This window comes from Heterodontus francisci, chromosome 16, assembly GCF_036365525.1.
Source record: "Heterodontus francisci isolate sHetFra1 chromosome 16, sHetFra1.hap1, whole genome shotgun sequence".
NCBI classification, from domain to species: Eukaryota; Metazoa; Chordata; class Chondrichthyes; order Heterodontiformes; family Heterodontidae; genus Heterodontus; species Heterodontus francisci.
Window position 1 is genome coordinate 17,906,332 of NC_090386.1, and position 144,179 is coordinate 18,050,510.

The window sequence follows — 144,179 nt, forward strand, 5'->3', positions numbered from 1 at the left end:
GCAAGTGATTAGGAGGCAAATAGAATGTTAGTTTTTATTACCAGGAGAATCGAGTATAAAAGTAGGGATGTGTTGCTACAGCTGTACAGGGCCTTAGTTAGACTGCATCTGGAGTACTGTGTACAATTTTGGTCACTTTAATAAGAAAAGTGTTCTAAAGCCATGTTCCATCAAAAATGACTTTATTTATTGAATGGACCGAAACCATAGGGTAAGTTTTAAAAAGACTGACAAATAATATTTTTCAAGTGTCCTAAACAGCAGTTCATAAAATGGCCAAACATTTACATGAATTCACCTTGGAAATTCCAAAGCTATCCGAAAGCGGACGTGCTGTCTGCAAGTGAATCACCAGAACAATCAGCATAAGCGAGTGTGAATGGCCCATTACCTGAACTACTCACAGACATTCAGACATAATCTGTTTTTTCGGTTGGGTGAGTTTAACTAGTCAGTTAAACTCATCACTTTAGACAATGGACCTGGAATGAGGGTTTTCCAGCCATATTTCGTAACTGGCTAGATTGTGAATAGAGGTCATATGATAGCAAGCTAAGCCTTTGTGTTCGAGATTGTTTCTCCAGATGCAGTCATAGTCGCAGACAGACCATGCACGGCTAACAGCAAGAAGAGAACTTGTAGTTCCTCTCTCTCTCCAGCCATTCTGCAAGTGTGTGCCCTGCCTGTATCTGACCAGCCAAACACTGTAGGCAGTGTCTTCAACGTAAACCAATCTGGGCAACAGGAGACAGAGAGTAGCAGTGGAAGGGAGTTTCTCAAAATGGAGACGTGTGACCAGTGGTGTTCCACAGGGATCCGTGCTGGGACCACTGTTGTTTGTGATATACATTAATGATTTGGAGGAAAGTATAGGTGGACTGATTAGCAAGTTTGCAGACGACACGAAGATTGGCGGAGTAGCAGATAGTGAAGGGGACTGTCAGAGAATACAGCAGAATATAGATAGATTGGAGAGTTGGGCAGAGAAATGGCAGATGGAGTTCAATCAGGGCAAATGCGAGGTGATGCATTTTGGAAGATCCAATTCAAGAGTGAACTATACAGTAAATGGAAAAGTCCTGGGGAAAATTGATGTCCAGAGAGATTTGGGTGTTCAGGTCCACTGTTCCCTGAAGGTGGCAACGCAGGTAAATAGAGTGGTCAAGAAGGCATACGGCATGCTTTCCTTCATCGGACGGGGTATTGAGTACAAGAGTTGGCAGGTCATGTTACAGTTGTATAGGACTTTGGTTCGGCCACATTTGGAATACTGCGTACAGTTCTGGTCGCCACATTATCAAAAGGATGTGGATGCTTTGGAGAGGGTGCAGAGGAGGTTCACCAGGATGTTGCCTGGTATGGAGGGTGCTAGCTATGAAGAGAGGTTGAGTAGATTAGGATTATTTTCATTAGAAAGACGGAGGTTGAGGGGGGACCTGATTGAGGTGTACAAAATCATGAGAGGTATAGACAGGGTGGATAGCAAGAGGCTTTTTCCCAGAGTGGGGGATTCAATTACTAGAGGACACGAGTTCAAAGTGAAAGGGGAAAAGTTTAGGGGGGATATGCGTGGAAAGTTCTTTACGCAGAGGGTGGTGGGTGCCTGGAACGCGTTGCCAGCGGAGGTGGTAGATGCGGGCACGATGGCGTCTTTTAAGATGTATCTAGACAGATACATGAATGGGCAGGAAGAAAAGAGATACAGAACCTTAGAAAATTGGCGACATGTTTAGAGAGAGGATCTGGATCGGCGCAGGCTTGGAGGGCCGAAGGGCCTGTTCCTGTGCTGTAATTATCTTTGTTCTTTGTTCTTTGTAAACTAAACTAAACTAAAAAATAGCTGCTGACTTCAGAGGAAAAGACAGAGATCGTCTGTCAAGGCTGTAAATCATCCCTGTGCAGAATCCAGGAAAAATCACCGAGCACAGCCTGAAACTATTCAACACATCAACCTACAGGATTCAGAGAGGATTGACTTTCTTTAGGACACTCTTAAACAAATTAACCTACTCTCCCCACAACCACCCCCACCCCCCTCCCGTGTGTGTGTGTGAATCTCTTGGGTGCATGTGTGATTGCGAGTTGGAACGTTTTTATTATTTTTATTTATTGGGCATTAAGACTATTTCCCTTTCCTTTAAAAGCTTACAAGAAAACCTGTCTGTGTTAGGCTTTACAGTCACAACACTTAAACATTTAGACACTCACTAAATTGACAAGCAAATTCTTTAAAAAAAAACACCTGCTGCGGTAAATGGAGAGGTGGAAAGAGAGGGGAGCCATTCTCATCTGGCCATAACAAAGGATATAATTGCATTGGAAGCAGTTCAGTGAAGGTTCACTTGACTGATTCCTGGGATGAAGTAAGGTTGAGTAGGCTGGGCCTGTATCCATTGGAGTTTATAAGAATGAAAGGTGATCTTATTGAAACACCAGCGATCCGGGTTCAGTTCTGGGTACTGCCTGTGTGGAGTTTGCAAGTTCTCTCTGTGTCTGCGTGGGTTTCCTCCGGGTACTCCAGTTTCCTCCCACAGCCAAAGATTTGCAGATTGATAGGTAAATTGGCCATTGTAAATTGCCCCTAGTGTAGGTAGGTGGTAGGAGAATGGTGGGGATGTGGTAGGGAATATGGGATTAATGTAGGATTAGTATAAATGGGTGGTTGATGGTCGGCACAGACTCAGTGGGCCAATGGGCCTGTTTCAGTGCTGTATCTCTAAATAAAATAAGATCCTGAGGGGGCTTGACTGGGTGGATGCTGAAAGGATGTTTCCCCTTGTGGCAGAGACTAGAACCAGGCGACACAGTTTAAAAATTAGGGGTCTCGAATTTAAGACTGAGATGAGAATGTTTTTCTCTCAGAGGGTTATTAGTCTGTGGAGGTTGGGTCAAGGCTGAGTTAGATTTTTGATCAACAAGGGTTATAGGGGGCTGGTGGGAAAGTGGAGTTGAGGCTTCAATCAGATCTGCCATGCTCTTATTGAATGGCGGAGCAGGCTCAAAGGGCCAAATGGCCTACCCCTGCTCCTATTTATGTGTTCTTATGCATATTGTCTGAGATGTAGCACCCAGGTGTGTGTTACAGTGTAGGTACAGGCTCATAGTCCTGGGCGCAATGCTACCCTGTTCCTGCAAACAGTGAGTGCTCCACATTCCTGAGAAGCTTGCTTTGTTTTCCAGCTAAACGCTGCCACAGAAAAACTTTAATTTCATCCTCCTCAGGCAATTTAATTTTTTTCCAAACAGTTCAGGCTTAACCGATCATCCATTTTTAAACCCAGGTCAGCCCATGCTGAGTGTTTCCAATCTGCCAACACTTCAGCAGTGAGCAGCAGCTAGAACCTGGGATAAATGCAGTGAAATTGCAGAACATCTGTACAGCATTTCATGCTGTACACCAAGTCTTTCAGAGGTTAGATATACTCCTGCAATGTGTTATTACAGGGTAGGATACAGACTGATAAACAGGGACACACAAAAAATTGTAGACAGGCAGCCCTGCCCTGTATTACAGCTGAGGTACAGGTTACAGACACAATGGGCTGAATGGTCTCCTTTTGTGTCATAATTGTTTCTATGGTTCTACTACCCTATGTGTATGTTCTTCATCAGTTCCCACAGCACTGCTCATTGCTGCTACTTCTTCTGTGTGATCAGTGGTTTGAAGAGATGCCACAACTGCTTCTTCCTGTCATTGATGCAGCCTGCAAATAAAACAACCAAATGAGAAATAGGCTGGAGCCATCAACAAAGGACAGCTATTGAGGAGAAACAGGAGCCGTCAGTGAGGGAACAGCTGCCAGACTAGATGGAGATATAGGAGAAAGAGAGTTCCCTGATAGTTCAGTTGTTGAAGGTATCGTGTGTTTGAGGCAGCAGAGCAAAAACTTCTAGCTTGAATTCCCAGTCTGTCAGAGCCAGCATGCCTGTAGAAGCAGTCTTAAAGAGCTGCATGGGCCTATTCCTGCTCTTATTTCTTATGGAGGATTGCTGCAATTGGCATCGGAAACCAAAGGCAATCATAGTCAGGGCTGTTCTCAAGCCTGATCACTTGCTAGTGATTCTTGTGCAGGCCTTAGACCTGCAGCCCACTACTTTTCATATTTTACTTCTGCCTTGCTTTTGCATTTTAAAAAAAAACCTGTATTAAACCTGTAGTAAATTTTTAAAGGTTATTTTGTAGACACTGATTTAACACTAAGTGTGATTGTACTCTGATTAAGTCGAGTAATTAATCAATTATGTAATCAATGGCAATTAGCAGTAATATTAATCAAAGTGTTTTCCCCAAGAACTTTTTCTTTTTGTTTTCATGTTGATCAGGCCAGGCCATTCACAGCTGTTGTTTTGTCTAAATGACTGTTTTTCTCTTCTTGAAAATAACAGTTGCTTTCCCATTGTTTAAACAGAAGTCAGTTCTGACAGTATTCGATGACCCTTGAACTACAAGCCAGGACAATGGGTAGCTTTGCACATGGGGTGGTCCACGATGCTGTGGAGTCAGGAGATGGCGTTTAATTGATGAACAGCATAACCTAATTGTTGGCAGGCGAGAGACATCATCAAAGGATGTATCAACAGGCTGAACGGCCTCCGAGTGCCTGTGAGAAGAATTTGATAAGGACTCATGGTTGTCAGACTCTTGTTTTAAGAAAGTCTGAATGGAAACCTCGGAAAGCTGGAACGAAGCCAGAAACTGGACTTAAAGGGGCACGGCCTCCAACGCACGAGGCTGCAGCCGGAGTGGACTAGTCATCCACTGAAGACTACGGAGGAGTGACTGACCGGAGAGTCCACCCCCGTGCAAGGCTCTCCGGAGACTTGGTGATGTTTGTACTGGAGGGAACACTGTACCATTTCAGGGAGCTGTCATGAACAGAATAATTTGTGGTAAAAGCAGTGTGCTATTAGTTTTTTTGTCTTTCTATACTCTTTTCCTTCCTTTCTTTTTAATAAAGTTATCTTTCTTTCTTGTTTTTTCCATTAATAATTGTTTAATAATTGCTCAATAATTATTCAAGAAATTACTATTTTCACACATTATTTGATGTTGAGTCACTCATTCCTGTTACATCTAGAGTACGGCTCTGAATCGACGTGAGACTCCGCAGGGAACTCTCACACCCTACACTTGTCTCTTGAGACACGCCAGAATTGTCGTAGACTGTGATGCCATCCACAGTCAAATAGCCTGCCAATAGTCACTGTGTAGATAAAACATGAGGAATGGGTATGAGCCAGGTGCCCAATGAGAAAACCAAAAACCTTTACGAGAAAAGGCAGTAAATGAAAAAGGAGAGCAACGCAGAAAGAGTGAGAGGGTGACCAATTTGTGGGATTCTGGGTTAGAAACACATGACAGGGTTCTAAAATGGACTGGATGATTTCCCAGTTGGAAAAGGAACCCGAGGTTATTAGTTGTAACTATGTTTAGAAGGGTAGGCTAGATAATCCAATTACACCTGTCGAATGCATTATTGTTTACAGGGTGGTATAAAAGATTGTTGTATTAACTTGGAATTCTTCACACAATGGGGGGAATTTTATGGATGTGATGGGGTGTCTCAGCTGCCAGCGGGAGAGACGACGAGAGACCTGCATTACCTCCTTCAGGAAGGACGGCCGGTATTATGTGCCAATCAGGTAGTTGAGAGGTCACTGATGGGCCTTCCCGGGATCAGGACTCCCAGGGGCGGGAAGCTGAGAGCTGCTGCCCAATCAGAGGCTGCCAGCTCTTTTACTTAGCAGCGCCACTGGGGAGGTGGTGGCTGCTGCTGGAACAACACCCACAGGAGGCCCAGGATTGTCGAGTGATGGCGGGAGGCATTTCGTGGGGTGGGGGCTGTGGTGGAGGGGGGTTGGCAGCTCTCAGTGGCCACCCTCCTTCCTGATGCTGGGTACCTCGATCAGGCACTGAGTGCCTTTGAATGAGGGACGCCCCTGACCCACACTACCCGGGAGACCACAAGCAAGCCCGCACATGTTTGCATATCGTGTTCCCCGTGTGGCGACAGGCCCGCCCGCCGCAGGGTCAATATCAGTGATGGTGGTAAGAGGCTCTTAATTGGGCATTAATTGCCCCTTAAGGGCCTCCAGTGGTGGCATGGTGGGAAGGCCGTACACAGGCCTTCCTGTTGCAGACTTAATTGGGGTGAAGGCAGAAAGGAGGTGGGGTCTCCACCTGTCACCAACCCACCTGATTAAATGCCCTCCCTGCCTCCAAGCTCGATATGAGAGAGAGCATAAAATACCACCCATTGTGTTTTAGATTTCAACTGGAGTGGCATGGATTAATGAGTTAGGACATAAAAGTAGTTGATTCTGTGGGAAATAAAAAATTACAAATAAATGACTCTCGTTAGCCATCTCTAGTACAAAATAATCCAAACTAACACTTGGGGTTGCTAGACACTAGAAGGTTGGTATAAGAAGGACGGCTTACTGAAAAAAGAGATGAAAGGGTGTGAGAGACAAAGAAAGTTATTTTAATGGCAGACTTCGTTCAACCGAATAACCCCAAGCGGTTAAGAATCCAAGTTGGTAAATGTAATGTTTCATGATTCAGTGCATTCGGGAAGCATGAGAGACAGCACTCAAATTTAACCCAAGCATTCTTAACACTTTAAAGTTGCATGAGGAATACTTTGTGCATTGTAGAAGTTGTGAGCTGGTCACATTTCAGGCCCAGGTTCTGGAAGGTTTCATCTGCAATAACCACAAGCTGCTCAGGGCTGGAGTGGCCGGCCTTACTGAGTGACTGTCTTCTTACATAAATATCATGCAGGGAAAGATTTTATGGGAGTGGTATTAGAAAAGACTATGCTGGGGTGTGGCGGAAGGAGAGGAGACCCCAGAGAGGGAGAATCTGTTTAAAAGGACCAGGGTTCATGGTCATATAGTGCAGCAGAAATTGTCATCCCTGGGGCTCTTTAACAGAGCCTCTCCTCGAGAGAGGGTGTGAAAACTCAAGGTCGCTGCAACAGCAAGGATGTGCCATGCACTGCGGCAATGGAGGAGCCTCAGGTGAGGACCTGCCATGCACTGGGGTAATGCATGGGCCTCAGTTTTTTTTTAATTCATTCATGGGATGTGGGTGTCATTGGCTAGGCCAGCATTTATTGCCCATCCCTAGTTGCCCTTGAGAAGGTGGTGGTGAGCCGACTTCTTGAACCGCTGCAGTTCATGTGGGGTAGATACACCCACAGTGCTGTTAGGAAGGGAGTTCCAGGATTTTGGCCCAGCGACAGTGAAGGAACGGTGATATAGTTCCAAGTCAGGATGGTGTGTGGCTTGGAGGGGAACTTGCAGGTGGTGGTGTTCCCATGCATCTGCTGCTCGTGTCCTTCCAGGTGGTAAAGGTCGCGGGAATGGAAGGTGCTGTCTAAGGAGCCTTGGTGCATTGCTGCAGTGTATCTTATAGATGGTACACACTGCTGCCACTTTGCATCGGTGGTGGATGGAATGAATGTTGAGGTTGGTGGATGGGGTGCCAATCAAGCAGGCTGCTTTGTCCTGGATGGTGTCGAGCTTCTTGAGTGTTGTTCGGGCTGCACCCATCCAGGCAAGTGGAGAGTACTCCTGATTTGCGCCTTGTAGATGGTGGACAGGCTTTGGGAAGTCAGGAGGTGAGTTACTCACCACAGGATTCCTAGCCTCTGATCTGCTCTTGTAGCCACGATATTTATATGGCTACTCCAGTTCAGTTTCTGGTCAATGGTAACCCCCCGAATGTTGATAGTAGGGGATTCAGCGATCGTAATGCAATTGGACGTCAAAGAACAAAAGAACAAAGAACAAAGAAAATTACAGCACAGGAACAGGCCCTTTGGCCCTCCAAGCCTACGCCGATCCAAATCCTCTATCTAAACCTGTCGCCTATTTTCTAAGGGTCTGTATCTCTTTACTTCCTGCCCATTCATGTATCTGTCTAGATACATCTTAAAAGACGCCATCGTGCCCGCGTCTACCACCTCCGCTGGTAATGCGTTCCATGCACCCAACACCCTCTGCGTAAAGAACTTTCCACGCATATCCCCCCTAAACTTTTCCCCTTTCACTTTGAACTCGTGTCCTCTAGTAATTGAATCCCCCACTCTGGGAAAAAGCCTCTTGCTATCCACTCTGTCTATACCTCTCATGATTTTGTACACCTCAATCAGGTCCCCATTTTCTCTGACTCCACGCATAACTTTCCTCCTTTGTCCTTGAGTGGGCCAATCCTTTCTCTAGTTACCCTCTTGCTCCTTATATATGAATAAAGGGCTTTGGGATTTTCCTTAACCCTATTTGCTAAAGATATTTCATGACCCCTTTTAGCCCTCTTAATTCCTCGTTTCAGATTGCGCCTACAATCCCGATATTCTTTCAAAGCTTCGTCTTTCTTCAGCCGCCTAGACCTTATGTGTGCTTCATTTTTCCTCTTAGCTAGTCTCACAATTTCACCTGTCATCCATGGTTCCCTAATCTTGCCATTTCTACCCCTCATTTTCACAGGAACATGTCTCTCCTGCACGCTAATCAACCTCTCTTTAAAAGCCTCCCACATATCAAAAGTGGATTTACCTTCAAACAGCTGCTCCCAATCTACATTCCCCAGCTCGTGCTGAATTTTGGTATAGTTGGCCTTCCCCCAATTTAGCACTCTTCCTTTCGGACCACTCTCGTCTTTGTCCATGAGTATTCTAAAACTTACGGAATTGTGATCACTATTCCCAAAGTAGTCCCCTACTGAAACGTCAACCACCTGGCCCGGCTCATTTCCCAACACCAGGTCCAGTATGGCCCCTTCCCGAGTTGGACTATTTACATACTGCTCTAGAAAACCCTCCTGGATGCTCCTTACAAATTCTGCTCCATCTAGACCTCTAACACTAAGTGAATCCCAGTCAATGTTGGGAAAATTAAAATCTCCTATCACCACCACCCTGTTGCTCCTACAGCTTTCCATAATCTGTTTACATATTTGTACCTCTATCTCACGCTCGCTATTGGGAGGCCTGTAGTACAGCCCCAACATTGTTACCGCACCCTTCCTATTTCTGAGTTCTGCCCATATTACCTCACAGCTCGAGTCCTCCACAGTGCCTTCCTTCAGCACAGCTGTGATATCCTCTTTGACCAGTAATGCAACTCCTCCACCCTTTTTACCTCCCTCTCTATCCCGCCTGAAGCATCGGTATCCTGGGATATTTAGTTGCCAATCATGCCCTTCCCTTAACCAAGTCTCAGTAATAGCAATATCATACTCCCAGGTACTAATCCAAGCCCTAAGTTCATCTGTCTTACCTACTACACTTCTTGCATTAAAACAAATACACCTCAGACCACCAGTCCCTTTGCTTTCATCATCTGCTCCCTGCCTACTCTTTCCCTTAGTCACGCTGACTTCATTATCTAGTTCCTTACAGGCTTTAGTCACTACATCCTTACTCTCCACTGACCTCATTTGGTTCCCATCCCCCTGCCACATTAGTTTAAACCCTCCCCAACAGCGTTAGCAAAAGCACCCCCAAGGACATTGGTTCCAGTCCGGCCCAGGTGTAGACCGTCCAATTTGTAATAGTCCCACCTCCCCCAGAACCGGTCCCAATGTCCCAAAAATCTGAACCCCTCCCTCCTGCACCATCTCTCAAGCCACGCATTCATCCCGACTATTCTTTCATTTCTACTCTGACTATCACGTGGCCGTCAGATTCTCTCTTGTTGTAGATGGTCATTGCCTGGCACTTGTGTGGTGCATATGTTACTTGCCACTTACCAGCCCAAGCCTGGATATTGTCCAGGTCTTTTCTACACGGACTGCTTCAGTATCTGAGGAGTCACGAATGGTGCTGAACATTGTGCAATCATCAGCGAACATCCCCACTTGACCTTATGATGGAGGAAAGGCCATTGATGAAGCAGCTGAAGATGGATGGGCCTAGGACACTACCCTGAGGAACTCCTGCAGTAATGTCCTGGAGCTGAGATGATTGACCTCCAACAACCACAACCATCTCCCTTTATGCTAGGTATGACTCCAACCAGCGGAGAGTTTTCCCCGATTCCCATTGACTCCAATTTTGTGAGGGGTCCTTGATGCCACACTTGATCAAATGCTGCCTTAATGTCAAGGGCAGTCACTCTCACCTCACCTCTTGAGTTTAGCTCTTTTGGCCATGTTTGAACCAAGGCTGCAATGAGGACAGGAGCTGAGTGGCCCTGGTGGAACACAAACTGAGCAGGTTATTGCTTAGTAAGTGCCGCTTGATAGCACTATTGACAACACCTTCCATCACTTTACTCAAGATAGAGAGTTGACTGATGGAGTGGTAATTGGCCGGGTTGGATTTGTCATGCTTTTTGTGTAGAGGACAAACCTGGGCAATTTTCCACATTATCAGGTAGATGCTGTACTGGAACAGCTTGGCTAGGGGCGTGGCTAGTTCTGGAGCACAGGTCTTCAATACTATTGCTGAAATGTTGTCAGGGCCCATAGCCTTTGCAGTATCCAGTGCCTTCAGTCGTTTCTTGATATCAGGGGCCATACTGGACCTGGTACTGGGGAATGAGCCCGGCCAGGTGGTCAAAGTCTCAGTGGGGGAGCATTTCGGGAACAGTGACCATAAATCCGTAAGTTTTATGGCACTTTTGGATAAGGATAAGAGTAGTCCTCGGGTGAAGGTGCTAAATTGGGGGAAGGCTAATTATAACAATATTAGGCAGGAACTGAAGAATTTAGATTGGGGGTGGCTGTTTGAGGGTAAATCAACATCTGACATGTGTGAGTCCTTCAAACATCAGTTGATTAGAATCCAGGACCGGCATGTTCCTGTGAGGAAGAAGGATAAGTTTGGCAAGTTTCGGGAACCTTGGATAACGAGGGATATTGTGAGCCTAGTCAAAAAGAAAAAGGAAGCATTCGTAAGGGCTAGAAGGCTGGGAACAGACGAAGCCCTTGAGGAATATAAAGAAAGAAGGAAGGAACTTAAGCAAGGAGTCAGGAGAGCTAAAAGGGGTCATGAAAAGTCATTGGCAAACAGGATTAAGGAGAATCCCAAGGCTTTTTATACGTATATAAAGTGCAAGAGGGTAGCCAGGGAAAGGGTTAGCCCACTCAAGGACAGAGGAGGGAATCTATGCGTGGAGCCAGAGGAAATGGGTGAGGTACTAAATGAGTACTTTGCATCAGTATTCACCAAAGAGAAGGACTTGGTGGATGATGAGTCTAGGGAAGGGAGTATAGATAGTCTGGGTCATGTTGTTATCAAAAAGGAGGTGGTGTTGGGCGTCTTGCAAAGCATCGAGGTAGATAAGTCCCCAGGGCCTGATGGGATCTACCCCAGAATACTGAGGGAGGCAAGGGAAGAAATTGCTGGGGCCTTAACAGAAATCCTTGTATCCTCATTGGCTACAGGTGAGGTCCCAGAGGACTGGAGAATAGCCAATGTTGCTCCTTTGTTTAAGAAGGGTAGTTGGGGCATTTTACTGTAATAAAGAGCTCTATTACAATAGAAACTGACAATAAGACTACTTTGGCCAACTACTTGCTAATTGTTGAAGAAAAAGAAAGAAGATATGGCAAGATGTCAGATGTTCTTTGTTTTGGGTTGGTGTCCCAAATATGACATTCTGTCACTGGGAGTTTCCTAGAATAGTCGTGTCAGGCGACTTGAAGATCAGTTTGGGCAGGCTTTCCAGGAAAAATGGAGCAATGGGTGTTTCAGGCAGTTTCTTATATTACTTCTCAGCGCTTCTTCAAAAGATGGAAAAGTTGGCAGGCTTTTTTAAAGAGATGGAACAAGCTGAGTTGGGGTTTGCTCCCTTGGCAAGTTTTCTCCAACTATCTTTTTTTAACACTGTCCACACCCTGAATCACTGTACAAAGCAAAACCAAAAACAATGTCACAAGATTCAAGCCCCCTGACCTTTATAAATCTTGACCTGTCACTTCTTGGTAAACATCTTTTCCCCAAGTCAAAAAAAAAACCCTGCTGGGTAATTATCTGAAGACAGGTGCCTTCCAGTAAGGGCTTGTTTTTAGCACGGCTTGATTCTTCCAGTAATTGTTTGTTTTCAAACCAAGCTCAGTCCAAAAGATCTTCTGATAACCTTTTTTGAAAAAAACACAAAGCTCCAGCTTCTATGGAATCCTTTTCTGTTTTAAAACCGAAGTCCTCAAAAATATTTAACAAAAAATGGAAGCACTCATAACATGTGCTATTTATTACAGTATTAAACCCTATACCCTCTCAATGATGTTAATACTGGGCTATTTATTACATTAATAAACCCCCTGCACTCTCAATGCTGTTAATATTGTGCCATTTTTTTATTCTTTCATGTGATGTGGGCATTGCTGGCAAAGCCAGCATTTGTTGCCCATCCCTGATTGCCCTTGATAACTGAGTAGCTTGTTCGGCCATTTCAGAGGGCAATTAAGAGTCAACCACATTGCTATGGGTTTGGAGTCATATGTAGGCCAGACCAGGTAAGGACAGCAGATTTCCTTCCCTGAAGAACATTAGTGAACAAGATGGGCTTTTACGACAATCAATGATAGGTTCATGGCACTATTATTGTGACTAGCTTACAATTCCAGATTTTTAAAAATCAATTTATTGAACTTATTAAATAACTGAATTTAAATTTCACCAGTTGCTTTGGTGGTATTAGAACCCATGTCACCACTCTGGATTACTACTTCAGTGACATTACCACTACACCACTGTCTCCCCCCTATTTATTACATTAGTAAACCCATGCCCTCTCAATGCTATTCATACTGTGCTATTTATTACAGGAATAAATCCCCTGCCCGCTTGATTCTGTTAATGCTGTGATATTTTTTGCAGTGATAAGCCCTGTGCCTTAGTTCTGATAATACTCTGTTTATTACAGTAATAAAAATCCTGTCCTCTCAATATTATTAATACTGATATTTATTGCAGTAATAAACACCTCATAATGCTGTTAGTACTGTGCTATTTACTACAGTAAAAAAAACTGCACTCCCAATGCTGTTGGTACTGTGCTAATTATTGCAATAATAAATTCCATGCCCTCTCAATGTTCTTAATACTTTCCTATTTATTGCAATAATAAACTCCCTGCCCTCTCAATGCTGATACCCCACCCTATCGATGCTAAGACAGTGCTACTTATTACAGTGTTGAAACCCCTGTACACTCAATGCTGTTAATACTGTGCTACTTATTATAGTAAAAAACCCCTGCCCTCTCTGCTGTTAATATGATGATATTTAACAGTAATAAGCCCCCTGTCTCTCAATGCTGTTCATACTTTCCTATTTATTTTATTGTAATGAACTCCCTGCCCTCTCAATGTTGTTAATACTGTGCTATTATTGCAGTAATAAACACCTGCACTCTCAGGGTTGAATTTTATCAGCGTGCAGGGCTGATTTAACTGGAGGGGGCAGAGCGTCCGCCACTGATGACGTAGAGGAGGCGGCCGCCGCAACCCGGCAACAGCGTCCGGCACCACTGCGCGGGTACCACGCCATTTTTAAAGGGCTTCAAACCCTTCAATGACATTTAAATTTTTAAAGGTCCCCATCTGCTGGAAATAAAAATAAAATTTTAATACGACTCCAAATCTTGTCTCCCACCCCACAATGGGTAATCTATATATAAATTGCCCTCTCCTCCCAGAAAAAAACTTTTATTTATATCCCGAACTGTCACCCCGAAATTTATTTCCTTTGATCCTCAACCCCTTCCCACCATCCCTGCAACCAATAGTGATAGTTTTCCCTGTTCCCCTACCCTTCCTGCCCTGATAATTTTATTCCTCCCCCCTCCCCACCAGTGTCATGTGTCAGAACTCCAATGAAGTTCCAAAGGCATGTGAGTTGCAGCTGGTTGGATGTAAATTGACATGGGACAGTCAATGGCGGCAGGTAAGTTCATTAACATGTCAATGTGGCTAATTTTAATATTTTAATGAAAGCCCCGCCGCCAGGCAGCGGGTTGGCTGCACCAAGGCCTCGCCGCTGCTGGAAAAATGCGGCAGGCCTCCTCACGTTGGGGGTCGTGGCGGGCCTCTCCCGGCAGAATTTAATGGGCTCCCCCGCCACAACACCCGGCGTCGAGGGGCTGGTAAAATTCAGCCCTCAATGTTGATAATAGTATGCTATTTATTACAGTTGTGATGAAAACTCCACATGCCAAATGGAAAATTAATTTCATTGTATGGAACTTTTCCTGAAACATTTGATGGACATTGTTGCAAATAACTTTTAAAAACAGAACAGAGCAGCCAAGATAGCCATGCACAATTTGCACATGAAAAGCCAAAGAATCAGACTGGAGACAGATGTGATTACTCAGCCTAGCCAGGGGGTGCTCTCTGATTCATTTATCTGAGATAGCTTTGTCAATGTTGATCATCAAAAGCCATCACCATAAATCCCCTGCCCACTCAATGTAGTTAATACTGTGCTGTTTATTAGGGTAAGAAACCCCCCGCCCTCCTAATGCTGTTAGTACTTTGCTATTTTTTATAGCAATGAAACCCCACCCTCTGAATACTGTTAATACTGTAATTTTTTTGCAGTAATAATCTCCCTGCCTCGCAATGTTGTTAATACCATGCTATTTATTTCAGTGATAACCCCACTGCCTCTAATGCTCTGAATAATGTGCTATTACATGAATAAATTCCCTACCCTCTCAATACTGTTAATTACTGTGCTATTTACTGCAGTAATGAACCCCTCACATTGAAGAGTGTCTGCAGAGACTCATCGACAGGTGTGCGGCTGCATGCAACGAATTTGGCCTAACCATCAGCCTCAAGAAAACGAACATCATGGGACAGGACGTCAGAAATGCTCCATTCATCAATATCGGCGACCACACTCTGGAAGTGGTTCAAGAGCTCACCTACGTAGGTTCAACTATCACCAGTAACCTGTCTCTCGATGCAGAAATCAACAAGCGCATGTGAAAGGCTTCCACTGCTATGTCCAGACTGGCCAAGAGAGTGTGGGAAAATGGCACACTGACACGGAACACAAAAGTCCGAGAGTATCAAGCCTGTGTCCTCAGTACCTTCCTCTACGGCAGCGAGGCCTGGACAACGTATGTCAGCCAAGAGCGACGTCTCAATTCATTCCATCTTCGCTGCCTCCGGAGAATCCTTGGCATCAGGTGGCAGGACCGTATCTCCAACACTGAAGTCCTCGAGGCGGCCAACATCCCCAGCATATACACCCTACTGAGCCAGCGGCGCTTGAGATGGCTTGGCCATGTGAGCCGCATGGAAGATGACAGGATCCCCCAAGGACTCATTGTACAGCGAGCTCGTCACTGGTATCAGACCCACCGGCCGTCCATGTCTCCGCTTTAAAGACGCCTGCAAACGCGACATGAAGTCCTGTGACATAGATCACAAGTCATGGGAGTCAGTTGCCAGCGATCGGCAGAGCTGGTGGGCAGCCATAAAGGCGGGGCTAAAGTGTGGCGAGTCAAAGAGACTTAGCAGTTGGCAGGAAAAAAGACAGAAATGTAAGGGGAGAGCCAACTGTGCAACAGCCCCGACAACCAATTTTATCTGCAGCACCTGTGGAAGAGTCTGTCACTCTAGAATTGGCCTTTATAGCCACTCCAGGTGCCGATTCACAAACCAGTGACCACCTCCAGGCGCTTACCAATTGTCTCTCGAGACAAGGAGGCCAAAGAAGAAGAATGAACCCCTCCCCTCTCACATCTGTTAATACTTTCCTAATTTTTCATCATCACGGCCCCTGCCCTCTCAGTGCTGTTAACACTGTGCTATTTATTACAGTAATAAATCCCCTACCTTCTCAATGCTGTTAATACTATGATATTTATTTCAGTAATAAATGCCCCACGCTTAGAATGCTGTTAATACTGTGCTATTTATTACAGTATTAAACCTCCAGCCCTCTAAAGGCTGTTAAAGCTTTCTTTTTTGTATTGTAATGAATCCTCTGCCCTCTTAATGCTGTTAATACTGTGCCATTATTGCAGGAAGAAACCCTCTGCCCTCTCACTGCTGTTAATAATGTGCTATTTATTACAGTAATAAAGCTCTGTTCTCTCAATGTTGCTAACGCTGTTCTATTTATTACAGTATTAATTCCCATGCCCTCTCAATGCTGTTAATGCTGTGCTATTTATTGTAGTAATAAACCACTCCCACTCTATCAATGCTGTTAATAATGTGCTATTTATTACAGTAATAAAGCTCTGTTCTCTCAATGCCGTCAACCCTGTTTTATTAGTTTTTCTGCATCAAGTCAAGGCAAATGAAATGTTACAGAAAGTTCCTCAGGATTTAGAATTCCCTGGACTTTGCAGCAACCTGTAGCTCATAAATTGCGGGGAATTCTCCAGGAATATCAGCCCACGTAAGCCAATGAAACCCCTTGGAGACATCCTCATATTGCTGGAAGACGAGCTTGTGATTTAAAATCTCCTGGTGCACTATGTTCAGTATCCATGCTGTGTCAGATACAGCTGGATGTTGGAGGATGATCTGTGCATATCTATTACTGTATTAACCTGCCCATCAGCCACACTCTTCAAAGTAAAAGCTGCACTTATGTTCGGGTTCTAGTCTAGTTTGAGTTGATTCTAAATTCTTCCACCTCCCCCACCCCAGACCCAACCAGGGGCCCTCAAGGTTAGGTTGGCTATATGTGAATCAGCAGGGTTTTACATCCAGGTTCAATGACAGAAAGGAAAGCTATTTATATATCCTGCAAATACAGAATAAAATCAAACAGTAACAGTAAGGGGAAGAAAGAATCTCAATGTGTTATTACCCAAGTGAGTGTTAGCAATGAGGTTGATGCCTCCATCGAAGTTCCCATCATCACTATAAACAGGACCATCATTCCACATTAGGTCAAATCCTCCGATCTGCTTCTCCTTCCCGGACAGTCTGAAATGGAAAGAACATGGCACGCCAATAAAGGACAAAGATTCTCCTTCATAAATGAACATCTTGGACAATATGTTCCGTCACCAGTTTATTAATACCTCCATCCTACCCCACGGCATCTTTATTGCATCTTATTTTTCACTTGCCTCCTCTCCCTGCACCATTCCTGACTGAGAATTAGCCAACAAAGCCTCTAACAATTGGCTTTACTTGAAAGTCAATGGTTGCTTATTGGGGACTTTGTGGCCTAAGAATTGTGATATGGAGTGCATGTTTCTCAGGTTCTGCGCAGCCTACTAAGGCCCCAAAATGGTGGTCAGGAAACAGGCACACACTTCCACCATATTGGTAGAGGAGGTAGCCCTTGAGTCAGGAGCACTCACCAGCAGTATTTAAAGTCAATCTTGGGGGCATTAGTCCTGTTCCACTGCGAAAGCACCAACAGAGGAGAACTGAGCCCCATGTCTCACCAAGACTCTGGTAACCGCTGACTTAGGTCTCGCTCCAGGTCCTCATTGCAGGACATTTGGCGTACACTGGAGTCGATGCAGCACTGCTGGGTCTTGGAGATAGGGCCCAATCTGGAGGCAACAGTATTGATAATGGGCAAGATGGAATCTGTAGAACAGGTAAAGGGCATAATGTGGCCCCTGTGCAGTGGTTGATGTTTTTCTCATGCCAAATTCAATCTTCTTTGGAGATTGATAAAGGCTGTGCATGGTGCTTGGTAGGGAGTCTCAGGATCCAAATTCCATTTTGATAGAGAGCCAGGGTCCAGGCCTGATCCCTCAAGCCAGGGTATTTTAGTGATAATGATCCATGTTTGGGAGATTCAATCCCCTATTACTGTTTAGGAAGCTGAATGTGCTTGAGGTATTTTCATGTCATTATATATTGTTCTATTCATTTCTGTCTCCTCTATAATCTCAAGTTTTGTGTACCAATCTGTATCTTTAGAATGTTATTAGCTTACACATTTGCTTATTTGGTAATGAGGGAAAGTATGAAGGCCTCAGAATACTGTTTCTCACTGATAATACCATTTCTCAACAACTAGTACTAATTCCTCTTCCTATATTACACACCACAGGATTGCTGTCATAGCTTCTGACATTCCTGTGCAGTACTTAGGGCATTCTCATTCATCCTTCCAATGCCATAGCGCCCAAGGCAGGAGGGCCATGAGTCATGATCGGCCCCAACACTGGCATTAAAGTCCCCCAGCAGGAACAAATGTTCGGTATTAGGAATGCTACTAATGATATTATGGAGTTCCTTGTAGAACTGGTCTTTAGCTTCAGGTGGGGAGCAGAGTGTTGGAGCATAGATGCTGAGTAGGTGTACTGGACCAGAGGTGGTGAGCAGTCGGATGGACAGTATGCGTTCCGAGCCATTTGAGGGAGGCTCTATCATGCTGAGCAAGGAGTTTCTGATGGCGAAGCCCACTCCATGCTGTCTTGGATCTTCAGGATCCCTACCCTTCCAGAAGAAGGTGTAGTCTTGATCTCTTAGAGATCCGCTCGCAGGGAGGCGTGTCTCCTGAAGTGCTGCAATGTCCACATTGAGTCTACTGAGCTCGTTGTTAATGATGGCGGTCTTCTGAGAATCGTTGATTTGTGTAAGGTCTTCCGACAGGCCAGGACACATAGTTCTGATGTTCCAGCTTGCAAAACGAAGGGCTGGTACCTTCTTTCCTTTTTTGGTCGTGCTGTTTGGTGCGGTGTGACAGTCCACTTGTCGGGCAATGACCCTGAGCTCCGAGCACCCATTGAAGCAGGTGGACTGTGGTGGGACAGAACCTTACTGACCGGGGGCTGCCCGGTTTGAGGCGGGCGGTAGCTGTCCAGTGAGATGCTCTCCCACCGACAAAGGCAACCTGTGGCGCCCAATCTCTCCGCCAGTTGAGCTGGACTAATAACCCGTAACTGCTGCCTTGTTGTTTTAGTCGCTGTGAGGCGACTATGGAGTGACCTCTCCATGGCGCATGCCTGGGCGGATGTATGGAGGTTGTGAGTTGCCCAAGCGTCAAAACCCCCCTCTCGGCCTTCCTGGTGGGGTCCAAAGGAGTGCAGAGCACGATGTTTGGCACCGGTATGGCTGCAGGAACTGCCGGAAACATGCCAAAGGTGACACATGATCGCCTTCGGGGTTCCCCTCCGGATTTTCTGTTAGGGTTTACTCCCTTAGCCTTGGTCTCTCCCGAGATGCCCACAAGGCAGTGGGGTTGTCAGGGCCCCTGCTCAGGGACAGGTGGATGCCGGGGGGAGGAGGTGGGGGGGAAGGGGCTGCGGGGGGGGAGGCGGTCCAAGGGGGAGGCGTGCGGGGGGGAGGAGATGAGAGGGGGAGGTGGGAAGGGGGGGTGAGGGGAAGATGGTGCGAGGGGGAGGGGGTGCAGGAGAAGGGGGTGCGAGGGGGGGGCTGGGAAGGGGCTGTGGGGGGGGGGGTTGTGGGAGGTGAGCTGGGAAGGGGGTGCGAGGTGAGCTGGGAAGGGGGTGCGAGGGGAGAAGGGGGTGTGGGAAGGGGGTGCTGGGGGGAAGGTGGTGTAGGGGAGAAGGGGGGAGGTGTCCGGTGGGGGCCACAACCCTGGCGAGCGGGCCAGCCCACAGCCAGCATGGCCTCCTCGATATCAGCGTCCTCCAGGCTGACGCTTTGCTCGTGGTCACCATCCAGCTGATAGTGGAGCTTCTTCACAACGTATGTCAGTCAAGAGCGACATTTCAATTCATTCCATCTTTGCTGCCTCTGGAGAATCCTTGGCATCAGGTGGCAGCACCGTATCTCCAATGCAGAAGTCCTCGAGGCGGCCAACATCCCCAGCATATACACCCTACTGAGCCAGCGGCGCTTGAGATGGCTTGGCCATGTGAGCCGCATGGAAGATGGCAGGAACCCCAAGGACACATTGCACAGTGAGCTCGTCACTGGTATCAGACCCACTGGCCGTCCATGTCTCCACTTTAAAGAAGTCTGCAAACGCGACATGAAGTCCTGTGACATTGATCACAAGTCGTGGGAGTCAATTGCCAATGATCGCCAGAGCTGGCAGACAGCCATAAAGGCGGGGCTAAAGAGTGGCGAGTCAAAGAGACTTAGCAGTTGGCAGGAAAAAAGACAGAGGTGCAAGGAGAGAGCCAACGGTATAACAGCCCCGACAACCAATTTTATCTGCAGCACCTGTGGAAGAGTCTGTCACTCTAGAATTGGCCTTTATAGCCACTCCAGGCGCTGCTTCACAAACCACTTCTCGGCACTTACCCATTGTCTCTCGAGACAAGGAGGCCAAAGAAGAAGAAGAGGATGATTTAGGGCATACTGATTGTTGGAAGTGCCATTTTTCTGACTTTAAACTGAGTCCCCATCTGCCAGCTCAGCTGAACATTAAAAATTTATCTAACTTGTTTTGAAGAATAGCAGGGAGTTCTCCTGGTGCCTGGGCCAATATTCCTCCCTCATCTAACCACCAAAAACTGGATATACGTTCATCAATCTGATGGCTGTTAATGAGACCTCGTTGTTCTCAAACTGGTTGCTTAGTTTGCCTACAAAACAACTGCAAAAGAGTGATTCATTGGCTGTCATAGAGGCATAGAGTTGTACAGCACAGAAACAGGCCTTTCGGCCCATCGTGTCTGTGCCGGCCATCAAGCACCTAACTATTCTAGACCCATTTTCCAGCACTTGGCCCATAGCCTTGTATGCTATGGCATTTCAAGTGCTCATCTAAATACTTCTTAAATGTTGTGAGGGTTCCTACCTCTACCACCCCTTCAGGTAGTGCGTTCCAGATTCCAACCACTCTCTGGGTGAAATTTTTTTTCCTCAAATCCCCTCTAAACCTCCTGCCACTTACCTTAAATCTATGCCCCCCTGGTTATTGACACCTCCACTAAGGGAAAAAGTCTCTTCCTATCTAACCTATCAATGCCCCTCATAATTTTGTATACCTCAATCATGTACCCCCTTAAAATTCTCTGTCCTAAGGAAAACAGCCCTAGCCTTTTCAGTCTCTCTTCATAACTGAAATGCTCCAGCCCAGGCAACATCCTGGTGAATCTCCTCTGCGCCCTCTCCAGTGCAATCACATCCTTCCTATTGTGTGGTGCCCAGAACTGGACAGAATTCTCCAGCTGTGGCCTAACTAGCGTTTTATACAGCTCCATCATAACCTCCTTGCTCTTATATTCTATGCCTCGGCTAATAAAGACAAGTATCCCATATGCCTTCCTAACCACCTTATCTGCCTGTGCTGCTGCCCTCAGTGATCTATGGACAAGTACATGAAAGTCCCTCTGACCTTCTGTGCTTCCTAGGGTCCTACCATCCATTGTATATTCCCTTGCCTTGTTAGTTCTCCCAAAATGCATCACCTCACACTTCTCAGGATTAAATTCCATTTGCCACTGCTCCACCCATCTTACCAGCCCAGTTATATCATCCTGTAATCCAAGGCTTTCCTCCTCACTATTTATGACACCACCAATTTTCGTGTCATCTGCAAACTTACTTATCATACCTCCTATCTTCATGTCTAAATCATTAATGTATGCTACAAACAGCAAGGGTCCCAGCACCGATCCCTGTGGTACACCACTTGTCACAGGCTTTCAATCACAAAAACAACCCTCGACCATCACCCTCTGCTTCCTGCCACTAAGCCAATTTTGGATCAAATTTGCCAAATTGCCCTGGATCCTATGGGCTCTTACCTTCTTAACCAGTCTCCTATGCGGGACCTTATCAAAAGCCTTACTGAAGTCCATGTAGACTACATCAACTGCTTTACCCTCATCTACACATCTAGTCACCTCCTCGAAAAATTCAATCAAGTTAGTTAGACACCATCTTCCCGGACAAAGCCGTGCTGACTATCCCTGATTATTCCCTGCCTCTCCAAGTGGAGATTAATCCTGTCCTTCAGATTTTTTTCCAATAGTTTCCCAACCACTGATGTTAGACTCACCTGCCTGTAATTACCTGGTCTATCCCTGCTACCCTTCTTAAATAATGGTACCACATTCGCTGTCCTCCAGTCCTCTGGCACCTCCGCCGTGGCCAGAGAGGATCTGAAAATTTGTGTTCGAGCCCCTTCTATCACCTCCCTTACCTCAGATAACAGCCTGGGATACATCCCATCTGGGCCTGGGGATTTATCCACTTTTAAGCCCGCTAAAACATCTAATACTTCCTCCCTTTCAATGCTAATATGTTCAAGTATATCGCAATTCCCCTCCCTGATCGCTACACCTACATTGTTGTTCTCCACAGTAAAAACAGATGAAAAGTAATCATTTAAAACCTCACCTATGTCCTCCGGCTCCACACACAGATTGCCACTTTGGTCCCTAATGGGCCCTACTCATTCCCTAGTTATCCTCTTGCCCTTAATATACTTATAAAACGCCTTGGAATTTTCCTTTATCTTTCCCGCCAGTGTTTTTTTATGTCCCCCCTTCGCTCTCCTAATTACTTTTTTAAGTACTCCCCTACACTTTCTATACTCTTCTAGTGCGTCTGCTGTTTCCAGCGCTCCGAATCTGCCATAAGCCTCCTTTTTTTTCCTGATCCAATACTCTATATCCCTTGACATCCAGGGTTCCCTGGACTTGTTGGTCCTACCCTTCACTTTAACGAGTACATGTTGGCTCTAAACTCTTACTATTTCCTCTTTGAATGACTCCCACTGGCCTGATGTAGTCTTTCCTACAAGTAGCTGCTCCCAGTCCACTTTGGCCAGATTGAAATCGGCCTTCCCCGAATTCAGTACCTTTATTTCTGGCCTGTCTTTGTCCTTTTCCATAATTACCGAAATGCTTCCCCACTGACATTTCTACCATTTGTCCAGCTTCATTCCCTAGGATTAGGTCCAGTGCTGCCCCTTCTCTTGTAGGATTTCTACATACTGGCTCAAAAAGCTCTCCTGTACGCATTTTAAGAATTCCTCCCTGTTTAAGCCTTTTGCACTAAGACTATCCCAGTTGATACTAGGTAAGTTGAAATCCCCTACTATTATTACCCTATTATTTTTACACCTCTCTGAAGCATTTCAGGACACCTTGAGGACTTGGGAGACATGATATCAATGCAAGGTTGTTCTTCACTCACCTTCCTTCCATGTCTACAACATGCACAGTGTCCTCCAGCAAGCGACACTTCAGCTCATAATCTTCCTGGCTGCTAGCTATCAGTGAAGGAGAAGCATTCACTTCTAAAAGCCACCTAAGGAAACACAAAGACACTAAAGATGTTTGTAGGGTGAGATGGGGAGGGTATATCACTGTCTTCAAGAGATGCCAAGTGCAACAAGAGAGCAAGACATTGGCAGAGCAGAGAAAGGAATCACCAGAGTAAGAGCTACTCAATACAGGGCAGGTCTGAAAGCATGAGCACCATAATACTCAGCTGATTGCTTTCCAGTGCTACAGGGCAGGAATTTAATTTCACTGGTCAGTGGAGACAGAGCCTCACAGACAGGCACTGACCACCGGCCACTACAGAGAGATTCTCACAGACAGGCACTGACCACTGGTCAGTACAGACAGATCTTCACAGACAGGCACTGACCACCGGCCAGTACAGACGGATCTTCACAGACAGGCACTGACCACTGGCCACTACAGCCAGATCTTCACAGACAGGCACTGACCACTGGCCACTACAGACAGATCCTTACAGCCAGGCACTGACCACTGGTCAGTACAGCCAGACCTTCACAGACAGGCACTGACTACTGGTCAGTACAGACAGATCTTTACAGACAGGCACTGACCACTGGTCAGTACCGACAAACCTTCACAGACAGGCACTGCCTATTCTCGCTAATGCTGGCGCATATATTAAAGTATGAATAGTCAATCTAACACTTAGCACAAAAGAACTTACATAGAACTGTAGAAAAATTAAAGTACATATACTAAACAAACACAGTCAGCAGCATTCAGCTGATCCTAACCAACGTAAATACCATCTTAACACACTCACGTTTTATCAATACTCAGTCAAACACTTCAGAAACATCATGTAATCATTTATTCTGAACGCTCGTGCCCCTTGCCAATTACATAGGGAGGCGGTGGCGTAGTGGTATTGTCCCAGGGTATGGCTCTAGGGACATGGGTTGGAATCCCACCACGGCAGAAGATGGAATTTGAATTCAATTAATAAATCTGAAATTGAAAGCTAGTCTAATGATGGCCATGAAACTATTGTCGATTGTTGTAAAAATACGTCTGGTTCACTAATGTCCTTTAGAGAAGGAAATCTGACATCCTTATCTTGTCTGGCCTACATGTGACTCCAGACCCACAGCAATGTGGCTGACTCTTAAATGGCCAGCAAGCCACTCAGTTGTATTAAACCGCTACAAAGTCGATAGCACTGTGGGTGTACCTACCCCACATGGATTGCAGCGGTTCAAGAAAGCAGCTCACCACCACCTTCCCAAGGGAAATTAAGGTTGGGCAATAAATGCTGGCCTAGCCAGTGATGCCCACATCCCATGAATGAATAAAAAAAATTACCAGTGAAAACTGACACACTCTCTTTGAAAAAAATCATAATCCAATAGTTGGCACACAATACTACTCAACATATACAAAACACACAGGTACAGATACATACAAACTCACTCAACACATACAAAACACACAGGTACAGACACATACAAACCCACTCAACATATACAAAGCACACATGCACAGACACATACAAACTCACTCAACATATACAAAACACACAGGTACAGACACATACAAACCCACTCAACATATACAAAGCACACATGCACAGACACATACAAACTCACTCAACATATACAAAACACACAGGTACAGACACATACAAACCCACTCAACATATACAAAGCACACATGCACAGACACATACAAACTCACTCAACATATACAAAACACACAGGTACAGATACATACAAACCCACTCAACATATACAAAGCACACATGCACAGACACATACAAACTCACTCAACATATACAAAACACACAGGTACAGATACATACAAACTCACTCAACACATACAAAACACACAGGTACAGACACATACAAACCCACTCAACATATACAAAACACACAGGTACAGACACATACAAACCCACTCAACATATACAAAGCACACATGCACAGACACATACAAACTCACTCAACATATACAAAACACACAGATACAGATACATACAAACCCACTCAACATATACAAAGCACACATGCACAGACACATACAAACTCACTCAACATATACAAAACACACAGGTACAGATACATACAAAACACACAGGTACAGACACATACAAACCCACTCAACATATACAAAACACACAGGTACAGATACATACAAACTCACTCAACACATACAAAACACACAGGTACAGACACATACAAACCCACTCAACATATACAAAACACACAGGTACAGACACATACAAACCCACTCAACATATACAAAGCACACATGCACAGACACATACAAACCCACTCAACACATACAAATACACACACAACAGACGCAACACAGACAGGTATACACAAAACACATATGCACCACATGGGGTACACACACACACAGAAGCACATACAGATAACCAAACAGTTACACTTGATCAGTTTCACACTGAATCACACACACAATCTGCACCAGTTCACACCATCACTCAGTGTCCTCACGGTTTCAGGTTCTTGTCGATCAGAATGTCATATCCATACAGTTCAAAGCAATGCTTGTCATTAATAATCACGGTTTGGACACTCTGCAAACTTTTGATGAAGATATTGTCCATGTCTCTAAAGAGCATTTCCACTGCCTCAATGCCGTGTTTCGCCGTCAGGTACTGTCGCAGTTGTTGCATCAACCATTTGCAGCCCTAGAAGAGAGTACAGTGTCCCAGAGTGTCTCATTGTGCCGCAGTATATCACAGTCTTTAAGAATATTTCACAGTGTGTCGCACTGTATCAGTGTTTCACAGTGACACACAATATATCACACTGGCCGGGATTTTGTCGAGCTCCCGACGTCAAGCTCAGTGACGGGGGTGGGGACGACGACATAGGATCGCAGTAGCAGCAGCCCGGCACGGAGCCCGATGCTGGGATTGCTGAGCCCGATCTTCCCGAAGGTGGCGAGGCTCCATGGCAAACCCACAGTGTTCGCGATCGGACCCAACTTTACATATTTAAATAAAGGCAATGAATCAATTTAAATACCAATCGCTACAATCTTACCGGCTGTCGGGGATCTTTTTGTGCGATTCATGCGCCTTCACTTCTTGTCCAGGGAAAGCTGGCGCCACCAAGGTGGGGAAGGAGGAAATTAGGATTCTTAGTGTAGTGGGGTGGGGGGAACAGGGTCAACTTGCATTTCTAGTTGTGGGGGGAACAGCAGGGGTGACCTCTGCACTTTGTGCTTTTGCGGGGGCGGGGGGGGGGGGGGGAGGGAGAGGTGAGAGGTCAACTCGGCTGTTTAAGTGTTGTGGGGGGGAATGGGGCGACAGTTTATTTGTGGTGTAGTTGAGGGGAGAAGTACGGGGTTCAACTCTGTACGTTTTGTGGCAGGTCTGACAGCCCTATAAAAATAGTGCCAACGTCGGCACAGAGCTGACGTTTATGGTGACACTGAGGCCACCACCACCACATCATGGAGAGGGGTGGGGGACCCACCCTGCGTTGCGGCTCACAGCCCGTGTGTGCAGGCCGCCATTTTGTTTGCCCAAAGCCGCTCCTGTTGGCGTCAGAATAAAATTCAGCCCAGTGTGTTGCAGTACATCACAGTGTCTCACAGTGTATCACGGTGTATTAGTCTCTCACAATGTGTCGCCATATATCACAGTGTCTCTCAGTTTGTCACTGGATATTAGTGTCTCACAGTTTGTCACAGTATATCTCAGTGTCTCACAGTGTGTCACCATTTATCACAGTGTCTCACATTGTGTCACTGTATATCACAGTGTCTCAGTATGGCAGAGTATAGCAGTGTGTCGCAGTATATCACAGTGACTCAGCATATCAGTGTCTCACAGTATATCACAGCTACAATACTGCAGCGCATCAGTATATACTGAAGTGAATCAGTGTGTCGATGAGGTATGGATTATCGTTCACCCTAATGTCTATATACCACCAAAGAGCCAGTCAGAAGGAACCTCAGCAATGTCCCTCCCACCAGTGCTCTTGCAATCTGTGCTGCTTGCAGCAGTGCCCGCTGCCTGTACCCCTCCCACCAGTGCCCTTATCCCCCATCCTATGGGTGCATGTCCCATGTCATTGATTAATGCTCCTTACCTTTTCTGGATCATAGTCAGGGGCAGTTTTCTGCACGGCAACGTTTGTGAGATGTATGACTGTGCAAGGTATAAATTATGGAAGAATACAGAACCATGGTACAAATAACAGTGCCTTCATGTACATCAAATATTGCAGCTAACTATAAAACTGCACCTCAATGTGGTGGAGGCTGGAGGCCTGGCATTTGGCTCCTGCAATGGGGAGATGCTTGGGTCTCTCTAGATGGGCCAAATGATCTTCCTCATCCAAGATTATCTTGTCATCTTATGTAAAATATTGTATTATTTTATTACATCAAAAATACAATGATATATCCAAGAGGGAGCAGCAGACGAGACACAGATTAATTTAAATTAGTACTTTAAACAGGTACTATAAAAACAACTAGACTTTTAAAAAGGGAATAGCTTATTTAGATTATGGATGTGCACCTGAAACCTGTTAATTGCAATTCCTGATCATGTGGGACCTTCAGGACACTTCCTGTGTCTTGGGGAACGACGTGTGTAGGAAGTGCCTCTAGCGGCTAGAGTTCAAGAGTTTCTGATCTTCAGGGGCAGCTGGAGTTACTGCGGAGCATCAGGGAGAATGAGAGTATCCTACACTGGACATTCCAGGAGGTGTCACCGCACAGGCAGGAGGTCAGGATAGTAGACTGGTGGCCATCTGTAAGAGTACGAAGAGGTAGGAGGAGCAGGCGTCTTCGGGGTGTGTGCTACTCACAAGCTGGTACTCAACATTGGAGACTGCTGGCAGTGACAATACTTTGAAGGAGGGCAGTGCAAACCTTGGCACCAATGGGCATTGGATTGTACAGGAGGGAACGGCAAAGAGTAGAAATGCAGTCGTTATCGGAGATTCCATAGTCAGGAGGACCGAGACAAAGAGAGAAAGAGAGAGAGAGAGAGAGTGCTAGCACACTGTTACGACCGGGTGAGAAAGGGGTCTAGGGTTCCCTCTCAGTCTTCACCTGGTCTTACTGTAACAGGGTTTAATTTTAAACACACCGTTTTTTTAGCCCGCCCTTGGTGAATCCTTGTCCACCGCTTTCCAATTATAGGGCAAAGAAACCACCACAAACAGGTTTTCTTAGTAGCAAATGGAATTCAACTTGGAGAAGTGTGAGGTGATGCATTTGGGGAGGTCAAACAAGGCAAAGGAATGCACGATTAATGGGAAGATATTGAGAAGTGTAGAGGAAGTATAGGACCTTGGAGTGAACGTCCACAGAACCCTGAAGGTAGCAGGACAGGTCGATAAAGTGGTCAAGAAGGCATATGGAATCCTTTCCTTTATTAGCTGAGGGATCTAGTGGCCCCAACAGTGAAAAGTCTCCTACATCGCACAAGATTTAAGAAGAATACTGGGCCCCAACGAAAAGCCAGACCTACCTACAATCAAGGACTTTACAGTGAGTTCGAAGAACAGTAACCAAAACCATCTTCAGACATTGACTCAAACTTTTCCACTTTATTTCTTCTGCTCTATTCTGTCTTTCTCTGCATGTGTGTATCGCGTATGCATGATAGCATGGGTGCGTCGCATTTCCGTAGGCGTGAACTGAATTAGAGTCAACAGCCTTGCTAAAATCCATGTAGACCACATCAACCGCACTACCTTCATCTATCTTCCTTGTTACCTCTTCAAAAAATTCGATCAAGTTGGTCAAACAAGATCTTCCCTTAACAAATCCGTGCTGACTATCTTTGAATAACCTGTGCCTAAGTGACAGTTTATCCTGTCCCTCAGAATAGATTCCAATAATTTGCCCAATACTGAGGTTAGACTGACTGGCCTGTAATTATTCGGTTTATCCTTCGCTCCCTTTTCAAACAGAGGTACAATGTTAGAAATTCTCCAATCCTCCGGCACCACACCTGTATCCAGTGAGGACTGGAAAATGATGGTCAGACCCTCTGCTAATTCGTCTCTTGCTTCTTTTAACAGCCTAGGATACATTTCATCTGGCCCTGATGATTTATCAACTTTCAAGGATTCTAATCCCATTAATACTGCCTCTCTCCCTATCTTTATCACATCCAATACTTCACACTCTTCCTCCTTAACTACAATATCTGCATCATCGCCCACTTTTGTGAAGATAGACGCAAAGTATTCATTAAGAACCATACCAATATCTTCCACCCCTACACTTAGGTTACCTTTTTGGTCTTTTATGAACCCTACTCTCGTCTTAGTTATCCTCTTACTATTAATGTATTGATAAAACATCTTTGGGTGCACCTTGATTTTGCTTGCCAAAATTCTTTCATGCCCTCTCTTTGCTTTCTTAATTTCCTTTTTGATTTCACCCCTCCACTTTCTATACTCCTCTCAGCTTTCTGCAGTATTGAGTTCTCGGTGTCGGATATAAGCTTTCCTTTTCTGAAATATCTTACTCTGTAGGCTCCTTGACATCCATGCGGCTCTTCTAGATTTGGCCATCTCACCCTTTTTCTTTGTGGGAACATGTTTACTCTGAATCCCTTGAATCTCCCCTTTGAATGCCTCCCACTGTTCTGACACTGATTTACCTTCAAGTACCTGTTTCCAGTCCACTTTCATGAAATCACTCCTCAGTTTAATAAAATTGGCCTTGCCCCAATTGAGAACTCTAACTCCTGTTCTATCTCTGTCCTTTTCCATAATTATGTTAAAACTGACTGAATTATGATCACCACCACCAAAATAGAGTCATAGAGTTATACAGCACAGAAACAGGCCCTTCGGCCCATCGTGTCTGTGCCGGCCATCAAGCACCTAACTATGCTAATCCCATTTTTCAGTACTTGGCCCGTAGTCTGACTTTGTCCCAACTGCGTGTACCCTCAGGTCCCCACCCCCTGCCAATCTAGTTTAAACCCTCTCCAACAGCATTAGGGATTAGTTGAGATAGTTTTAACAATGCTGTACCCAGCCCTGAATTACACTCCTCCATATTAGCCAAGCTTTTACTGGGGTTACTCTGTCGCCCACAAATTAACTCAAGTCTCAGCCGTCTTTCTTCGCATTCTTTCTTTCTCTGGATATTGTCCAGGTCTTGCTGCATTTCTACATGGATTGCTTCAGTATCTGAGGAGTCGCGAATGGTGCTGAACATTGTGCAATCATCAGCGAACATCCCCACTTCTGACCTTATGATCGAAGCAGCTGAAGATGGTTGGGCCAAGGACACTACCCTGAGGAACTCCTGCAGTGATGTCCCGGAGCTCAGATGATTGACCTCCAACAACCACAACCATCTTCCTTTGCACTAGGTATGACTCCAACCAGCAGAGGGTTTTCCCCCCGATTCCCATTGACCTCAGTTTTGCTAGGGCTCCTTGATGTCATACTCGGTCAAATGCTGCCTTGATATCAAGGGCAGTCACTCTCACCTCACCTCTTGAGTTCAGCTCTTTTGTCCATGTTTGAACCAAGGCTGTAATGAGGTCAGGAGCTGAGTGGCCCTGGCGGAACCCAAACTGAGCATCACTGAGCAGGTTATTGCTAAGCAAGTACCATTTGATAGCACTGTTGATGACACCTTCGATCACTTTACTGATGATCAAGAGTAAACTGATGGGGCAGTAATTGGCTGGGTCAGATTTGTCCTGCTTTTTGTGTAGAGGACATACCAGGGCAATTTTCCACATTGCCGGGTAGATGCCAGTGGTATAGTTGTACTGGAACAGCTCGGCTAGGCGCACGACTAGTTCTGGAGCACAGGTCTTAGTACTATTACCGGAATGTTGTCAAGGCCCATAGCCTTTTCAGTATCCAGTCATTTCTTGATATCACGCAGAGTGAATTGAATTGACTGAAGACTGGCATCTGTGATGCTGGGGACTTCAGGAGCAGGCTGAGATGGATCATCCACTTGGCACTTCTGGCTGAAGATTGTTGTAAATGCTTCAGCCTTGTCTTTTGCACTGATATGCTGGGCTCCCTCATCATTGAGGATGGGGATTGTTTGTGGAGCAACCTCCTCCTGTTAGTTGTTTAATTGTCCATCACCATTCGCAACTAGACGTGGCAGGACTGCAGAGCTTAGATTTGAGCCATTGGTTATGGGATCACTTAGCTCTGTCAATCGCATCCAGCTTATGCTGTTTGGCATGCAAGTAGTCCTGTCTTGTAGCTTCACCAGGCTGACACCTCATTTTGAGGTATGCCTGGTGCTGCTCCTGGCATGCACTTCTGTATTCTTCATTGAACTAAGGTTGATCCCCTGGCTTGATGTTAATGGTAGAGTGGGGGATATGCTGGACCATGAGGTTACCAATTGTGATTGAGTACAATTCTACTGCTGCTGATGGCCAGTTTTGCATTGCTAGTTCTGTTCGAAATCTATCCCATTTAGCACGGTGGTAGTGCCACACAACACGATGGAGGGTATCCTCAATGTGAATATGGGACTTTGTCTCCACAGGGGACTGTGCGGTGGTCACTCCTACCAATACAGTCATGGATAGATGCATCTGTGACAGGCAGATTGATGACGATGAGGTCAAGTAGGGTTTTTCCCTCACCAGTCTAACAGCTATATCCTTTAGGACTCGGCCAACTTTGGTGCTACCAAGCCACTCTTGGTGATGGACTTTGAAGTCCCCCACCCAGAGTACATTCTGCGCCCTTACCACTCTCAGTGCATGGAGGAGTACTGATTCATCAGCTGAGGGAGGGCAGTTGGTGGTAATCAGCAGGAGGTTTCCTTGCTCATGTTTGACCTGATGTCATGAGACTTCATGGGGTCTGGAGAGATGGCGTAGTGGTAGTGTCACTAGGCTAGTGACGCATGGTTGAATTTGAATTCAATTAATACATCTGGAATTTAAAAAGCTAGTCTATTGGTGATCATGAAACCACTGTCAATTGTTGTAAAAACTCATCTGGTTCACTAAGACCCTTTGGGGAAGGAAACCCGCTGCCCTTACCTGGTCTGGCCTACATGTGACTCCAGACCCACAGCAATGTGGTTGATGCTGAAATGGCTGAGCAAACCACTCAGTTGTATCGAATCACTGCACAGTCTAAGAAAAGGAATGAATCCAGATGGACCACCCGGCGTCAACCTAGGCACTGGAAACGGGAACGGCAAACCCGGCCCTGTCCACCCTGCAAAGTCCTCCTTACAAACATCAGGGGGCTTGTGCCAAAGTTGGGAGAGCTGTCCCACAGACTAGGTAAGCAACAGCCTGACATAGTCATACTCATGGAATCATAACTTACAATGTCCCAGACTCCACCATCACCATTCCCGGATATGTCCTGTCCCAACAGCAGGACAGAGCCATCAGAAGTGGCAACACAGTGGTATACAATCGGGAAGGAGTTGCCCTGGGAGTCCTCAACATTGAATCCAGACCCCATGAAGTCTCATGGCAGCAGGTCAAACATGGGCAAGTAAACCTTCTGATGAAGGGTCGCAGACCTGAAACGTTAACTCTGTTTCTCTCTCCACAAGAGCTGCTGAGTATTTCCCTCACTTTCTGTTCTCATTTCATGGGCAAGGAAACCTCCTGCTGATTACCACCTACCACCCCTCCTCTCGGCTGATGAATCAGTGCTTCTCCATGTTGAACACCAACTGGAAGCAGCACTGAGGGTAGCATGACACAAAATGTACTCTGGGTGGGGGAATTAAAAGTCCATCACAAAGCGTGGCTCAGTAGCACCACTAATGACTGACCTGGCTGAGTCCTAAAGGACATAGCTGCTAGACTGGGTCTGTGGCAGGTGGTGAGGGAACCAACAAGAGGGAAAAACATACTTGACCTCATCCTCACCAATCTGCCTGCTGAAGATGCATCTGTCCATGACAGTATTGGTAGGAGTGACTACCTTGTGGAGTCGAAGTCCCGTCTTCACATTGAGGGTACCCGCCATCGTGCTGTGTGGCACTACCACCATGCTAAATGGCCTTCCCTCCATCATCAGGTCAGAAGTAGAGATGTTTGCTGATTGCGCAATGTTCGGTACTATTCACGACTCCTCAGATACTGAAGCAGTCCGTGTCCATATGCAGTAAGACCTGGACAACATCCAGCCTTGGGCTGCTGAGTAGCAAGTAACATTGGCACCACACAAGTCCCAGGCAATGACCATCTCCAACAAGAGACAATCTAACCATCTCCCTTCGACGTTCAATGGCATTACCACCACTGATCCCCACACTATCAACATCCTGGGTGTCACCATTGACCAGAAACCAAACTGGTCCAGCCACATAAATGCTGAGGCTACAAGAGCAGGTCAGAGGTTGGGAATTCTGCGGCGAGTAACTCACCTCCTGACCCCCCAACACCTGTCTGCCATCTACAAGGCACAAGTCAGGAGTGTGATGGAATACTCTCCACTTGCCTGGATGACTGCAGCTCCAACACCACTCAAGAAGCTTGACACCATCCAGGACAAAGCAGCCCACTTGATTGGCACCCCACCCACCACCTTCAACATTCACTCCCTGCAACACTGATGCACAGTGATAGCAGTGTGTACCATATAAAAGATGCGCTGCAGCAACTCAGCAAAGCTCCTTCGACAGCACCTTCCAAACCCGCGACCTCTACCATCTAGAAGGACAAGGCCAGCAGATGCTTGGGAACAGCACCACCTGCAAGTTCCCCTCCAAGCCACACACCATCCTGACTTGGAACTATAATCGCTGTTCCTTCTCTGTCGCTGGGTCAAAATCCTGGAACTCCCTTCCTAACAGCACTGTGGGTGTACCTGCAACCAAGGACTGCAGCGGTTCACCACCTTCTCAAGGGCAATTAGGGAAGGGCAATTCTTTTGGGCCTCCTTATCTCGAGAGACAATGGATACGCGCCTGGAGGTGGTCAGTGGTTTGTGAAGCAGCGCCTGGAGTGGCTATAAAGGCCAATTCTGGAGTGACAGGCTCTTCCACAGGTGCTGCAGAGAAATTTGTTTGTTGGGGCTGTTGCACAGTTGGCTCTCCCCTTGCGCCTCTGTCTTTTTTCCTGCCAACTACTAAGTCTCTTCGACTCGCCACAATTTAGCCCTGTCTTTATGGCTGCCCGCCAGCTCTGGCGAATGCTGGCAACTGACTCCCACGACTTGTGATCAATGTCACACGATTTCATGTCGCGTTTGCAGACGCCTTTATAACGGAGACATGGACGGCCGGTGGGTCTGATACCAGTGGCGAGCTCGCTGTACAATGTGTCTTTGGGGATCCTGCCATCTTCCATGCGGCTCACATGGCCAAGCCATCTCAAGCGCCGCTGACTCAGTAGTGTGTATAAGCTGGGGGTGTTGGCCGCTTCAAGGACTTCTGTGTTGGAGATATAGTCCTGCCACCTGATGCCAAGTATTCTCCGGAGGCAGCGAAGATGGAATGAATTGAGACGTCGCTCTTGGCTGGCAATTCTCAAGGGCAATTAGGGAAGGGCAATAAATACTGGCATAGCCAGTGACGCCCACATCCCCCGAACGAACAAAAAACAGTGATTTACAGAGATTGCTGGGGTTACAAGGAGGTTACTGTGTGTTACAGTGAGTTACATAGAGGTTGTTTTGGGTTACGGTTAGTTCCACACAGGTTGGTATGGGTTACATTGAGTTACAGAGCTTGCTATCGGTTACAGTGAGTTACACAGAGGCTGCTATGGATTAAAAGCAAAATACTGCAGGTGCTGGAAATCTGAAAGAAAAACAAGAAATGCTGGAAATACTCAGCAGGTCTGGCAGCATCTGTGGAGAGAGAAGCAGAGTTAAAGTTTCAGGTCAGTGACCCTTCATCAGAACTGGCAGATATTAGAAATGCAAAATGTTTTAAGCAAGTAAAACAGGGGCTGGGGCAAGAGATAACAAAAGAGGTGTTACTAGGACAGAGGGTCACAGAGAATAACTGACCAGAAGGTCATGGAACAAAGGCAAACGGTATGTTAATGGTGTGCTGAAAGACAAAGCGTTAGTACAGAGGGGGTGTGAACAGACTGTAAAGCACAAAGCGCACCAAGCACAAACATTAAAAAACTAAAAAAGACTAAAATAAAATAACCAAATAAAAAAAAAGAAAAAAAACAAGAAAAAAGAACTAAACATAAAAAGGGGGGCCCATCATGCTCTGAAATTATTGAACTCAGTGTTCAGTCCGGCAGGCTGTAGCGTGCCTATGGATTACTCTGAGTTACACAGAGGTTGATGTGGGTTACACAGAGGTTACTACAGGTTACAGTGAATTTCAGAGCTTGCTATTGGGTACAGTGAGTTAGAAATTCCTGTGGTTACATTGCATTACACAGAGGCTTACAGTGTATTACACAGAGCTTGCTATTGGTTCGGAGTTAGAGGTTGCTACTTGTTAGTGAGTTTGAGGTTGCTGTGGGTTACAGTGAATTACAGAGATTGCTACAGGATAACTGAGTTAGAGTTTGCTATCAGTTACAGTGAGTTGCACAGGTTTCTATGCATTACAATAATTTAAGGTTGCTATGGGTTACAGTGAATTAGAGGTTGCAATGGATTATAGTGGGCTACACAGAGATTGCTGTGGGTTACAGTGAGTTCGAGGTTGCTGTGGGTTACAGTGAGTTCGAGGTTGCTATGGGTTACAGTGAGTTAAGTTGCTATGTGTTACAGCATGTTGCACAGAGGTTGCTGTAGGTTACAATGAGTTAGAGGTTGGTATGGTTTACAGTGCATTACAGAGGTTGCTATGAGTTAGTGAGTTACACAGAGGTTGCTATGGGTTATAGTCAGTCAGATAGAGGTTGCTATGGTTTACAGAGGTTGCTATGAGTTACAGTGAGTTACACAGAGGATGCTATGGGTTAGTGAGTTAGAGGTTGCCATGGTTTACAGAGGTTGCTATGAGTTACAGTGAGTTACACAGAGGTTGCTATGGGTTACAGTGAGTCAGAGGTTGCTATGGGAGATGCCAATTGCCATGAAACTTTAAATCTCTACAGTATTTCTGAATGGCCCAAGTGAGCCTCCTTAATGAGATATAATGAAGGATACAATGATCATCGATGCTGGTCAGGGAAAATCGGGTATTTGAAAATCGCGCAAAGCCATCTCTATATAACCAGGCTTTCAGAGGGACATACTGTGTAAAGAGAGATAGGCAAGAGGATACAAGTAAACACGTAGCTTGCATTACTGAATAATATCTGCAACCTGACTCAATTTAATGAGGACACTTCAAGTGAGTTGGTGCAGCAAGTTAACAATGTACAATAGTGGAGAGGATTGGGATAAACCAAAGTGAGGTCTGAGGGAACTGACAGTTTCTCAATCTACGTCTCAATGAATTGTTCCTGATTCAACTTTACTGTCACCCATTGAGCGTTTATATTTACATACCAGCATTCTTGCCATGATATTTAACACATATAACCACACTATCACTAGTCAGAATAACAAACTACATTTACCTGCAGTGAAGCACTCGGCTTTAATAATTCTGAAAAAGAATTCTCAGATGTTGCGGTCAGTCTCGTGGTTGGTAAGGACAGATTAACAAGCTTGTATGGCTTTCTTTGTTCTTTGACTGTCTTTTGATTAATAGGTCAAATGAGATAGCTTTTCTAGTGTAATTGTCAGGGTTGTTCTTTGATAATGAAGATGATTTGTTCCATTGTATAGATTTGTATATTTAATACACCTAAATGAAATATTGTGAGATGTGTGACTGGTGACATTTTCCACTAATTGTAAATGTGTTTACAGTATCACTGTAACAGGTGGCGAATCTCTACATCAGAAGGATTAATAGGCCTGTTGATTCTGACATTGAGAGGTTCAAACAACAATGCAGGTCTTTGGGAATGCAGCTGCCTGAATCATCGAGGACTGCTCAAGAATACCAAATATAAAGGAAGATGGTTAGAATCAAAGAATGATATAGCGTAGAAATAATGGCCCATTAAGTCTGCATCGGCTCTTTCAAGGAGCAATCTAGTTAATCCCACTCTGCAGCTCCTGCACCCTATCCCTGCATTTTTTAATCCTGCAAGTTTTTATCCAGTTCCCTTTTAAAAGTTAACATTGAATTTGTCTCCACCACCCTATCAGGTAATGCATTCCAAATCTTAACCACACGTTATGTGAAAACTTTTTCTCATATAACCTCTGGTTCTTTTGCTAATCACCTTCAGGGTTCTGATGAAGGGACATCAATCTGAAAGGTTAACTCTGCTTCTCTCTCCACAGATGCTGCCTGACCTGCTGAGTATTTCCGGTAATTTTTGTTTTTATTGCAGATTTCCAGAATCTGCAGTATTTTGCTTTTGTTTATCTTAAATCTGTGCCCTGATTATGAACTTTACAGTCATTGGAAACCATTTTTATTAGCTAAACACCTTTATTAAATTTTTTCTTAGACTTCTCCCTCTAAGGAGAACAACTCCAGCTTCTCCTGTCTGTCCACGCAATTGTAATCTCATTACTGGAACCATTTCAGTAAATCTCTTCTCTCCCTTTCTGAAAGCCTGCACATCCTCCCTAAATGAGATGCCCAGAATTTAGTGCAATATTCCAGCTGCCGCCGCACTAGTGTTTCAGATAGGTTTTGTTTTCATTTGTTCAAGAGACGTGAGCGTCACTGGCAAGGCCGGCATTTATTGCCTATCCCTAGCTTCCCTTGGGAAGATGGTGGTGAGCCGCCGCCTTGAACCGCTGCAGTCCATGTGGTGTACATACACCCACTCTGCTGTTAGGGAGGGAGGTCCAGGATTTTGACCCTGGAACAGTGAAGTGATGGTGATGTATTTCCAAGTCAGGATGATGTGTGACTTGCAGGTGGTGGTGTTCCCACGTGTTTGCTGCCCTTTTCCTTCTAGATGTAGAAGCTGTGGGTTTGCAAGGTGCTGTCGAAGGAAGCTTTGGTGATTGTTCCAGTGCATCTTGAAGATGGTAGATACCCCAGCCACTGTGCATCGATAGTGGAGAGAGCAAATGTTTAAAGGAGGTGAATAGGGTGCCCATCAAATGGGCTGCTTTGTCCTGGATGCTTGGTGTTGAGCTTCTTGAGTGTTGTTGGAGCTGCACTCATCCAGGCAAGTGGAGAGTATTCCATCACACTCCTGACTTGTGCCTTGTAAATGGTGGACAGGCATTGGGGAGTCAGGATAAGGGTTACTTGCCACAGAATTCACAGCCTCTGACTGCTCTTGTATTTATGTGGCTGGTCCAGTTCAGTTTCTGGTCAATGGTAGCTCCCATGGTGGGGGAATTCAGTGATGGTAATACCATTGAACATCATGGGGAGATGGTTAGATTATCTCTTGTTGGAGATGATCATTGCCAGGCACTTGAGTGGCATAAATGTTATTTGCCTCTTATGATAGAGGGAAGGTCATGGATGAAGTAGCTGAAGATGGTTGGGCCTAGAACACTACCCTGAGGAACTCCTGCAGTGATGTTCCAGGGCAGAAATGATCGACCTCCAACAACCACAATAATCTTCCTTTGTGCTAGGTATGACTCCAACCAGTGGAGAGTTTTCCTGATTCCCATTCACTTTAATTTTAGTAGGGCTCCTTCATACCAGTCAAATGCTACCCTGATGTCAAAGGCAGCCACAGTCACATCATTTCTGGAATTCAGCTCTTCTGTTCATATTTGGACTAAGGCTGTAATGAGGTCCAGAGACAAGTGATCCTGGCAGAACCCAAACTGAACATTGGTGAGCAAGTTATTGCTAAGTGCTGCTTGGTAGTACTGTCAATGACATTTTCCATTACTTCGCTGATGATTGAGAGTAGACTGATGGGGCGGTAATTGTGGCTAGATCAGATTTGTCCTACTTTTTGTGGACAGGACATACCTTGGCAATTTTCCACATTGTCAGGTAAGTGCTTTTGTTATAGCTGTACTGGAACAGCTGGCTCGGGGCATGGCTAGTTCTGGAGCAAAAGTCTTCAGCACAACAGCCAGGATGTTGTCAGGGCCCATAGCCGTTGCTGTATCCAGTGCATGTGGAGTGAATCAGATTGGCTGAAGACTGACATCTGTGATGCTGGAGACCTCAGGAGGAGGCCGACATGGATCATCCATTTGGCACTTCTGAATGAAGATGGTTGCAAATGCTTCAGCCTTTTCTTTTGCACTGACATGCTGGGCTCCACCATCATTGAAGATGCGGATGGTCGTTCAGCCTCCTGTTACAGAAAGAATTGAGAGAGAACTGAAACCCCAGTCCTTTCCCCTTTACTCTCCGTAATTAGTGTGTTTTTGACAAGGAAGATGTATGTGTTTCTTAACCCCTTAGTGTATTGCCAATTTGAATAACCAGTAGCACGCTTTTTATGGATTTAAAGAGGGTTATTTTAGTCAGCTGTTCACCCGGAAAGTTTAACACTACATCACTCACTCACCACTCACACACTCTCGAGAAAGAAAGCTGTTAAAGTGAATAGTGCACTTTTACCAATTACGACCAAAGGAATAATACAAAAGTCACGTGATTTTGGCTCATCCTGGGGAAAAGGCATGCTTTGCGGGCCCGGTGAAGAAGGCATTTTCACTCCTGAAATATAGTTAGGTGGATTCGATAGCTGGAGTCATATATCAAAGTTGTTGCAGGATTCTCTCGAAGAGGTGGATTTTCATCAGGTCGCAAAGTTAGTTGCTTGTAGCCTCATTACCACAAACAATAGGACGTATGAATTCCACAAATGGTTTGCCTTGGTATGTCCATTCAACGGAGGCACTCCACCCATGGTCATTCAATTAGGAACTTTCTGGATGCTTGAGATACCTCTGAGTCTGGGCCGAAATTGCAAAAGTCATCTGACCCTTGGCAGCCATCTTATTGCAGCATTTTAATGTCCATTGTGGTTCATGTAAAAAGATAAAATTCAGCTCCAGAAAATTCTAAGCTGAATACAGTCCATGTTTAAAGTTATGAATATCACATGCCTTTACTGGGCATGACATTTCTCGTCCACCATTGTCCAACATCATTCATGACTGGATGTGGCAGTACTGCACAGCTTTGATCTGATCCACTGGCTGTGGGATCGCTTAGCTCTGTCAATTGCATGCTGCTTCCATTGTTTAGCATGAATGTGGTCCTGTGTTGTAGCTTCACCAGGTTGTCACCTCAGTTTTGAGCTGCTTAATCTGTTCGTGGGACTTAGCCTCCACAAGGACTGTGCAGTGGTCATTCCTACCAATACTGTCATGGATTGATATGTCTGTAACAGGTAGATTGGTGAAGACAAGGGTGTAACATTTGCAATCCTCCAGTCCTTAGGAGGATTGGAAGATTCTGGCCAGAACTTCTGCAATTTCTAGCCTTACCTCCCTCAACAACCTTGAATGCATCCCATCCAGATGGGACTGCCAGCCTTTCGAGTACCTCGTCTTTATTTTTATCTCATCCAATAACCTGGCAACCTCCATATTTACCACGGCTTTGGCATCATCCCCTTCCTCAATAAATCTTAAGGAAAATTATTCATTTAGTACCTTTGCCATGCCTTCTGCCTCCATTAACAGATCTCTATTTTGGTCCTTAATTGGCCTCCCCACTCCTCTAACAACCCTTATGTTAATAAGCCAATGGACGAGAACTGAATTCCCTTTTTATGGTTGTGGTCGACGATTGATTGAGGAGGTTGCTGATGATGGCAGCCAGTTCTGTCCCATTCCTCAGATACTGAAGTAGTTTGTGCCCACCTGCAGCAAAATCTGGACAACATCCAGGCTTGGGCTGATAAATGGCAAGTAACATTCGCGCCACATAAGTGCCAGGCAATGACCATCTCCAACAAGGGAAATTGCAACCACGTCCACCTGACATTCATTGGCATTACCACCATCAACATTCAGGGGGTTACCATTGACTAGAAAAGTCAGAGCTGGAATGTGGTGGAAAAAATAGCTGCTGAAGGTCAAATGACCTGGCCCTGTCATTTCAAAGCATCTTACTAAATGGGAAGGATAAAAGGATACATTCCAAGCTAACAGGTGTCAATTACACCCATCCTGAACCCATCAAGAGACATTTTTAAATTGAATGGGTTCTTCTGAAATAAAGAAGGTGTGAAGGAGCAATATCCTGGTCCACTGTTGGTCACCACAGGGAGAGGGCACTGTGTCTCTTAGCTGAGGCAACATGTGAGAGATAATAACCTTCAAAAGTAGCTCTCTGCAGAAAGAGGGAGAGATCAGAACAAATATCACAAAAGCCTGTCCAGCTGAAAGCTGGGTCAAATCCAGCAAAAGCCAAAGGAGGTGCCCTGCTGTGAATTCTACACTTTAACTTGTGCAGCAGAGCATGGAAAGTGCTCCCCCATTTCCAGACTGAAATCTCAAACAACAGAGAAATCTACAAACAACCCAGGCCTGCAACTTTAAAAGAGAAACTGACCTCCGAGAATATTCAACAGGTTTACCATGAACCCCAAAAACCTACCTCACTTCAAACCCCTTACCCTCTGTATCTATCTCTTCTTGTGCGTGTGTGGGTGCAAGTAAATGCGTGGGTGGGTGCATTCGTGACCATTCGGGAATGAATATGCACAATAAATAGTTAATCTTCTGTTTTAAACCTACAAGAAAGCCTGTTACTGCCTGTTTATTTGACAAATAAAACAAAAGGGGTTAAAATCCTAGTAACAAAACCACATGCTGTGGTCAATTGGGAGTTGAACAATGGGAAGCACCCACACCCTTTAACAGCTAGCCATAATATTCCCAAGTCAATTGGGGATCAGGCTTGTACCTGGCATTCCTACTTAAAATTTCATTCTTCGTACCTAATCTTTGCATAAGCCTTGTACAAATCCACCAATTAAACAAATGTGAAATAGAAGTGTCAAGTCAGACATATGGTAAGGCACCTCTCAATGCCAATTCTGCGACACGACTTTGTAACTAATTCCATGCTTTAAGACTGGTGAGTGTTGTATCTGTTTAAAAGGTACAGAGCATGAGAGGGGCTTAAGAAACAAAATCTACTTACAGACGTCACCAGTACATAAACACGCAGATCAAACTTTCTCCCTGCAAATAATCAAATATCTCATTAGTAACCATTGTACAAATAATTTGCAAGTAAATGTAAAGGTTCCCAGTTACAAGAGGAGCTGAGGGTTTAAGAGGATGACAGATTATATACTGGAATATGCAACGCATACATGGGCAGGCATTGTGTACAGGGGCCAGGATGTGGGGTGCAGACGGTGCACCTGGGTTCTTTCCGAATAAGATCAGCGAGCCGATGGAAGTTGAGACCAGCATGTTCACGTGCAGGGGTTAGTAAACTACTGGAGAGCTACCTGTCTGTGCGTCTGGGTTAGTAAACTACTGGAGAGCTACCTGTCTGTGCGTCTGGGTTAGTAAACTACTGGAGAGCTACCTGTCTGTGTGAGTGAGTTAGTAAACTACTGGAGACACAACTTTTAAAAAAAAAAATTCCGTTCGGGGGAGGTGGGCATCACTGTCTAGGCCAGCATTTATTGTCCATCTTTAATACTGCTCATCTTTAATTGCCCTTGAGAAGGTGATGGTGAGCTGACTTCTTGAACCATTGCAGTCCTTGAGTTATAGGTACTCTTAGGAAGGGATTTCCAGGATTTTAACCCAGCAACAGTGAAGGAACAGTGATATAGTTCCAAGCCAGGATGTTGTGTGAATTGGAGGGGAACTTGCAGGTGGTGGTGTTCCCATGCATCTGCTGCCATTGTCCTTCTAGGCGGTAGAGGTCATGGGTTTGGAAGGTGCTGTCGAAGGAGCCTTGGTGAGTTGCTGCACGGCATCTTTTATATGGTACACACTGCGCGTCAGTGGTGGCGAGAATGAATGTTGAAGGTGGTGGATGGGGTGTCAAGTGGGCGACTTGGTCTGGATGGTACTGAGTTTTTTGTGTGTTGTTGGAGTTGTACTCATCCAGGTAAGTGGTGAGTATACCATCACACTCCTGACTTGTGCCTTGTAGATGCTGGACAGGGAGTGGGGAGGTAAGTTACCCGCCACAGAATTCCCGGCCTCTGACCGGCTCTTGTCGCCACAGTATTTAAGTGGCTTGTCCAGTTCAGTTTCTGGTCAAGGTGACCCCTAGGATGTTGATGGTGGGGGATTCAGCGATGACAATGCCATTGAACGTCATGGGGTGATGGTTAGATTCTCTCTTGTTTGAGATGATCATTGACTGGGACTTGTGCGGCATGAATGTTACTTGCCACTTATCAGCCCAAGCCTGGATGTTGTCTCGGTCTTGCAGCATATGGACACAGGCAGATTCAGTATCTGAGGAGTCGCAAATGGTGCTGAACATTGTGCAATCGTCAGCAAATATCCTCACTTCTGACCTTATATGGAGGGTAGGTCATTGATGAAGCAGCTGAAGATGGTTGGGCCTACGTCACTAACCTGAGAAACTCCTGCAGTGATGTCCTGGGACTGAGATGATTAACTTCCAACATCCACAGCCATCTACCTTTGTGCTAGGTATGACTCCAACCAGTGGACAGTTTTCCCCCTGATTCACATTGACTCCAGTTTTGCTAGGGCTCCTTTAGGTCACACTCGATAAAATGCTGCCTTGATGTGAAGGGCAGTCACTCTCACCTCACTCCTTGGATTCAGCTCTTTTGTCCATGTTTGGACCAAGGCTGTAATGAGGTCAGGAGTTGGGTGACCCTGGCAAAACCCAAACTGAGAGTCTGTGAGCAGGTTATTGCTGAGCAAGTGCCACTTGACAGCACTGTCAATGACCCCTTCCATGGCTCTGCTGATGATCGGGAGTAGACTGATAGGTCAGTAATTGGCTGGGTTGGATTTGTCCCGCTTTTTGTGCACAGGACATACCTGGGCAATTTCCCCCATTGCCAGGTAGATACCAGTGGTGTAGCTGTACTGGAACAGCTTGGTTAGGGGCGCGGCATGCTCTGGAGCACAAGTTTTCACTACTATTGCCAGAATGTTGTCAGGGCCCATAGCATTTGCAGTATCCAGTACCTTCAGCTGTTTCTTGATATCATGTGGAGTGAATCGGATTGGCTGAAGACTGGCATCTGTGATACTGGGGACGTCAGGAGGAGACCGAGATGGATCATCCACTCGGCACTCAGGCTCAATATGCATGCAAATGTATTTGTCTGTGAGTTTATTAGAAAACTACTGGAGTCCTAAATGTCAGTGTGCGCGCGTTAAAAAACTACTTTACACTTGCGTGTGAAAGTTGGTGCTGTACTAGAGTCCTGTCTATCCGTCTGTATGGAATACTGTGTAACTGGAGACTTTTCTCTCTGCGTGGGTTCATCCTGTAACTGGAGATCTGTCTGTGTGGGTTAGTGCGGTACTGGAGACTAGTCTGTCTGTATGTGTGAGTTAGTATTGTACTGAAGACCTGTCGGTGTACCTGTGTGGGATGGTGTTCTACTGGAGACCTGTCTGTCTGTATGGGTGGGTGCATCCTGTATTGGAGACCTGTCTGTGTGGGTTTGTGCTGTACTGGAGGCCTTTCTGTGTGGGTTAGTCCTCTATTGGAGACCTGCCTGAATGTCTGCGTGGGTTAGTGCTGCACTGGAGACCTGTCTCTCTGCGTGGGTTCGTGCTGCACTGGAGACCTGTCTCTCTGCGTGGGTTAGTGCTGCACTGGAGACCTGTCTCTCTGCCTGGGTTAGCGCTGCACTGGAGACCTGTCTCTCTGCCTGGGTTAGCGCTGCACTGGAGACCTGTCTGTGTGAGTTAGTGCTGTACTGGAGATCTGTCTATCTGTCTGTGTGGGTTAGTGCTGCACTGGACACCTGTCTCTCTGCCTGGGTTAGCGCTGCACTGGAGACCTGTCTGTGTGAGTTAGTGCTGTACTGGAGATCTGTCTGTCTGTCTGTAAGGGTTAGTGCTGTACTGGAGACCTGTCTGTGTGAGTTAGTGCTGTACTGGAGATCTGTCTATCTGTCTGTGTGGGTTAGTGCTGCACTGGAGACCTGTCTCTCTGCCTGGGTTAGTGCTGCACTGGAGAACAGTCTGGCTGTGTGGGTGAGTTATTGCCATACTAAAGACATGTCTGTCTGCCTTTGTGTGTTGGCCCTGTACTGGAGGCCCGTCTGTCTGTGTGTGGGTTAATGCTGTACTGGTGACCTGTCCTTCAGTCTGTGTGGGTTAGAGCTGTACTGGAGACTTGTCTGTCTGTCTCTGTGGGTTGGTGCTCTACTAGAGAACTGTCTGCCAGTCTGTGTGAGATAATGCTGTACTGGTGACGAGTTGGTCTGTCTGTGTGGGTTCGTGCTGTAGTGGAGACCTGTCTATCTGAGTGGTCTAGTGCTGTACTGGAGACCTGTGTGTCTGTTTGTGTGGATATGTGCTGTACTTGAGATTGTCTGTCTGTCTGTGTGAGTTAATGCTATACTAAAGACCTGTTTAACTGCCTGTGTAGGTTCCTGCTGTACTGGTGACGGGTCTGTCTGTCTGTGTGGGTTTAAACTGTACTTGACATTTGTCTGTATGCCTGTGTGGGTCAGTGCTGTACTGGAGAGCTGACTGTCTGTGTGAGTTATTGACGTACTAAAGACCCGTCTGGCTGCCTGTGTGTGTTGGTCCTGTACTGGAGGCCCATCTATCTGTGTGGGTTAAAGCTGTTCTGGAGACGGTTCTGTCTGTCTGTCCGTGTGGGTTAGTTCTGTACCAGAGAACTGTGTCTGTCTTTGTTGGTTAATGCTGTACTGGAGAACAGTCTGACTGTTCTTGTGGGTTATTGCTCTACTGGAGACGTGTCTGTCTGTGTGGGTTAGTGCTGTACTTGAAACCTGTCCGTCTGCAGGTCAGTCATGTCCGGAAAATCTGTCTGACTATCTTTGTGGGTTGGTGCTGTACTGGAGACCTGTCTGTCTGTGGGATACTGCTGTACTGGAGACCTGTCTGTCTGTCTGTGTGGGTTAGTGCTGTACTGGAGACCTGTCTGTCTGTGGGTTAGTGCTGTACTGGAGACCTGTCTGTCTGTCTGTGTGGGTGGGTTAGTGCTGTACTGGAGACCTGTCTGTCTGTGTGGGTTAGTGCTCTACTGGAGACCTGTCTGTCTGTGGGTTAGTGCTGTACTGGAGACCTGTCTGTCTGTCTGTGTGCGTGGGTTAGTGCAGTACTGGAGACCTGTCTGTCTATGTGGGTTAGTGCTGTACTGGAGACCAGTCTGTCTGTGTGGGTTAGTGCTGTACTGGAAACCTGTCTGTCTGTGTGGGTTAGTGCTGTACTGGAGACCAGTCTGTCTGTGTGGGTTAGTGGTACTGGAAACCTGTCTGTGTGGGTTAGTGGTACTGGAGACCTGTCTGTCTGTGTGGGTTAGTGCTGTACAGGATACCTGTCTGTCTGTGTAAGTTAGTGCTGCACTGGAGACCTGTCTGTGTGGATTAGTGCTGCACTGGAGACCTGTCTGTCTGTGGATTAGTGCTGCACTGGAGACCTGTCTGTCTGTGTGGGTAAGTGCTGTACAGGAGACCTGTCTGTGTGGGTAAGTGCTGTACAGGAGACCTGTCTGTGTGGGTAAGTGCTGTACAGGAGACCTGTCTGTGTGGGTAAGTGCTGTACAGGAGACCTGTCTGTCTGTGTGGGTTAGTGCTGTACTGGAGACCTGTCTGTCTGTGTGGGTTAGTGCTGTACTGGAGACCTGTCTGTCTGTGTGCGTTAGTGCTGTACTGGAAACCTGTGTCTGTGTGGGTTAGTGCTGCACTGGAGACCTGTCTGTCTGTGTGGGTTAGTGCTGCACTGGAGACCTGTCTGTCTGTGTGGGCTAGTGCTGGACAGGAGACCTGTCTGTCTGTGTGGGTTAGTGCTGTACTGGAGACCTGTCTGTGTGGGTTAGTGCTGTACTGGAGACCTGTCTGTCTGTGTGGGTTAGTGCTGTACTGGAGACCTGTCTGTCTGTGTGGGTTAGTGCTGTACTGGAGACCTGTCTGTCTGTGTGGGTTAGTGCTGTACAGGAGACCTGTCTGTGTGGGGTAGTGCTGCACAGGAGACCTGTCTGTGTGGGGTAGTGCTGTAATGGAAACCTGTCTGTGTGGGTTAGTGCTGTACTGGAGACCTGTCTGTCTGTGGATTAGTGCTGTACAGGAGACTTGTCTGTCTGTGTGGGTTAGTGCTGTACAGGAGACCTGTCTGTCTGACTGTGTGGGTTAGTGCTGTACTGGAGACCTGTCTGTGTGGGTTAGTGCTGTACAGGAGACCTGTCTGTCTGTGTGGGTTAGTGCTGTACTGGAGACCTGTCTGTCTGTGTGGGTTAGTGCTGTACTGGACACCTGTCTGTCTGTGTGGGTTAGTGCTGACTGGACACCTGTCTGTCTGTGTGGGTTAGTGCTGCACTGAAGACCTGTCTGTGTGGGTTAGTGCTGTACTGGAGACCTGTCTGTCTGTGTGGGTTAGTGCTGTACAGGATACCTGTCTGTCTGTGTGGATTAGTGCTGCACTGGAGACCTGTCTGTCTGTGTGGGTTAGTGCTGTACTGGAGACCTGTCTGTCTGTGTGGGTTAGTGCTGTACAGGAGACCTGTCTGTGTGGGGTAGTGCTGCACAGGAGACCTGTCTGTGTGGGGTAGTGCTGTAATGGAAACCTGTCTGTGTGGGTTAGTGCTGTACTGGAGACCTGTCTGTCTGTGGATTAGTGCTGTACAGGAGACTTGTCTGTCTGTGTGGGTTAGTGCTGTACAGGAGACCTGTCTGTCTGACTGTGTGGGTTAGTGCTGTACTGGAGACCTGTCTGTGTGGGTTAGTGCTGTACAGGAGACCTGTCTGTCTGTGTAGGTTAGTGCTGTACTGGAGACCTGTCTGTCTGTGTGGGTTAGTGCTGTACTGGACACCTGTCTGTCTGTGTGGGTTAGTGCTGACTGGACACCTGTCTGTCTGTGTGGGTTAGTGCTGCACTGAAGACCTGTCTGTGTGGGTTAGTGCTGTACTGGAGACCTGTCTGTCTGTGTGGGTTAGTGCTGTACAGGATACCTGTCTGTCTGTGTGGGTTAGTGCTGCACTGGAGACCTGTCTGTCTGTGTGGGTTAGTGCTGTACAGGAGACCTGTCTGTCTGTGTGAGTTAGTGCTGCACTGGAGACCTGTCTGTGTGGATTAGTGCTGCACTGGAGACCTGTCTGTCTGTGGATTAGTGCTGCACTGGAGACCTGTCTGTCTGTGTGGGTAAGTGCTGTACAGGAGACCTGTCTGTGTGGGTAAGTGCTGTACAGGAGACCTGTCTGTGTGGGTAAGTGCTGTACAGGAGACCTGTCTGTGTGGGTAAGTGCTGTACAGGAGACCTGTCTGTCTGTGTGGGTTAGTGCTGTACTGGAGACCTGTCTGTCTGTGTGGGTTAGTGCTGTACTGGAGACCTGTCTGTCTGTGTGCGTTAGTGCTGTACTGGAAACCTGTGTCTGTGTGGGTTAGTGCTGCACTGGAGACCTGTCTGTCTGTGTGGGTTAGTGCTGCACTGGAGACCTGTCTGTCTGTGTGGGCTAGTGCTGGACAGGAGACCTGTCTGTCTGTGTGGGTTAGTGCTGTACTGGAGACCTGTCTGTGTGGGTTAGTGCTGTACTGGAGACCTGTCTGTCTGTTTGGGTTAGTGCTGTACTGGAGACCTGTCTGTCTGTGTGGGTTAGTGCTGTACTGGAGACCTGTCTGTCTGTGTGGGTTAGTGCTGTACAGGAGACCTGTCTGTGTGGGGTAGTGCTGCACAGGAGACCTGTCTGTGTGGGGTAGTGCTGTAATGGAAACCTGTCTGTGTGGGTTAGTGCTGTACTGGAGACCTGTCTGTCTGTGTGGGTTAGTGCTGTACTGGAGACCTGTCTGTCTGTGTGCGTTAGTGCTGTACTGGAAACCTGTGTCTGTGTGGGTTAGTGCTGCACTGGAGACCTGTCTGTCTGTGTGGGTTAGTGCTGCACTGGAGACCTGTCTGTCTGTGTGGGCTAGTGCTGGACAGGAGACCTGTCTGTCTGTGTGGGTTAGTGCTGTACTGGAGACCTGTCTGTGTGGGTTAGTGCTGTACTGGAGACCTGTCTGTCTGTGTGGGTTAGTGCTGTACTGGAGACCTGTCTGTCTGTGTGGGTTAGTGCTGTACTGGAGACTTGTCTGTCTGTGTGGGTTAGTGCTGTACTGGAGACCTGTCTGTCTGTGTGGGTTAGTGCTGTACAGGAGACCTGTCTGTGTGGGGTAGTGCTGCACAGGAGACCTGTCTGTGTGGGGTAGTGCTGTAATGGAAACCTGTCTGTGTGGGTTAGTGCTGTACTGGAGACCTGTCTGTCTGTGGATTAGTGCTGTACAGGAGACTTGTCTGTCTGTGTGGGTTAGTGCTGTACAGGAGACCTGTCTGTCTGACTGTGTGGGTTAGTGCTGTACTGGAGACCTGTCTGTGTGGGTTAGTGCTGTACAGGAGACCTGTCTGTCTGTGTGGGTTAGTGCTGCACTGGAGACCTGTCTGTCTGTGTGGGTTAGTGCTGCACTGAAGACCTGTCTGTCTGTGTGGGTTAGTGCTGTACTGGAGACCTGTCTGTCTGTGTGGGTCAGTGCTGCACAGGAGACCTGTCTGTCTGTGTGGGTTAGTGCTGTACAGGAGACCTGTCTGTCTGTGTGGGTTAGTGCTGTACTGGAGCCCTGTCTGTCTGTGGGTTAGTGCTGTACTGGAGACCTGTCTGTGTGGGTTAGTGCTGTACTGGAGACCTGTCTGTCTGTGTGGGTTAGTGCTGTACTGGAGACCTGTCTGTCTGTGTGGGTTAGTGCTGTACTGGAGACCTGTCTGTCCGTGTGGGTTGGTGCTGCACTGGAGACCTGTCTGTCTGTGTGGGTTAGTGCTGTACTGGAGAGCTGTCTGTGTGGGTTAGTGCTGTACTGGAGCCCTGTCTGTCTGTGGGTTAGTGCTGTACTGGAGACCTGTCTGTGTGGGTTAGTGCTGTACTGGAGACCTGTCTGTCTGTGTGGGTTAGTGCTGTACTGGAGACCTGTCTGTCTGTGTGGGTTAGTGCTGTACTGGAGACCTGTCTGTCCGTGTGGGTTGGTGCTGCACTGGAGACCTGTCTGTCTGTGTGGGTTAGTGCTGTACTGGAGAGCTGTCTGTGTGGGTTAGTGCTGTACTGGAGACCTGTCTGTCTGTGTGGGTTCGTGCTGGAAAGGAGACCTGTCTGTCCGTGTGGGTTAGTGCTGTACTGGAGACCTGTCTGTCTGTGTGGGTTCGTGCGGTACTGGAGACCTGTCTGACTGTGTGGGTTCGTGCTGTACTGGAGACCTGTCTGTCTGTGTGGGTTAGTGCTGTACTGGAGACCTGTCTGTCCGTGTGGGTTAGTGCTGTAAAGGAGACCTGTCTGTCTGTGTGGGTTAGTGCTGTGCTGGAGAGCTGTCTGTGTGGGTTAGTGCTGCACTGGAGACCTGTCTGTCCGTGTGGGTTAGTGCTGTACTGGAGACCTGTCTGTCTGTGTGGGTTAGTGCTGTACTGGAGACCTGTCTGTCCGTGTGGGTTGGTGCTGCACTGGAGACCTGTCTGTCTGTGTGGGTTAGTGCTGTACTGGAGAGCTGTCTGTGTGGGTTAGTGCTGTACTGGAGACCTGTCTGTCTGTGTGGGTTCGTGCTGGAAAGGAGACCTGTCTGTCCGTGTGGGTTAGTGCTGTACTGGAGACCTGTCTGTCTGTGTGGGTTCGTGCTGTACTGGAGACCTGTCTGACTGTGTGGGTTCGTGCTGTACTGGAGACCTGTCTGTCTGTGTGGGTTAGTGCTGTACTGGAGACCTGTCTGTCCGTGTGGGTTAGTGCTGTAAAGGAGACCTGTCTGTCTGTGTGGGTTAGTGCTGTGCTGGAGAGCTGTCTGTGTGGGTTAGTGCTGCACTGGAGACCTGTCTGTCCGTGTGGGTTAGTGCTGCACTGGAGACCTGTCTGTCTGTGTGGGTTAGTGCTGTACTGGAAACCTGTCTGTCTGTGTGGGTTAGTGCTGTACTGGAGACCTGTGTGTGTGGGTTAGTGCTGTACTGGAGACCTGTCTGTCTGTGTGGGTTAGTGCTGTACTCGAGACCTGTCTGTCTGTGTGGGTTAGTGCTGTCCTGGAGACCTGTCTGTCTGTGTGGGTTAGTGCTGTACTGGAGACCTGTCTGTCTGTGTGGGTTAGTGCTGTACTGGAGACCTGTCTGTCTATGTGGGTTAGTGCTGTACAGGATACCTGTCTGTCTGTGTGGGTTAGTGCTGTACAGGATACCTGTCTGTCTGTGTGGGTTAGTGCTGCACTGGAGACCTGTCTGTCTGTGTGGGTTAGTGCTGTACAGGAGACCTGTCCGTCTGTGTGAGTTAGTGCTGCACTGGAGACCTGTCTGTGTGGATTAGTGCTGCACTGGAGACCTGTCTGTCTGTGGATTAGTGCTGCACTGGAGACCTGTCTGTCTGTGTGGGTAAGTGCTGTACAGGAGACCTGTCTGTGTGGGTAAGTGCTGTACAGGAGACCTGTCTGTGTGGGTAAGTGCTGTACAGGAGACCTGTCTGTGTGGGTAAGTGCTGTACAGGAGACCTGTCTGTGTGGGTAAGTGCTGTACAGGAGACCTGTCTGTCTGTGTGGGTTAGTGCTGTACTGGAGACCTGTCTGTCTGTGTGGGTTAGTGCTGTACTGGAGACCTGTCTGTCTGTGTGCGTTAGTGCTGTACTGGAAACCTGTGTCTGTGTGGGTTAGTGCTGCACTGGAGACCTGTCTGTCTGTGTGGGTTAGTGCTGCACTGGAGACCTGTCTGTCTGTGTGGACTAGTGCTGGACAGGAGACCTGTCTGTCTGTGTGGGTTAGTGCTGTACTGGAGACCTGTCTGTGTGGGTTAGTGCTGTACTGGAGACCTGTCTGTCTGTTTGGGTTAGTGCTGTACTGGAGACCTGTCTGTCTGTGTGGGTTAGTGCTGTACTGGAGACCTGTCTGTCTGTGTGGGTTAGTGCTGTACTGGAGACCTGTCTGTCTGTGTGGGTTAGTGCTGTACAGGAGACCTGTCTGTGTGGGGTAGTGCTGCACAGGAGACCTGTCTGTGTGGGGTAGTACTGTAATGGAAACCTGTCTGTGTGGGTTAGTGCTGTACTGGAGACCTGTCTGTCTGTGTGGGTTAGTGCTGTACTGGAGACCTGTCTGTCTGTGTGCGTTAGTGCTGTACTGGAAACCTGTGTCTGTGTGGGTTAGTGCTGCACTGGAGACCTGTCTGTCTGTGTGGGCTAGTGCTGGACAGGAGACCTGTCTGTCTGTGTGGGTTAGTGCTGTACTGGAGACCTGTCTGTGTGGGTTAGTGCTGTACTGGAGACCTGTCTGTCTGTGTGGGTTAGTGCTGTACTGGAGACCTGTCTGTCTGTGTGGGTTAGTGCTGTACTGGAGACTTGTCTGTCTGTGTGGGTTAGTGCTGTACTGGAGACCTGTCTGTCTGTGTGGGTTAGTGCTGTACAGGAGACCTGTCTGTGTGGGGTAGTGCTGCACAGGAGACCTGTCTGTGTGGGGTAGTGCTGTAATGGAAACCTGTCTGTGTGGGTTAGTGCTGTACTGGAGACCTGTCTGTCTGTGGATTAGTGCTGTACAGGAGACTTGTCTGTCTGTGTGGGTTAGTGCTGTACAGGAGACCTGTCTGTCTGACTGTGTGGGTTAGTGCTGTACTGGAGACCTGTCTGTGTGGGTTAGTGCTGTACAGGAGACCTGTCTGTCTGTGTGGGTTAGTGCTGTACTGGAGACCTGTCTGTCTGTGTGGGTTAGTGCTGCACTGAAGACCTGTCTGTCTGTGTGGGTTAGTGCTGTACTGGAGACCTGTCTGTCTGTGTGGGTCAGTGCTGCACAGGAGACCTGTCTGTCTGTGAGGGTTAGTGCTGTACAGGAGACCTGTCTGTCTGTGTGGGTTAGTGCTGTACTGGAGCCCTGTCTGTCTGTGGGTTAGTGCTGTACTGGAGACCTGTCTGTGTGGGTTAGTGCTGTACTGGAGACCTGTCTGTCTGTGTGGGTTAGTGCTGTACTGGAGACCTGTCTGTCTGTGTGGGTTAGTGCTGTACTGGAGACCTGTCTGTCCGTGTGGGTTGGTGCTGCACTGGAGACCTGTCTGTCTGTGTGGGTTAGTGCTGCACTGGAGACCTGTCTGTCTGTGTGGGTAAGTGCTGTACAGGAGACCTGTCTGTGTGGGTAAGTGCTGTACAGGAGACCTGTCTGTGTGGGTAAGTGCTGTACAGGAGACCTGTCTGTGTGGGTAAGTGCTGTACAGGAGACCTGTCTGTGTGGGTAAGTGCTGTACAGGAGACCTGTCTGTGTGGGTAAGTGCTGTACAGGAGACCTGTCTGTCTGTGTGGGTTAGTGCTGTACTGGAGACCTGTCTGTCTGTGTGGGTTAGTGCTGTACTGGAGACCTGTCTGTCTGTGTGCGTTAGTGCTGTACTGGAAACCTGTGTCTGTGTGGGTTAGTGCTGCACTGGAGACCTGTCTGTCTGTGTGGGTTAGTGCTGCACTGGAGACCTGTCTGTCTGTGTGGGTTAGTGCTGCACTGGAGACCTGTCTGTCTGTGTGGGCTAGTGCTGGACAGGAGACCTGTCTGTCTGTGTGGGTTAGTGCTGTACTGGAGACCTGTCTGTGTGGGTTAGTGCTGTACTGGAGACCTGTCTGTCTGTGTGGGTTAGTGCTGTACTGGAGACCTGTCTGTCTGTGTGGGTTAGTGCTGTACTGGAGACCTGTCTGTCTGTGTGGGTTAGTGCTGTACAGGAGACCTGTCTGTGTGGGGTAGTGCTGCACAGGAGACCTGTCTGTGTGGGGTAGTGCTGTAATGGAAACCTGTCTGTGTGGGTTAGTGCTGTACTGGAGACCTGTCTGTCTGTGGATTAGTGCTGTACAGGAGACTTGTCTGTCTGTGTGGGTTAGTGCTGTACAGGAGACCTGTCTGTCTGACTGTGTGGGTTAGTGCTGTACTGGAGACCTGTCTGTGTGGGTTAGTGCTGTACAGGAGACCTGTCTGTCTGTGTGGGTTAGTGCTGTACTGGAGACCTGTCTGTCTGTGTGGGTTAGTGCTGTACTGGACACCTGTCTGTCTGTGTGGGTTAGTGCTGACTGGACACCTGTCTGTCTGTGTGGGTTAGTGCTGCACTGAAGACCTGTCTGTGTGGGTTAGTGCTGTACTGGAGACCTGTCTGTCTGTGTGGGTTAGTGCTGTACAGGATACCTGTCTGTCTGTGTGGGTTAGTGCTGCACTGGAGACCTGTCTGTCTGTGTGGGTTAGTGCTGTACAGGAGACCTGTCTGTCTGTGTGAGTTAGTGCTGCACTGGAGACCTGTCTGTGTGGATTAGTGCTGCACTGGAGACCTGTCTGTCTGTGGATTAGTGCTGCACTGGAGACCTGTCTGTCTGTGTGGGTAAGTGCTGTACAGGAGACCTGTCTGTGTGGGTAAGTGCTGTACAGGAGACCTGTCTGTGTGGGTAAGTGCTGTACAGGAGACCTGTCTGTGTGGGTTAGTGCTGTACTGGAGACCTGTCTGTCTGTGTGGGTTAGTGCTGTACTGGAGACCTGTCTGTCTGTGTGCGTTAGTGCTGTACTGGAAACCTGTGTCTGTGTGGGTTAGTGCTGCACTGGAGACCTGTCTGTCTGTGTGGGTTAGTGCTGCACTGGAGACCTGTCTGTCTGTGTGGGCTAGTGCTGGACAGGAGACCTGTCTGTCTGTGTGGGTTAGTGCTGGACTGGAGACCTGTCTGTGTGGGTTAGTGCTGTACTGGAGAGCTGTCTGTCTGTTTGGGTTAGTGCTGTACTGGAGACCTGTCTGTCTGTGTGGGTTAGTGCTGTACTGGAGACCTGTCTGTCTGTGTGGGTTAGTGCTGTACTGGAGACCTGTCTGTCTGTGTGGGTTAGTGCTGTACAGGAGACCTGTCTGTGTGGGGTAGTGCTGCACAGGAGACCTGTCTGTGTGGGGTAGTGCTGTAATGGAAACCTGTCTGTGTGGGTTAGTGCTGTACTGGAGACCTGTCTGTCTGTGTGGGTTAGTGCTGTACTGGAGACCTGTCTGTCTGTGTGCGTTAGTGCTGTACTGGAAACCTGCGTCTGTGTGGGTTAGTGCTGCACTGGAGACCTGTCTGTCTGTGTGGGTTAGTGCTGCACTGGAGACCTGTCTGTCTGTGTGGGCTAGTGCTGGACAGGAGACCTGTCTGTCTGTGTGGGTTAGTGCTGTACTGGAGACCTGTCTGTGTGGGTTAGTGCTGTACTGGAGACCTGTCTGTCTGTGTGGGTTAGTGCTGTACTGGAGACCTGTCTGTCTGTGTGGGTTAGTGCTGTACTGGAGACTTGTCTGTCTGTGTGGGTTAGTGCTGTACTGGAGACCTGTCTGTCTGTGTGGGTTAGTGCTGTACAGGAGACCTGTCTGTGTGGGGTAGTGCTGCACAGGAGACCTGTCTGTGTGGGGTAGTGCTGTAATGGAAACCTGTCTGTGTGGGTTAGTGCTGTACTGGAGACCTGTCTGTCTGTGGATTAGTGCTGTACAGGAGACCTGTCTCTCTGTGTGGGTTAGTGCTGTACTGGAGACCTGTCTGTCTATGTGGATTAGTGCTGTTCTGGAGACCTGTCTTTCTGTGGGTTAGTGCTGTACTGGAGACCTGTCTGTGTGGGTTAGTGCTGTACTGGAGACCTGTCTGTGTGGGTTAGTGCTGTACTGGAGACCTGTCTGTGTGGGTTAGTGCTGTACTGGAGACCTGTCTGTCTGTGTGGGTTAGTGCTGTACAGGAGACCTGTCTGTCCGTGTGGGTTGGTGCTATACTGGAGACCTGTCTTTCTGTGGGTTAGTGCTGTACTGGAGACCTGTCTGTGTGGGTTAGTGCTGGACTGGAGAGCTGTCAGTCTGTGTGGGTTAGTGCTGTACTGGAGAGCTGTCAGTCTGTGTGGGTTAGTGCTGTACTGGAGACCTGTCTGTGTGGGTTAGTGCTGTACTGGAGACCTGTCTGTCCGTGTGGGTTAGTGCTGTACTGGAGACCTGTCTGTCCGTGTGGGTTAGTGCTGTACTGGAGACCTGTCTGTCCGTGTGGGTTAGTGCTGTACTGGAGACCTGTCTGGCTGTGTGGGTTAGTGCTGTACTGGAGACCTGTCTGTCCGTGTGGGTTAGTGCTGTAAAGGAGACCTGTCTGTCTGTGTGGGTTAGTGCTGCACTGGAGAGCTGTCTGTGTGGGTTAGTGCTGTACTGCAGACCTGTCTGTCCGTGTGGGTTAGTACTGTACTGGAGACCTGTCTGTCTGTGTGGGTTAGTGCTATACAGGAGACCTGTCTGTCTGAGTGGGTTAGTGCTGTACTGGAGACCTGTCTGTGTGGGTTAGTGCTGTACAGGAGACCTGTCTCTCTGTGTGGGTTAGTGCTGTACTGGAGACCTGTCTGTCTATGTGGATTAGTGCTGTACTGGAGACCTGTCTTTCTGTGGGTTAGTGCTGTACTGGCGACCTGTCTGTGTGGGTTAGTGCTGTACTGGAGACCTGTCTGTCTGTGTGGGTTAGTGCTGTACAGGAGACCTGTCTGTCTGTGTGGGTTGGTGCTGTACTGGAGACCTGTCTGTCTGTGGGTTAGTGCTGTACTGGAGACCTGTCTGTCTGTGGGTTAGTGCTGTACTGGAGACCTGTCTGTGTGGGTTCGTGCTGTACTGGAGAGCTGTCTGTCTGTGTGGGTTAGTGCTGTACTGGAGACCTGTCTGTGTGGGTTAGTGCTGTACTGGAGACCTGTCTGTCCGTGTGGGTTAGTGCTGTACTGGAGACCTGTCTGTCCGTGTGGGTTAGTGCTGTACTGGAGACCTGTCTGTCCGTGTGGGTTAGTGCTGTACTGGAGACCTGTCTGTCCGTGTGGGTTAGTGCTGTACTGGAGACCTGTCTGTCTGTGTGGGTTAGTGCTGTACTGGTGACCTGTCTGTCCGTGTGGGTTAGTGCTGTAAAGGAGACCTGTCTGTCTGTGTGGGTTAGTGTTGTACTGGAGAGCTGTCTGTGTGGGTTAGTGCTGTACTGGAGACCTGCCTGTCCGTGTGGGTTAGTACTGTCCTGGAGACCTGTCTGTCTGTGTGGGTTAGTGCTGTACTGGAGACCTGTCTGTCTGTGTGGGTTAGTGCTGTCCTGGAGACCTGTCTGTCTGTGTGGGTTAGTGCTGTACTGGAGACCTGTCTGTCCGTGTGGGTTAGTGCTGTACTGGAGACCTGTGTGTGTGGGTTAGTGCTGTGCAGGAGACCTGTGTGTCTGTGTGGGTTAGTGCTGTACGGGAGACCTGTGTGTGTGGGTTAGTGCTGTACAGGAAACCTGTCTGTCTGTGGGTTCGTGCTGTACTGGAGACCTGTCTGTGTGGGTTAGTGCTGTCCTGGAGACCTGTCTGTCTGTGTGGGTTAGTGCTGTACAGGAGACCTGTCTGTCCGTGTGGGTTAGTGCTGTACTGGAGACCTGTCTGTCTGTGTGGGTTAGTGCTGTACAGGAGACCTGTCTGTCCGTGTGGGTTAGTGCTGTACTGGAGACCTGTCTGTCTGTGTGGGTTAGTGCTGTACTGGAGACCTGTCTGTCCGTGTGGGTTAGTGCTGTACTGGAGACCTGTCTGTCTGTGTGGGTTAGTACTGTACTGGAGACCTGTCTGTCTGTGTGGGTTAGTGCTGTACTGGAGACGTGTCTGTCTGTGTGGGTGAGTGCTGTACTGGAGACCTGTCTGTCCGTGTGGGTTAGTGCTGTACTGGAGACCTGTGTGTGTGGGTTAGTGCTGTGCAGGAGACCTGTCTGTCTGTGTGGGTTAGTGCTGTACTGGAGACCTGTCTGTCTGTGTGGGTTAGTGCTGCACAGGAGACCTGTCTGTCCGTGTGGGTTAGTGCTGTACTGGAGACCTGTCTGTCTGTGTGGGTTAGTGCTGTACTCGAGACCTGTCTGTCCGTGTGGGTTAGTGCTGCACTGGAGACCTGTCTGTCTGTGTGGGTTAGTCCTGTCATGGAGACCTGTCTGTCTGTGTGGGTTAGTGCTGTACTGGAGACCTGTGTGTGTGGGTTAGTGCTGTGCAGGAGACCTGTCTGTCTGTGTGGGTTAGTGCTGTACTGGAGACCTGTCTGTGTGGGTTAGTGCTGTACTGGAGACCTGTCTGTGTGGGTTAGTGCTGTACTGGAGACCTGTCTGTGTGGGTTAGTGCTGTACTGGAGACCTGTCTGTCTGTGTGGGTTAGTGCTGTACTGGAGACCTGTCTGTCTGTGTGGGTTAGTGCTGTACTGGAGACCTGTCTGTGTGGGTTAGTGCTGTACTGGAGACCTGTCTGTCCGTGTGGGTTAGTGCTGTACTGGAGATCTGTCTGTCTGTATGTAAGTGTTCTTGCTGTACTGGAGACCTGTCTGTGTGGGTTAGTGCTGTACTGGAGACCTGTCTGTGTGGATTAATGCTGTACTGGCGACCTGTCTGTGTGGGTTAGTGCTGTGCTGGAGACCTGTCTGTCTGTGTGGGTTAGTGCTGTGCTGGAGACCTGTCTGTGTGGATTAATGCTGTACTGGCGACCTGTCGGTGTGGATTAATGCTGTGCTGGAGACCTGTCTGGCTGTGTGGGTTAGTGCTGTTCTGGAGACCTGTCTGTCTGTGTGGGTTAGTGCTGTTCTGGAGACCTGTCTGTCTGTGTGGGTTAGTGCTGTTCTGGAGACCTGTCTGTCTGTGTGGGTTAGTGCTGTACTGGAGACCTGTCTGTCTGTGTGGGTTAGTGCTGTACTGGAGACCTGTCTGTGTGGGTTAGTGCTGTACGGGAGACCTGTCTGTCTGTGGGTTAGTGCTGTACTGGAGACCTGTCTGTGTGGGTTAGTGCTGTACTGGAGACCTGTCTGTCTGTGTGGGTTAGTGCTATACAGGAGACCTGTCTGTCTGAGTGGGTTAGTGCTGTACTGGAGACCTGTCTGTGTGGGTTAGTGCTGTACAGGAGACCTGTCTCTCTGTGTGGATTAGTGCTGTACTGGAGACCTGTCTTTCTGTGGGTTAGTGCTGTACTGGAGACCTGTCTGTGTGGGTTAGTGCTGTTCTGGAGACCTGTCTGTCTGTGTGGGTTAGTGCTGTACAGGAGACCTGTCTGTCTGTGTGGGTTAGTGCGATACAGGAGACCTGTCTGTCTGAGTGGGTTAGTGCTGTACTGGAGACCTGTCTGTGTGGGTTAGTGCTGTACAGGAGACATGTCTCTCTGTGTGGGTTAGTGCTGTACTGGAGACCTGTCTGTCTATGTGGATTAGTGCTGTACTGGAGACCTGTCTTTCTGTGGGTTAGTGCTGTGCTGGAGACCTGTCTGTGTGGATTAATGCTGTACTGGAGACCTGTCTGTGTGGATTAATGCTGTGCTGGAGACCTGTCTGGCTGTGTGGGTTAGTGCTGTTCTGGAGACCTGTCTGTCTGTGTGGGTTAGTGCTGTTCTGGAGACCTGTCTGTCTGTGTGGGTTAGTGCTGTACTGGAGACCTGTCTGTCTGTGTGGGTTAGTGCTATACAGGAGACCTGTCTGTCTGAGTGGGTTAGTGCTGTACTGGAGACCTGTCTGTGTGGGTTAGTGCTGTACAGGAGACCTGTCTCTCTGTGTGGATTAGTGCTGTACTGGAGACCTGTCTTTCTGTGGGTTAGTGCTGTACTCGAGACCTGTCTGTGTGGGTTAGTGCTGTTCTGGAGACCTGTCTGTCTGTGTGGGTTAGTGCTGTACAGGAGACCTGTCTGTCTGTGTGGGTTAGTGCGATACAGGAGACCTGTCTGTCTGAGTGGGTTAGTGCTGTACTGGAGACCTGTCTGTGTGGGTTAGTGCTGTACAGGAGACATGTCTCTCTGTGTGGGTTAGTGCTGTACTGGAGACCTGTCTGTCTATGTGGATTAGTGCTGTACTGGAGACCTGTCTTTCTGTGGGTTAGTGCTGTACTGGAGACCTGTCTGTGTGGGTTAGTGCTGTTCTGGAGACCTGTCTGTCTGTGTGGGTTAGTGCTGAACAGGAGACCTGTCTGTCTGTGTGGGTTGGTGCTGTACTGGAGACCTGTCTGTCTGTGGGTTAGTGCTGTACTGGAGACCTGTCTGTGTGGGTTAGTGCTGTACTGGAGAGCTGTCTGTCTGTGTGGGTTAGTGCTGTACTGGAGACCTGTCTGTCTGTGTGGGTTAGTGCTGTACTGGAGACCTGTCTGTCCGTGTGGGTTAGTGCTGTACTGGAGACCTGTCTGTCTGTGTGGGTTAGTGCTGTACTGGAGACCTGTCTGTCTGTGTGGGTTAGTGCTGTACTGGTGACCTGTCTGTCCGTGTGGGTTAGTGCTGTAAAGGAGACCTGTCTGTCTGTGTGGGTTAGTGCTGTACTGGAGAGCTGTCTGTGTGGGTGAGTGCTGTACTGGAGACCTGTCTGTCCGTGTGGGTTAGTGCTGCACTGGAGACCTGTCTGTCTGTGTGGGTTAGTCCTGTCATGGAGACCTGTCTGTCTGTGTGGGTTAGTGCTGTACTGGAGACCTGTCTGTCTGTGTGGGTTAGTGCTGTACTGGAGACGTGTCTGTCTGTGGATTAGTGCTGTACTGGAGACCAATCTGTCCGTGTGGGTTAGTGCTGTACTGGAGACCTGTGTGTGTGGGTTAGTGCTGTGCAGGAGACCTGTCTGTCTGTGTGGGTTAGTGCTGTACTGGAGACCTGTCTGTGTGGGTTAGTGCTGTACTGGAGACCTGTCTGTGTGGGTTAGTGCTGTACTGGAGACCTGTCTGTCTGTGTGGGTTAGTGCTGTACTGGAGACCTGTCTGTCTGTGTGGGTTAGTGCTGTACTGGAGACCTGTCTGTCTGTGTGGGTTAGTGCTGTACTGGAGACCTGTCTGTCTGTGTGGGTTAGTGCTGTACTGGAGACCTGTCTGTCTGTGTGGGTTAGTGCTGTACTGGAGACCTGTCTGTCTGTGTGGGTTAGTGCTGTACTGGAGACCCGTCTGTCTGTGTGGGTTAGTGCTGTACCGGAGACCTGTCTGTGTGGGTTAGTGCTGTACTGGAGACCTGTCTGTCCGTGTGGGTTAGTGCTGTACTGGAGATCTGTCTGTCTGTCTGTAAGTGTTCTTGCTGTACTGGAGACCTGTCTGTGTGGGTTAGTGCTGTACTGGAGACCTGTCTGTGTGGATTAATGCTGTACTGGCGACCTGTCTGTGTGGGTTAGTGCTGTGCTGGAGACCTGTCTGTCTGTGTGGGTTAGTGCTGTGCTGGAGACCTGTCTGTCTGTGTGGGTTAGTGCTGTACTGGAGACCTGTCTGTGTGGATTAATGCTGTACTGGCGACCTGTCTGTGTGGATTAATGCTGTGCTGGAGACCTGTCTGTCTGTGTGGGTTAGTGCTGTGCTGGAGACCTGTCTGTCTGTGTGGGTTAGTGCTGTTCTGGAGACCTGTCTGTCTGTGTGGGTTAGTGCTGGACTGGAGACCTGTCTGTCTATGTGGATTAGTGCTGTACTGGAGACCTGTCTTTCTGTGGGTTAGTGCTGTACTGGAGACCTGTCTGTGTGGGTTAGTGCTGTACTGGAGACCTGTCTGTCTGTGTGGGTTAGTGCTGTACAGGAGACCTGTCTGTCTGTGTGGGTTAGTGCTGTACAGGAGACCTGTCTGTCTGTGTGGGTTGGTGCTGTACTGGAGACCTGTCTGTCTGTGGGTTAGTGCTGTACTGGAGACCTGTCTGTGTGGGTTAGTGCTGTACTGGAGAGCTGTCTGTCTGTGTGGGTTAGTGCTGTACTGGAGAGCTGTCTGCCTGTGTGGGTTAGTGCTGTACTGGAGACCTGTCTGTGTGGGTTAGTGCTGTACTGGAGACCTGTCTGTCCGTGTGGGTTAGTGCTGTACTGGAGACCTGTCTGTCCGTGTGGGTTAGTGCTGTACTGGAGACCTGTCTGTCCGTGTGGGTTAGTGCTGTACTGGAGACCTGTCTGTCTGTGTGGGTTAGTGCTGTACTGGTGACCTGTCTGTCCGTGTGGGTTAGTGCTGTAAAGGAGACCTGTCTGTCTGTGTGGGTTAGTGCTGTACTGGAGAGCTGTCTGTGTGGGTTAGTGCTGTACTGGAGACCTGCCTGTCCGTGTGGGTTAGTACTGTCCTGGAGACCTGTCTGTCTGTGTGGGTTAGTGCTGTACTGGAGACCTGTCTGTCTGTGTGGGTTAGTGCTGTCCTGGAGACCTGTCTGTCTGTGTGGGTTAGTGCTGTCCTGGAGACCTGTCTGTCTGTGTGGGTTAGTGCTGTACTGGAGACCTGTCTGTCCGTGTGGGTTAGTGCTGTACTGGAGACCTGTGTGTGTGGGTTAGTGCTGTGCAGGAGACCTGTCTGTCTGTGTGGGTTAGTGCTGTACTGGAGACCTGTGTGTGTGGGTTAGTGCTGTACAGGAAACCTGTCTGTCTGTGGGTTCGTGCTGTACTGGAGACCTGTCTGTGTGGGTTAGTGCTGTCCTGGAGACCTGTCTGTCTGTGTGGGTTAGTGCTGTCCTGGAGACCTGTCTGTCTGTGTGGGTTAGTGCTGTACAGGAGACCTGTCTGTCCGTGTGGGTTAGTGCTGTACTGGAGACCTGTCTGTCTGTGTGGGTTAGTGCTGTACAGGAGACCTGTCTGTCCGTGTGGGTTAGTGCTGTACTGGAGACCTGTCTGTCTGTGTGGGTTAGTGCTGTACTCGAGACCTGTCTGTCCGTGTGGGTTAGTGCTGTACTGGAGACCTGTCTGTCTGTGTGGGTTAGTACTGTACTGGAGACCTGTCTGTCTGTGTGGGTTAGTGCTGTACTGGAGACGTGTCTGTCTGTGTGGGTGAGTGCTGTACTGGAGACCTGTCTGTCCGTGTGGGTTAGTGCTGTACTGGAGACCTGTCTGTGTGGATTAATGCTGTACTGGCGACCTGTCTGTGTGGATTAATGCTGTGCTGGAGACCTGTCTGTCTGTGTGGGTTAGTGCTGTGCTGGAGACCTGTCTGTCTGTGTGGGTTAGTGCTGTTCTGGAGACCTGTCTGTCTGTGTGGGTTAGTGCTGGACTGGAGACCTGACTGTCTGTGTGGGTTAGTGCTGCACTGGAGACCTGTCTGTGTGGGTTAATGCTGTACTGGCGACCTGTCTGTGTGGGTTAGTGCTGTGCTGGAGACCTGTCTGTCTGTGTGGGTTAGTGCTGTACTGGAGACCTGTCTGTGTGGGGTAGTGCTGTACAGGAGACCTGTCTGTCTGTGGGTTAGTGCTGTACTGGAGACCTGTCTGTGTGGGTTAGTGCTGTACTGGAGACCTGTCTGTCTGTGTGGGTTAGTGCTATACAGGAGACCTGTCTGTCTGAGTGGGTTAGTGCTGTACTGGAGACCTGTCTGTGTGGGTTAGTGCTGTACAGGAGACCTGTCTCTCTGTGTGGGTTAGTGCTGTACTGGAGACCTGTCTGTCTATGTGGATTAGTGCTGTACTGGAGACCTGTCTTTCTGTGGGTTAGTGCTGTACTGGAGACCTGTCTGTGTGGGTTAGTGCTGTACTGGAGACCTGTCTGTCTGTGTGGGTTAGTGCTGTACAGGAGACCTGTCTGTCTGTGTGGGTTAGTGCTGTACAGGAGACCTGTCTGTCTGTGTGGGTTAGTGCTGTACAGGAGACCTGTCTGTCTGTGTGGGTTGGTGCTGTACTGGAGACCTGTCTGTCTGTGGGTTAGTGCTGTACTGGAGACCTGTCTGTGTGGGTTAGTGCTGTACTGGAGAGCTGTCTGTCTGTGTGGGTTAGTGCTGTACTGGAGAGCTGTCTGCCTGTGTGGGTTAGTGCTGTACTGGAGACCTGTCTGTGTGGGTTAGTGCTGTACTGGAGACCTGTCTGTCCGTGTGGGTTAGTGCTGTACTGGAGACCTGTCTGTCCGTGTGGGTTAGTGCTGTACTGGAGACCTGTCTGTCCGTGTGGGTTAGTGCTGTACTGGAGACCTGTCTGTCTGTGTGGGTTAGTGCTGTACTGGTGACCTGTCTGTCCGTGTGGGTTAGTGCTGTAAAGGAGACCTGTCTGTCTGTGTGGGTTAGTGCTGTACTGGAGAGCTGTCTGTGTGGGTTAGTGCTGTACTGGAGACCTGCCTGTCCGTGTGGGTTAGTACTGTCCTGGAGACCTGTCTGTCTGTGTGGGTTAGTGCTGTACTGGAGACCTGTCTGTCTGTGTGGGTTAGTGCTGTCCTGGAGACCTGTCTGTCTGTGTGGGTTAGTGCTGTCCTGGAGACCTGTCTGTCTGTGTGGGTTAGTGCTGTACTGGAGACCTGTCTGTCCGTGTGGGTTAGTGCTGTACTGGAGACCTGTGTGTGTGGGTTAGTGCTGTGCAGGAGACCTGTCTGTCTGTGTGGGTTAGTGCTGTACTGGAGACCTGTGTGTGTGGGTTAGTGCTGTACAGGAAACCTGTCTGTCTGTGGGTTCGTGCTGTACTGGAGACCTGTCTGTGTGGGTTAGTGCTGTCCTGGAGACCTGTCTGTCTGTGTGGGTTAGTGCTGTCCTGGAGACCTGTCTGTCTGTGTGGGTTAGTGCTGTACAGGAGACCTGTCTGTCCGTGTGGGTTAGTGCTGTACTGGAGACCTGTCTGTCTGTGTGGGTTAGTGCTGTACAGGAGACCTGTCTGTCCGTGTGGGTTAGTGCTGTACTGGAGACCTGTCTGTCTGTGTGGGTTAGTGCTGTACTCGAGACCTGTCTGTCCGTGTGGGTTAGTGCTGTACTGGAGACCTGTCTGTCTGTGTGGGTTAGTACTGTACTGGAGACCTGTCTGTCTGTGTGGGTTAGTGCTGTACTGGAGACGTGTCTGTCTGTGTGGGTGAGTGCTGTACTGGACACCTGTCTGTCCGTGTGGGTTAGTGCTGTACTGGAGACCTGTGTGTGTGGGTTAGTGCTGTGCAGGAGACCTGTCTGTCTGTGTGGGTTAGTGCTGTACTGGAGACCTGTCTGTCTGTGTGGGTTAGTGCTGCACAGGAGACCTGTCTGTCCGTGTGGGTTAGTGCTGTACTGGAGACCTGTCTGTCTGTGTGGGTTAGTGCTGTACTCGAGACCTGTCTGTCCGTGTGGGTTAGTGCTGCACTGGAGACCTGTCTGTCTGTGTGGGTTAGTCCTGTCATGGAGACCTGTCTGTCTGTGTGGGTTAGTGCTGTACTGGAGACCTGTCTGTCTGTGTGGGTTAGTGCTGTACTGGAGACGTGTCTGTCTGTGGATTAGTGCTGTACTGGAGACCAATCTGTCCGTGTGGGTTAGTGCTGTACTGGAGACCTGTGTGTGTGGGTTAGTGCTGTGCAGGAGACCTGTCTGTCTGTGTGGGTTAGTGCTGTACTGGAGACCTGTCTGTCTGTGGGTTCGTGCTGTACTGGAGACCTGTCTGTGTGGGTTAGTGCTGTCCTGGAGACCTGTCTGTCTGTGTGGGTTAGTGCTGTCCTGGAGACCTGTCTGTCTGTGTGGGTTAGTGCTGTCCTGGAGACCTGTCTGTCTGTGTGGGTTAGTGCTGTACAGGAGACCTGTCTGTCCGTGTGGGTTAGTGCTGTACTGGAGACCTGTCTGTCTGTGTGGGTTAGTGCTGTACAGGAGACCTGTCTGTCCGTGTGGGTTAGTGCTGTACTGGAGACCTGTCTGTCTGTGTGGGTTAGTGCTGTACTCGAGACCTGTCTGTCCGTGTGGGTTAGTGCTGTACTGGAGACCTGTCTGTCTGTGTGGGTTAGTACTGTACTGGAGACCTGTCTGTCTGTGTGGGTTAGTGCTGTACTGGAGACGTGTCTGTCTGTGTGGGTGAGTGCTGTACTGGAGACCTGTCTGTCCGTGTGGGTTAGTGCTGTACTGGAGACCTGTGTGTGTGGGTTAGTGCTGTGCAGGAGACCTGTCTGTCTGTGTGGGTTAGTGCTGTACTGGAGACCTGTCTGTCTGTGTGGGTTAGTGCTGCACAGGAGACCTGTCTGTCCGTGTGGGTTAGTGCTGTACTGGAGACCTGTCTGTCTGTGTGGGTTAGTGCTGTACTCGAGACCTGTCTGTCCGTGTGGGTTAGTGCTGCACTGGAGACCTGTCTGTCTGTGTGGGTTAGTCCTGTCATGGAGACCTGTCTGTCTGTGTGGGTTAGTGCTGTACTGGAGACCTGTCTGTCTGTGTGGGTTAGTGCTGTACTGGAGACGTGTCTGTCTGTGGATTAGTGCTGTACTGGAGACCAATCTGTCCGTGTGGGTTAGTGCTGTACTGGAGACCTGTGTGTGTGGGTTAGTGCTGTGCAGGAGACCTGTCTGTCTGTGTGGGTTAGTGCTGTACTGGAGACCTGTCTGTGTGGGTTAGTGCTGTACTGGAGACCTGTCTGTCTGTGTGGGTTAGTGCTGTACTGGAGACCTGTCTGTCTGTGTGGGTTAGTGCTGTACTGGAGACCTGTCTGTCTGTCTGTAAGTGTTCTTGCTGTACTGGAGACCTGTCTGTGTGGGTTAGTGCTGTACTGGAGACCTGTCTGTGTGGATTAATGCTGTACTGGCGACCTGTCTGTGTGGGTTAGTGCTGTGCTGGAGACCTGTCTGTCTGTGTGGGTTAGTGCTGTGCTGCAGACCTGTCTGTCTGTGTGGGTTAGTGCTGTTCTGGAGACTTGTCTGTCTGTGTGGGTTAGTGCTGTACTGGAGACCTGACTGTCTGTGTGGGTTAGTGCTGCACTGGAGACCTGTCTGTGTGGGTTAGTGCTGTGCTGGAGACCTGTCTGTCTGTGTTGGTTAGTGCTGTATTGGAGACCTGTCTGTCTGTGGGTTAGTGCTGCACTGGAGACCTGTCTGTGTGGGTTAGTGCTGTACAGGAGACCTGTCTGTCTGTGGGTTAGTGCTGTACTGGAGACCTGTCTGTGTGGGTTAGTGCTGTACTGGAGACCTGTCTGTGTGGGTTAGTGCTGTACAGGAGACCTGTCTGTCTGTGGGTTAGTGCTGTACAGGAGACCTGTCTGTCTGTGGGTTCGTGCTGTCCTGGAGACCTGTCTGTCCGTGTGGGTTAGTGCTGTACTGGAGACCTGTCTGTGTGAGTTAGTGCTGTACTGGAGACCTGTCTGTCTGTGGATTAGTGCTGTACTGGAGACCTGTCTGTCCGTGTGGGTTAGTGCTGTACTGGAGACCTGTGTGTGTGGGTTAGTGCTGTGCAGGAGACCTGTCTGTCTGTGTGGGTTAGCGCTGTACAGGAAACCTGTCTGTCTGTGGGTTAGTGCTGTACTGGAGACCTGTCTGTGTGGGTTAGTGCTGTCCTGGAGACCTGTCTGCCTGTGTGGGTTAGTGCTGTACTGTAGACCTGTCTGTGTTGGTTAATGCTGTACTGGCGACCTGTCTGTCTGTGTGGGTTAGTGCTGTACTGGAGACCTGTCTGTCTGTGTGGGTTAGTGCTGTACTGGAGACCTGTCTGTCTGTGTGGGTTAGTGCTGTACTGGAGACCTGTTTGTCTGTGTGGGTTAGTGCTGTACTGGAGACCTGTCTGTCTGTGTGGGTTAGTGCTGTACTGGAGACCTGTCTGTCTGTCTGTGTGGGTTAGTGCTGTCCTGGAGACCTGTCTGTAAGGGTTAGTGCTGTACTGGAGACCTGTCTGTGTGAGTTAGTGCTGTACTGGAGACCTGTCTGTCCGTGTGGGTTAGTGCTGTACTGGAGATCTGTCTGTCTGTCTGTTAGGGTTAGTGCTGTACTGGAGTCCTGTCTGTGTGGGTTAGTGCTGTACAGGAAACCTGTCTGTCTGTGGGTTCGTGCTGTACTGGAGACCTGTCTGTGTGGGTTAGTGCTGTCCTGGAGACCTGTCTGTCTGTGTGGGTTAGTGCTGTACAGGAGACCTGTCTGTCTGTGGGTTAGTGCTGTACTGGAGACCTGTCTGTCCGTGTGGGTTAGTGCTGTACTGGAGACCTGTCTGTGTGGGTTAGTGCTGTACTGGAGACCTGTCTGTCTGTGGATTAGTGCTGTACTGGAGACCTGTCTGTCTGTGGATTAGTGCTGTACTGGAGACCTGTCTGTCCGTGTGGGTTAGTGCTGTACTGGAGACCTGTGTGTGTGGGTTAGTGCTGTGCAGGAGACCTGTCTGTCTGTGTGGGTTAGCGCTGTACAGGAAACCTGTCTGTCTGTGGGTTAGTGCTGTACTGGAGACCTGTCTGTGTGGGTTAGTGCTGTCCTGGAGACCTGTCTGCCTGTGTGGGTTAGTGCTGTACTGGAGACCTGTCTGTGTGGGTTAATGCTGTACTGGCGACCTGTCTGTCTGTGTGGGTTAGTGCTGTACTGGAGACCTGTCTGTCTGTGTGGGTTAGTGCTGTACTGGAGACCTGTCTGTCTGTGTGGGTTAGTGCTGTACTGGAGACCTGTTTGTCTGTGTGGGTTAGTGCTGTACTGGAGACCTGTCTGTCTGTGTGGGTTAGTGCTGTACTGGAGACCTGTCTGTCTGTGGGTTAGTACTGAACTGGAGATCTGTCTGTCTGTCTGTGTGGGTTAGTGCTGTCCTGGAGACCTGTCTGTAAGGGTTAGTGCTGTACTGGAGACCTGTCTGTGTGAGTTAGTGCTGTACTGGAGACCTGTCTGTCCGTGTGGGTTAGTGCTGTACTGGAGATCTGTCTGTCTGTCTGTTAGGGTTAGTGCTGTACTGGAGTCCTGTCTGTGTGGGTTAGTGCTGTACTGGAGACCTGTCAGTGGGGGTTAGTGCTGTACTGGAGACCTGTCTGTCTGTGTGGGTTAGTGCTGTACTGGAGACCTGTCTGTAAGGGTTCGTGCTGTACTGGAGACCTGTCTGTGTGAGTTAGTGCTGTACTGGAGATCTGTCTATCTGTCTGTGTGGGTTAGTGCTGTACTGGAGACCTGTCTGTGTGGGTTAGTGCTGTACTGGAGACCTGTCTGTAAGGGTTAGTGCTCTGCTGGAGACCTGTCTGTCTGTGTGGGTTAATGATGTACTGGGCATTGCCTTTACCTCGTGGGCGAGGGTTGCAGTGAACAAAGCTTTCATCCCTCCCTGCACTATTGGCGGACGTTCCTTCGGATGCTGTGGCTTTGAGCTCTGGAATTTCCTCCCTAAACCTCTCCTCTTCTCCTTCAAGACGCTTCTTAAAACCTACCACTTTGATCAAACTTTTAGTCCCCTGTCCTCTTATCTTCTTATGTGACACGGTGTCAAATTTTGTTTGATAACACTCCTGTGATGTGACTCTGGACTTCGTTAAAGGTGCTATATGAATGCAAGCATTTCTTTCTGTTAGATACACTACCTCCAATTAGGTAGGGGTTTTCAACGTAGCGCTGCACAACATAACTTTCCACAACAACTTCATCCTTTGAGTCGTCTGCACGATTCCCATCCTAGAAGATAAAGAGACTCACTCAAGAAAATACAGACTCCTGCGTCACCTAATATATACTTTGTGTTGCAGAAGAAAACCATCTGACGTCTGGCACTCTGTTTCTCACTACAGGTCAAATAGCGTTGCTCCCTCAATACCCTGTGGAGATATGACTTCCTGTTGAGAGTTCTTTTCCCCCTCCTCTTTCTTCCAGCAGCTTGTCCTGCTCTGTGTTGCCTCTGCTCATTCTCTCTGTCATGTTGCAGGGCAAGGGGGATGCAAACTACTGCACCCCTTCTGGGAGCAATTGATTTGTGCAGAATCCTTGAAGTCAGGACAAGGTCTTCCACCACATGCCACTCCAATCCCTTCAGACTTCAGCAACTTTAAAGAATTGTTGCCTGGTTTGGAGGGCTTGAGTTCTCAAGAGAGATTGTATAGGCTGGGTCGGTTTTCCCTGGAGCGAAGGAGGTTGAGAGGGGACATGATAATTTTATATACCTATGAGAGGCATAGATAGGGTAGATAGCCAGAGTCTGTTTCCCATGGTAGGGGTGACTAAAACTAGAGGGCATAGATTTAAGGTGAGAGGGAGGAGGTTTAAAGGGGATCAAAGGGGTAAATTTTTTACACAAAGAATAGTGGGTATCTGGAATGATCTGCCAGAGGAGGTGGTGGAGGCAGGAACAGAGATATCTGAATGAGCAAGGCATAGAGGGATATGGAATTAATGCAGGCAGGTGGGATTAGTATGGATAGGCATTATGGTTGGCATGGACGCGGTGGGCCGAAGGGCCTGTTTCTATGCTGTATGACTCTATAAGTCTGGAAACCACCAAACACTTCTACAATCATAGCAAGAGCCAGCAGAAATCATGGAAAACATGAAAGCAGGTCAACGTTCCTTTAAATAGCTCGTAGCTCGGCCTGGGGGTCTGCTTCCTGCAACTGAACATATATTCAACTGTGTGTGTTTTAGAGAGGGCATTAGCTGGAGCGTTGTGCTCCAAATGGCAGCGTTGGTGTCAGATCAGCATTACACAGCATGTACTAACGCCCCCTCCAAAATGGCATCTGGTATAGCTGGCACCAGAAATACACATACTGGATGCCATTTTGGCAACTCATAGCTCCGAAAAAAGCAGGTACTACAGAGACAAACTTCACGGCCCTAGTCTCGACATGGGAGTAATATTTTCTGTGTACGAGTATACTATTACAAGCAGAATGTTACCTTTCTCCATTCCATGATATCTTTGAGTTTTCGGAAAAGAAAGATGCCTTTGCCCTGTGACCTTGCAACCTATGTAGAACAGAAATACTTCATCAGGTAACAAGCACTGCTGAAATGTGAGATGTGAAATCCCTGCCTTTTGCCTGGCTGGTTAAAGATAGATTGGAATATGCAATGTACTTCCTAAAACTTCATTGGCTGATGTATAGTTGCTTGAATTCGAGAGACTTAAAATACAATCGGTTGCTCGCTGAGGTAATGTTGGATTGCACCACACACTGTTCACTAATTTCTCAGCTTCAGTCACTGTGCTGTCAACTTCACCAGGAAACAATCTCCACATACTGTCTATTTATACCAGTTGAACATTCAATCCCCATTTTGTGGGGTACACTGTGGTCAGTGCGTGGGGTACACAGGGAGGAGAGGGCAGGGGCACACTGTGGGCAGTGAGTGAGGTACCCTGGGTTGGGTGGGGACAGGGGCAGAGGCTGGGGTACACGGTGGACAGTGAGTGAGTTTGGGAAACTGTCCTCCCTCCCTTGTGCCTACTTGGTTTGCATTCTCTCACCGGTTTCATAATCCAGGTGATTCCAGGGTTTCTCTTGAACTCTTCGACAAAGAGATGGTACTCAACAGGCAGCTCGAATGTCTTTGGGAAGAAGTCACATTTGGCAGCCTCAAGCTTCCCCTGCTCACGCTCCAGCTGTTTGCGAAACCTCTTCAGGTTTTTCACCATGAAGTTTTTCCGTGTCAGCTTCCATGTACAGAAAGAAGAAAAATGTATGAACATCTAAACCTTGGACATGTAGATTTACACACAAAAAGGGACCAGTGTCTAAGAGTCAATTGGGCTAAGTGAGTTTTAATAAGGGTCTTAAAAGGAAGAGAGAGGAGTTTAAGAAGGAAATTCCAGAGCTTAGGGCCTTGGCAGCTGAAGGCATGGCCACCAATGGTGGAGCGATTAAAAATTGGAGACACCAGAATTGGAGTAGAAATCTCGCAGGGTTGAAGGGCTAAGGAGGTTGCAGATATACAGAAGGGCGAGTCCACAGAGGAATTTGAACATCTCCTCCTTAAAAGTCAGCTCTTTGACCAAGCTTTGGTTTCCCTCCCCGATACCGTCGTGAAGCAATCACAACTTTCTGTTAATGTTAAAAGGCACCAAATAAACGCAAGTTGTTGATGCAAGGTTGTGGGTAGGATAAGGCAGCCAAGGCTGGGGGCGGGGGAACAAGGCTGGTGGGTGCATGAAGCATTACTGCCCATTTCCAACCAGTACCCAGGACTAATATCTCCCCATTATTTTGAAATCAGGATTGTTCTGATGAGTTCTATTTTGCGGTGATCATTTCTGCCAGGCCAGGGAGTGGCGGGAGTTCGACTTTCATACCTCGTAATGATTGCGAAAGTGACAGACACGAACATGCTCATCCATGTAAGTGTAGCCGAAGTTCTCTCGCAGCCAGCTGATGTCACACCAGTAAAAGTCCCACTCTCCTTCACTGTTAACAAGGAATAGCTAAGTGAGAAGTAGGACATGAACATAGTCAACACACAAACCTAAATAACTGGCCAAAAACAGGAACGGGTAAAAATAAAGTCGTAAAGGGGATCACCTTACATCTGTTTCATTTAGCCAGCACAGGGAAGAGATTAACAAGTACAAAATTAATAAACCAGGATGGATCCAGATAGCTCAGACAGTAGAACATTAGACTTTTAAACTCAGGGTCCAGAGTTCAAATCTCTATTTGGGCTCTGCTTTGAGAGGAGAATGTTAAGGGAAATTTAATAGAGGCCTTCAAATTTATATAGGTGGCTAAATTGGGCACTGTAGCACCCATCTTTTTTGGTGCTATGCAGTTTCCTAATGGTGGAAAATAGCATCTATGACGTTTGCACACACTTCTGATGGGAACTGTGCAGAACGTCATCTCGGTAAAGGGGTTTGTGCACACACACCTACCAACCAGGCAATCGGTGTGCTGATTTGATACCAGCACTGCCATTTTTCGAACATCATGCTCCAGCTTGCGCTATCTTAATCTTGCGCAGCTGAACACACTTTCAACGGGAATAAGGACTGCGCACACCCCCCACAACCTTTCCTCCTCCCCAGCTCTATTTAAAGGGATCATGAAATATTTACAGGTCAGTTGCTGGATTATTTCTTCTGGCTGCTGGTGCAATTGTATGCGTTTTTGGAGCTTTCCTGTAGTTAGCTGAAGTTTTAATAGTTTACCGGGAGTGGTCTGGCTGGTGCCGAAGTAGTTTTTTGTTCATTTAAAATTATGCTGAAACAAGTTGCTTCTAGATCTTGGTAGCCTGGTAGGTCTTTCTCTTGGAATTCAACAAGAAAGGGAAAATGAAGCCACATCACACAGAGCACGACAAGCTGCTGGAAGGAGGAGGAGATGGGGGAGAAAAGCTCTCAACAGGAGGCCATATACACTCAAGGTTTTCTCTTACCTCAACTTCAGTGAGGATCAATGTTTGACATATCTTTGCTTCAGTAAGGGCTGCAACTGAATTCTGCACAACTGTAACCTCAAACCAGAGTAAGGATCGCATTGCCTGCGGCTGTCAAGGTGACTGTGGCTTTTAACTTTTATGCATCTGGCTCCTTCTAGGCTGCTGCTGGAGATTAAGCAACATCTCACAGTTTGCAGTGCACTGCTGCATAAAAGAGGTCGTTGAGGCTCTTTATACACAGTGTTACGACCAAGGTGGGAGTAATGCACTGTTAATTCAGTCCCACTACTTCACAGGTCAAAGTATATCAAGAATGTTTTCCAACCTATCAAAAAATAGCCGAATTAGATACAAAAAACAAAAAGTGCTGGAAATACTCAGCAGGTTTAGATACTCTATTTGTCCCCCAGAATAAAGCACACCAAACCAGGTGATTCACTTTGGAAGGAGTAACAGGAATGCAGAGTACTGGGCTAATGGGAAGATTCTTGGTAGTGTAGATGAACAGAGAGATCTTGGTGTCCAGGTGCATAAATCCCTGAAAGTTGCTACCCAGGTTAATAGGGCTGTTAAGAAGGCATATGGTGTGTTAGCTTTTATTAGTAGGGGGATCGAGTTTCGGAGCCACGAGGTCATGCTGCAGCTGTACAAAACTCTGGTGAGACCGCACCTGGAGTATTGCGTGCAGTTCTGGTCACCGCATTATAGGAAGGATGTGGAAGCTTTGGAAAGGGTGCAGAGGAGATTTACTAGGATGTTGCCTGGTATGGAGGGAAGGTCTTACGAGGAAAGGCTGAGGGACTTGAGGTTGTTTTCGTTGGAGAGAAGGAGGAGGAGAGGTGACTTAATAGAGACATATAAGATAATCAGAGGGTTAGATAGGGTGGATAGTGAGAGTCTTTTTCCTCGGATGGTGATGGCAAACACGAGGGGACATAGCTTTAAGTTGAGGGGTGATAGATATAGGACAGATGTCAGAGGTAGTTTCTTTACACAGAGAGTAGTAGGGGCGTGGAACGCCCTGCCTGCAACAGTAGTAGACTCTCCAACTTTAAGGGCATTTAAGTGGTCATTGGATAGACATATGGATGAAAATGGAATAGTGTAGGTCAGATGGTTTCACAGGTCGGCGCAACATCGAGGGCCGAAGGGCCTGTACTGCGCAGTAATGTTCTAAAAACAAAATTAACTGTTTATTAATAAATGAAGTCTTAAACAATAATTAGATAACTCGAGATATGAAAAGATTTGTAAAAACTCCTTATTCTTCCTAGCCCTCATGCACACACACAAATATTCAAAAACCAGTTAGACGGGAAAAAGGATCTTTTGGTTTACAGCAGTTTCTTAGGAATAAAAAGGAAAAACTAAAATGATTGAGTTTATCACATGCTGGTAGGATGTTTTCGGTGCGGTGATGTGTCCCACAGTCAAATAGTCGGATGTCACTCAAAGTCTCTCCAGGCGAGGTTGTTGAACAGTTTGTGATGGGTAGGCATTCAAGGCAATTTGTCTGCAGCAGGCGTTGCACACGTCTTTCAGCAAAGGGTGTAGCAACAGGTCTGCTTGGGTTTTGAAGCAGCAGTCTCGTAGTAGAAGCTTTCTTGAGATTTCAGGATCTCCCAAAATAAAGGAGGCAACAGGAACCACTCGAGGCAGGGAATCTTGGAAGATTGGAGGCAATAGGAATCTACTACCTCTGACATATCGGGGTTTCTGCTCTGAAAAGCAATCTTCCTCTACAGAGAGAAGCAACTCTTTTTTTTGTCTTCTGGGTCTTTTTCCTTTCTCCAGGCAGATCACAGCCACATTTCAAAAATAGGATATCTTTTCAAGAGATGCAAGTGTCCTTTACAGAGCATGGGTCTTTTCTCTGGTCTCCAGGCAGGTCACAGCCAGATTTCAACTGCCTGCTCCTTGTCCAACTCACTGGTCCTTTTCAATCCAAAAGTGAAACTAACTTCAACAATCCAGTCACATGACAGCCATAAATCTTGACCTGTCATTCCTTTGGTGAGCTGTTTGGAAACAGGTGCCTTGTAATCTGAGCTCTCCACCCAGCTCAAACCCAAGCTTCAGGAATCATATCCACAGAAGAAAAAATTCTTTCCTCAGTTTTGAAAAACACACAGAATTCTAAGTTTCAACACAAAAACAAAAGTCTTGTAACAACAGAGAAACAGTTTCATCTCATTCCATCAAATGTTTCCACTGCCAGGACCACTCTGCATGAGCCCTGCAGTGCTCAACTGAGTGGGTATCAAGATTTGTGGTAGAATGCTGTATGCTGCACAACCTCTGCATTATGGGGGAACAGCACTTGCCACCACCTATCAGCTGAGAAGCTCAGGAGCAGGAGAACAAGGAACGAGGAGGAGGAGGAAGTGCAACATGAAGTGGAGGAACAGGAAGAGGAAGGGAGGCTACAAAATGGAGATCCCCTTTCTGCTCAGGTTCTACATCATCAAACAATTCATGAATGATACCAGTAACCTCAACCGCATCTCCCCATTCACCAAAAGTACCAAACTCGTAACCTTTCCTCTATCACTGACCATCACATCGTCCTCTTTCCGACAAAAATAAAAATCACCAGAAAACACACATTTTAATCCAAATTTATAAATTCAGTCATGACATAATACTTACAAAGATAAACTAACCACTTTGTGGATACCCTTAATGCCCATCTTCTGTGGTCCTCTGCCTTTCCTTGTGTTCCTACAAGGTGCTTCCCCAGTGACTGCAGCATGGGCGGTGGAAGGCTGCTGACCTTCAATTCAGGAAACTGCACATGGCCTTGGAGGGCAACCTCGAGCAACTCTAGCTCTACAACGGCTGGCTTCAGACGGCACCATCTCAGCCTGTGATGCAGCAGTCTGGGTTGGCTGCCTTACGGGCAACAGCACTGGCAGAATGGGAGGATGAATGCTGTCATCCTGAGAGAGTACAATAGGTTTAGGCTCCATGAAGCCACTGCCTCTCTTCCAGTATGGCACCTCTGCAATCCTAGTAATCGGTTGGAGAACAGATTAATGATCTGCTGTGATGTCCTGGAATCCCTTTTAAACAGTGGTAAACAGACTCATATTAGCAGTAGTCTGAACTTGTAAAGCAGCAATCTGAATTCCACTGCTGCACTCTGACCTTTGATGGAAGCTGTTTAATGCTACAATGGAAGCTGTAACATTGACCATCAGACACTACATCATGGTGAGTTCTACAGGTGTGCTAATGGAGATGACCAACCATTCCATGTTGGAAAAGATGGGCTTCAAGTAATGTGCAAATGCCTGTGCCAAGTTGATGCTGGACTCATCCATGCTCCTTGACATTGAGCGCAGGCTTTCTAGTACACCAAGCATTTGGTTACGTACACCCATCTTCTGTCACCTTGCCCATTGAAGTCCTCATTTGAGTCCACTATAATAGAACTAGTCTGCGATCTCATCCTCTGGTAGATAGTTCCCATTTGTTTATTTTATTTATAACCATTTTATTGTATTTATTTAACTTATGAATTTATTGCAGTAAATAAATAATTCAAGACATGGCAGGGCTGCTGACACCCGTTGAATGTACAGCCTGTGCCATGTGGGGACTCCAGGTCCCTGTCCATGTCCTGGACAACTATATGTGCAGAAAGTGCCCCCAAATGCAAAAACTCGAGTGTTGAATCTTGGAAATCGAAGAGCAGCTGGTGTCACTGAAGTGCATTCACGAGGATAAGAATACGTGGACAGCACATTTCAGGAGGTGGTCACCCCGCAGCTTAAGAGAGCACAGGCAGAGAGGAACTGGGTGGCTGTCAGACAGACAAGGAGGACAAGGCAGGTAGTTCAGGAGTCTCCGGAGGCCATCTGACTTTCTAACCGGTATTCAGTTCTGAGTACCAATGGCAGAGAGGGTTCCTCTGGAGAGTACAGCGAGAGTCATGACCAGAACACCATGGGTGGCTCAGCTGTGCAGAGAGGGAGGGAGAAAAGACAGGACAGAAATAGTGGTAGGGGATTCAATAATTAGGGGAACAGACAGGCGTTTCTGTGGTCACAGACATGGTTCCAGGATGGTATGTTGCCTCCCTGGTGCAAGGGTCATGGATATCACTGAGCAGCTACAGAGCATTCTGGAGGGCGAGGGTACACAGCCAGAGGTCGTGGTCCACATTGATACCAACAATATAGGTAGGAAAAGGGATGAGGTCCTTCAGGCTGAGTTTAAGGCATTAGGAAAGAGATTAGCAAGCAGGACCTCAAAGGTAATAATCTCCAGATTACTCCCAGGCCACGTGCTAGTGAGTATAGAAATAGGAGAATACACCAGATGAATGCATGGCTGGAGGGATGGTGCAGGAGGGCGGGCTTCAGATTTCTGGGGCATTGGGACTGGTTCTGGGAAAGGCGGGACCTGTACAAGCCAAACAGTCTACACCGGAACAGGACTGGAATGAATACCCTTGCAGGAAGGTTTGCTGGTGCTGTTGGAGATGGGATTGGCAAGAGGATGGGAATCTGAGGGCAGCTTCAGATAGGACAAATTGAGGGCAGGGAACAGGAGGTAGAAAATTAGCAAGTGACTCTGAAAGACAGAAGAGGCAAAGGCTAAAACGTGTACAGCACAGGAATTTGGCAGTGTTAAAAGATATTTATTTAAATGCAAGGAGTGTAGCAAATAAAGCCGATGAGCTGAGGGCACAGACAGACACATTGTAGCATGATATCATTGCTAAAACGAAAACTTGCCTTAAAGATGGGCAAAACTGGCAGCTCAACATCCCTGGATACAGAGGTTTCAGGCAGGATAGAGGGGGGTGGGGATAAAAAAGGAGGGGGTATAGCATTATTGGTTAAAGAATCAAATACAGCTGTGAGGAGGGATGGTATGATAAATGAATCATCAAATGAAGCCATATGGGTTGAGCCACACACGATGAGGATATAGGGGAATCCGTTCCTTTAAAGCAACATCCTTACTGCTTAAGTATGGACAAACAGGCCCAAGTAAAAGCAGAAATCCAATACATGCTGGAAAACAACTTATTCGAACCTAGTCAAAGCTAAAGTTCACCAATAGTCTTAGTGCCTAAACCCGATGGGTCATTCTGACTTTGCATAAACTACAGAAAAGTCAATGCAGTAACGGAGACAGAGTCCTACCCAATTCCACGTTTAGAGGACTGCATTGACAGAGTGGGCAGTGCTAGGTTTCTTAACAAGATCGACTTGTTAAAGTTCCTTTGACTCCTCAAGCCAAAAAGATATCAGCTTCTATCACATCAGACTGTCTTTATCAATGCCGGGTGATGCCATTCGGGCTAAAAAATGCCACTTTTCAAAGATTAATGAATCAGGTGGTAGCCAGTGTTCCCAACTGATCTCAATGATGTACTAATATTTAGCAACACTTGGCAAGAACACTTAAACCAGCTAAAAAGTCTTTTTTTAAAAAACTGCAAGCAGTGGACTTAGTAATAAATCTGGCAAAAAGTGAATTTGGAAAAGCATATAGTAGGACAAGGACAGGTATTGCCAAAAACGACAAAAGTACAAGCCTTAGTGGAGCTCCCTATCCCCAAGTCTAAATGTGAAATAATGAGGGTTTTAGGGATGTGCGTTTTTTAACAAGAAGTTTGTACGGAATTTTAGTACTGTGGCTGCTCCATTAACCAATTTGCTACAGTAAAAAAGAAAACCAAAGTAGTTTGGTCAGATGAATGCCAGACAGCTTTTGAAAAGTTAAAGGCAATCTTAACTGGTGAACCACAGTTGGCTGCTCCAAATTTTGCTAAACCCTTCAAGATAGCGATTGATGCTAGAGACCTGGGGTTGATGCAGTTCTATTGCAGGATGATGAATCGGGCATAGAAACACCAGTAGGATACTTTCCAAGAAAACTAAATTGACACCAAAAAAGTATTCCACTGTGGAAAAGAAACATTAGGATTTTTCCTGGCTCTCAAACATTTCGAAGTATATGTCCGCCAAGACTATAAAGAAACATTAATATATACTGACCATAATCCATTAACGTTTGTGCAAAAATGTAAAAACTGAAATGCTAGAATATTTAGATGGAGTTTGTTGTTGCAGCCTTACCATTTAAAGATTGTACATATTTCAGCGAAAAACAATGTTATCGCCGATGCTTTGTCATAAATTTAACCTTGTTAAGTACATGAATGACAATGCTGCAAAGAAACATCATCAGTGGAGTGAATGGGAGCATGAATGTGAAAATTTAGAGTGTTTTTTTCAGTTTCTGTTTTGCATTGTAATGAAACACACTTTAAGAATGGCGTTTCATTTCACCAAGGGCGGAGGCGTCATAGACGTGTAGATTTTATTTCTGCTCTTTTAAAAACTAAGGGAGGTAGTGTACCTTTAAGACAGAGTTGCTCTCTCTCTCTCTCTCTGGGAACAGTGGGCCAGCAGCATGCCTGTTTCCGAGGCAACAGCAGGAGAGAGAGGGGGACACCTGTTGTGTTGTATCAGTTAACTGTGTGTGTAAAGACTGGCTGGAACCAGTTTGATCTGGAGGCCAGTAAAGTGTGCTCACTGAAGGAAAGAATCTCTCTCTCTCTCTTAGCAGAAAAATCTACAGGTTACGTATTGACTAAGGAGGGGGGAAATAACCCCTGGAAAATAACATTTGCATTGTTGGAGGTAGTAAATTCTTTTTTACTTCCAATCTCTAAGAATCCTTTGCCTCAGGACTCACTCTCTATTGCTTGTTGTGTTTTCTGGAATTCAGTAAAGTTTCTATTGATAGACTGCCAATCTAAAAATACAAATAGACCTGATACGATACTCCTTGTTGAAAGAACTGTGTGATGCCTGCTGCAACCAAAGTGCTTTGGATGCCTATCCCTTAAAGACTGTTCGTCGAATTTGCCTGGAGACTTCAAGTGGCATCTGACTGTTCGGCTCTGGGACACCTCATCGAATCAAGAACGTAACCCACAAAGACTTACAACCCAGTGATTTGTTTATTCCTAAGAAATAACTCTAATTTTATTGAAATAAAAACAAGAAATGCTGGAAATACTCAGCAGGTCTGGCAGCATCTGTGGAGAGAGAAGCAGAGTTAACGTTTGAGGTCAGTGACCCTTCTTCAGAACTCTAATTTTATTGAAACCGGTTTACCGTTGGTTTTTGAATGTGTGTGTGCATGAAGGTGAGGATAAATAAGTAATTATAAAGGTCTTTGGACATAGATTTATCTCAATATTGATTAAGATTTAGTTTATAATAGTTAATTTGTTATTTTTTAAAGATACCTGGTTTGGTCTGTTTTATTCTGGGGGGGGGGGGGGGGAGGGAGTTAATAAAATGTCTAACTTGGCTAATTTCTGGTAGGTGGGAAAACTTTAATATTACATGACCTGTGGAGTAAAGGGACTAAATTGACGGTACATTGCTGCCCCCTCGTCGTAACAGTAAATAAGTGATAGATAGGGGTGGTGGGGGAAAAGTGAGTTGAGGCGTGGATGAGGCTAGTAGTGTAGTTGATAGGACATGGCATTTGAAGACAAACTCACTCACCTTGACAACTCATGTGGGACCATTAAACTTCTTCCTGCACTACATCCAAGTTCTTAGAGCAACACTCCTCGCATTAACCTCCGTCACTACTTGTTCCCAATAGTTCGAGCATGGGAGTGGAGGACCTCCTACCACCCTGTGGATACAGGACACCTCTTCCTCTTTCCACCTCTTCCACCAAAGCATCCAGTGCATGTTCACCTACTGTTTAATCTTTCTCAGCACAGATTCAGTTCACAAAGATCTCTACTGCCTATTTTAGCCTCCCCTTTAAGAGGTGCAAGCTACCTTTAAGTAGCACTAGCCACACGCGATATCAGGCCCTCTGCTGGTGCATGCAGCCAACGAACAGTGTAGAGAACACTGACTGCTTGCAAAAATCGTGTAAAACAGCAAGCAGCATGAATTTACTGTGCTGCCTACAATGCCATGAACACGCGAGGTTTAATTGTGCACAGCAATTCCTTTGCCCATTTTTGGGTCTCATCCAATTTAACTCCCATGGGTTTTGATAGAGAAATAAGGAGAAAGTGATGGATCAGCCATGATCTAATTGAATGACTGAACAGGTACGAGGGACTGAATGGCCTCCTTCTGTTCCTAGCTTCCCAAAACTCAAACACAGTGAGATTGGAATTCCTTTCATAGTGGGAACAGATTCCACAGCTAAAGTTTATTTTAATGCTGTACAAAAAATGTTGAGGGATGTTTGTGGTAAGAAATGGAGCTATCTTTTCAGGCCATCCAGCATCAGCATTAAACACTCTCAGGCTCGTTACAGATGGGGTTTCCATGCCCTTGTTTTGGTGCAGCCTTCAGGGCCCTGTTATGATCTTTGAACCTAAATTCCTATCAATCTGCATCGCTCCCAAATTGTTCTGCAGCAATTCTGATTAAGAGTTTATCCACTAGTGAGGGAACAGCACTAAGAACAATCTTGTCCCAAACATTCAAGCCCACAAAATTTGTAAAAGCAGCAGGTATATGTCAGTGACACACTAATCCAAGTCAGGTTTTAGGTTCAAGCCCCACTCCAGAGACTTGAGCACGTGTTCCAGGCTGACACTCCAGTGCAGCACAGAGCAAGTATTGCACTGTCAGAGGTGTCGTCTGATGAGACGCTAGACCGAGGCCCCAACTGTCCTCTCAAGTGGACGTAAACGATCCCATGGTATTATTCGAAGAAGAGCAGGGAAGTTCTCCCCAGTGGCCTGGCCAATGCTTATCCCTCAACAAACACTAAACACATCATCTGGTGTTGCTGGTTATGAGGTCCGACTGTACACAAACTGGCTGCAGTGTTTCCTACATTACAACAGTACCCACAATTCAAAAAGTATTTTATTAGCTGTAAAGTGTTTTTGACATTCTGAGCTCATGAAAGGTACGATAGAAAAATGAGTCTTTCTTTATATGAAATACAAGCGCAAAAAATTATTTGCTGCTAAGCCTTTGGCGCCAGATATCTGGGGTTTGAGGACTTGGAGTGACCTTCAAGCTGCAGATTGCTGTGAGAAGGAAACAGTCCATCTGCACACATAGCAGCTTCCCCAACCCCAGTGTAACATCTTGCTATTTCCACAGCAAATATTCAGTAGCTTCAAGTTCCTCTTTCTGACCTGGGCTTCCCTCTGTTCAGGAAATGTCATCTTGAGTTTGTTACTCAAACACAAAACATTGTCAGACCTTGCAACCAACCTCCCTTCCCATCAGATATGAATAAAGGAGGACTTACTCTTTGACTTCAACCCATCCAGGTCGCTGCCGAAGAACATCCAGGATAGTGTTGGTCAGAACACATTTGAATCGGATGCAGTTGCGTTGCTCCCTAATAAGAACAATGTATTGTTATCCCCTCCCCAATAATCACACTGCACATTTAATGCCCAGTAACCAGAGTGTACAGTTAACCTCCCCCAATAACCAGAGTGTACAGTTAACCTCCCCCAATAACCAGAGTGTACAGTTAACCTCCTCAATCACCAGAGAGTACAGTTAACCTCCCCCAATAACCAGAGTGGACAGTTAACCTCCCCCAGTAACCAGAGTGTACAGTTAACCTCCCCCAGTAACCAGAGTGTACAGTTAACCTCCTCAATCACCAGATAGTACAGTTAACCTCCTCAATAACCAGAGTGTACAGTTAACCTCCTCAATCACCAGATAGTACAGTTAACCTCCTCAAGAACCAGAGTGTACAGTTAACCTCCTCAATAACCAGAGTGTACAGTTAACCTCCTCAATCACCAGAGTGTACAGTTAACCTCCCCCAATAACCAGAGTGTACAGTTAACCTCCCCCAGTAACCAGAGTGTACAGTTAACCTCCCCCAGTAACCAGAGTGTACAGTTAACCTCCCCAGTAACCAGAGTGTACAGTTAACCTCCCCAATAACCACAGTGCACAGTTAACCTCCCCCAGTAGAGTGTACAGATAACCTCCCCAATCACCAGAGTGTACAGTTAACCTCCCCAATAACCAGAGTGTACAGTTAACCTCCCCAATAACCACAGTGCACAGTTAACCTCCCCCAGTAACCAGAGTGTACAGTTAACCTCCCCAATCACCAGAGTGTACAGTTAATCTCCCCCAGTAACCAGAGTGCACAGTTAACCTCCCCAATAACCAGTGTACAGTTAACCTCCCCTAGTAACCAGAGTGTACAGATAACCTCCCCAATCACCAGAGTGTACAGTTAACCTCCCCAATCACCAGAGTGTACAGTTAACCTCCCCCAGTAACCAGAGTGTACAGTTAACCTCCCCAATAACCAGAGTGTACAGTTAACCTCCCCCAGCAACCAGAGTGTACAGTTAACCTCCCCCAGTAACCAGAGTGTACAGTTAACCTCCCCCAGTAGAGTGTACAGTTAACCTCCCCCAGTAGAGTGTACAGTTAACCTCCCCCAGTAACCAGAGTGTACAGTTAACTTCCACAGTCACCAGAGTGTACAGTTAACCTCCCCCAGTAGAGTGTACAGTTAACCTCCCCCAGTAGAGTGTACAGTTAACCTCCCCAATAGCCAGAGTGTACAGTTAACCTCCCCCAGTAACCAGAGTGTACAGTTAACTTCCCCAGTCACCAGAGTGTACAGTTAACCTCCCCCAGTAGAGTGTACAGTTAACCTCCCCCAGTAACCAGAGTGTACAGTTAATGCCCAAAACCAGAGTGTACAGTTAACCTCCTCAATAACCAGAGATTACAGTTAACCTCCTCAATAACCAGTGTACAGTTAACCTCCCCAATCACCAGAGTGTACAGTTAACCTCCTCAATAACCAGAGTGTACAGTTAACCTCCCCCAGTAACCAGAGTGTACAGTTAACCTCCCCCAGTAACCAGAGTGTACAGTTAATGCCCAAAACCAGAGTGTACAGTTAACCTCCTCAATAACCAGAGATTACAGTTAACCTCCTCAATAACCAGTGTACAGTTAACCTCCCCAATCACCAGAGTGTACAGTTAACCTCCTCAATAACCAGAGTGTACAGTTAACCTCCCTCAGTAACCAGAGTGTACAGTTAACCTCCCCAATAACCAGAGTGTACAGTTAATCTCCCCAGTAACCAGAGTGTACAGTTAACCTCCCCAATCACCAGAGTGTACAGTTAACCTCCTCAATAACCAGAGTGTACAGTTAACCTCCCTCAGTAACCAGAGTGTACAGTTAACCTCCCCAATAACCAGAGTGTACAGTTAACCTCCTCAATAACCAGAGATTACAGTTAACCTCCTCAATAACCAGTGTACAGTTAACCTCCCCAATCACCAGAGTGTACAGTTAACCTCCCCCAGTAACCAGAGTGTACAGTTAACCTCCCCAGTAGAGTGTACAGTTAACCTCCCCAATAACCAGAGTGTACAGTTAATCTCCCCAGTAGAGTGTACAGTTAACCTCCCCAATAACCAGAGTGTACAGTTAACCTCCCCCAGTAACCAGAGTGTACAGTTAACCTCCCCAGTAGAGTGTACAGTTAACCTCCCCAATAACCAGAGTGTACAGTTAATCTCCCCAGTAAACAGAGTGTACAGTTAACCTCCCCAATAACCAGAGTGTACAGTTAACCTCCCCAGTAGAGTGTACAGTTAACCTCCCCAATAACCAGAGTGTACAGTTAATCTCCCCAGTAAACAGAGTGTACAGTTAACCTCCCCAATCACCAGAGTGTACAGTTAACCTCCCCCAGTAACCAGAGTGTACAGTTAACCTCCCCCAGTAACCAGAGTGTACAGTTAACCTCCCCAATCACCAGAGTGTACAGTTAACCTCCCCCAGTAACCAGAGTGTACAGTTAACCTCCCCAATAACCAGAGTGTACAGTTAACCTCCCCAATAACCAGAGTGTACAGTTAACCTCCCCAATCACCAGAGTGTACAGTTAACCTCCCCAATCACCAGAGTGTACAGTTAACCTCCCCAATAACCAGAGTGTACAGTTAACCTCCCCTAGTAGAGTGTACAGTTAACCTCCCCAATAACCAGAGTGTACAGTTAACCTCCCCAAGCAACAGAGTGTACAGTTAATCTCCCGCAGTAACCAGAGTGCACAGTTAACCTCCCCCAGTAACCAGAGTGTACAGTTAACCTCCCCAAGCAACAGAGTGTACAGTTAATCTCCCGCAGTAACCAGAGTGCACAGTTAACCTCCCCAATAACCAGTGTACAGTTAACCTCCCCTAGTAACCAGAGTGTACAGTTAACCTCCCCAATCACCAGAGTGTACAGTTAACCTCCCCCAGTAGAGTGTACAGTTAACCTCCCCAATAACCACAGTGTACAGTTAACCTCCCCTAGTAACCAGAGTGTACAGTTAACCTCCCCCAGTAGAGTGGACAGTTAACCTCCCCCAGTAACCAGAGTGTACAGTTAACCTCCCCCAGTAGAGTGTACAGTTAACTTCCGCAGTCACCAGAGTGTACAGTTAACCTCCCCCAGTAGAGTGTACAGTTAACTTCCGCAGTCACCAGAGTGTACAGTTAACCTCCCCCAGTAACCAGAGTGTACAGTTAACCTCCCCCAATAACCAGTGTACAGTTAAGCTCCCCAGTAACCAGAGTGTACAGTTAAGCTCCCCAGTAACCAGAGTATATAGTTAACCTCCCCCAGTAACCAGTGTACAGTTAAGCTCCCCAGTAACCAGAGTATATAGTTAACCTCCCCCAGTAACCAGTGTACAGTTAAGCTCCCCAGTAACCAGAATGTACAGTTAAGCTCCCCAATAACCAGAGTGCACAGTTAATCTCTCCAGTAACCAGTGTACAGTTAACCTGCCCAGTAGAGTGTACAGTTAACCTCCCCCAGTAACCAGAGTGTACAGTTAACCTCCCCCAGTCACCAGAGTGTACAGTTAACCTCCCCCAGTAGAGAGTACAGTTAACCTCCTCAATAACCAGAGTGTACAGTTAATGCCCAAAACCAGAGTGTACAGTTGACCTCCCCCAGTAACCAGAGTGTACAGTTAACCTCCTCAATAACCAGAGAGTACAGTTAACCTCCCCCAGTAACCAGAGTGTACAGTTAACCTCCTCAATAACCAGAGAGTACAGTTAACCTCCTCAATAACCAGAGTGTACAGTTAACCTCCCCCAGTAACCAGAGTGTACAGTTAACCTCCTCAATAACCAGAGAGTACAGTTAACCTCCTCAATAACCAGAGTGTACATTTACCTCCTCAATAACCAGAGAGTACAGTTAACCTCCTCAATAACCAGAGTGTACAGTTAACCTCCCCCAGTAACCAGAGTGTACAGTTAACCTCCTCAATAACCAGAGAGTACAGTTAACCTCCCCAATAACCAGAGTGTACAGTTAACCTCCTCAATAACCAGAGTGTACAGTTAACCTCCCCCAGTAACCAGAGTGTACAGTTAACCTCCTCAATAACCAGAGAGTACAGTTAACCTCCTCAATAACCAGAGAGTACAGTTAACCTCCTCAATAACCAGAGTGTACAGTTAATGCCCAAAACCAGAGTGTACAGTTAACCTCCTCAATAACCAGAGATTACAGTTAACCTCCTCAATAACCAGAGATTACAGTTAACCTCCCCAATCACCAGAGTGTACAGTTAACCTCCTCAATAACCAGAGTGTACAGTTAACCTCCCCCAGTAACCAGAGTGTACAGTTAACCTCCTCAATAACCAGAGTGTACAGTTAACCTCCCCCAGTAACCAGAGTGTACAGTTAACCTCCCCCAGTAACCAGAGTGTACAGTTAACCTCCCCAGTAACCAGAGTGTACAGTTAACCTCCCCCAGTAACCAGAGTGTACAGTTAACCTCCCCAATAACCAGAGTGCACAGTTAACCTCCCCAGTAGAGTGTACAGTTAACCTCCCCAGTAACCAGAGTGTACAGTTAACCTCCCCCAGTAACCAGAGTGTACAGTTAACCTCCCCAGTAACCAGAGTGTACAGTTAACCTCCCCAATAACCAGAGTGCACAGTTAACCTCCCCAGTAGAGTGTACAGTTAACCTCCCCAATAACCAGAGTGTACAGTTAACCTCCCCAGTAGAGTGTACAGTTAACCTCCCCAATCACCAGAGTGTACAGTTAACCTCCCCCAGTAACCAGAGTGTACAGTTAACCTCCCCAATAACCAGAGTGTACAGTTAATCTCCCCAGTAACCAGAGTGTACAGTTAACCTGCCCAGTAGAGTGTACAGTTAACCTCCCCCAGTAACCAGAGTGTACAGTTAACCTCCCCAATAACCAGAGTGTACAGTTAATCTCCCCAGTAACCAGAGTGTACAGTTAACCTGCCCAGTAGAGTGTACAGTTAACCTCCCCAATAACCACAGTGTACAGTTAACCTCCCCCAGTAACCAGAGTGTACTGTTAACCTCCCCAATCACCAGAGTGTACAGTTAATCTCCCCCAGTAACCAGAGTGCACAGTTAACCTCCCCAATAACCAGTGTACAGTTAACCTCCCCTAGTAACCAGAGTGTACAGTTAACCTCCCCCAGTAGAGTGGACAGTTAACCTCCCCCAGTAACCAGAGTGTACAGTTAACCTCCCCCAGTAGAGTGTACAGTTAACTTGCGCAGTCACCTGAGTGTACAGTTAACCTCCCCCTGTAGAGTGTACAGTTAACCTCCCCAATCGCCAGAGTGTACAGTTAACCTCCCCCAGTAACCAGAGTGTACAGTTAACTTCCGCAGTCACCTGAGTGTACAGTTAACCTCCCCCTGTAGAGTGTACAGTTAACCTCCCCAATCGCCAGAGTGTACAGTTAACCTCCCCCAGTAACCAGAGTGTACAGTTAACTTCCCCAGTCACCAGAGTGTACAGTTAACCTCCCCCAGCAGAGTGTACAGTTAACCTCCCCCAGTCACCAGAGTGTACAGTTAACTTCCCCAGTCACCAGAGTGTACAGTTAACCTCCCCCAGTAACCAGAGTGTACAGTTAACTTCCCCAGTCACCAGAGTGTACAGTTAACCTCCCCCAGCAGAGTGTACAGTTAACCTCCCCCAGTCACCAGAGTGTACAGTTAACCTCCCCCAGTCACCAGAGTGTACAGTTAACCTCCCCCAGCAGAGTGTACAGTTAACCTCCCCCAGTCACCAGAGTGTACAGTTAACCTCCCCAATCACCAGAGTGTACAGTTAACCTCCTCAATAACCAGAGTGTACAGTTAACCTCCCCAATCACCAGAGTGTACAGTTAACCTCCTCAATAACCAGAGTGTACAGTTAACCTCCCCCAGTAACCAGAGTGTACAGTTAACCTCCTCAATAACCAGAGAGTACAGTTAACCTCCTCAATAACCAGAATGTACAGTTAACCTCCTCAATAACCAGAGTGTACAGTTAACCTCCCCAATCACCAGAGTGTACAGTTAACCTCCACAATAACCAGAGTGTACAGTTAACCTCCCCCAGTAACCAGAGTGTACAGTTAACCTCCCCAATAACCAGAGTGTACAGTTAACCTCCCCAATAACCAGAGTGTACAGTTAACCTCCCCAATAACCAGAGTGTACAGTTAACCTCCCCAGTAACCAGAGTGCACAGTTAACCTCCCCCAGTAACCAGAGTGTACAGTTAACCTCCCCAGTAGAGTGTACAGTTAACCTCCCCAATCACCAGAGTGTACAGTTAACCTCCCCAGTAACCAGAGTGCACAGTTAACCTCCCCCAGTAACCAGAGTGTACAGTTAACCTCCCCAGTAGAGTGTACAGTTAACCTCCCCAATCACCAGAGTGTACAGTTAACCTCCCCCAGTAACCAGAGTGCACAGATAACCTCCCCAGTAGAGTGTACAGTTAACCTCCCCAATCACCAGAGTGTACAGTTAACCTCCCCAGTAACCAGAGTGCACAGTTAACCTCCCCCAGTAACCAGAGTGTACAGTTAACCTCCCCAGTAGAGTGTACAGTTAACCTCCCCAATCACCAGAGTGTACAGTTAACCTCCCCCAGTAACCAGAGTGCACAGTTAACCTCCCCCAGTAACCAGAGTGCACAGTTAACCTCCCCAGTAGAGTGTACAGTTAACCTCCCCAATAACCACAGTGTACAGTTAACCTCCCCCAGTAACCAGAGTGTACAGTTAACCTCCCCAATCACCAGAGTGTACAGTTAACCTCCCCAATCACCAGAGTGTACAGTTAACCTCCCCCAGTAACCAGAGTGTACAGTTAACCTCCCCAGTAACCAGAGTGTACAGTTAACCTGCCCAGTAGAGTGTACAGTTAACCTCCCCAATAAACAGAGTGTACAGTTAACCTCCCCCAAAAGAGTGTACAGTTAACCTCCCCAATAACCACAGTGTACAGTTAACCTCCCCCAGTAACCAGAGTGTACAGTTAACCTCCCCAATCACCAGAGTGTACAGTTAATCTCCCCCAGTAACCAGAGTGCACAGTTAACCTCCCCAATAACCAGTGCACAGTTAACCTCCCCGAGTAACCAGAGTGTACAGTTAACCTCCCCAATTACCAGAGTGTACAGTTAACCTCCCCCAGTAACCAGAGTGTACAGTTAACCTCCCCAATCACCAGAGTGTACAGTTAACCTCCCCCAGTAACCAGAGTGTACAGTTAACCTCCCCAATAACCAGAGTGTACAGTTAACCTCCCCCAGTAGAGTGGACAGTTAACCTCCCCCAGTAACCAGAGTGTGCAGTTAACCTCCCCCAGTAGAGTGTAAAGTTAACTTCCGCAGTCACCTGAGTGTACAGTTAACCTCCCCCTGTAGAGTGTACAGTTAACCTCCCCAATCGCCAGAGTGTACAGTTAACCTCCCCCAGTAACCAGAGTGTACAGTTAACCTCCCCCAGTCACCAGAGTGTACAGTTAACCTCCTCAATAACCAGAGCGTACAGATAACCTCCCCCAGTAGAGTGTACAGTTAACCTCCTCAATAACCAGAGCGTACAGTTAACCTCCCCCAGTCACCAGAGTGTACAGTTAACCTCCCCCAGTAGAGTGTACAGTTAACCTCCTCAATAACCAGAGTGTACAGTTAACCTCCCCAATCACCAGAGTGTACAGTTAACCCCCCCCAGTAACCAGAGTGTACAGTTAATCCCCCCAGTAACCAGTGTACAGTTAACCTGCCCAGTAGAGTGTACAGTTAACCTCCCCAGTAACCAGAGTGTACAGTTAATCTCCCCCAGTAACCAGAGTGCACAGTTAACCTCCCCAATAACCAGTGTACAGTTAACCTCCCCTAGTAACCAGAGTGTACAGTTAACCTCCCCAATCACCAGAGTGTACAGTTAACCTCCCCCAGTAACCAGAGTGTACAGTTAATCCCCCCAGTAACCAGTGTACAGTTAACCTGCCCAGTAGAGTGTACAGTTAACCTCCCCAATCACCAGAGTGTACAGTTAACCTCCCCCAGTAACCAGAGTGTACAGTTAACCTCCCCAATCACCAGAGTGTACAGTTAACCTCCCCCAGTAACCAGAGTGTACAGTTAACCTCCCCAATCACCAGAGTGTACAGTTAACCTCCCCCAGTAACCAGAGTGTACAGTTAACCTCCCCAATCACCAGAGTGTACAGTTAACCTCCCCCAGTAACCAGAGTGTACAGTTAACCTCCCCAATAACCAGAGTGTACAGTTAACCTCCCCCAGCAACCAGAGTGTACAGTTAACCTCCCCCAGTAACCAGAGTGTACAGTTAACCTCCCCAATAACCAGAGTGTACAGTTAACCTCCCCAGTAACCAGAGTGTACAGTTAACCTCCCCCAGTAGAGTGGACAGTTAACCTCCCCCAGTAACCAGAGTGTAGTTAACCTCCCCCAGTAGAGTGTACAGTTAACCTCCCCCAGCAACCAGAGTGTACAGTTAACCTCCCCCAGTAACCAGAGTGTACAGTTAACCTCCCCAATAACCAGAGTGTACAGTTAACCTCCCCAGTAACCAGAGTGTACAGTTAACCTTCCCCAGTAGAGTGTACAGTTAACCTCCCCAATAGCCAGAGTGTACAGTTAACTTCCCCAGTCACCAGAGTGTACAGTTAACCTCCCCCAGCAGAGTGTACAGTTAACCTCCCCCAGTAGAGTGTACAGTTAACCTCCCCAATAGCCAGAGTGTACAGTTAACTTCCCCAGTCACCAGAGTGTACAGTTAACCTCCCCCAGCAGAGTGTACAGTTAACCTCCCCCAGTAACCAGAGTGTACAGTTAACTTCCCCAGTCACCAGAGTGTACAGTTAACTTCCCCAGTCACCAGAGTGTACAGTTAACCTCCCCAATAACCAGAGCGTACAGATAACCTCCCCAATCACCAGAGTGTACAGTTAACCTCCTCAATAACCAGAGTGTACAGTTAATGCCCAAAACCAGAGTGTACAGTTAACCTCCCCAATAACCAGAGCGTACAGATAACCTCCCCAATCACCAGAGTGTACAGTTAACCTCCTCAATAACCAGAGTGTACAGTTAATGCCCAAAACCAGAGTGTACAGTTAACCTCCTCAATAACCAGTGTACAGTTAACCTCCCCAATCACCAGAGTGTACAGTTAACCTCCTCAATAACCAGAGTGTACAGTTAACCTCCCCCAGTAACCAGAGTGTACAGTTAACCTCCCCAATCACCAGAGTGTACAGTTAACCTCCTCAATAACCAGAGTGCACAGTTAACCTCCTCAATAACCAGTGTACAGTTAACCTCCCCAATCACCAGAGTGTACAGTTAACCTCCTCAATAACCAGAGATTACAGTTAACCTCCTCAATAACCAGTGTACAGTTAACCTCCCCAATCACCAGAGTGTACAGTTAACCTCCCCAGTAACCAGAGTGTACAGTTAACCTCCCCCAGTAACCAGAGTGTACAGTTAACCTCCCCAATCACCAGAGTGTACAGTTAACCTCCTCAATAACCAGAGTGCACAGTTAACCTCCCCAATCACCAGAGTGTACAGTTAACCTACCCCAGTAACCAGAGTGTACAGTTAACCTCCCCAATCACCAGAGTGCACAGTTAACCTCCCCCAGTAACCAGAGTGCACAGTTAACCTCCCCCAGTAACCAGAGTGCACAGTTAACCTCCCCAATCACCAGAGTGTACAGTTAACCTCCCCCAGTAACCAGAGTGCACAGTTAACCTACCCCAGTAACCAGAGTGTCCAGTTAACCTCCCCCGTAACCAGAGTGCACAGTTAACCTCCCCCAGTAACCAGAGTGTACAGTTAACCTCCCCCAGTAACCAGAGTGTACAGTTAACCTACCCCAGTAACCAGAGTGTACAGTTAACCTCCCCAATCACCAGAGTGTACAGTTAACCTCCCCCAGTAACCAGAGTGTACAGTTAACCTACCCCAGTAACCAGAGTGTGCAGTTAACCTCCCCCAGTAACCAGAGTGCAGAGTTAACCTCCCCAATCACCAGAGTGTACAGTTAACCTCCCCCAGTAACCAGAGTGCACAGTTAACCTCCCCCGTAACCAGAGTGCACAGTTAACCTCCCCAATAACCAGAGAGTACAGTTAACCTCCCCCAGTAGAGTGTAGTCAACCTCCCCCAGTAACCAGAGTGTACAGTTAACCTCCCCAATAACCAGAGAGTACAGTTAACCTCCCCCAGTAACCAGAGTGTACAGTTAACCTCCCCCAGTAACCAGAATGTCCAGTTAACCTCCCCAATCACCAGAGTGTACAGTTCACCTCCCCCAGTAACCAGAGTGCACAGTTAACCTCCCCCAGTAACCAGAGTGCACAGTTAACCTCCCCAATCACCAGAATGTACAGTTAACCTCCCCAATAACCAGCCGAAAAAGAGTTATCCAGGCTAAACCTACTTTCCAGCTCTTGGTCTGTAGTCCTGTAGATTATGACATCTCAAATGAAACATAGAAAAGTTACTGAAGAGACTGAGATCATTCAGCCCATCATGTCTGTGCTGGCTGAAAAACTAGCTGCCCAATCTAATCCCACTTTCCAGCACCTGGTCCGTAGCCTTGCAGGTTACAGCGTTTAAGGTGCAGGTCCAGGTATCTTTTAAATGAGTTGAGGGTTTCTGCCTTCACCACCGATTCAGGTAGTGAATTTCTGACACCCACCACCCTCTGGGTGAGAAAGCTTTTCCTCATGTCCCCTCTAATCCTTCTGCCAATCACCTTAAATCTGTGCCCCCGGTAATTGACCTCTCCTCTAGGGGAAACAGGTCCTTCCTGTCTACTCTATCTAGGCCCCTCATAAATTTGTACACCTCAATTAAGTTATCCCTCAACCTCCTCTGTTCTAAGGAAAACAACCCTAGCCGATCCAATCTTTCCTCGTAGCTGCAATTTTCAAGCCCTGGCAACATTCTTGCAAATCTCCTCTGTACTCTCTCCAGAGTAATAATGTCCTTCCTGTTATATGGTGACCATAACTGTATGTAATACTCCAGCTGTGGCCTAACCAGTGTTTTATACAGTTCCAGCATCACATCCCTGCTTTTGTATTCTCCTATCGGCCAATAAAGGAAAGCATTCATTTGCCTTCTTCACTTAATCTACCTGTCCTGGCACCTTCAGGGACCTGTGGACATGCACTCCAAGATCTCTCACTTCCTCTACCCCTCTCAGTATCCTCCTGTTTACTGTGTATCCCCTTGCTTTGTTTCTTCTCCCCAAATGCATTACCTCACACTTCTCTGGATTGAATTCCATTTGCCACTTTTCCACCCACTCAACCAAACCATTGATATCATTCTGGAGTCCACAGCTATCCTCTTCACTATCAACTACGCGGCCAGTTTTTGTGTCATCAGCAAATTTTGCAATCATGCCTTCCACATTTAAGTCCAAATCATTAATATATACCACAAACAGCAAGGAACCCAACACTGAGCCATGTGGAATGCCACTGGAAACAGTCACAAAAACATCAACCATTTTCCTTCGTTTGCTGTCACTGAGCCAATTTTGGATCAGACTTGTCATAGGCTTTTACTTTTCTGACCGGTCTGCTGTGTGGGATGTTGTCAAATGCCTTACGAAAATCCATGGAGACAACATCCACTGCACTACCCTCATCAATCCTCCTTGTTAATTCCTCAAAAAATTAAGTTAAGTTAGTAAGACACGATCTTTCCTTAACAAATCCATGCTGACTATCCTGATTAATTTGTGCTTTTCTAACTGACAGTTTATTCTATCTCTCAGAATTGATTCGAATAATTTGCCCACCACTGAGGTTGGACTGACTGGCCTATAATTATTTGTTCTATCCCTCGCACCCTTTTTAAACAATGGTACAATGTTGCAGACCTCCAATCCTTTGGTATCTCACCTGCATCTAGTGAGGATTTGAAGATGATCCTCAGCGCATCAGCTAGTTCCTCCCTGGATTCCTTTAACAGCCTGGGATACAATCCATCTGGCCGTGGTGACTTATCCCCTTTCAAGGATGTCAGACCCGCTAATACCTCCTCTCTCATAATGTGAATATTCAAGTGTTTTTCTAAAAGCGATGAGGGTTGCTGCCTCTATCACCCACTCAGGCAGTGAGTTCCAGATGCCCACCAGCAGAACGAGAGAGGGAGGGAGTGGTAAATGAAGGACATGGAAAGAGAAAGAGTGAGAAAGAGAGAAACAGGCTCTGTGAAGACAGCAAGGACAGATGCCTCAGTTTATCTAGTGACCATTCAGTCTCTACACATTATTGTCAATGGCTCAGAGATTCGGCTCTCAAAGCCTGCTACATTCGCACAAGGTAACAGAGCCGGTAGGCTGTAGCACCTTATAAAATATCACATTTTTATTCAGATTTCCAGCAGCTGTAGTATTTTGCTTTTATTACAATATCACAGGTGACCGTCAACAGCACAAACAGAACTCACTGCCAACAAACCAACTCACTTTTGCCTCAGAATACCTGTTGGTCCCTTTGTTCCCAACAACCTATGAATAAAAAAAAAAATCAGTCAATGGCTTTTCACTGTAAACGGAAGAAAGGGAGGGAAAGCAGGAGTGGGGACAAATGAGGGGAGAAATGGAAGCAAGGAGAGGAAAGGATGGTAAGGGAGGGTGGGAAGGGAGTGGGAGAGCTAAAAGAGAGATGGAAAGGGGAGGCAGAGAGGGGAAAGGGGGAAATGGTGAAGGGGATCAGAGGAAGGGGCAGGAGGGGACAGGAACAGTGAGGAAGGGATGGAAGGAAAGGGGAAGGAAAGGGGTAGGGGAGGGAAGATTAGAGGGGGAGGGTGACAAGGAGTGAGGGAGAGGGGTAGGGAAAGGACAGGTTATGAGAGGGAAAGGAGAGGTCAGAGAGGAGAGGTAGGGGGGGGGAGAGGGTGATTGGGGGGGGGAAAGAGGGTGATTGGGGGGGGGAAAGAGGGTGATTGGGGGGGGGAAAGAGGGTGATTGGGGGGGGAAAGAGGGTGATTGGGGGGGGGGAAAGAGGGTGATTGGGGGGGGGAAAGAGGGTGATTGGGGGGGGGAAAGAGGGTGATTGGGGGGGGGAAAGAGGGTGATTGGGGGGGGGAAAGAGGGTGATTGGGGGGGGGGAAAGAGGGTGAGGGGGGGGGAAAGAGGGTGAGGGGGGGGGAAAGAGGGTGAGGGGGGGGGGAAAGAGGGTGAGGGGGGGGGGAAAGAGGGTGAGGGGGGGGAAAGAGGGTGAGGGGGGGGGGAAAGAGGGTGAGGGGGGGGGGGAAAGAGGGTGAGGGGGGGGGAAAGAGGGTGAGGGGGGGGGAAAGAGGGTGAGGGGGGGGAAGGGTGAAAGAGGGTGAGGGGGGGGGGAAAGAGGGTGAGGGGGGGGGGGAAAGAGGGTGAGGGGGGGGAAAGAGGGTGAGGGGGGGGAAAGAGGGTGAGGGGGGGGAAAGAGGGTGAGGGGGGGGAAAGAGGGTGAGGGGGGGGAAAGAGGGTGAGGGGGGGGGAAAGAGGGTGAGGGGGGGAAAGAGGGTGAGGGGGGGAAAGAGGGTGAGGGGGGGAAAGAGGGTGAGGGGGGGGAAAGAGGGTGAGGGGGGGGAAAGAGGGTGAGGGGGGGGAAAGAGGGTGAGGGGGGGGAAAGAGGGTGAGGGGGGGGAAAGAGGGTGAGGGGGGGAAAGAGGGTGAGGGGGGGAAAGAGGGGTGAGGGGGGGAAAGAGGGTGAGGGGGGAAAGAGGGTGAGGGGGGGAAGAGGGGAGAGGTGGGAAAAGGGGAGAGGTGGGAAAAGGGGAGAGGTGGGAAAAGGGGAGAGGTGGGAAAAGGGGAGAGGTGGGAAAAGGGGAGAGGTGGGAAAAGGGGAGAGGTGGGAAAAGGGGAGAGGTGGGAAAAGGGGAGAGGTGGGAAAAGGGGAGAGGTGGGAAAAGGGGAGAGGTGGGAAAAGGGGAGAGGTGGGAAAAGGGGAGAGGTGGTAGGTGGGAAAGGGGAGAGGTGGGAAAAGGGGAGAGGTGGGAAAAGGGGAGAGGTGGGAAAGGGGAGAGGTGGGAAAAGGGGAGAGGTGGGAAAAGGGGAGAGGTGGGAAAAGGGGAGAGGTGGGAAAAGGGGAGAGGTGGGAAAAGGGGAGAGGTGGGAAGGGGGGAAAAGGGGAGAGGTGGGAGGGGGGGGAAAAGGGGAGAGGTGGGAGGGGGGAAAAGGGGAGAGGTGGGAGGGGGGGAAAAGGGGAGAGGTGGGAGGGGGGGAAAAGGGGAGAGGTGGGAGGGGGGGAAAAGGGGAGAGGTGGGAGGGGGGGAAAAGGGGAGAGGTGGGAGGGGGGGAAAAGGGGAGAGGTGGGAGGGGGGGAAAAGGGGAGAGGTGGGAGGGGGGAAAAGGGGAGAGGTGGGAGGGGGGGAAAAGGGGAGAGGTGGGAGGGGGGGAAAAGGGGAGAGGTGGGAGGGGGGGAAAAGGGGAGAGGTGGGAGGGGGGGAAAAGGGGAGAGGTGGGAGGGGGGGAAAAGGGGAGAGGTGGGAGGGGGGGAAAAGGGGAGAGGTGGAGGGGGGGAAAAGGGGAGAGGTGGGAGGGGGGGAAAAGGGGAGAGGTGGGAGGGGGGGAAAAGGGGAGAGGTGGGAGGGGGGGGAAAAGGGAGAGGTGGAGGGGGGAAAAGGGGAGAGGTGGGAGGGGGGAAAAGGGGAGAGGTGGGAGGGGGGGGAAAAGGGGAGAGGTGGGAGGGGGGGAAAAGGGGAGAGGTGGGAGGGGGGGAAAAGGGAGAGGTGGGAGGGGGGGAAAAGGGGAGAGGTGGAGGGGGGAGAGGTGGGAGGGGGGGAGAGGTGGGAGGGGGGGAAAAGGGGAGAGGTGGGAGGGGGGGAAAAGGGGAGAGGTGGGAGGGGGGGAAAAGGGGAGAGGTGGGAGGGGGGGAAAGGGGAGAGGTGGGAGGGGGGGAAAAGGGGAGAGGTGGGAGGGGGGGGAAAGGGGAGAGGTGGGAGGGGGGGGAAAGGGGAGAGGTGGGAGAGGGGGGGAAAGGGGAGAGGTGGAGGGGGGGGAAAGGGGAGAGGTGGGAGGGGGGGAAAGGGGAGAGGTGGGGGGGGGAAAGGGAGAGGTGGGAGGGGGGAAAAGGGGAGAGGTGGGAGGGGGGAAAAGGGGAGAGGTGGGAGGGGGGGGAAAGGGGAGAGGTGGGAGGGGGGGAAAAGGGGAGAGGTGGGAGGGGGGAAAGGGGAGAGGTGGGAGGGGGGGGGAAAGGGGAGAGGTGGGAGGGGGGGGAAAGGGGAGAGGTGGGAGGGGGGGGGAAGGGGAGAGGTGGGAGGGGGGGGGAAAGGGGAGAGGTGGAGGGGGGGGAAAGGGGAGAGGTGGGAGGGGGGGGAAAGGGGAGAGGTGGGAGGGGGGGGAAAGGGGGGAGGTGGGGGGGGGAAAGGGGAGAGGTGGGAGGGGGGGAAAGGGGAGAGGTGGGAGGGGGGAAAAGGGGAGAGGTGGGAGGGGGGGGAAAGGGGAGAGGTGGGAGGGGGGGAAAAGGGGAGAGGTGGGAGGGGGGAAAGGGGAGAGGTGAGAGGTGGGAGGGGGGGGGAAAGGGGAGAGGTGGGAGGGGGGGGGAAAGGGGAGAGGTGGGAGGGGGGGAAAGGGGAGAGGTGGGAGGGGGGGGAAAGGGGAGAGGTGGGAGGGGGGGGGGGAAGGGGGGAGGGGGGGGGAAGGGGAGAGGTGGGAGGGGGGGAAAGGGGAGAGGTGGGAGGGGGGGAAAGGGGAGAGGTGGGAGGGGGGGAAAGGGGAGAGGTGGGAGGGGGGAAAGGGGAGAGGTGGGAGGGGGGAAAGGGGAGAGGTGGGAGGGGGGAAAGGGGAGAGGTGGGAGGGGGGAAAAGGGGAGAGGTGGGAGGGGGGAAAAGCGGAGAGGTGGGAAGGGGGGAAAAGGGGAGAGGTGGGAGGGGGGGAAAGGGGAGAGGTGGGAGGGGGGGAAAAGGGAGAGGTGGGAGGGGGGGAAAAGGGGAGAGGTGGGGAAAGGGGAGAGGTGGGAGGTGGGGAAAAGGGGAGAGGTGGGAGGGGGGAAAAGGGGAGAGGTGGGAGGGGGGAAAAGGGGAGAGGTGGGAGGGGGGGAAAGGGGAGAGGTGGAGGGGGGGAAAGGGGAGAGGTGGGAGGGGGGAAAAGGGGAGAGGTGGGAGGGGGGGAAAGGGGAGAGGTGGGAGGGGGGAAGGGGAGAGGTGGAGGGGGGGAAGGGGAGAGGTGGGAGGGGGGGGAAGGGGAGAGGTGGGAGGGGGGGGAAAGGGGAGAGGTGGGAGGGGGGGGAAAGGGGAGAGGTGGGAGGGGGGAAAAGGGGAGAGGTGGGAGGGGGGGAAAAGGGGAGAGGTGGGAGGGGGGAAAAGGGGAGAGGTGGGAGGGGGGGAAAGGGGAGAGGTGGGAGGGGGGGAAAAGGGGAGAGGTGGGAGGGGGGAAAAGGGGAGAGGTGGGTGGGGGGAAAAGCGGAGAGGTGGGAGAGGGGAAAAGCGGAGAGGTGGGAGGGGGGAAAAGCGGAGAGGTGGGAGGGGGGAAAAGCGGAGAGGTGGGGGAGGGGGGAAAAGCGGAGAGGTGGAAGAGGGGAAAAGGGGAGAGGTGGGAGGGGGATTGGGGGACGGGATGGAGGAGGCAGAGGAGGAGGGTGGGGAGAGGGTGTGGGGAGGATGGTGGGGAATGGGGAGGGGATGAATGAGAGGCGATCTAATTGAGATATACAAGATTCTGAAAGGGCTCGATAGGGTAGAAGCTGAGAGATTGTTTCCACTGGTCGGGAATCTAGAACACAGGGGTGGTGGTGCATCGGTAATGTCACTGGACTAGTAATTCAGATGCTTAGGCTAATGCTCTGGGTTCCTGGGTTTGACTCTTAAAAACCCTCTGATGTGGCCTAGCATGCCACTTGGCTGTCATGGGCAATTAAGGAAGGCCAACAAATGCTGGATTTGCCAGTGACATCCACATCCCACGAAAGAATTTAAAAAAAAGTCTCAGGATAAGAGACCAGTCATTCAGGACTAAGATGAGGAGAAATTACTACACACAAAGGGTGGTGAATCTTTGGAATTCTCTACCCCAGAGCGTTGTGGATGCTCTATCTTTGAATACATTTAAGGTTGGGATAGATAGATTTTTGATCGCGCAGGGAATCAAGGGATATGGGGAGTGGGCAGGAAAGTGGAATTACAGCCCATGATCAGCCATGATCATATTGAATGGCAGAGCAGGCTCGCTGGGCCATATGGTCTACTTCTGCTCCTATTTCTTGCGTGTAATATTTCAGAATTTGGTGATGACACAGAATGTGGTGGGAATGTAAGTTGTGATGAGGATACAAGGATGCTTCAAGGGACTTGGACAAGAACACGGCAGATGGAATATAATGTGAATAAGTGTGAAGCTATCCACTTTGGTAGAAAAAAAAACAGAAAGACAGAGCATATCTTAAATGTCGAGTTGATGATCCATCTCGGCCTCCTCCTGAAGTCCCCAGCATTACAGATGCCAGACTTCAGCCAATTCGATTCACTCCACGTGATATTAAGAAACGCCTGAAGGCACTGGATACTGCCAAGGCTATGGACCCTGACAATATTCTGGCAAGAGTACTGAAGACCTGTGCTCCAGAACTTGCCGCGCCCCTAGCCAAGCTGTTCCAGTACAGCTACAACACTGGCATCTACCCGGCATTGTGGAAAATTGCCCTGGTATATCCTGTACACAAAAAGCAGGACAAATCGGGCGGCACAGTGCCGCAGTGGTTAGCACCACAGCCTCACAGCTCCAGCGACCCGGGTTCAATTCTGGGTACTGCCTGTGTGGAGTTTGCAAGTTTTCCCTGTGACCGCGTGGGTTTTCGCCGGGTGCTCAGGTTTCCTCCCACAGCCAAAAAGTTGCAGGTTGATAGGTAAATTGGCCATTATAAATTGCCCCTAGTGTAGGTAGGTGGTAGGGGAATTGAGGGAAGGTGCGGATGTGGTAGGAATATGGGATTAATATAGCATTAGTATAAATGGGTGGTTGATGGTTGGCACAGACTTGGTGGGCCGAAGGGCCTGTTTCAGTGCTGTATCTCCAAATAAAAAATAAAAAAATCCAACCCAGCCAATTACCGCCACATCAGTCTCCTCTCAATCATCAGTAAAATGATGGAAAGTGTTATCAACAGTGCTATCAACTGGCACTGGCTCAGCAATAACCTGCTCAGTTTGGGTTCCGCCAGGGCCACTCAGCACTGACCTCATTACAGCCTTGGTTCAAACATGGACAAAAAAGCTGAACTCAAGAGGTGAGGTGAGAGCGACTGCCCTTGACATCAAGGCAGCATTTGACAGAGTATGGCTCGTTCAAAGTCAATGGGTGTCGAGGCTTTTGACAACACCCATTCCAGGTAATTGAATCAGAGCGCACCCCTATTGTTCTAGCTAGACTGAGTAATTACCTCTGTCTCTCAGCCAGTTTCTGACTTCTCATGTGCAAGTTGTGCGTGATCATCTTTAGCTGTTGTCAGGCAACCGCCCCCGCCCCCCCTCCTACTTGTCAAGACTGAGGCACACATGATTTTGCCACATGAACATTAAAACTTAAACTTGCAAGCTCCTGACTGGAATTACATTTGCATAGTAGTAGCAGTGTTGGAACAAAAAGGACCCAGTCGTTGCTTCCCCAATACACAGAAGAAGTGATCAGACCAGTTTCAGTCACATGATTAGCTGGCTGTTGTGATTTGAACTTCCAACAAAAGATTCAAACTCGGAAAGCTCCTGGCTCCTGGTTTGAGAAGACCTCTCCTCTCCTGCCTGCTCATCTCTCAGGAAACTGAAACCATTGAAGACAATTAAACTCAGAGACATACAAATTTCCTACGTGAAAAAGGTTTACGAAGAATACTGGGCCCCAACAAAATGCAAGACCATATCTTCAAACAAGGACTGCAGCGAGCTTGAGAAACAGTAACAAGATATTGCCTCAAACTGTTCTATTTATCTTTTCTTCTGCTTTTTTCTGTCCCTATTTGCATGTGTGTATCACGTGGGCATGCTAGCATACGTATAGCCACAGGCGTTAACCATATTAGAGTTTAAGTTTAAGGTTTAATAAATTTCATCTTTCTTGAAACCAAAGAAAGCCTGTTTGTGCTAATTTTTTTGCCTTATAATTGGAAAGTTGTGAACAAGGATTCACAAAGGGGGAGCTCAAAACACAGTGTGTTTAAAATTAAACCCTGTTACAATAAGACCAGGTTTTATTTTTTATTCATTCATGGGATGTGGGTGTCACTGGCCAGGCCAGCGTTTATTGGCCGTCTCTAATTCCCCTGGAGAAGGTGGTGGTGAGCTGCCTTTTTGAATCGCTGCAGTCCATTTGGGGTAGGTATACCCACAGTGCAGTTAAGAAGGGAGTTCCAGGATTTTGACCCAGCGACAGTGAAGGAACAGTGATATAGTTCCAAGTCAGGATGGTGTGTGACTTGGAGGGGAACTTGCAGGTGGTGGTGTTCCCATGCATTTGCTGCCCTTGTCCTTCTAGTTGGCAGAGGTCACGGGTTTGGAAGGTGCTGTCTAAGGAGCCTTGGTGCATTGCTGCAGTGCATCTTGTAGATGGTACACACTGCTGCTACTGTGGTGGAGGGAGTGAAGGTTTGTAGGTGGGTGCCAATCAAACAGACTGCTTTGTTCTGGATGGTGTTGAGCTTCTCGAGTGTTGTTGGAGCTGCACCCATCCAGGCAAGTGGAGAGTATTCCATCACACTCCTGACTTGTGCCTTGTAGATGGTGGACAGGCTTTGGGGAGTCAGGAGGTGAGTTACTCGCCTCAGGATTCCTAGCCTCTGACCTGCTCTTGTAGCCACGGTATTTATATGACTACTCCAGTTCAGTTTCTGGTCAATGGGAGCCCCTAGGATGTTGATAGTGGGGGATTCAGCAATGGTAATGCCGTTGAATGTCAAGGGGAGATAATTAGATTCTCTCTTGTTGGAGATGGTCATTGCCTGGCACCTGTGTGGCACGAATGGTACTTGCCACTTATCAGCCCAAGCCTGGATATTGTCCAGGTCTTGCTGCATTTCTACACGGACTGCTTCAGAATCTGAGGAGTCACGAATGGTGAACATTGTGCAATCATCAGCGAACATCCCCACTTCTGACCTTATGATTGAAGGAAGGTCATTGATGAAGCAGCTGAAGATGGTTGGGCCTAGGACACTACCCTGAGGAACTCCTGTAGTGATGTCCTGGAGATCAGATGATTGACCTCCAACAACCACAACCATTTTCCTTTGTGCTAGGTATGACTCCAGCCAGTGGAGGGTTTTCCCCCTGATTCCCATTGACCTCAGTTTTGCTAGGGCTCCTTGATGCGATACTCAGTCAAATGCTGCCTTGATGTCAAGGGCAGTCACTCTCACCTCACCTCTTTTGTCCATGTTTGAACCAAGGCTGTAATGAGGTCAGGAGCTGAGTGGACCTGGCGGAACCTAAACTGAGCGTCACTGAGCAGGTTATTGCTAAGCAAGTGCCGCTTGATGGCACTGTTGATGACACCTTCCATCACTTTACTGATGATTGAGTGTACACTGATGGTGTGGTAATTGGCCGGGTTGGACTTGTCCTGCTATTTGTGTACAGGACATACTTGGGCAATTTTCCACATTGCAGGGTAGATGCCAGTGTTGTAGCTGTACTGGAACAGCTTGGCTAGGGGCGCGGCAAGTTCTGGAGCACAGGTATTCAGTAGTATTGCCGGAATATTGTCAGGGCCCATAGCCTTTGCAGTATCCAGTGCCTTCAGTCGTTTCTTGATATCACGCGGAGTGAATCGAATTGGCTGAAGTCTGGCATCTGTGATGCTGGGGACTTCAGGAAGAGGCCGAGATGGATCATCAACCTGGTACTTCTGGCTGAAGATTGTTGCAAATGCTTCAGCCTTATCTTTCGCACTGAGGGGCTGGGCACCCCCATCATTGAGGATGGGGATATTTGTGGAGCCACCTCCTCCAGTTAGTTGTTTAATTGTCCACCACCATTCATGGCTGGATGTGGCAGGACTGTGCAGCTTAGATCTGATCCATTGGCTATGGGATCGCTTAGCTCTGTCTATCGCATGCTGCTTACGCAGTTTGGCACGTAGATAGGTGAAGATAGTAACAGACTCCTAGACACCTTTCTCATCTGGTCGTAACACTGTTCTGCTTTTTAAAAGTTATTTGTAATGTCCAGTAAAATAGTCTCAAGCAGAGTTCCATACGACAAAATTAATATTTTCCATTTGCATGTGGGGTTTCCAATACACACAGCAATGTGGTTAATTCTTAAAATGCCCTCTGAAATGGCCTAGCAAGCCATTCAGTTGTATCAAACTGCTATAAAGTCTAAGAGAAGGAATCAAACCAGTCGGACCATGCGGCATGGATCCAAGCACTGGAAAACGACAACAGCAAACCCAGCCCTGTCGACCGTGCAAAGTCCTCCTGAATAACATCTGGGGCTTGTACCAAAAATGGGAGAGCTGTTCCATAGGCTAGTTCAGCAACAGCCTGACATTGTCATACTCACAGAATCATACCTTGCAAACAATATCCCAGACGCTGACATCACCATCCCTGGGTATGTCCGGTCCCACCGGCAGGACAAACCCACCAGAGGTGGCGGTACAGTGGTATACTGTCAGGAGGGAGTTGTCCTCAACATTGACTCCAGACCCTATGAAGTCTCATGGCATCAGGTCAAACATGGGCAAGGAAACCCCCCGATGATTACCACCTACCACTGCCCCATCACCCCCCCCCCACCCCTGCCTTGGCTGATGAATCAGTGCTTCTCCATGTTGAAAACCAATTGGAAGAAGCACTGAGGGTGGCGAGGGCACAAAGTGTACTCTGGGTGGGGGATTTCAATGTCCATCACCAAGAGTGGCTCGGTAGCACCATTACTGACCGAGTTCTAAGGGACATCACTGCTAGACTGGGTCTGCGGCAGGTGGTTAGGGTACAAACAAGAGGGAAAAACCTACTTGACCTCGTCCTCACCAAACTATCTGTTGCAGATGCATCAGTGCATGACAATATTGATAGGAGTGACCACCGCACAGCCCTTGCGGAGACAAGGTCCCGTCTTCACACTGACTGTGTTGTGTGTGCTAAATGGGATAGATTTCGAACAGATCTAGCAACTCAAAACTGGGCAGCCATGAGGGCTGTGAGACATCAGCAGCAGAATTGTATTCAACCACAATCTATAACCTCATGGCCCGGCATATCCCCCACTCGACCATTACCATCAAGCTGGGGATCACCCTGGTTCAATGTAGATTGCAGGAGGCCATGCTAGGAGCAGCACCTGACAGGAGGAGGAGGCTCCACAAATATCCCCATCCTCTATTATGGGGGAGTCCAGCACATCAGTGCAAAAGACAAGGCTGAAGCATATGCATTCAGCTTCTGCCAAATGTTCCGAGTGGATTATTCATCTCGGCCTCCTTCTGAGGTCCCCAGCATCACAGATGCCAGTCTTCAGCCAATCCGATTCATTCCACGTGATATCAAGAAATGGCTGAAGACGCTGGATACTGCGAAGGCTATGGGCCCTGACAACATTCTGGCAATAGTACTGAAGACTTGTGCTCTAGAACTAGCCACGCCCCTACCAAGCTGTTCCAGTACAGCTACAACACTGGCATCTACCCGGCAAAGTGGAAAATTGCCCAGGCATATCAGTGTACTTGCAATCATCAGTAAAGTGACGGAAAGGACCAGAGACAGTGCTATCAAGTGGCATTTGCTCAGCAATAACCTGTTCACTGAGCTCAGTTTGGGTTCTGCCAGGGCCACTCAGCTCCTGATTTTATTACAGCCTTGGTCAAAACATGGACAAAAGAGCTAAATACAAGTGGTGAGGTGAGAGTGACTGCCCTTGACATCAAGGCAGCATTTGACAGCATCAAGGAGCTCTAGCAAAACTGGAGTCAATGGGAATCAAGGGGAAAACTCTCCATTGGTTGGAGTCATACCGAGCACAAAGGAAGATGGTTGTGGTTGTTGGAGGTCAATCATCTCAGTGTCAGGACATCACTGCAGGAGTTCCTCAGGGTAGTGTCCTCGGCCCAAACATCTTCAGCTGCTTATCATAAGGTCAGAAGTGGGAATGTTTGTTGATGATTGCACAATGTTCAGCACCATTTGCGACTCCTCAGATACTGAAGCAGCCCATGTCCAGATGCAGCAAGACCTGAACAACATCCAGCCTTTGCTGATAAGTGGCAAGTAACATTCATGCCACACATCTCCCCTTGGGCCGAAGGGCCTGTTTCAGTGCCGTATCTCTCTATGATGTTAAATGGCATTACCAGTACTGAATCCCCCAGTATCAACATCCTGGGGTCACCATTGACCAGAACCTGAACTGAACCAGCCACATAAATGCTGTGGCTACAAGAGCAGGTCAGAGGCTGGGAATTCTCCAGCGAGTAACTCACCTCCTGTCTCCCCAAAGCCTGTCCACCATCTACAAGGCACAAGTCAGGAGTGTGATGGAATACTCTCCACTTGCCTGGATGAGTGCAGCTCCAACACTCAAGTAGCTCGACACCATCCAGGTCAGAGCAGCCCGCTTTATTGCACCTCATCCACCACCTTCAACATTCGCTTCCTCAGTGGCTGGGGTATCTACCATCTACAAGATGCACTGCAGCAATGCACCAAGGCTCCTTAGACAGCACCTTCCAAACCCACGACCTCTACCAACTAGAAGGACAAGGGCAGCAAATACATGGGAACACCACCACCTGCAAGTTCACCTCCAAGTCACACACCAACCTGACTTGGAACTATATCACCGTTCCTTCACTGTCACTGGGTCAAAATCCTGGAACTCCCTTCCTAACAGCACAGTGGGTGTACCTACCTCACATGGACTGCAATAGTTCAAGAAGGCAGCTCACCACTACCTTCTCAAGGGCAATTAGTGATGGGCAATAAATGCTGGCCTGGCCAGTGACGCCCACATCCCCCAAACAAATTTCAAAAAAAGAAAGAAAGGAGACCATGGGCCTATCATGTCTACTACACCAGACAAGTCTAATCACTTTCCAACTGCTGTTCCCTAGCTTTGTAGGTTGCAGCATTTCAAGTGCATATCCAAGTACTTTTTAAATGTGATCAGGATTTCTGCCTCACCCCTCCCACCTTTCCCTCCGCAAACCTTGCTCCGGTTCATGCCGTCTCCTCTGCCACTGGGCCCTGATCCCGACCCCGCCGGCTGCAGTCACCATAGTAACAACACTCAAACATCACTTCCACATGCGTCCTGCTCAGCGCAGATGTAAGCTGCCGGGCCCGGGAACAAAGCCTGCGCAGTGCAGATGTAGTTTGCCGGGCCCGGGAACAGAGCATGCGTAGTGCAGATATAGACTGCCGGGCCCGGAAAAAGACCTGCGCAGTGCAGATGTAGTTTGCCGGGCCCGGGAATAGAGCCTGCGCAGTGCAGATATAGACTGCCAGGGCCGGAAAAAGACCTGCGCAGTGCGGGTGTGGGCGGTCCTGGTCTTTAAAAACAAAAAGTGCTGGAAATACTCAGCAGGTCTGGCAGCTTCTTTGGAGAGAGAAGCAGAGTTAACATTTCAAGTCATTGACCTTTCATCAGAACTCTGAAAGGTCATTGACCTGAAACATTTGATTGATGTTCTGGGGAAGGCTGCATCCAGTGTCAGCCTGGGAATTGCTCTCAGTCCCACTGGAACCCCAGGCTGCAAATCCCCAATATCAACAGAGAAATAGTCTGCATTTCAGCACCATGTTAGAAAGGCAGGTGTAACAGGTTTTCAACACGGTACTAGGGCAGGGAGAAGGAGAGCAACAAAAAGGAAGGTCTGCCATAGGGTGAGAGACAGGAGAGGTTAAATGACAAAAGGGATGCTAGCACTCGACAAAAGGAGATGGTAATGGGTCTAGTGTAGGTATAAATGTGTTTACTAAGGAAATGGAGGCTGACAAACTATCAGTAGAAGCAGAGACGATAGAGGCAACAGATAGGATAAAAATGGAGAGGGGGAGGTAGTAAAAAGGTTGGTTATGCTTAGGGTTGTGAGTCACTTGGCCTTACATCCTGTCTTACTGTCTTACATCCCAGGTGAAAGTGGGGATGGAGATAGTGGAAGGGCTTATCATAATCTTCCAATCTTCTCTGGATACAGGACAGTGGCAAATGTGACACTCTTATTCAAGAAAGGGTGTAAGGACAGTCCTAGCAACTACAGGCCAGTTCGTTTAACATCAGTGGTGGGTAAGGTTTTAGAAACAATCATGGAAAATATCAATGGACACTTAGAGAGATTTGAGTTAATTAAAGATAGCCAGCATGGATTTGTAAAAGGCAGATAATGCTTGACTAATCAAATTGATTTTTTTAATGAAGTTGATGAAGGGAACGTGGTGGATGTTGTTTAAGGATTTTCAGAAAGCTTATGATATGATACCACATAAAAAGCAGGTTAACAAAATTTAGGCTAATGGAATAGAAGGGTCAGTGTCCAATTGGTTAGAAAATTGGCTTAAGGACAGAAAACAGCGAGTCGTAGTAAATGGTTGCTTTTCAGACTGGAGGATGGTAGACAGTGGTGTTCCCCAAGGGTCAGTGCTGGGACCAATGGTTTTTTGCTATAGAAATGACTTGGATCTTGGAATACAGAGTAGAATCTCAAAGTTTGCTGATGATACCAGACATGGAGGTGGGGCAAACAGCGAGGATGATAGGAACTGCCTGCAACAGGACATAGGCTAGCAGAGAGGTGGCAGATGGAATTTAATACAGACAAGTATGAATGAGGTGGAGTATTCTGTCAGAAGGAATAGGGAGTGGCAAAGTATACTTAATGGCACAATTCTAAAGAGTGTGCAGGAACAGAGGGACCTGGGGGAGCATGTGCATAGATCTTTGAAGGTGGCAGGACATATTGACAGAGTGGTTAGTAAAACACATGGGATCTTGGGCTTCAAAAATAAGAGGCATTAAGTACAAAAGCAGGGAAGTTATGCTGAATCTTTACAAATCTCTGCATCTTGTTTCCGGAATGGCGGGACTGTCTGATGAAGAGAGATTGGGGAAACTGGGCCTGTATTCTCTAGAGTTTTGAAGAATGAGAGGTGATCTGATTGAAACCCACAAAATACTTAAAGGGACAGACAGGGTAGATGCAGCTAAGATGTTTCCTCTGGTTGGGGAGTCCAGAACCAGGGGACACAATTTCAAAATAAGGGGGATGCCACTTAGGACAGAGATGAGGAGAAATTTCTTTACTTGCAGGGTTGTGAGTTGTTGGAATTCTCTACCCCAGCGGGCTGTGGAAGCTCAGTCATTGAGTATGTTGAAAGCCGAGATTGACAGATTTCTAAATACCAATGGTATAAAAGGATAAAGGGATAGTGTGGGAAAAAGGCATTGAAATGGATGATCAGCCACGATCATATTGAATAGCAGAGCAGGGTCGATGGGCTGAATGGCTTAGTCCTGCTCCTATGTTCCCATCATCTAGTTTATTACACTGTATCCTACATTGCAAAGGACTGTGAGGAGGGAGATGAAATGTCTGCCAATATCCCAGGACGTTTCAGGCAACTGTTTGTTCTCTTTCTTTTAGCAAGAAGACGAAATACTGCTAACTGCTATGTTTTTTTTAATTAATTAATTTATTTATTTAGAGATACAGCACTGAAACAGGCCCTTCGGCCCACCGAGTCTGTGCCAACCATCAACCACCCATTTATACTAATCCTACACTAATTCCATATTCCTACCACATCCCCACCTGTCCCTATATTTCCCTACCACCTACCTATACTAGGGGCAATTTATAATGGCCAATTTACCTATCAACCTGAAAGTCTTTGGCATGTGGGAGGAAACCGGAGCACCCGGAGGAAACCCACGCAGACACAGGGAGAACTTACAAACTTTTGAATCACTGAGCAACTGTCATTTGACAAGACCCTCTCATCTGTAGTTTTCAGCTGGTGTTTTCTCTGCAGCAGAGGAGAAGCAACTGGACTCTGACATGAACAAATTCTAAGTGGGGCTCTCTCTCTCTCTCTCTCTCTCTCTCTTCATTCTAGCTTGAAAGCTTTCAAATCCTGCCTGTTGACTGACCACCCTTGCACACTCCGGCTACAATCAGAAACCCCATTGGAGGAAATCATCTGCATCGCTATCTCCAAGAGACCCACCAAACCAGTCATCTACCTTTTCAAACTAAAAGCCTCAGGACTGCTGAATTCTGCAAGAAGCTAGCCGAAACACCAATTTCCACAGACACTATACCTTTTTTTATGGACTCTAACTCAACCAATCTAACTTTCCCCACTCTGTAATCTATTTGTGTGTCTGTAAACCTCTAGTGTGTGTGTGTGAGTGAAAGTTGGTGTGTTATTATTTTATTAGTTCAGTTTAGATACAATAAAGTTCACTCTTTCTTTGTGAACGCAAGAAAACCTCTCCGATTACTTACTTGCTATGATCATAATAAGAACCAATCAAACACCTACTGAATTGGCCAGTACATCCACTTTAAGAAAGAATTAAACCTGCTGTGGTTAAACAGGGCAAGGGAAAAGAGGGAAGCCCTTCAAACCCTCCTCACTTGACCGTAACATAAAGTGTATAGCCAATCCATTCGCAACTCCTCAGATACTGAAGCCATCTGTGTAGAGATGCAGCAAGACCTGGACAATATGCAGGCTTGGGCTGATAAATGGCAAGTAACATTCATGCCACACAAGTTCCAGGCAATGACCAACTCCAACAAGAGAGAATCTAACCATCTACCCATGACATTCAATGGCATTACCATCGCTGAATCCCCCACTATCTACATCCTGGGGATTACCATTGACCAGAAACTGAACTGGAGTAGCCATATAAATACTGTGGCTACAAGAACAGGTCAGAGGCTAGGAATCCTGCAGTGAATAACTCCTGACTCCCCAAAGCCTGTCCACCAATCTACAAGGCACAAGTCAGAAGTGTAATGGAATACTCTCCACTTGTCTGGATGGGTGCAGCTCCAACAACACTCGAGAAGCTCAATACCATCCAGGACAAAGCAACCTGCTTGATTGGCACCTCATCCACAAACATTCACTTCCTCCACTACCGACGCACAGTGGCAGCAGTGTGTACCATCTACAAGATGCACTGCAGCAATGCACCAAGACTCCTTAGACAGCATCTTCCAAACCCTCGACCTCTACCACCTAGAACGACAAGGGGAGCAGTTACACAGGAAAACCACCACTTGCAAGTTCCCCTCCAAGCCACACACCATCCTGACCATCCCTCATTGTCACTGGGTCAAAATCCTGGAACTCTCTTCCAAACAGCACTGTGGGTGTACCTACGTGAAAGTCGGTGGCGAACCCGCTTCCACCCGGCTTGGGGATCTGACCCGCATTTTACGGTCTTCAACTGTTCTGAGGTGAGACTTCCACCTGCTTGAGGGAGGAAGTTCCACGTCATTGAGCTGCTGGCTAATTATCAAGCTGGCAGCTCTTAGTTCCAGCAGTGCCACTGGGAGCGGTGGCCACTGCTGGGACTGCAGCCCAGCAGAGAACATGGAGCCAGGACTACAGGTAAGTTTGGTTTGCCTTGCTGGTGTGATTGGTCACATCCTGGCAAGGTCAGGGTGGTCATGTGGGGGGAAGTGGGGGCGTCTTGGGCCCTGGGGGTGGTTGGGGAAGTGGGGACGACCCTCAATTCGGCACCCTGTGCCCGTTTGTCTAGGCCACCCCCCCCCCCCCCCCCACCACAGTGCGCTGAGAGGCAGCCAGGTCTTGCTGGGTGGCCTTTCACGTCTCCCGGACGCCCGCTTGCCATGGGTAAAATCCCCATGGAGGCGGGCAAAGGCCCTTAGGTGGCCCATTTCCCCCCCGGTCCATGTAAAGTGGGGAGGAAGTGGGAGCAGGTCGGAAAGGCCTGCTGGAGCCTTCCGCTCAATTTTACGCCATTCGGCTTGCTGAGGTGGGGTAAAATTCCAGCCAGCGTCTGAAGGGATGGCGGGTGGGTGTGGAAGCGGTGAATGGCCAGTGATCAGGATGGGGGGAAGCGGGGAGTGAATGGCTGGAGAGCAGGATGGTGGGAAAGCGGGGAATGAACGGCTGGAGAGCAGGATGGTGGGAAAGCGGGGAATGAGTGGCTGGAGAGCAGGATGGTGGGAAAGCGGGGAATGAGTGGCTGGAGAGCAGGATGGTGGGAAAGCGGGGAGTGAACGGCTGGAGAGCAGGATGGGGGGGAAGTGGGGAGTGAGCGACTGGAGAGCAGGATGGGGGGAAAGTGGGGAGTGAGCGGCTGGAGAGCGGGATGGCACTGAAACCTCACTGAATTACAGAGGGTGTGCAGCACTGTCAGAGGTCCTGTCCTTCTGATGAGACTTTAAACAGCGCAATGTTCTCTGTGTTTCAAACATTTCCATTGTGTGCTGCCATGGGTAGAAGTTGTTTTTCTGTGATAAATTGAGCAGCGCCATCTTTAATCCTGGCAGCTGCCTGAACGTCACAGACAGTGATGTTTCAGTGGAACAGGCTGCATTTGCGCATGTGCTAGTACAGCACCACCTAGTAACTGCATTGTTAGCAAATGCAGCCTTTTTTTTTACTTGCACAAGTAGTCAATGTCTGCCTTCACACTTGTAGCAATGCAGAGTATTTGGGCTAGATGTCCATCTGTCAAGAGTGATCGTGATTGCTCTCTCTCCCTCCTCTCTCTCTCTCTGTCTGTCTCTATCCCCCTCATTCTCTGTTGGCTGCTCCCTCTCTGTTGACCCCCCTCTCTGTTGACCCCCCTCTGTTGATTACCCCCGTCGTCCCCCTCTGTCTCCCCACCCTCTGTCATCCCCCCTCTCTGTTGTCCCCTCCGCTCTGTTGTCCCCCCCGCTCTGTTTGCCCTCTCTCGGTCCCCCATTGTCACCCCTGTTGTCCCCCCTGTTGTCCTCCCCTCTGTTGTCCCTCCCCGTCTGTTGTCGTTTGCCCGTTATGTTGTCCACCCCCCTCTGTCGTTCCCCCCCGTCGTTTCCCCACATGTCGTTTTACCCCCTACCCCCCCGCCCACCGACCCCGCACTCCCCATCACCTCGTTCCACCATCCCCCGCTCTCTCTACCCCACTTTCTCCCGTCCCCCCTCTCTGCTCCCCCTCTCTCCCCCATCCCCCCATCTGTCCCCCCGTCTCCCACTCTCTGTCCCTCCCACCCCCTAACCCCACCCCACCCGGTCAACCCCCTCAGTCCCACCCGTCTCTAACCCCTCTGCCCCCCACCACCCCTGCCCCTCTCTCTGCCCTCCTCTGCCCCACCCACTGTCCCCCCTCCCTGTCCCCTCTCTCTGTCCCCCTCTCTGCTCCCCCCACTCTGTCCCCCCCGTTCCCCCTTTCCCCCCCCCCCCACCTGTCGGCCCCTCCACCCCAAACTTTGCTGTGAGGGGGAACAGCAGTTTCCGGACTTCGGACAGATTCCGGGTTTTCTGGCGGGTTCTGATTTTTTTTTCAAGCCCGCCAGAAAACCCCAATGCTGTCCAACGTTCAGAAACCGCTGTTCCTTCTCTCAGCACCTTTCAGCTGTGAATATGGAAAGGCATATTAATGAACATTTGATAAAGATCTGAACTTAGAAATTACAATTCAGCTGTGAAACTGACAGTGCAAGTTTTTATTTAAATCGGACTGGTCAGAAAGAAGACGACAATACAAAATTTCTCATCTCTGAAATTAACAGTCACAGATCTCAAATTTCTTTTACCATGGACTCTGGTGTCTGTGTACGGACATGTCGCCAACCCCTGCATGGACTCGATGGGCTGAATGGCTGGTTCCTGTGCCATAAATGACTCTATGACTCAAAATGGGAAAAGCTGATTCACTACTGGCTGCTGCTGTCTGAATAAATGAAGGCAGGGATTACAGTCTGACAATGTTGAACTCAATGTGTGGTGTCCAGAAGGTTGTAAAGTGTCTAATCAAAAGATGAGGTTCTGCTCATTGAGTTTATGTTGAGCTACATAGGAAAGGTATAGCAGGCCGAGGACAGAGAAATCAGGGTGGGAGTGGGACAGAGGATTAAAAAGACAGGCAACTAGAAACTCAGGGTCAGTCTAGAATGGGATCACACTGTATAATGGAAAAGTACAGAATGGGATCACACTGTTTCACGAGATGGTACAGAATGGAAGCGCACTGTGTAATGGGATGGTATAGAATGGGATTGCCGTGTGCAACAGGGCAGTACAAAATGGCATTACACTGTGTAATGGGACAGTACAGAAAGGGATCACACTGTGTAATGGGACAGTACTGAATTGGATCATACTGAGTTCGTGGACGGTGCACAATGGAATCATACTGTGTAAAGGGACATTACCGAATGGGATCATACTGTGTAATAGGGCACTAGATAATGAAATCACACTGTGTAGCAGGAAAGTACAGAATAACATCACACTGTATAATGGGACAGTACAGAATGGGATCATACTGTGTAATGGGACAGTACAGAAAGGGATCACACAGTATAATGGGACAGTACAGAATGGGATCATACTGTGCAACAGGGCGCTAGAGAATGAGCTCAAACAGTGTAGCGGGAAAGTACAGATTAGCATCACACTGTATAATGGGACAGAACAGAAAGGGATCACATTGTGTAATGAGACAGTACATAATGGGATCACTCTGTGTAATGGGACAGTGCAGAATGGCATCACACTCTGTAATGGGACAGTACAGAATGGGATCACTGTGTAATTGGATCGTAGAGAAAGGACACTATAGAATGGGATTGCACTATGTAAAGCAACAAGACAAAATGGTATCACAATGTGTAATGGGACAGTATAGAATGGGATCACACTGTGTAATGGGGCAGTACAGAATTTGATTACAGTGCGTAATGGGAAAGTACAGGATCGGATCACAATGTGTAATGGGGCATTACAGAATGTGATTGCACTGCGTAATGGGACTGCACAGAAGGGTTCACACTATGTAATGGGACAGTACCGAATGGGATCATACTGTGGAAAAGGACACAACAGAATGTGATCACACTGTCTAATGGGGCAGTACAGAATGGGATCACACTGTGTAATGGGAGTCTACAGAGTGGGATCACACTGTGTAATTGGACAGTACAGAATGGTATCACACTGTGTAATAGCACAGTACAGAATTTGATTACACTGTATAATGGGACATTAAAGAATGGTTTCACACTGTGTCATGGGACAGTACCAAATTGGATCATACTGTGTAAAGAGACAGTACAGAATGGAATCACACTGTGCAATTGGACAGGTATAGAATGGTATCACACTGTGTAATGGGACAGTACAGAATGGGATCACACTGTGTAATGGGCCGGTACTGAATGGGATCACACTGTGTAATGGGCCGGTACTGAATGGGATCACACTGTGTAATGGGACAGTAGAGAATGTAATCACTCTGTGTAATGGAGCAGTCCAGAATGGGATCACTCTGTATAATGGGACAGTCCAGAATGGGATCACACTGTGTAATGGGACAGTAGAGAATGTAATCACTCTGTGTAATGGAGCAGTCCAGAATGGGATCACACTGTATAATGGGACAGTAGAGAATGGGATCACACTGTGTAATGGGACAGTAGAGAATGTAATCACTCTGTATAATGGAGCAGTCCAGAATGGGATCACTCTGTATAATGGGACAGTAGAGAATGTAATCACTCTGTATAATGGAGCAGTCCAGAATGGGATCACTCTGTATAATGGGACAGTAGAGAATGTAATCACTCTGTATAATGGAGCAGTCCAGAATGGGATCACACTGTGTAATGGGCCGGTACTGAATGGGATCATTCTGTATAATGGGACAGTAGAGAATGTAATCACTCTGTATAATGGAGCAGTCCAGAATGGGATCACTCTGTATAATGGGACAGTAGAGAATGTAATCACTCTGTATAATGGAGCAGTCCAGAATGGGATCACTCTGTATAATGGGACAGTAGAGAATGTAATCACTCTGTATAATGGAGCAGTCCAGAATGGGATCACACTGTGTAATGGGACAGTCCAGAATGGGATCACACTGTGTAATGGGCCGGTACTGAATGGGATCATTCTGTATAATGGGACAGTAGAGAATGTAATCACTCTGTATAATGGAGCAGTCCAGAATGGGATCACTCTGTATAATGGGACAGTCCAGAATGGGATCACTCTGTATAATGGGACAGTCCAGAATGGGATCACTCTGTATAATGGGGCAGTCCAGAATGGGATCACTCTGTATAATGGAGCAGTCCAGAATGGGATCACTCTGTATAATGGGACAGTAGAGAATGTAATCACTCTGTATAATGGAGCAGTCCAGAATGGGATCACTCTGTATAATGGGACAGTAGAGAATGTAATCACTCTGTATAATGGAGCAGTCCAGAATGGGATCACACTGTGTAATGGGACAGTCCAGAATGGGATCACACTGTGTAATGGGACAGTCCAGAATGGGATCACACAGATTCACGAAATGGTACAGAATGGGATCGCATTGTGTAACAGAGCAGTAAATTTTGGGATTGCACTGTTTAACAGGGCAGTACAGATTGGGATCATAATGTGTCATGGGACATTACTGAATGGATTCATACTGTGTTAGTGCACAATGCACAATGGAATCATGATGTGTAATGGGACACAACAGAATGGTATCACACTGTGTAATGGGACACTATAGAACGTGATCATACTGTGCAACTGGACACTATAGGATGGGATTGCACTATGTAAAGCAAGAACGAAGAACAAAGAACAGTACAGCACAGGAATAGGCCATTCGGCCCTTCAAGCCTGCGCCGATCTTGATGCCTGTCTAAACTAAAACCTTCTGCACTTCCGGGGCCCATATCCCTCTATTCCCATTTATTCATGTATTTGTCAAGATGTCTCTTAAACGTCGCTATCGTACCTGCTTCCACCACCTCCCCCGGCAGCAAGTTCCAGGCACTCACCACCCTCTGTGTAAAGAACTTGCCTCGCACATCCCCTCTAAACGTTGCCCCTCGCACCTTAAACCTATGTCCCCTAGTAACTCACTCTTCCACCCTGGGAAAAAGCTTCTGATTATCCACTCTGTCCATACCACTCATAACTTTGTAAACCTCTATCATGTCGCCCCTCCACCTCCGTCATTCCAGTGAAAACAATCCGAGCTTATCCAATCTCTCCTCATAGCTAATGCCCTCCAGACCAGGCAACATCCTGGTAAACCCTCTCCAAAGCCTCCACGTCCTTCTGGTAGTGTGGCAACCAGAATTGCACATAATATTCTAAGTGTGGTCTAACTAAAGTTCTGTACAGCTGCAACATGACTTGCCAATTTTTATACTCTATCCCCCGACCGATGAAGGGAAGCATGCCGTATGCCTTCTTGACTACCTTATCCACCTGCGTTGCCACTTTCAGTGACCTGTGGACCTGTACGCCCAGATCTCTCTGCCTGTCAATACTCCTAAGGGTTCTGCCATTTACTGTATACTTCCCACCTGCATTAGACCTTCCAAAATGCATTACCTCATATTTGTCCGGATTAAACTCCATCTGCCATTTCTCCGCCCAAGTCTCCAACCGATCTATATCCTGCTGTATCCTCTGACAATCCTCATCATTATCCGCAACTCCACCAACCTTTGTGTCGACCGCAAACTTACTAATCAGACCAGCTACATTTTCCTCCAAATCATTTATATATACTACAAACAGCAAAGGTCCCAGCACTGATCCCTGCGGAACACCACTAGTCACAGCCCTCCATTCAGAAAAACACCCTTCCACTGCTACCCTCTGTCTTCAATGACCGAGTGAGTTCTGTATCCATCTTGCCAGCTCACCTCTGATCCCGTGTGACTTCACCTTTTGTACCAGTCTGCCATGCGGGACCAAGAAGACAGAATGGGATCTCATTGTAATGGGACAGTCCAGAATGGGATCACGCTGTATAATGGAAAAGCACAGAATGGGATCACACTGTTTCATGAGATGGTACAGAATGGAAGTGCACTGTGTAATGGGATGGTACAGAATGGGACCACATTGTGTAATGGGACAGTACAGATTGAGATCACACTGTGTTAATGGACAGTAGAGACTAGGATCACTCTGTGCAACAGGACACGATTGAATGGGATCTCATTGTGTAATGGGACAGTCCAGAATGGGATCACCCCGTTTCACAAGATGGTAGAGAATGCAAACGCACTGTATACCGGGATGGTACAGAATGGGACCACATTGTGCAACAGAGCAGCACAGAATGGGATCACACTGTGTCACGGGACACTACAGAATGGGATCATAACGAGCAATGGCACAGTATTGAATTGGTTCTTATTGTGTTAGTGCACAGAGCACAATGGAATCATACTGTGTAATGGGACGCTACAGAATGGGATCACAATGGATATTGGGATACTGCAGAATGGGATCACACTGTGTAACGGGACAGTCCAGAATAGGATCACCCTGTATAATGGGACATTAGAGAATGGTTTCACTCTGTGTAATGGGTCAGTCCAGAATGGATTCACACTGCGTAATGGGACATTCCAGAATGGGATCACACTGTGCAATGGGACCCTATAGAATGTGATCACACTGTGCAACTGCACACTATAGAATGGGATTGCACTGTGTAATAGGGAACTAGAGAATGAGATCACACTGTGTAATAGGACAGTACAGAATGCGATCATACTGTGCAACAGAGCACTGGAGAATGAGATCATACTGTGTAATGGGACAATACAGAATGGGATCACACTGTGTAATGGGACAGGACAGAATGGGATCACACTATGTAATGGGACAGTACAGAATGTCATCACACAGCGTGATGGCACAGTACAGAATGGGATTTTATCATATAATGGGATTCTACAGAATGGTTTCACACTGTGCAATGGGACTCAACAGAATGGGATTGCACTGTTTAACCAGATGGTACATAATGGAAGCCTCGCGTGCAATGGATGCTGCAGAATGGGAAACGACAGAATGGGATCGCACTGTGTAAAGTAACAAGACAAAATGGGAGCAAACTGTTTAGTGGGATAGTACAGAATGGGATCTTACGGTATAATGGTACAGGACAGAATTTGATTACAGTGCGTAATGGGACTGCACAGAATGCGTTCACACTATGTAATGGGACAGTGCCGAATGGGATCATACTGTGTAAAAGGACACAACAGAATGTGATCACACTGTCTAATGGGGCAGTACAGAATGGGATCACACTGTCTAATGGGAGACTACAGAATGGGATCGCACTGTGTAATTGGACAGTACAGAATGGTATCACACTGTGTAATGGCACAGTACAGAATGGGATCACACTGAGTAATGGCACAGGACAAAATGGGATCACACTGTCATGGGACAGTACATATTGAGTTCATACTGTGTAATGGTACAGTACAGAATGGGATCACACTCTTTAATTGGACAGTATGGAATGGTATCACACTGTGTAATGGGACAGTATGGCATGGGATCACACTGTGTAAAGAGAAAGTACTGAATGGGATAACACTGTAATGGGGCAGTACAGAATGGGATCACAATGTGTAATGGGACAGTACAGAATGAGATCAAACTTCGTAATGGGACAGTAGAGAATGGTACCACTCTGTGTAATGGGACAGTACAGAATAAGATCACACAGTGTAATGGGGCAGTACAGAATGAGATCACACTGTGTAATGGCACTGTACAGAATAGGATTGCAATATGTAATGGGATGCTAAAGAATGGGATTGCACTGCCAAGTGAGACAGCAAAGAATGGGATCACACTGTGTAAAGCAACAAGACAGAATCGGGGCACACTGTTTAATGGGTCATTGCAGAATGGGATCTTATGCTATAATGGGACAGTAGAGAATGGGATCACACCGTGAAATGGGGCAGTACAGAAAGTGATTACACTGCGTAATAGGACAGTACAGAATGGGATCATACTGTGTAATGGGAAAGTACAGATTGGGATCACACCGTGAAATGGGTCAATACAGAATGTGATCACACTGTGTAATGGGACGCTATAGAATGGGATCGCACTGTGTAATGAGACAGCACAGAATGGAATCAGACTGTAACAATACAGAATGAGGTCATACTCTGTAATGGGACAATGCAGAATGCTATTACACTGTGTAATAGCACTGTACAGAATGAGATCGCACATTGTAATACGGCAGTACAGAATGGGATCACACTGAGTAATGGGACAGTACAGAATGGGATCAAACTGTGTAACGGACAGCACAGAATGGGATCACACTGAGTAATGGGACAGTACAGAATCGGATCAAACTGTGTAACGGACAGCACAGAATGGGATCACACTGAGTAATGGGACAGTACAGAATCGGATCAAACTGTGTAACGGACAGCACAGAATGGGATCACACTGAGTAATGGGACAGTACAGAATGGGATCAAACTGTGTAACGGACAGCACAGAATGGGATCACACTGAGTAATGGGACAGTACAGAATCGGATCAAACTGCCTAATGAGACAGCACAGAATGAGATCAAACTGTAACAGGACATGACAGATGGGATCACACTATGTAATGGGACAGCACAGAATGGGATCGCACTGTGAAATGGGGCAGTGCGAATGGGATCACACTGTGTAATGGGACGCTCTAGAATGGGATCGCCCTGTGTAAAGTAACAAGACAGAATGGGAGCACACTGTTTAATGGGACAGTACAGATAGGATCTTACGGTATAATGGGACAGTACAGAACTTGATTACAGTGTGCAATGAGACAGTACATTATGGGATCACACTGTGTAATGGGACACTACAGAATGCGATCACACTGTGTAATGGGAGAATATGGCATGGGATCACACTGTGTAATGCGACAGTGCAGAATGGGATCACAGTGTGTACTGGGACAGTACCGAAATTGATTACAGTGTGTCATGGGACACTACAGAATGGGATCACACTGAGTAATGGGACAATACAGAATGGTACCACAATGTGCAATGGGAAAGTACAGGATGGGATCACAATGTGTAGTGGGGCAGTACAGAATGTGATTGCACTATGAAATGGGACAGTAAAGAATGAGTTCACACTGTGTAATTGGAGTCTACAGAATGGGATCACACTGTGTCATGGGACAGTACAGAATGGTATTGCACTGTGTAATGGGACAGTACAGAATGTAATCACTCTGTATAATGGGACATTAAAGAATGAGATGACATTGTGTAATGGGACAGTACCAAATGGGATCATACTGTGTAATGATACATTACAGAATGGGATCACACTGTGTAATTGGATAGTACAGAATGGGATCACACTATATTATATTTATATTTTATATTTAGAGATACAGCACTGAAATAGGCCCTTCGGCCCACCAAATCTACCACCCATTTATACTAGTCCTACATTAATCCCATATTCCTACCACATCCCCACCTTCCCTCAATTCCCCTACCACCTACCTATACTAGGGGCAATTCATAATGGCCAATTTACCTAGCAACCTCCCACTAGGTAATGGGACACTACCGAATGGGATCACACTATGTAATGAGACAGTTCAGAATGGGATCACATTGTGTAATGAGACAGTTCAGAATGGGATCAAATTGTGTAATGGGACTGTACAAAATGAGATCACACAGTGTAATGAGGAAGTACAGAATGGGATCACACTGTGTAATGGGACAGTACAGAATGGGATTACACCTTGAAATGGGGCCGTGCAGAATGGGATTACACTGTGCAATGGGACGCTTTAGAATGGGATTGCACTGTGTAAAGGGACAGTAGAGAATGGGACCACGCTGTGTAATGGGACAGTACAGAATGAGATCACATTGTGTAATGGGATAGTACAGAATGGTATCACATTGTGTAATGAGACAGCACAGAATGGGATCCCACTGTGTAATGGGACGCTGTAGAATGCAATAACACTGTGTAAAGGGACAGTAGAAAATGGGATCATGCTGTGTAATGGGACAGAACAGAATGGGATCACATTGTGTAATGGGATGGTACAGAATGGTATCACACTGTGAAATGGAGCTGCAAAGAATGGGATCACACTGTGTAATGGACAGTACAGAATGAGATTACACCTTGAAATGGGGCCGTGCAGAATGGGATTACACTGTGTAAAGGGACAGTCGAGAATGGGACCACGCTGTGTAATGAGACAGCACAGAATGGGATCCCACTGTGTAATGGGACGCTGTAGAATGGGATCATACTGTGTAATGAGATAGTATAGAATGGGATCAAACTGCCTAATGAGACAGCACAGAATGGAATCACACTGTAACAGGACACGACAGATTGGGATCACACTGTTTAATGGAACAGTGCAGAGTGGGATCTTACGGTGTAATGGGACAGTAGAGAATGGGAGTTTATCGTACAAATGGAAAGTAGAAAATGGGATCACACTGTGTAATAGGACAGTAGAGGATGGGATCACACTGTGTAATGGGGCAGTACATAATGAGATTACACTGCGTAAAGGGACTGTACAGAATGCGATCACACTGTGTAATGGGACAGTACATTTTTGGATTTTATCCTATATTGGGAAAGTGTAGAATGGGATCGCACTGTGTAATGGGACAGTACAGGATGGGATCACATCGTGTAATGAGACAATACAGAATGGTATCACAATGTGTAATGGGACAGTACAGAATGGGATCACACTGTGTAATGGGACAGTATAGAATGGGATCACACTGTGTGATGGGACAGTATAGAATGGGATCACACTGTGTAATGGGACAGTACAGAATGTGGACACACTGCGTAATGGTGCAGTACAGAATGAGATCTCACTGTGGAATGGGACTGCAAAGAATGAGTTCACACTATGTAATGAAACAGTACAGAATCGGATCACACTGTGTAATGGGACAGTACAGAATGGGATTACACCTTGAAATGGGGCATTGCAGAATGGGATCACACTGTGCAATGGGCGCTTTAGAATGGGATCGCACTGTGTAATGTGACAGTACAGACTGGGTTCAAACTGCCTAATGTGACAGCACAAAATGAGATCACGCTGGAACAGGACAGCACAGAATGGGATCACACTGTGTAATGGGACAGCATAGAATAAGATCACACTGTGTGTAATAGGGCAGTGCAGAATTGGATCACACTGTGTAATGGGACAGCAAATAATGGGATCACACCGTGAAATGGGGCAGTTCAGAATGGGATCACACTGTGTAATGGGACGCTGTAGAATGGGATCGCATTGTGTAATGAAACAGTACAAAATGGGATCAAATTGCCTAATGAGACAGCACAGAATGGAATCAAACTGTAACAGGACACGACAGAATGGGATCACACTGTGCAAAGCAAAAAGACAGAATGGAAGCATACTGTTTAATGGGACAGTGCAGAATGGGATCTTACTGTATAATGGGACAGTACAGAATGGGATTTTATCCTATATTGGGAAAGTATAGAATGGGATCACACCGTGTAATGGGACAGTACAGAATTATATTACAGTGCCCAATGGGACAGAACAGGATGGGATCACACTGTGTAATGGGACCACACAGAATGGTATCACACTGTGTAATGGGACAGTACAGACTGGGATTACACTGTGTAAAGGGATGGTAAGGAATTTGTTTACAGTGCGTAATGGGACAGTACAGGATGGGATCACACTGTGTAATGGGACAGTGCAGAATGGGATCACACTGTGTAATGGGACGCTATAGAATGGAATCGCACTGTGTAATGAGACAGTACAGACTGGGATTAAACTGCCTAATGAGACAGCACAGAATGCGATCACACTGTTTAATGGGACAGTACAGAATGGGATCACACTGTTTAATGGGACAGTACAGAATTGGATCACACTGTGTAATGGGACAGTGCAGAATGGGATCACACTGTGCAATGGGACGCTATAGAATGGATTCGCACTGTGTAATGTGACAGTACAGACTGGGATTAAACTGCCTTATGAGACAGCACAGAATGAGATCACACTGGAACAGGACAGCACAGAATGGGATCACACTGTGTAATGGGACGCTATAGAATGGGATCGCAATGTGTAATGAGACAGCACAGAATGAGATCACACTGGAACAGGTAATGACAGAATGGGATCACACTGTGCAATGGGACAGTGCAGAATGGGATCACACTGTGTAATGAAACAGCACAGAAAGGGATCACACAGTAACTGGACATGACAGCATGGGATCACACTGTGTAAAGCAACAAGACAGAATGGGAGCACACTGTTTAATGGGACAGTGCAGAGTGGGATCTTACGGTATAATGGGACAGTACAGAATGGGATTACACCTTGAAATGGGGCATTGCAGAATGGGATTACACTGTGCAATGGGCGCTTTAGAATGGGATCGCACTGTGTAATGTGACAGTACAGACTGGGTTCAAACTGCCTAATGTGACAGCACAAAATGAGATCACGCTGGAACAGGACAGCACAGAATGGGATCACACTGTGTAATGGGACAGCATAGAATAAGATCACACTGTGTGTAATAGGGCAGTGCAGAATTGGATCACACTGTGTAATGGGACAGCAAATAATGGGATCACACCGTGAAGTGGGGCAGTTCAGAATGGGATCACACTGTGTAATGGGACGCTGTAGAATGGGATCGCATTGTGTAATGAAACAGTACAAAATGGGATCAAATTGCCTAATGAGACAGCACAGAATGGAATCAAACTGTAACAGGACACGACAGAATGGGATCACACTGTGCAAAGCAAAAAGACAGAATGGAAGCATACTGTTTAATGGGACAGTGCAGAATGGGATCTTACTGTATAATGGGACAGTACAGAATGGGATTTTATCCTATATTGGGAAAGTATAGAATGGGATCACACCGTGTAATGGGACTGTACAGAATTATATTACAGTGCCCAATGGGACAGAACAGGATGGGATCACACTGTGTAATGGGACCACACAGAATGGTATCACACTGTGTAATGGGACAGTACAGACTGGGATTACACTGTGTAAAGGGACGGTAAGGAATTTGTTTACAGTGCGTAATGGGACAGTACAGGATGGGATCACACTGTGTAATGGGACAGTGCAGAATGGGATCACACTGTGTAATGGGACGCTATAGAATGGAATCGCACTGTGTAATGAGACAGTACAGACTGGGATTAAACTGCCTAATGAGACAGCACAGAATGCGATCACACTGTTTAATGGGACAGTACAGAATGGGATCACACTGTTTAATGGGACAGTACAGAATTGGATCACACTGTGTAATGGGACAGTGCAGAATGGGATCACACTGTGCAATGGGACGCTATAGAATGGATTCGCACTGTGTAATGTGACAGTACAGACTGGGATTAAACTGCCTTATGAGACAGCACAGAATGAGATCACACTGGAACAGGACAGCACAGAATGGGATCACACTGTGTAATGGGACGCTATAGAATGGGATCGCAATGTGTAATGAGACAGCACAGAATGAGATCACACTGGAACAGGTAATGACAGAATGGGATCACACTGTGCAATGGGACAGTGCAGAATGGGATCACACTGTGTAATGAAACAGCACAGAAAGGGATCACACAGTAACTGGACATGACAGCATGGGATCACACTGTGTAAAGCAACAAGACAGAATGGGAGCACACTGTTTAATGGGACAGTGCAGAGTGGGATCTTACGGTATAATGGGACAGTACAGAATGGGATTTTATCGTACAATGGAAAAGTATAGAATGGCATCGCACTGTGTAATGGGTCAGTACAGAATGTGATTCCACTGTGCAATGGGACAATCCAGAATTGTATCACATTGTGTAATGGGACAGTACAGATTGGGATCACACTGTGAAATGGGGCAATGCAGAATGGGATCACACTGTGTAATGGGATGCTATAGAATGGGATCACACTGTGTAATGGGATGCTATACAATGGGATCGCACTGTGTAATGAGACAGTACAGAATGGGATCAAACTTTCTAATGAGACAGCACAGAATGGGATCACACTGTAGCAGGACACGACAGGATGGGATCACACTGTGCAAAGCAAAAAGACAGAACGGAAGCATACTGTTTAATGGGACAGTGCAGACTGGGATCTTACTGTATAATGGGACAGTACAGAGTGGGATTTTATCCTATATTGGGAAAGTATAGAATGGGATCGCACTGTGTAATGGGACAGTACAGAATTTTATTACAGTGCCCAATGGGACAGTACAGGATGGGATCTCACTGTGTAATGGGACAGTACAGAATTTTATTACAGTGCCCAATGGGACAGTACAGGATGGGATCACACTGTGTATTGGGACAATACAGAATGGTATCACACTGTTTAATGGAACAGTGCAGAATGGGATCTTACGCTGTAATGGGACAGTACAGAATGGGATTTTATTGTACAATGGAAAGTATAGAAAGGGATCACACTGTGTAATGGGACAGTGGAGGATGGGATCACACTGTGTAATGGGGCAGGACATAATGAGATTACACTGCATAAAGGGACTGTACAGAATGGGATCACACTGTGTAATGGGACAATACAGATTGGGATCACACTGTGTAATGGGACAATACAGAATGAGATCACTCTGTGTCTTGGGATAGCACAGAATGGGATCACACTGTGTAATGAGACAGTACAAAATTGGATCACACCGTGAAATGGGGCAGTGCAGAATGGGATCACACCGTGAAATGGGGCAGTGCAGAATGGGATCACACTACGTAATGGTACAGTACTGAATGAGATCACTCTGTGTCTTGGGACAGCAGAGAATGGGATCACACCGTGAAATGGGGCAGTGCAGAATGGGATCACACTACGTAATGGTACAGTACTGAATGAGATCACTCTGTGTCTTGGGACAGCAGAGAATGGGATCACACTGTGTAATGGGACCATACACAATGGTATCACACTGTTTAATGGGACAGTACAGAATGGGATTTTATCGTACAATTGGAAAGTATAGAATGGAATCACACTGTGTAATGGGACAGTAGAGGATGGGATCACACCGTGTAATGGGGCAGTACATAATGAGATTGCACTGTGTAAAGGGACTGTACAGAATGAGATCACTCTGTGTCTTGGGACAGCACAGAATGGAATCACGCTGTGTAATGGGACAGTACAGAATGAGATCACTCTGTGTCTTGGGACAGCACAGAATGGAATCACACTGTGTAATGGGACAATGCAGAGTGGAATCACACTGTGCAATGGGACAATACAGAATGAGATCACACTGTGTCTTGGGACAGCACAGAATGGAATCACACTGTCAAAGGACACGACAGAACGGGATAACACTGTGTTAAGCTACAAGACAGAATGGGAACACATTGCTTCATGGGACAGTGCAGAATGGGATCTTACTGCATAATGGTACAGTACAGAGTGGGATGTTATCCTCTTTTGGGAAAGTATAGAATGGGATCGCACCGTGTAATAGGACAGATCAGAATTTGATTACAGTGCCTAATGGGACAGTACAGGATGGGATCACACCATGTATTGGGACAATACAGAATGATATCACAATGTGTAATGGTACAGTATAGAATGGGATCACACTGTGTAATGGGACTGCAAATAATGGGTTCATACTATGTCATGGGACAGTACCGAATAGGATCATACTCTGTAAAAGGACACAACAGAATGTGATCACAATGTGTACTGGGGCAGTACAGAATGGGATCACACTGTATAATGGGAGTCTGCAGAGTGGGATCACACTGTGTAATTGGACAGGACAGAATGGGATCACACTGTGTCATGAGACAGTGCAGAATGAGTTCAGACTGTGTAATGGGACAGTACAGAATGGGATTACACTGCATAATGGGACATTGCAAAATGAGATGACACTGTGTAATGGGACTGTACCAAAAGGGATCTTACTGTGTAATGGAACAGTACAGAATGGGATCACACTGTGTAATGGAAAAATCCAGGATGGGATCACACTATGTATTGGGCAGCACTGAATGGGATCACATTGTGTAATGGGGCAGTACAGAATGGGATTACACTGCATAATGGGACATTGCAAAATGAGATGACACTGTGTAATGGGACTGTACCAAAAGGGATCTTACTGTGTAATGGAACAGTACAGAATGGGATCACACTGTGTAATGGAAAATCCAGGATGGGATCACACTATGTATTGGGCAGCACTGAATGGGATCACATTTTGTAATGGGGCAGTACAGAATGGGATCACACTGTGTAATGGGGCAGTACAGAATGGGATCACACTGTGTAATGGGGCAGTACAGAATGGGATCACACTGTGTAATGGGATGCAGTAGAATGCGATCGCACTGCCTAATGAGATAGCAGAGAATGCTGGCACACTTTGCAATGGGACTGTACAGGATGTTATCACACTGTGTAATGGGACAGTACAGAATGGGATCACACTGTGTCATGGAACAGTGCAGAATGAGTTGAGACTGTGTAATGGGGCAGTACAGAATGGGATTACACTGCATAATGGGACAGTACAGAATAGGATCACACTGTGCAATGGGAAAGTACAGGATGGGATCACACTATGTATTGGGCAGCGCTGAATGGGATCACACTGTGTAATGGGACAATACAGAATGTTATCACACTGTGTAATGGGGCAGTGCAGATTGGGAGCACACTGTGTAATGGGACGCTATAGAATGGGATCACACTGTGTGATGGGACAGTACAGAGTGGGATAACACTCTGTAAAGGGACAGTACAGAATGGGAACAAACTGAAATGATACAGCACAGAATGAGATCACACTGGCACAGGACGCGACAGAATGGGATCACACTGTGCAAAGCAACAAGACAGAATTACAATTAGAATTAGAACATTACAGTGCAGTACAGGCCCTTCGGCCCTCGATGTTGCGCCGACCTGTGAAACCATCTGACCTACACTATTCCATTTTCATCCATATGTCTATCCAATGACCACTTAAATGCCCTTAAAGTTGGAGAGTCTACTACTGTTGCAGGCAGGGCGTTCCACGCCCCTACTACTCTCTGTGTAAAGAAACTACCTCTAACATCTGTCCTATATCTATCACTCCTCAACTTAAAGCTATGTCCCCTCGTGTTTGCCATCACCATCCGAGGAAAAAGACTCTCACTATCCACCCTATCTAACCCTCTGATTATCTTATATGTCTCTATTAAGTCACCTCTCCTCCTCCTTCTCTCCAACGAAAACAACCTCAAGTCCCTCAGCCTTTCCTCGTAAGACCTTCCCTCCATACCAGGCAACATCCTAGTAAATCTCCTCTGCACCCTTTCCATAGCTTCCACATCCTTCCTATAATGCGGTGACCAGAACTGCACGCAATACTCCAGGTGCGGTCTCACCAGAGTTTTGTACAGCTGCAGCATGACCTCGTGGCTCCGAAACTCGATCCCCCTACTAATAAAAGCTAACACACCATATGCCTTCTTAACAGCCCTATTAACCTGGGTAGCAACCTTCAGGGATTTATGCAACTGGACACCAAGATCTCTCTGTTCATCTACACTACCAAGAATCTTCCCATTAGTCCAGTACTTTGCATTCCTGTTACTCCTTTCAAAGTGAATCACCTCGCACTTTTCCGCATTAAACTCCATTTGCCATCTCTCAGCCCAGCTCTGCAGCCTATCTATGTCCCTCTGTACCCTACAACATCCTTCGGCACTATCCACAACTCCACCGACCTTAGTGTCATCCGCAAATTTACTAACCCACCCTTCTACACCCTCATCCAGGTCATTTATAAAAATGACAAACAGCAGTGGCCCCAAAACAGATCCTTGCGGTACACCACTAGTAACGAAACTCCAGGATGAACATTTGCCATCAACCACCACCCTCTGTCTTCTTTCAGCTAGCCAATTTCTGATCCAAAGCTCTACATCACCTTCAACCCCATACTTCCGTATTTTCTGCGATAGCCTACCATGGGGAACCTTATCAAACGCCTTACTGAAATCCATATACACCACATCCACGGCATTACCCTCATCCACCTGTTTGGTCACCTTCTCGAAAAACTCAATAAGGTTTGTGAGGCACGACCTACCCGTCACAAAACCGTGCTGACTATCGCTAATGAACTTATTCTTTTCAAGATGATTATAAATCCTGTCTCTTATAACCTTTTCCAACATTTTACCCACAACCGAAGTAAGGCTCACAGGTCTATAATTACCAGGGCTGTCTCTACTCCCCTTCTTGAACAAGGGGACAACATTTGCTATCCTCCAGTCTTCCGGCACTATTCCTGTGACAGTGACGACATAAAGATCAAGGACAAAGGCTCTGCAATCTCCTCCCTAGCTTCCCGGAGAATCCTAGGATAAATCCCATCTGGCCCAGGGGACTTATCTATTTTCACACTTTCCAAAATTGATAACACCTCCTCCTTGTGAACCTCAATCCCATCTAGCCTAGTAGCCTGAATCTCAGTATTCTCCTCGACAACATTTTCTTTCTCTACTGTAAATACTGACGCAAAATATTCATTTAACACTTCCCCTATCTCCTCTGATTCCACACACAACTTCCCACTACTATCCTTGATTGGCCCTAATCTAACTCTAGTCATTCTTTTATTCCTGATATACCTATAGAAAGCCTTAGGGTTTTCCCTGATCCTATCCGCCAATGACTTCTCGTGTCCTCTCCTTGCTCGTCTTAGCTCTTCCTTTAGATCCTTCCTGGCTAGCTTGTAACTCTCAAGCGCCCTAACTGAGCCTTCACGTCTCATCCTAACATAAGCCTTCTTCTTCCTCTTGACAAGCGCTTCAACTTCTTTAGTAAACCACGGCTCCCTCGCTCGACAACTTCCTCCCTGCCTCACAGGTCCATACTTATCAAGGACACGCAGTAGCTGCTCCTTGAATAAGCTCCACATTTCGATTGTTCCCATCCCCTGCAGTTTCCTTCCCCATCCTACGCATCCTAAATCTTGCCTAATCGCATCATAATTTCCTTTCCCCCAGCTATAATTTTTGCCCTGCGGTATATACCTGTCCCTGCCCATCGCTAAGGTAAACCTAACCGAATTGTGATCACTATCACCAAAGTGCTCACCTACATCTAAATCTAACATCTGGCCGGGTTCATTACCCAGTACCAAATCCAATGTGGCATCGCCCCTGGTTGGCCTGTCTACATACTGTGTCAGAAAACCTTCCTGCACACACTGGACAAAAACTGACCCATCTAAAGTACTCGAACTATAGTATTTCCAGTCAATATTTGGAAAGTTAAAGTCCCCCATAACAACTACCCTGTTACTCTCGCCCCTGTCGAGAATCATCTTCGCTATCCTTTCCTCTCCATCTCTGGAACTATTTGGAGGTCTATAAAAGACTCCCAACAGGGTGACCTCACCTCTCCTGTTTCTAACCTCGGCCCATACTACCTCAGTAGACGAGTCCTCAAACGTCCTTTCTGTCGCTGTAATACTCTCCTTGATTAACAATGCCACACCCCCCCCTCTTTTACCATCTTCTCTGTTCTTACTGAAACATCTAAATCCCGGAACCTGCAACATCCATTCCTGCCCCTGCTCTACCCATGTCTCCGAAATGGCCACGACATCGAGATCCCAGGTACCAACCCATACTGCAAGCTCACCCACCTTATTCCGGATGCTCCTGGCGTTGAAGTAGACACACTTTAAACCAGGTTCTTGCTTGCTAGTGCCCTCTTGCGTCCTTGTAACCTTATCCCTGACCTCACTACTCTCAACATCCTGTACACTGGAACTACAATTTAGCTTCCTATTCCCCTGCTGAATTAGTTTAAACCCCCCCGAAGAGCACTAGCAAATCTCCCCCCCAGGATATTGGTACCCCTCTGGTTCAGGTGAAGACCATCCTGTTTGTAGAGGTCCCACCTACCCCAGAAAGAGCCCCAATTATCCAGGAAACCAAAACCCTCCCTCCTGCACCATCCCTGCAGCCATGTGTTCAACTCCTCTCTCTCCCTATTCCTCGCTTCCTTGTGGCACGGGCAACAACCCAGAGATAACAACTCTGTTTGTTCTCGCTCTAAGCTTCCACCCTAGCTCCCTGAATTTCTGTCTTAAATTCCCATCTCTCTTCCTACCTATGTCGTTGGTGCCTATGTGGACCACGACTTAGGGCTGCTCCCCCTCCCCCTTAAGGATCCCAAAAACACGATCTGAGACATCACGAACCCTGGCACCTGGGAGGCAACATACCAACCGTGAGTCTCTCTCGTTCCCACAGAACCTCCTATCTGTTCCCCTAACTATGGAGTCCCCAATGACTAATGCTCTGCTCCTCTTCCCCCTTCCCTTCTGAGCAACAGGGACAGACTCTGTGCCAGATACCTGTACCCCATTGCTTACCCCTGGTAAGTCGTCCCCCGCAACAGTATCCAAAACGGTATACCTGAATGGGAGCACACTGTTTAATTGGGCAGTGCAAAATGGGATCTTACGGTGTAATGGGACGCTATAGAATGGAATCGCACTGTGTAATGAGTCGGTACAGAATGGGAGCAAACTGAAATGATACAGCACAGAATGGGATCACACTGGAACAGGACACAACAGAATGGGATCAAATTGTATAAAGGAACAAGACAGAATGGGAGCATACTGTTTCATGGGATAGTGCAGAATGGGTTCATACTGTATAATGGGACAGTACAGAGCTGGATTTTATCGTATATTGGGAAAGTACAGAATGGGATCACACTGTGTCATGGGACAGTTCAGAATTTGATTACAGTGCGTAATGGGACAGTACAGGATGGGATCACACTGTGTAATGGGACTGTACAGAATGGGATCACACTGTGTAATGGGACAGGATGGCATGGGATCACACTGTGTAATGAGACAGTACAGAGTGTGATCACACTGTGTAATGGGACAGCATGGCATGGGATCACACTGTGTAATGGGAGAGTAGAGAATGGGATCACACCATATAATGGGATGCTATATATTGGGATAAAACTGTGTAATGGGACAGTACAGAATGGGATCACACTGTGTAAGGGACAGTACAGTATGAGATCACAAAGTGTAATGAGGCAGTACAGAATGGGATCACACTGTGCAATGGACAGCATAGAATGGGATCACACCATGAAATGGAGCAGTGAAGAATCGGATCGCACTGTGTAATGAGACAGTACAGAATGGGATCCCACTGTGTAATGGGATGCTACAGAATGGGATCACACAGTGTAATCGGACAGTAGAGAATGGGATCACACCGTATAATGGGACGCTATATATTGGGATCAAACTGTGTAATGGGACAGTACAGAATAGGATCACACTGTGTAATGGGACGGTACAGTATGAGATCACAAAGTGTAATGAGGCAGTACAGAATGGGATCACACTGTGCAATGGGGCAGTGAAGAATGGGATCGCACTGTGTAATGAGACAGTACAGAATGGGATCCCACTGTGTAATGGGACAGTAAAGAATGGGATCACACCTTAAAATGGGGCAGTGAAGAATGGGATCGCACTGTGTAATGAGGCAGTACAGAATGGGATCAAAATGAAATGAGACAGCACAGAATGAGATCTCACTGGAACAGCACACGACAGAATGTGATCACACTGTGTAAAGCAACAAGACAGAATAGGAGCACACTGTGTATTGGGACAGCAAAGGATGGGATCACACTGTGTAATGGGACTGTACAGAATGGGATAACACCGTGAAATGGGTCAACGCAGAATGGGATCTCACTGTGTAATGGGATGCTATAGAATGTAATCGCACTGTGTAATGAGACATTATAGACCTTGATTACACTGCGACATGGGACAGTACAGAATGGGATCACACTGTGTAATGGGACAGTATAGAATGGGATCACACTGTGTAATGGGACAATACAGAATTGTATCACACTGTTTAATGGAACAGTGCAGAATGGGATTTTATCGTACAATGGGAAAGTATAGAATGGAATCACACTGTGTAATGGGACAGTAGAGGATGGGATCACACCATGTAATGGGGCAGGACATAATGAGATTACACTGCGTAAAGGGACTGTACAGAATGGGATCACACTGTGTAATGGGGCAATACAGAATGGGATCACAATGTGTGATGGGATGCTATAGAATGGGATCACACTGTGTAAAGCAACAAGACAGAATAGGAGCACACTGTTTAATGGGACAGCACAGAGTGGGATTTTATTGTACATTGGGAAAGTACAGAATGTGATCACACTGTGTAATGGGAGAGTACAGAATGAGATCATGCTCTGTAATGGGACAATACAGAATGGTATCACACTGTATAATGGGACAGTACAGAGAGGGATTTTATCGTATATTGGGAAAGTATAGAATGAGATCACACTGTGTAATGGGGCAGTACAGATTTGATTACAGTGCGTAATGGGACAGTACAGGATGGGATGAAACTGTGTAATGGGACAGTACAGAATGGTATCACACTGTTTAATGGGACAATGCAGAATGGTGTCACACTGTGTAATGGGGCAGTACAGAATGGGATCACACCATGAAATGGGACAGTAGAGAATGGGATCACACTGTGTAATAGGATTGAACCAAATGGGATCAGGCCGTGAAATGGGGCAGAGCAGAATGGGATCACACCGTGTAATGGGACGCTATAGAATGGGATTGCACTGTGTAATGAGACAGTACAGAATGGGAAGAAACTGCTTAATCGGTCAGCACAGAATGGGCTCACACTATAACAGGACACGACAGAGTGGGATCACACTGTGTAAACCAACAAGACAGAATTGGAGCACACTGTTTAATGGGACAGTGCAGAATGCGATTTTATCGTATATTGGGAAAGTATAGAATGGGATCACACTGTGTAATGGGACAATACAGAATGGTGTCACAATGTTTAATGGGACAGTATGGAATGGGATCATACTGTGTAATGGAACAGTACAGAATTTGATTAAAATGTGTAATGGGATAGTAGAGGACGGGATCACACTGTGTAATGGGACAGAAGAAAATGTGATTGCACTGCGGAATGGGACAGTACAGATTGGGATCACACTTTGTAAAGCAACAAGACAGAATGGGATCACACCATGAAATGGGGCACTGCAGAATGGGATCACACTGTGTAATGAGACAGTATAGAACTTGATTACACTGCGTCATGGGACAGTACAGAATGTGACTGCACTGTGTAATGGGACAGCACAGAATGGAATCCTACTGTGTAATGTGACAATAAAGAATGGGATCACATTGTGTAATGAGACAGCACAGAATGAGATCACACTGTAACAGGAGACGACAGAATGGGATCACACTGTGTAATGGGACAGTACAGAATTTGATTATAGTGCCTAATGGGACATTACAGGATGGGATCACACTGTGTAATTGGACAATACAGAATGGTATCACATTGTGTAATTGACAGTACAAAATGGGATCACACTGTGTAATGGGACAGTACAAAATGTGATTGCACTGCGCAATGGGACGCTTTCGAATGGGATCGCACTGTGTGATGAGATAGTACAGAATGGGATCAAACTGCCTAATGAGACAGCACAGAATGAGATAACTGTGGGACAGGACACGACAGAATGGGATCACACTGTGCAAAGTAACAAGACAGAGTGGGAGCACACTGTGTAATGGGAGAATACAGAATGGCGTCACACTGTGTAATGGGACAGTACAGAATGGGATCACACTGTGTTATGGGACAGTGCAGAATGCGGTACTGTAATGAGGCAGTACAGAGCGGGATCTCACCGTGAAATGGGGCAGTGCAGAATCGGATCACACAGTGTAATGGGACGATATAGAATGGGATCGCACTGTGTAATGAGACAGTACAGAATGGGATCAAACTGAAATGAGACAGCACAGAATGAGATCTCACAGGAACAGCAAACAACAGAATGGTATCACACTGTGTAAAGTAGCAAGACAGAATGGGATCACACTGTGTAATGAGACAGTACAGAATGGGATCAAACTGCCTAATGAGACAGCACAGAATGGGATCACACTGTAACAAGACACGACAGAATGGGATCACACTGTGTAAAGCAACAAGACAGAAGTGGAGCACACTGTTTAATGGGACAGTTCAGAATGGGATTTTATCGTACAATGGGAAAGTATAGAATGGGATCACAATGTGTAATTGGACAGTGTAGACAGTGATTACATTGCTAAATGGGGCAGTACAGAATGGGATCACACTTTGCAGCAGCTTATTTGCAAGCAGAGAGTGCGAGCGAGTGATCAGCTGGGAAGGTCAGTTTCAACTTAAACTTAATTTCCTTTTGTTTTCGGCGGACCGGGGGCTTCTGGGTAAGTAAAAACCTATATATCTAAGTTAAGACTAAGTTAAGCTTAAGATTAAAAATGGCAGGAGATCTCAGAACCGTGTTATGCTCCTCTTGCTCAATGTGGGAGCTCAGGGACACGGCTGATGTCCCTGACTCCTTCACGTGCAGGAAGTGTGTCCAGCTGCAGCTCTTGTTAGACTGCATAACGGCTCTGGAGCTGCGGGTGGACTCACTTTGGAGCATCCGCGATGCTGAGGAGGTCGTGGATAGCACGGTTAGCGAATTGGTCACACCGCAGATTAGGATTGTTGAGGAAGAAAGGGAATGGGTGACCAAAAGGCAGAGAAAGAGCAGGAAGGCAGCGCAGGTGTCCCCTGCGGTCATCTCCCTCCAAAACAGGTATACCGTTTTGGATGCTGTTGAGGGAGATGGCTCACCAGGGGAAGGCAGCAGTAGCCAGGTTCATGGCACCGTGGCTGGCTCTGCTGTTCAGAAGGGCGGGAAAAAGAGTGGAAGGGCTATAGTCGTAGGGGATTCGATTGTAAGGGGAGTAGATCGGCGGTTCTGTGGTCGAAAACGAGACTCCCGAATGGTATGTTGCCTCCCAGGTGCACGGGTCAGGGATGTCTCAGATCGGCTGCAGAACATTCTGAAGGGGGGGTGAACAGCCAGTTGTCGTTGTGCACATAGGCACCAATGATATAGGTAAAAAAACGGGATGAGGTCCTACAAGCAGAATTTAGGGAGTTAGGAGCCAAGTTAAAAAGTAGGACCTCAGAGGTAGTAATCTCAGGATTGCTACCAGTGCCACGTGATAGTCAGAGTAGAAATGAAAGAATAGTCAGGATGAATGTGTGGCTTGAGAGATGGTGCAGGAGGGAGGGGTTCAGATTTTTGGGACATTGGGACCGGTTCTGGGGGAGGTGGGACTATTACAAATTGGACGGTCTACACCTGGGCCGGACTGGAAGCAATGTCCTTGGGGGTGCTTTTGCTAACGCTGTTGGGGAGGGTTTAAACTAATGTGGCAGGGGGATGGGAACCAAATGAGGAGGTCAGTGGACAGTAAGGAGGTAGTAACTAAAGCCTGTAAGGAACTAGATAATGAAGTCAGCGTGACTAAGGAAAAGAGTAGACAGGGAGCAGATGATGTACGCAAAGGGACTGGTGGTCTGAGGTGCATTTGTTTTAATGCAAGAAGTGTAGTAGGTAAGGCAGATGAACTTAGGGCCTGGATTAGTACCTGGGAGTATGATTGCATTGCTATTACTGAGACTTGGTTGAGGGAAGGGCATGATTGGCAACTAAATATCCCAGGATATCGATGCTTCAGGCAGGATAGAGAGGGAGGTAAAAGGGGTGGAGGAGTTGCATTACTGGTCAAAGAGGATATCACAGCTGTGCTGAAGGAGGGCACTATGGAGGACTTGAGCAGTGAGGCAATATGGGCAGAACTCAGAAATAGGAAGGGTGCGGTAACAATGCTGGGGCTGTACTACAGGCCTCCCAACAGCGAGCGTGAGATAGAGGTACAAATATGTAAACAGATTATGGAAAGATGTAGGAGCAACAGGGTGGTGGTGATAGGAGATTTTAATTTTCCCAACATTGACTGGGATTCGCTTAGTGTTAGAGGTCTAGATGGAGCAGAATTTGTAAGGAGCATCCAGGCGGGTTTTCTAGAGCAGTATGTAAATAGTCCAATTCGGGAAGGGGCCATACTGGACCTGGTGTTGGGGAATGGGCCCGGCCAGGTGGTTGAAGTTTCAGTAGGGGACTACTTTGGGAATAGTGATCACAATTCCGTAAGTTTTAGAATACTCATGGACAAAGCCGAGAGTGGTCCTAAAGGAAGAGTGCTAAATTGGGGGAAGGCCAACTATACCAAAATTCGGCAGGAGCTGGGGAATGTAGATTGGGAGCAGCTGTTTGAAGGTAAATCCACATTTGATATGTGGGAGGCTTTTAAAGAGAGGTTGATTAGCGTGCAGGAGACACATGTTCCTGAGAAAATGAGGGATAGAAATGGCAAGATTAGGGAACCATGGATGACGGGTGAAATTGTGAGACTAGCTAAGAGGAAAAAGGAAGCATACATAAGGTCTAGGAGGCTGAAGAAACACGAAGCTTTGAAAGAATATCGGGAATGTAGGACCAATCTGAAACGAGGAATTAAGAGGGCTAAAAGGGGTCATGAAATATCTTTAGCAAACAGGGTTAAGGAAAATCCCAAAGCCTTTTATTCATATACAAGGAGCAAGAGGGTAACTAGAGAAAGGATTGGCCCACTCAAGGACAAAGGAGGAAAGTTATGCGTGGAGTCAGGGAAAATGGGTGAGATTCTAAACGAGTACTTTGCATCGGTATTCACCGAGGAGAGGGACATGACGGATGTTGAGGTTAGGGACAGATGTTTGATTACTCTAGGTCAAGTCGGCATAAGGAGAGAGGAAGTGTTGGGTATTCTAAAAGGCATTAAGGTGGACAAGTCCCTAGGTCCGGATGGGATCTATCCCAGGTTACTGAGGGAAGCGAGAGAGGAAATAGTTGGGGCCTTAACAAATATCTTTGCAGCATCCTTAAACACGGGTGAGGTCCCGGAGGACTGGAGAATTGCTAATGTTGTCTCCTTGTTTAAGAAGGGTAGCAGGGAAAATCCAGGTAATTATAGACTGGTGAGCCTGACGTCAGTGGTAGGGAAGCTGCTGGAGAAGATATTGAGGGATAGGATCTATTCCCATTTGGAAGAAAATGGGCTTATCAGTGATAGGCAACATGGTTTTGTGCAGGGAAGGTCATGTCTTACCAACTTAATAGAATTCTTTGAGGAAGTGACAAAGTTGATTGATGAGGGAAGGGCTGTAGATGTCATATACATAGACTTCAGTAAGGCGTTTGATAAGGTGCCCCATGGTAGGCTGCTGGAGAAAGTGAAGGCGCATGGGGTCCAAGGTGTACTAGCTAGATGGATAAAGAACTGGCTGGGCAACAGGAGACAGAGAGTAGCAGTGGAAGGGAGTTTCTCAAAATGGAGACATGTGACCAGTGGTGTTCCACAGGGATCCGTGCTGGGACCACTGTTGTTTGTGATATACATAAATGATTTGGAGGAAAGTATAGGTGGTCTTATTAGCAAGTTTGCAAACGACACTAAGATTGGTGGAGTAGCAGATACTGAAGGGGACTGTCAGAGAATACAGCAGAATATAGATAGATTGGAGAGTTGGGCAGAGAAATGGCAGATGAAGTTCAATCCGGGCAAATGCGAGGTGATGCATTTTGGGAGATCCAATTCAAGAGTGAACTATACAATAAATGGAAAAGTCCTGGGGAAAATTGATGTACAGAGAGATTTGGGTGTTCAGGTCCATTGTTCCCTGAAGGTGGCAACGCAGGTCAATAGAGTGGTCAAGAAGGCATACGGCATGCTTTCCTTCATCGGACAGGGTATTGAGTACAAGAGTTGGCAGGTCATGTTACAGTTGTATAAGACTTTGGTTTGGCCACATTTGGAATACTGCGTGCAGTTCTGGTCGCCACATTACCAAAAGGATGTAGATGCTTTGGAGAGGGTGCAGAGGAGGTTCACCAGGATGTTGCCTGGTATGGAGGGCACTAGCTATGAAGAGAGGTTGAGTAGATTAGGATTATTTTCATTAGAAAGACGGAGGTTGAGGGGGGACCTGATTGAGGTGTACAAAATCATGAGAGGTATAGACAGGGTGGATAGCAAGAAGCTTTTTCCCAGAGTGGGGATTTCAATTACGAGGGGTCACGAATTCAAAGTGAGAGGGGAAAAGTTTAGGGGGGATATGCGTGGAAAGTTCTTTACGCAGAGGGTGGTGGGTGCCTGGAACGCGTTGCCAGCGGAGGTGGTAGACGTGGGCACGATAGCGTCTTTTAAGATGTATCTAGACAGATACATGAATGGGCAGGAAGCAAAGAGATGCAGACCCTTAGAAAATAGGCGACATGTTTCGATAGAGGATCTGGATTGGTGCAGGCTTGGAGGGCCGAAGGGCCTGTTCCTGTGCTGTAATTTTCTTTGTTCTTTGTGTAATGGGACAGTACAGAATGAGATCATACTGTGTAGTGGGACACTACGGAATGCGATCACACTATGTAATGGAACAGTATGGCATGGGATCACACTGTGTAATGAGACAATACAGAATGGGATCTCATTGTGTAATGGGGCAGTACAGAATGTGTTCACACTGTGAAATGGGGCAGTGCAGAATGGGATTTCACTGTGTCATGGGGCAGTACAGAATGTGATCACACTGTGAAATGGGAGAGTATAGAATGGGATCCCACTGTGCAATGGGACAGTACAGAATGGGATTACACCATGTAATGGGGCAGTACTGAATGTGATCACACTTTGTAATTTACACAGAATGGGATAAGACTGTGTTATGGCACAGTACGGAATGAGATCATATTGTGTAATGGGACAGTACAGAATGGGATCACACTGTGCAACGGGACAGCACAGAATGAGAACATATAGTGTAATGGGATGCTATAGAATTGGATCACACTGTGTAATGGGACACCATAGAATGGGACTGCACTGTAATGAGACAGCACAGAATGGGATCACATTGTGTAAGGGACAGTACAGAATGAGATCATAATGTGCAATAGGATAATAGAGAATAAGATCACACTGTAATGGGACAGTACAGAATGGCATTACTCTGTATAATGGGACGGTACAGAATCTGATCACAGAGTGTCATAGGGCAGAACAGAATGGGATCACATTGTGTAATTGGACTGCAAAGAATGGGATCACACTGCGTAATGAGACAGTACAGAATGGGATCTCACTTTGTAATGGACAGCACAGAATCTGATCACACTGTGTAATGGGGCGGTACAGAATGTGATCACACTCTGTAATGTGACAGTACAGAATGGCATCACACAGTGTAATGGGGCAGTACAGAATGGGATGACAATTTGTAATGGACAGCACAGAATGGGATCACACTGTGTCATGGGACAGTACAGAATCTGATCACACTGTGTAAAAAGACAGTACAGAATGGCATCTTACTGTGCAATGCAACAGTACAGAATGGGATTACACATTGTCATGGGACAGTACAGAATGAGAACATATAGTGTAATGGGATGCTATAGAATTGGATCACACTGTGTAATGGGACACTATAGAATGGGACTGCACTGTGTAATGAGATAGCAAAGAATGGGATCACACTGTGTAAAGGGACAGTACAGAATGGGATCGCACTTTGTAATGGAATGGTACAGAATGGAATCACACTGTGTATTGGAATGATACAGAATGGGATCACATTGTCTAACGGGATGGTACAGAATGGAATCGCACTGTGTAATGGAATGGTAGAGAATGGAATAGCACTATGTAATGGAATGGTAGAGAATGGAATCGCACTGTGTAATGGAATGGTACAGAATGGAATAGCACTATGTAATGGAATGGTAGAGAATGGAATCGCACTGTCTAATGGAATGATACAGAATGGAATCGCACTGTGTAATGGAATGGTACAGAATGGAATCGCACTGTGTAATGGAATGGTACAGAATGGAATCGCACTGTGTCATGGAACGGTACAGAATGGAATTGCACTGTGTAATGGAATGGAAATGAATGGAATCGCACTATGTAATGGAATGGTACAGAATGGAATAGCACTGTGTAATGGAATGGTACAGAATGGAATCGCACTGTGTAATGGCAGGGAAAAGAATGGAATTGCACTGTGTCATGGCATGGAAAAGAATGGAATCGCACTGTGTAATGGAATGGTACAGAATGGAATAGCACTATGTAATGGAATGGTACAGAATGGAATCGCACTGTGTAATGGAATGGCCCAGAATGGAATAGCACTGTGTAATGGAATGGTACAGAATGGAATCGCACTGTGTAATGGAATGGCCCAGAATGGAATAGCACTGTGTCATGGAATGGTACAGAATGGAATCGCACTGTGTAATGGAATGGTACAGAATGGAATTGCACTGTGTCATGGAATGATACAAATGGAATCGCACGATGTAATGGAATGGTACAGAATGGAATTGCACTGTGTAATGGAATGGTACAGAATGGAATAGCACTATGTAATGGAATGGTACAGAATGGAATAGCACTATGTAATGGAATGGTACAGAATGGAATCGCACTGTGTCATGGAATGGTACAGAATGGAATAGCACTATGTAATGGAATGGTACAGAATGGAATAGCACTATGTAATGGAATGGTACAGAATGGAATCGCACTGTGTAATGGAATGGTACAGAATGGAATAGCACTATGTAATGGAATGGTACAGAATGGAATAGCACTATGTAATGGAATGGTACAGAATGGAATCGCACTGTGTCATGGAATGGTACAGAATGGAATAGCACTATGTAATGGAATGGCACAGAATGGAATCGCACTGTGTAATGGAATGGTACAGAATGGAATCGCACTGTGTCATGGAACGGTACAGAAGGCAATAGCACTATGTAATGGAATGGCACAGAATGGAATAGCACTATGTAATGGAATGATACAGAATGGAATCGCACTGTGTAATGGAATGGTACAGAAGGAATAGCACTATGTAATGGAATGGTACAGAATGGAATTGCACTGTGTCATGGAATGGTACAGAATGGAATCGCACTATGTAATGGAATGGTACAGAATGGAATAGCACTATGTAATGGAATGGTACAGAATGGAATCGCACTGTGTAATGGAATGGAAAAGAATGGAATTGCACTGTGTAATGGAATAATACAGAATGGGATCACATTGACTAACGGGATGGTACAGAATGGAATCGCACTGGATAATGGAATGGAAAAGAATGGAATTGCACTGTGTAATGGATTGGTACAGAATGGTATCGCACTCTGTCATGGAATGGTACAGAATGGAATAGCACTGTGTAATGGAATGGAAAAGAATGGAATCGCACTGTGTAATGGAATAGTACAGAATGGAATCGCACTGTGTAATGGAATGGTACAGAATGGAATCGCACTGTGTAATGGAATGGTACAGAATGGAATAGCACTGTGTAATGGAATGGAAAAGAATGGAATCGCACTGTGTAATGGAATGGTACAGAATGGAATCGCACTGTGTAATGGAATGATACAGAATGGAATCGCACTGTGTAATGGAATGTTACAGAATGGAATAGCACTGTGTAATGGAATGGAAAAGAATGGAATCGCACTGTGTAATGGAATGGTACAGAATGGAATAGCACTATGTAATGGAATGGAACAGAATGGAATCGCACTGTGTAATAGAATGGTACGCAATGGAATCGCACTGTGTATTGGAATGATACAGAATGGGATCACATTGTCTAACGGGATGGTACAGAATGGAATAGCACTATGTAATGGAATGGTAGAGAATGGAATCGCACTGTGTAATGGAATGGTACAGAATGGAATCGCACTGTGTAATGGAATAGAACATAGAACATAGAACATAGAACATAGAACATAGAACATAGAACATAGAACATAGAAAATACAGCACAGAACAGGCCCTTCGGCCCACGATGTTGTGCCGATCCTTTGTCCTCTGTCAAGGACAATTTAATCTATACCCCATCATTCTCCTTTATCCATATACCTATCTAAAAGCCGTTTGAAAGTCCCTAAAGTTTCTGACTCAACAACTTCCCCAGGCAAGGCATTCCATGCCCCGACCACTCTCTGGGTAAAGAACCTTCCCCTGACATCCCCCTTATATCTCCCACCCTTCACCTTAAATTTATGACCCCTTGTAACGCTTTGCTCCACCCGGGGAAAAAGTTTCTGACTGTCTACCCTATCTATTCCCCTGATCATCTTATAAACCTCTATCATGTCACCCCTCATCCTTCTCCGTTCTAATGAGAAGAGGCCTAGAATGTTCAGCCTTTCCTCGTAAGACTTATTCTCCATTCCAGGCAACATCCTGGTAAATCTCCTCTGCACCCTCTCCAAGGCTTCCACATCCTTCCTAAAATGAGGCGACCAGAACTGCACACAGTACTCCAAATGAGGCCTTACCAAGGTCCTGTACAGCTGCATCATCACCTCACGGCTCTTAAATTCAATCCCTCTGCTAATGAACGCTAACACCCCATATGCCTTCTTCACAGCCCTATCCACTTGAGTTGCAACTTTCAACGATCTATGCACATAGACCCCAAGGTCTCTCTGCTCCTCCACATGCCCAAGAACCCTACCGTTAACCCAGTATTTTGCATTCGTGTTTGTCCTTCCAAAATGGACGACCTCACACTTTTCAGGGTTAAACTCCATCTGCCACTTTTCAGCCCAGCACTGCAACCTATCCAAGTCCCTTTGCAGACGACAATAGCCCTCCTCGGTATCCACAACTCCACCAACCTTTGTATCATCTGCAAATTTACTGACCCACCCTTCGACTTCCTCATCCAA

General features: G+C 47.5%; 1 protein-coding gene across 5 annotated transcripts; it reads right to left on the reverse strand.

The window, feature by feature from the left end:
• Positions 1-2,059: 2,059 nt before the first annotated feature.
• On the reverse strand, positions 2,060-106,547 carry ttll9 (tubulin tyrosine ligase-like family, member 9). Of its 5 annotated transcripts, none has more exons than XM_068048021.1 (14): positions 106,451-106,500; positions 94,803-94,844; positions 82,237-82,329; positions 71,879-71,990; positions 71,057-71,242; positions 70,486-70,554; positions 69,180-69,270; positions 42,120-42,160; positions 36,167-36,254; positions 27,197-27,255; positions 25,586-25,782; positions 23,014-23,127; positions 16,793-16,911; positions 2,060-3,704 (listed from the first exon to the last, which is right to left on the reverse strand). In XM_068048021.1, exons 4-14 carry the CDS (start codon positions 71,921-71,923, stop codon positions 3,637-3,639), a joined length of 1,077 nt encoding a protein of 358 aa, XP_067904122.1. In that variant the 5' UTR covers positions 71,924-71,990; positions 82,237-82,329; positions 94,803-94,844; positions 106,451-106,500; the 3' UTR covers positions 2,060-3,636. The 5 variants fall into 5 exon arrangements, with proteins under 5 accessions (XP_067904122.1, XP_067904123.1, XP_067904124.1 ...); XM_068048022.1 differs by having other exon boundaries at positions 71,879-72,007; XM_068048023.1 differs by lacking the exon at positions 82,237-82,329 and having other exon boundaries at positions 106,451-106,472.
• Positions 106,548-144,179: the final 37,632 nt, after the last annotated feature.

What these genes read in the sequence shown, in the direction of transcription:
- ttll9 (XM_068048021.1), bottom strand. Translation starts at nt 71,923, where the DNA reads ATGGATGAGCATGTTCGTGTCTGTCACTTTCGCAATCATTACGAG. An exon ending in ATATCATGGAATGGAGAAAG is followed by an intron (nt 69,271 to 70,485) that starts GTAACATTCTGC and finishes TTTATCTTCTAG; the next exon opens with GATGGGAATCGTGCAGACGA. An exon ending in AAACCCCTACCTAATTGGAG is followed by an intron (nt 42,161 to 69,179) that starts GTAGTGTATCTA and finishes GATTATTTGCAG; the next exon opens with GGAGAAAGTTTGATCTGCGT.